The sequence below is a fragment of the Coffea arabica genome, chromosome 10c (genome assembly GCF_036785885.1).
Source record: "Coffea arabica cultivar ET-39 chromosome 10c, Coffea Arabica ET-39 HiFi, whole genome shotgun sequence".
Lineage (NCBI taxonomy): Eukaryota > Viridiplantae > Streptophyta > Magnoliopsida > Gentianales > Rubiaceae > Coffea > Coffea arabica.
The window spans coordinates 35882987-36027165 of record NC_092329.1 but is presented as its reverse complement, the minus strand read 5'-3'; the positions used below and the strand labels follow the sequence as shown (position 1 = coordinate 36027165).

General features: G+C 41.3%; 4 protein-coding genes and 1 pseudogene across 4 annotated transcripts; 4 read left to right on the top strand and 1 right to left on the bottom strand.

Annotated features, from left to right (window-relative positions):
• Positions 1–26763: 26763 nt before the first annotated feature.
• LOC140015913 (uncharacterized) lies at positions 26764–34829 on the bottom strand. Its single transcript, XM_072068748.1, has 7 exons — positions 34668–34829; positions 30953–31789; positions 30271–30682; positions 29309–29850; positions 28706–29218; positions 27186–27476; positions 26764–27087 (listed from the first exon to the last, which is right to left on the bottom strand). The coding sequence occupies exons 1-7, from the start codon at positions 34827–34829 to the stop codon at positions 26764–26766; spliced, it is 3081 nt and encodes a 1026-aa protein (XP_071924849.1).
• A 2785-nt stretch (positions 34830–37614) lies between these two features.
• On the top strand, positions 37615–68329 carry LOC113722403 (uncharacterized; annotated as a pseudogene).
• Positions 68330–72673: 4344 nt separating this feature from the next.
• Positions 72674–73309, top strand: LOC140015912 (uncharacterized). Its single transcript, XM_072068746.1, has one exon. It carries the CDS (start codon positions 72674–72676, stop codon positions 73307–73309), a length of 636 nt encoding a protein of 211 aa, XP_071924847.1.
• A 55751-nt stretch (positions 73310–129060) lies between these two features.
• On the top strand, positions 129061–131646 carry LOC140015911 (uncharacterized). Its single transcript, XM_072068745.1, has 2 exons — positions 129061–129955; positions 130604–131646. The coding sequence occupies exons 1-2, from the start codon at positions 129061–129063 to the stop codon at positions 131644–131646; spliced, it is 1938 nt and encodes a 645-aa protein (XP_071924846.1).
• A 151-nt stretch (positions 131647–131797) lies between these two features.
• Positions 131798–133185, top strand: LOC140015910 (uncharacterized). The gene is made up of 2 exons (XM_072068744.1): positions 131798–132404; positions 133061–133185. Exons 1-2 carry the CDS (start codon positions 131798–131800, stop codon positions 133183–133185), a joined length of 732 nt encoding a protein of 243 aa, XP_071924845.1.
• The last annotated feature ends 10994 nt before the right edge of the window (positions 133186–144179 follow it).

Here is a 144179-nt window from a genome sequence, read left to right as displayed (position 1 = left end):
ATTAGTTAATGATTAAGTAAGAGCATGGGTCGGCCCATCTTGTTCCAAGAGCATGGGCCGACTTTTTCTTTTTCCTAGCCTTTAGGGTTTTAGTCACTTTAGCCTATAAATAGGCTAGCTTTGTAAGGTTAAAGATACAAATTTTATGAATAAAATAGGCCATTTGATTCTAGGTTCCGCAAACCAAGCGTTGGACAACCTCGCTAGATCCTTGGGCAAACGGGCTACGTGTCTCGAAACGTGTTGATCGAGGAACGTATCACAAAAGGAAGTCAAATTTTATTGCCAAATCAGTCTCTTACATCGTGCTTGTACCCCAAACAGAAAATTCAAACAAAAAGGAAAGAAACTCAAAAGTTTTGGCCTGCCTCTTCTTGCAATTCTTGATCACCTTGTGCCTTGATTAATTGAACTACCCTTCGAGGTTCTTAAATTTCTTGACCACCTTGTTTCTTGAAAACTTGAACCTCCCTTCAAATAAACAACTTCCTATACTCCCTAGCGGTGGTGAAAGGCTTTCTTGGTTTAGGAATAAATTTCTTGGAGGAATCTTGAGCAGCCTGTTGGGGGGAGGCTTGAGTGACATTGCTCCCATTGTCTTGATACGCCATTCTCTTGCACCAAAGGGGCGAAACTGTTTGTGTGTTGCGCAAGGGAGGAAGAAACCAATTGCCTTGTTTCTTGAAGCCGAATCTGAATTGTGTTGGTGAAAGAGAGTGCGGCTGCCTTGGGGGTTTTTTAATAGAAAACCAACCGACTTTGGTGAAAGGATTAAGAAGGAGAAAATCTAGAAAAATTTCGGTGGAGGAAGGAGATACCAAATCTGATTTGCAAGTCAACTTAGAGAACAATTTGGAAGTTTCCAAAGGTTGTTCAAGGAAGGTCTTCTAAAGATGATGCGATTGAGCACGAGACCCAAAGTGTACAAGTAGACCCTGTGAAGGTGCCCCTAGGCCCGGTGACACGAGCACGAGCCAAGAGATTCAAGGAGTCCCTCCAAGCCTTGGTACGTGCCATCCAAATCCAAGAGAAACCAGCCATTGAAGGAATTGAGTTGGAATATCCTTGCACGACTACTAAAATGCTGCTTACAATTGAAGATGCAAGTGTTCAAGCTCCAGATAGCGGGCTAAGCTGCAGTTAAGTACCCTCGCTGAGCCGTACGGGGATCTCGCTTTCGGTCAAGTAAAGGCCCAAGGGGCTGGCCGAACCTTCCTTGTTATTTTTCCAGTTTATTAGGTCTTAGTCATGGCTATTAATAGCCTCAAGCCGCATGTTACATTCAGTTTTTGAGAGTATTGAATAAAATTTCCAGAATTTCGTCCATTCCTTGTGGCAAATTCCCTTAGCTTGTGAAAGCTAAGTTGAACATCCTAGAGCTGATCCTAGGCTGTTCGTGACTTATCAATCAAGCACACATACTTGATTGTGGCGTCTTCTACCGTTAAATCTGTTCTTGAGCGGTCCAAGTTCGGGTTCAACTCCATCAAATCTTCATCGTGTTCCTCTAGATCCGAAATAGCTTCCGCGTCTCGCATCAGCTGGCATCAGAGCTGGTTAGAGGTATCACGAATATCCTTTTTTATTGTTTTTAGATCTGTTTTAGTCTTCTAAATTCGTAGCTCAAGTGCTCGGGTTTGTCAAGTCCTAAATCTGTCTTGGTTGTTTCCTTGTCAGAAATCTGTCTTTGTTGTTTAGTTGTTGTCCGAAATTTTCTGTCCAGTTTTGTCTTGTGTTTATGTTCTGTTTAAATCCAAAAAAAAAAAAAACTATTGTGATGCATACCTTATTGTCATTCCCTTGAGTCGTTGCTGGAATTAATTTGCTGGGAAGCCGAACCTGTTTGCACTTGTTTCTTGAACCTTTGTGTTGTTGCTTTGCAAAACTCGAACATCAAAACCTTATAGGGGAAGTCTTGAGCTTCTTGGATCAAAGAGGTTAATCTTGGCAGTCTTGAAACCTGAAATAAACCTTCAACCGTGTTCTTGTTTTCATGGAACTTTGATCTTGAAACCAAATCTGTCCAAGTTGTTTACGTTAATTGCTGTGAAATTCTGGTCTAAACTAGCTAGATATTGTGTGAAAACACCCAAACAGAAGTCAAAAAAAAAATTCTAAGAATGACGGCTCTAGTTTCCAATTTTTGACCAGACTTCATGTTTTACCAAATCTGATTCAAACTTGGACTTCCAAATCTGAACAACCTCCAATTCTTGACCAGCCTTCAAGTTTTACCAAATCTGATTCAAACTTGGACTTCCAAATCTGAACAGCCCTAGTCTTGGTCAACCTTCAAGCCACCAAATCTGATTCAACTTGGACTTCTGAATCTGAACAACCTCCAATTCTTGAGAGCCTACAAGTTTACCAAATTTGGTGCAAAATCTGACTTCCAAATCTGACCAGCCCCAAAATTTCGAATTTGAACCACTTGGGACTCCCAAATCTAACCAAACTCCAAGGTTTCCAATCCTTGGCAAACCCAAGTGTCCAAATCAGATCAAACTTTCCAATTTTCGAATCTTGAATCCTTGAATTTTCCCAAAACCGTTGGAGCAATTGTGACACCCGATTGGGCTGAGTTTTAGGTAGTAGATTGCCCATTATTTGAGCAGCATAAGGCCACCCAAAATACTCCAAAACCCTTACCAAAAAGACCACGGACCAGCAGCTCAACAAATTCCAGAAAATTGGGTTTCGGGTAGAGTTTTCTAGGATTTTCAAAATTTCAGCATTCAAGTTAATTGTCTTACTTTCTTTTGCGTCGTTAGTTATTGTCCAACTATATTCTAAGTCTTGAGTCATGTCTAGGTCTTCAGTCATTCAACTCCATTTTATTGCTACTAGCTTGTGTGTCACCTGTTGACTAGTCAAGAACGTACACTGCGGTGACGCCTGGTTTGTTCAACTCGAGCAACTAGCAAGCCAAGGAATTGCTTGGTAAGATTATTAGAGAGTGATACACTTGAGTGAAACACGAGTGTGAGTGACCTATACATTGTATTAAAAAAAAAAAAAAGAGAGGAACTCGTTTTGTTTATTTATTTTGCAGGTGGACTAAATATGTCTAGTGAAGTTGGTGAACAAACCATGTGATACGAACGTCGCCAACCTTGTGACGAAACCCGTAAAAGATTAGCTTCAGGATCGACAAGAGGACACCAAGTTTGAAGCGGATGACCTCAACCCGTTAATCACGTGGTTAACGAACCTTGGTATAATGGTAGAAGACGCCACAACCTAGTGCGATTCTAGATTGATAAGTCACGAACACCTAGAGAAATTCTAAGGTATTCAAGAAGCCTTGGAGAAACCAAGAAAACTCTCAAAATCTGATTTATTGATTGAATGCCTAAAACCATTGGAAGTGTGGGCTATTTATAGCCTTACATAGAGATGAACAACTAAATGTGGAACTAGTCTTGAGTTGTAGTCTTGACTAAGACTAACAATTGTAGGCTTGACTATTTCCATAAGACTAAAAATTGTGGGCTTGACCAAACCTTATGAGGTCATTGCTTAGGTAAATAACCTTATGAGGTCATCGCTTAGGTAAATAAAGCAAGGCTATGGACCATAAAGCCCTTATTACAAACGACTTAACTAAAACAATAAATGTGATTAGATGGGCAGACGACTTGAGCTTATAAAGCGTGCCCACGCCTTATAATGACTTTGCTGCGGTGAATCAATTAAATGGCAGAAGACATATCCTTATAAAGCGTGCCCGTGCCTTATAACGTCTTTGCTGCGATGAAGCTGAATGAACTGCTCGAGCTCGTGTAACCAGTCCTAGTGGGACTTGAACCTTATCCAATGGCATAGCTTAACTCGTATCATTCCCCTCCTCTTGAAAGCAATTTGCCCACAAATTGAAGCATGAATGATGATAAGAAAAGTTACATGCCGTCGAGTCAATTTTGTTATGATTACCACAAGTTTCATCCAATGCATAAACCACTTGCTAAGCTGGAAAGTAAACCTTGTTGAACTTTGAATCTCACGAACCAGTTTCAATGTATGCCCAACTTGATTGCTTATGATCATGAGGTAAGGATCCTCAAAGTGATGCGATGTAGATCCTATGAAATCAGACTCCTCAAACTTGAATAAGCTTGCAAAGTATGGAAGCTGACTTGGTGAAGTTGGAGCTTCAAGTGGACTAGGTACAAGATGAGCATAGGTATTGTAGTGACCATTGAAGACCTCGCTCCTTGTGTAAACTCGTGGAACGTGGTCGATTCTAATGTCTTGAGGGTACACATAGTTTGATCCTCCAAAGACGTGAACAGCGTTGAAATCATCCGATTCCATGAATGGGAACCAAATTGATCTAACTCCTAGAAGACAAACTCCATGGAAACTCGCAAATTGTACAAGTGACTTTGGGATGGAACATTGTAAGATCAAAGCGATTGCACTTTTCTTGACCTGCACAAAACAAGGAACACTAGACAGAGCAATGTTAAGGTTGTTAGAATGGCAATAAATCCCCTCACTCTCATTTTTGTTGAAACTTAAAATCTCAGTCAATACTTTGGATTTTTCAATCTCTTTCTCATGCTCAATAGCTGTCTTTTTCCTCTCATTATTTTCAACCACTTTCTCCTTTTCAACTCCCTCGGATTTTACCTCATCAGTCACAATTTCCTCATCTAACTCTTTTTTCATACTGTAATGCTCATGCTCACTTTTCATGTATGCTAGATCAGTACAAAGTTGGTCATAAATAAGTGGTACAAGTGCAGAACGACGACCATTAAATAAGAAGGAATACTTATTAGTATGTCCATCATATTTAACTTCTCGCCTCAACATCCACGCCTTGCCCAGCAACACATGTGTTATTTGAATTGGGACTACATCACACAACACCTCATCCACATACTTGCCAATTTGAATAGGTACAAGTGTGTGCTTAGTAACCCAAACATCACCATGAGCACTCGGCAACTTATACGGTTGAAGATGATCAATAGTTGGAAGATTTAATTTGTGAACCATGATAGCGCTTGCAAGATTGACTTCACAACTCTTATCAATGGCCAAGCTGCATGTTTTATCTTTGACACCACAACGAGTATAAAACCAATCATGCAACTGAGATTTGACGATATCCAATTGTTCATCTACACCACGTAATGCTACTTCTTTGACTCCCTTAGGATCAAGAAGAAGATGTTGTAAGATAGCTTTTAAATGCCTCGTATTCGCCATGATGTATGAGGAAACCTGCAAAAAATTAGTGAAACAAAAGACATTTTTCCTCGCCACACAAGCTCACATGTTTACACTCGTCACTCGTGTACCACTCAAGTGTTTAAAACACTCTAATTAACTCACCAAGGTATTTTCAAGGCTCCTCGGTCAACTCCTCGAACAAGTTAGAACTCCTTCTAGTGTGGATCGACTTACCAACCAGGGTCACAAGATTGTAGCACTTTGAACGAAAAAAAAAATAAAGGATGAAGGGACTGACCACGACTCAAAGAATGACTCAAAGTTGAATTTTAAGGATCCTAGACAAAACTCTACCCAAAACTAGAATTTTGAGCTGCTGGTTGCTGCATTTTTGGGCAATGTTTTGGTAGATAAATGGACACTTAGAGGATTCAGAATGACACTTAAAATTGACCTAATGATGCACAAAAATTTCCAGAATTCATGATTGGACAGAAATCCCCAATGGTTGCCAAGATGGAATCCGAATGGAAGATGAATTTGTGTTACGGTAGGACTGTTTTGGAAACTCAAGGCTGATTTTTTTTTTTTAAACCATTGGAAACAAGGATTAGTCTTCCTATTTACTGGTTCCCACGAATTCTAAGGTCAAGTTCAAGATTGGAACTGATTTGGTTCCTTTTGGGAACAAGGGTGGAAAATTTGACTTGAACAGGTTGGAAATTTTGACTTCAATAGGTTGGAAAATTTGACTTGAATAGGCTGAATGTTCTTCTTCTTCCTTTGTTTTTGTTTTCTAATCAGCCAAGAAGAGTCAAATTTCGTGGCTAAAATGTTCTTAGTCAAGAAAGAAGATTATTGGGGTGAAGACAAGGATTTTGGCAGCTGAAAATTTGCATCCTTGTTGTTTACCAAGATTTGATTCCCAAAACCCAGAAACTTCAAGATTCTTTCAAGAATTCAAGATGTTAATTCCCAGAATTCAAGAAACACAAAATTGAAGATGATTTCCTCCCTAAACAATCCAAGATTTCACGATTTGATCAAGACAGATTTTGGTTGGCTTCAAGAATCCCAACTAAAGTTCCAAGAACTTCAAGATTGTGGTTTTAAACAATCAGGAACTTCAAGAAACCCAAGTTTTGGTCAAGACAGATTTCCAGGAATTTTTGTAAGGTTAGCCAGCTATATATATATATTTTTTTTGTATGTAAACAAGAACACAAGGTAATAACTAGATAGGACTCTAAAACCCTTTAAGTGTACAAGTAGACCCTGTGAAGGTGCCCCAAGGCCCAGTGACACGAGGACGAGATAAGAGATTCAAGGAGTCCCTCCAAGCCTTGGTACGTGCCATCCAAACCCAAGAGAAACCGGGCATTGAAGGAATTGAGTTGGAACATCCTTGCACGACTACTAAAATGCTGCTTACAATTGAAGATGCAAGTCTTCAAGCTCCAAACGGCGGGCTGAGCCGCAGTAAGTACCCTCGCTGAGCCGTACGGGGGTCTCGCTGTTACATGGAGTTTTTGAGAGTATTGAATAAAATTTCCAGAATTTCGTCCATTCCTTGTGGTAAATTCCCTTAGCTTGTGAAAGCTAAGTTGAACATCCTAGAGCTGATCCTAGGCTGTTCGTGACTTATCAATCAAGCACACATACTTGATTGTGGCGTCCTCTACCGTTAAATCTGTTCTTGAGTGGTCCAAGTTCGGGTTCAACTCCATCAAATCTTCATCGTGTTCCTCTAGATCCGAAATAGCTTCCGCGTCTCGCATCAAAAGAGTTTCCAAAAGTAACTTGTTTTCCAAATCAATTTAGGAAACTAAGTAAAACACTTGGATACCCTCTTTGTTTTCACTTGGACACTATATTCTCTCCTATATTTTAGGACACTCTCCTACATTCTCTACTAAATTTCCGAAACTCGCTCCTACATTATAGGAAGCTAGGGTTTTCTTTCTTTTTTCTCACATTAGCATTTTTCCCATTGCTGTCCGCCACTAGAGTCCTCCCAAAACCGCCATTTCCACATTAATTTGCATTCCATTTGTGTCTTACATTCTTGGTTACTCTTGTGGGAAAAGTTGGTGACAATTTTTTGGACTTGAGCGGCATTTCTCACCTAAACCAACAGGTAAAGGTATTGGGTAAAGATCTTTAAAAAGTGTTTTGAGTGATAAAACACGAGAGAGAGAGAGTGATACACTAAGGGAGTGAAGTGAGGATATACTTGCATTATTTTCTTGTTACTAAACTTTTGCAAGGCATAAAGAGAGACATGGAGCAATAGCAATCCACCACAGACTACTCCTTGATATTCACTGCCATGAAGAACGAGCTCAGGTGAATTACTGAGCAACAAATAGAGGAGTGACACACTCGGTTCGATGAGCTATCCAAGTGTCTCACACGGGGCTCTCGTTCAAGATCTCACAACCGGAGTAACCATGGCACCAAAGAGGCAAATAGCGAGGACTACTCTGCTAGTGAGGATGAGGAACGACCCGAGAAGCTTAGAAGGGACACATCTAAGAACGAACTTAAGGGACTTAAAATTCAAGTTCCCGCGTTCAAAGGCAAAAGCGACCCCGAAGCTTACTTGGAGTGGGAAGGCCTTATGACTATAGTGAGAAACAAAAGGTTAAAGTTGCCACCATTGAGTTCACCGACTACGCCTTAGTTTGGTGGGACCAAGTGAGGACCCATAGAAGGAGAATGGGAGAACCACTGATGCGAGACGCGGAAGCTACTTCGGATCTAGAGGAACACGATGAAGATTTGATGGAGTTGAATATGAACTTGGACCACTCAAGAACAGATTTAACGGTAGAGGACGCCACAATCAAGTATGTGTACTTGATTGATAAGTCAAGAACAGCCTAGGATCAAGTTTGAATCAGATTTGGTAAAACTTGAAGGCTGGTCAAAAATTGGAAACTAGAGCCGTCATTCTTAGAATTTTTTTTTTTGACTTCTGTTGGGGTGTTTTCACACAATATCCAGCTAGTTTAGACCAGAATTTCACAGTAATTAACGTAAACAACTTGGACAGGTTTGGTTTCAAGATCAAAGTTCCATGAAAACAAGAACACGGTTGAAGGTTTATTTCAGGTTTCAAGACTGCCAAGATTAACCTCTTTGATCCAAGAAGCTCAAGACTTCCCCAATAAGGTTTTGATGTTCGAGTTTTGCAAAGCAACAACACAAAGGTTCAAGAAACAAGTGCAAACAGGTTCGGCATCCCAGCAAATTAATTCCAGCAACGACTCAAGGGAATGACAATAAGGTATGCATCACAATAGTTTTTTTTTTTTTGGATTTAAACAGAACATAAACACAAGACAAAACTGGACAGAAAATTTCGGACAACAACTAAACAACAAAGACAGATTTCTGACAAGGAAACAACCAAGACAGATTTAGGACTTGACAAACCCGAGCACTTGAGCTACGAATTTAGAAGACTAAAACAGATCTAAAAACAATAAAAAAGGATATTCGTGATACCTCTAACCAGCTCTGATGCCAGCTGATGCGAGACGCGGAAGCTACTTCGGATCTAGAGGAACACGATGAAGATTTGATGGAGTTGAATCTGAACTTGGACCACTCAAGAACAGATTTAACGGTAGAGGACGCCACAATCAAGTATGTGTACTTGATTGATAAGTCAAGAACAGCCTAGGATCAACTCTAGGATGTTCAACTTAGCTTTCACAAGCTAAGGGAATTTGTCACAAGGAATGGACGAAATTCTGGAAATTTTATTCAATACTCTCAAAAACTGAATGTAACATGCGGCTTGAGGCTATTAATAGCCGTGACTAAGACCTAATAAACTGGAAAGATAACAAGGAAAGTTCGGCCAGGCCCTTGGGCCTCCACTTGATCGAAAGCAGGCCCAGGCCAGGCCCTTTGGGTCTCGTGCTCAATCGCATCAACCACGAGTCCGAACTTGGCGAGAGCTCAAGGCATTGATGTGTAAGAGATTCGTTTCAAGCTACTACAATTGAGATCTCCACGCCAAACTTCAAACCCTCACTCAAGGTAACATGAGTGTGGAAGATTACTACAAGGAAATCGAGATGGCCATGATGAGGGCGAACCTTCAAGAAGATAGTGAAGCAACCATGGCTGGGTTTCTTAGAGGTCTCAACCCAGACCTTCAAGAAGCCTTGGAGCTCCAACACTATTTGGACATGCATGACCTTCTTGAACTTGCCATCAAGGTCGAGAGGGGAAAAAAATTGAGGCATGGGACCCGTACCTTCCAAACTTCCAACCCGCCTTCCTGGAAGGGAAACTTACCACGGAGAACAACCCATAAAACTGGAAATTCACTACACCAACTCCTTCTAGCCGAATTCAAGGTAATTCCTCTAACCATAATTCCAATTTTACCCCTAACAAAGCTGTTGATGCATCCAGGTCTACCTCTAAGGCACCACATGAGACTCCTAAAACTAGGAGTAGGGATATCAAGTGTTTTAAATGCCAAGGGTTTGGACATATTCAATCTCAATGTCCAAACCAACGGGTCATGTTAATCACTCACAATGGCGAGATCATGTCTGATGATGACGATTGTGAGAAGATGCCCGAATTGGTCAAGGGCGATTGCCTGGAAGAAGATTTAGCTGAGGAAGATTGCTTGCCTACACAAAGAGAAGTAGGTTGCATGGTGGCACGGCGAGTGCTAACTGTCTGAGTTAAGGAGAACGAGCAACTACAAAGAGAGAACTTATTTTACACTCGTTGTAAAGTAGGTGACAAAGTGTGTAGCCTCATTATCGACGGTGGGAGTTGCACGAATGTGGTGAGCTTGCTCATGGTTGAGAGTCTAAGGCTCCCAACTACTAAACATCCACACCCTTACCACCTCCAATGGCTAAGTGAGGATGGAGAGGTACGTGTCTTCAAATAGGTACGCATTCCCTTTTCCATTGGTACTTACACTGATGAAGTTGTTTGTGACGTCGTGCCTATGCATGCTACTCATGTCATCTTGGGAAGACCCTGGCAATTTGACAAACACGTCACATTCAACGGAAGGGCGAATAAGTACACCCTTCTACACGATGGCAAACGTAAGGTCCTCACACCACTCACACCTGTACAAGTGTATGAGGACCAACTTAAGTTGCAGAAAGAGCGTGAACAAGACCATCAAAGGAGGAAACAAAAGGCGGTCGACCTTGGCAAAAACTCCACTTCTACAAGTGAGCAATGGACCAAGAGTCAAGTGAGCACACCTAGTGTTACGCATGACAAATCACCCGCTACACCAACCGCTAGGAAGCAAAACATGATCATTAAGGCTAAGGACGTTAGAAAGGTGGTGAATTCTGATCAGCCTGTACTTCTCATGATTTGCAAACATGTGCTCATAGATGTTGTTTAGCCCGATAAGGCATTGCCTTCGAGTATGGTTGCTCTTTTGCAAGATTTTGAGGATGTTTTCCCTGACGAGGTCCCTAATGGCTTACCACCCATTCGAGGGATTGAACACCAAATCGACCTGATTCCTGGAGCACCACTACCCAACAAACCTGCTTACCGCATAGGTCCTGAGGAGACAAAGCAAGTTGATGGCCTATTAGGTAAGAGTTGGATAAAAGAGAGTCTAAGTCCTTGTGTTGTGCCTGTAGGGCCGTTAATGCTATTACTGTGAAATATTGTCATCCCATTCCTAGACTAGATGATATGCTTGATGAGCTCGATGGTACTATTATATTCACTAAGATTGATTTAAGGAGTGGCTATCATCAAATCAAGATGAAAGAAGGCGATGAATGGAAGACGGCCTTCAAAACCAAACATGGTCTCTATGAGTAGCTAGTCATGCCTTTTGGGTTGACTAATGCCCCTAGTACATTCATGCGATTAATGAACCATGTTTTGAGGCATTTCATTGGAAAATTTGTTATTGTTTACTTTGATGTTATTCTAATATATAGTCGCAGTGAACAAGAGCACATGGAGCATGTGAGATTAGTTCTTGAGACATTTCGACAGGCGCGTTTGTACGCTAACTTTAAGAAGTGCACCTTTTGTACTAACGAGCTTGTGTTCTTAGGATATGTAGTGAGTTCATAGGGAATCAAAGTAGACGAGTCCAAAATTGAGGCCATCAAGCAATGGCCAACTCCAACATCCATCCATGAGGTACACAGCTTCCATGGATTGGCAGGCTTCAACCGACGATTTGTCAAAGACTTCAGCACCATTGCTGCCCCATTGACTGCCGTGACCAAGAAGAATGACAAATTCTATTAGGGAGAAGCCCAAAAACAAGCATTTCTCACCCTCAAAGACAAACTCACACATGCACCTGTTTTGGCATTACCAAATTTTAACAAAACCTTTGAAATTGAATGTGATGCCTCTGGTGTAGGTATTGGCGCCATTCTCATGCAAGACAAGAGGCCTTGTGCATTCTTTAGTGCGAAGCTAGGAGGTGCTGCCCTGAACTACCCCACGTAAGATAAAGAGCTCTACGCACTTGTACGTGCATTGGAGACTTGGCAATACTACCTCCGCCCAAAGGAGTTTGTGATACACACTAATCACGAGTCCTTGAAATTTCTCAAAGGGCAACCCAAGTTGAGTAAACGCCATGCCAAATGGGTAAGTTTTATCGACACTTTCTTCTATGTCATTAAGTACAAAACTGGCAAAACGAATGTGGTCGCTGATGCTTTATCTCATAGACATTCTTTGATGACTCCATCTTTGTCATAGTTGATAGATTCTCTAAGATGGCACATTTTATCCCCTGTCACAAAACTGACGATTCATCTCACATTACTAATTTGTTCTTCAAAGAAATTGTCCGTCTACATGGCATGCCTAAGACTATTATTAGTGATAGAGATGTAAAGTTCTTGAGTTACTTTTGGAAGACTTTGTGGTCTAAACTTGGCACTAGATTGTTATTCTCCACCACCAGTCATCCACAAAGCGATGGACAAATGGAAGTTGTCAATCGCACACTTGGTACTCTACTTTGGGCTCTGATTAAGAAGAATCTTAAATCTTGGGAAGAGTGTTTGCCTCATGTTGAATTTGCTTACAATCGAACTGTTCATAGTGCAACACACTACTCACCTTTTGAGGTTGTTTATGACTCTAACCCCTTGATCTCCCTAGATTTGGTACCCTGACCTTTCTCTGAGCACACAAACTTAGATGGGAAAAAGAAAGCTGATTTTGTGTGCAGGTTACATGAAGCCGCTCGAGCAAACATTGAGAGGCGTACTCAGCCATATATCCAGCAAGCAAACAAGTACCGTCGTAAGATGGTTTTTGAGCCTAGAGACTGGGTTTGGCTACACTTGAGAAAAGAGAGATTCCCCAAATAGCGTCAAAGCAAGTTATCCCCAAGAGGTGATGGACCCTTTCAAGTGCTCCAACGAGTCAATCACAATGCTTACAAACTGGAGCTACCTGGGGAGTACAATGTTAGCACGACCTTTAATGTCACGGATTTGAGCCCGTTTCTTGACGAGGAGGGCAAATCCTTCTCAAGAGGAGGGGACTGATGTGTGCATGGATCAGGGCCCACGCAATGACTTGGTTCGAGTTCCATTGGGCCTAGTCACACGTGCACGAGCCAAGCTCTTGAAAGAATCCCTCCAAGGCCTTGTCCGAGTTGTCCAAAACCAACATGGGGTCCATAGAGATATTGAATGCTTAGAAGGAGACCATCTAGTTATCTACACCATGATCCAAGCCCATGAAGAGACAAGTGGACCTCCAAGAGAGTTGGCCGAGTAGGCATTAGGCCTTAGTGTCTAATAGAGTTGGATTAGTTATTTAGTAGAGCATGGGCCGGCCTATCTTGACCCCAAGATGGCCGAATTTCCCTTGTTTTCCTTAGGGTTTTAGTAACCCTTAGCCTATAAATAGGCTTGATAGCCATTTTATCAATAAAACTTTGTTGATTTTCGATTCTTTTTAGTAAGAGAGATTTGAGCCTTTACTTGCTCTTGGTAAGGGTGTTGAGCAATCTTGCATCTTGTTCTTGATTGTTCTATCGACCTATCCACTGGAGTAACCACCTTCCATTGGAGTCGTCGTTCTACCGCCTTTAATCAAATCGTGTCGTCTATTTGATTCTAGGTTCCGCAATCCAAGCGTTGGACAACCTCGCTAGATCCTTGGGCAAACATGCTACGTGCCTTGAAACAAGTTGATCGAGGACCGTATCAAAAGCTGTCCACTTCGGACTTGCTTGCTTGAATTGAGGAATCGAGCCACCAAAATAAACACCATACCTTCCACAATCATCCAAGAAACACTGGTTACCATCTCCAAAGGAAAATCAGCCGCGTGCAAAGTGGGTAGAGTCATTTTAGGCTCCTAAACTTCTACCACCTTGTTTCTTGTGTCACTGAACCTTGCATTCTGTCTAGCTCTAAATTGGTCTTTTTGAGTCGTTTACAGATTGCTAGGAGTGTTCAAAAGAAACCCAAACCGGTCTCTAGTCCACTGAGGATGGCTAGAATGGTAATTCCATGAACCATAATGACCGGGCCATTAGAGTCCTTGTCGAAGTAAAATTCTCACAATATTTTGAGTCCTTCTTTTGCGGACTGAAACAGAAAGATTACCCAGCACATTCTTGCTGGTGAAATTACTGTTTTGCGTCATTGTTCAGTTTCCTAATTACCAGTTTCTCATACGCCACTTTTGGGGACAAACTTGATTAAAGTTTGGCTGCACTACTTGAAGAAAATTCTGATTTCTTCAAGGGGGCAATCAAGGGATTTGAAAGTGAGTGGTAAGCTCATTAGAGTGTGTTTAAACATTTGAGTGATACACGAGAGTGAGCGAAACACATAAGGGAGCGAGTGAGGACTGTTCTACTTAGAGGTGGCAATATGGATAAATGGTTCATAATTGATTTTGACTTAACGAATGGTGGATGAAATTTATCCAATCCATTTATAATCCATTTAAATATTTTGGTATATAGCCACTTTGAGCCTTGACTAATCCGGAGTTGAGCCAGGTTGCACCCCATAAGAGGCGCAAGCTCTCCCCATAAGAGTTGCAGTGCTTCTGGTAAAAATGCATTTTTAGGTACTAAAAGCAAAACGTTTGGTGAATATCATTCCTTAAAAACATTTTTAGCAAAAGGTTAAATTTGGTACTTTTATAGTAGCTTTTGTGATTTAAAAAATAAAACATTGAATTTAATCATTTTATCCTATATTATGAACTAAATAAAGAGAAAAATACATTTAAAATTTTTTAAATTACATATTATCCAATGCAATAAGTATTTATTGAACTATATCTCCAAATAATATATTTTAAAATATTTAAATACTTAATAAATACTTTTATTAAAAACTCTATTAAAAATTACTTTTTAATAAATTATTGTAACTCGAAACAGGCCCTAAGACAAAGAACATGTGATTATTAAGCAACTAAAGGGAAAAATCTACAAAAAAGAAAAAGACGAACATATACTGAAGGAAGTATAAGACAATAACAAAAAAAGATTCTTCTGTTTCTAGCTCCACTTCTTTCTTGTGAAAGCGATGATGTTCTCTAGTTTTGTGGGCCCACAACGATGACGCTTTCTGGAAGGAAGAAGTTGTTTGTGAGTCCTAGGTATTTCTTCCCATTGCATTCTATTTTGCTAAATGGATTTATATGGATCAAGTGGATAATCCATGTAAATCCATCAATTTAATTGGTTTTAAATGGTTATCCATTTAAAGTCATCACACTTTTTTTAGTCATCCAAATCCATTTAAACTTGGTTTATATGGATGGATAAATGGATTTGAATCCATTTTGCCACCTCTAGTTCTACTAATGTTTGTTGAGTTTTGCAGGTAATAAAAGTATGAGACAAATGAATGCTCAACTGAAGCTTCACCATCTTGTGCCTAAAGGAGTAAATACTGTGGCATTGCGTGAGATAACTGAGCAATTGGAAATCATCAAAGCTCAAAAAAATGATTGGTTTTATACACGTTGCCATATCAAGGATAAAGTTTGCAGCTTAGCCATTGATAAGGGTTGTGAAGTTAACCTCGCAAGTACTGTCTTGGTTGAGAAATTGAATCTTCCAACCATTGATCATCTTCGACCTTACAAGTTGCAAAGTGATAGTGGCAATATTTGGGTTACCAAGCACACACTTGTTCCTTTTCGTATTGGCCAATACGTGGATGAGGTGTTGTGTGATGTAGTTCTCATTCAAGTGACGCATGTACTGTTGGTACAATGGTGGATGTTTAATCGAGAAGTCAAATATGATGGATATACTAATAAGTATTCCTTCACATTTAATTGCCGTCGTACCAGGCTTGTGTCGCTTAATTCTAAGCAACTTTGTATTGATCTAGCATACATGAAGAGTGAGCATGGTGTTATAGTATGAAAAAAGAGCTAGATGAAGGAATTGTGACTGAAGAGGTAGAGAAAGAGGTTGAGAATAATGAGAGGAAAAAGTCAGCTATCGAGCATGAGAAAGAGATTAAAAATTCTAAGAGTAAGCTGGTTGTGAGAAAGGATGTGAGATCATACATTTTTTCTAACGATTTTAACTCTACTTTGTTTAGTGTTTCTACTTTTATGCAGGTTAAGCAAGGAAAAATTGAGTTGATCTTGGCATGTTCTATGCCCAAATCCGTTGGTGAATGTCAAACTTTTCGTGGAGTTTGCATCTTAAGTGTTGTATCTCTTTGTCATCCATTGATGTTCAACTTCAACCATGAGCCTGATTTGCTTGTTGGGTTCTACACTTGAAACTTGTTATAAACTTCCTTCTTATTTCGTTGGTGATAATTCTTTCCTCATTGGTCCAAATTCTGATTCCTTACAACCTGATTTTATTCTTCAATTTGAAGGTTCAAAGGCTGCCTATCTCGATCATGCTCCATTTGTGCAAGATAGGCCATACCAACAACAACTTGCAACGAATTTTGTAACTTTGCACAATCATATTCGAGACTTTTCTAACCTGATTGAGCATCACTATGAAGATCCTTATCTTGTGAATGTGAATGGTAAACTTTCAAGTGATTTTGTACCTACAAATGCTAATTGTGTGATTTATTGTGTAGGTCCAAATTCGTGACAAAAGGCTGATTAGAGAGCTTTGGAGTGGAACTTGGAATTTTCACAAGCTTTATACAAGATGTTTCTTATCTTGGAGAATGTCTTTGTTCAAAAGCATCATAAGGCTAAGCAAACAACATGCAACATGGCTCATAGTCATTCATCTATTTCCAACCTTATTGTCCTTTAAGCGCACCGTCGATTTGTGGACAAATCGCTTTTGAGAGGAGGGAAATGATATGATCCAGATCCCCTACTCTAGCCCACAACTCCGTTCAAGTAGCCCGATCACAAGAACTCGTGCCACGAAGATGTGCAAAGCCCTTCAAGCTCTTGTATGCATTATCCAAGACAGAGTTGGAGATGATTTAAAGATCATTAAAGGCTTGGAGAATGAAGATTCAACAATATACACCTTGGTCCAAGTTGAAGAGTCAAGTGAAGGCTAGTTGCTTAAAGAAGATTGAGGGCACCTTAGTCATTTATGTCATTGTTTCGTTATTATTTCTTGTTAAATAAATTGGCCGAACAAGTCCTTGTAGTTTGCCGAACATTAGATAGCACATTTCGAGACACGTAGCACGATTGCCCAAGGATCTAGCGAGGTTGTCCAATGCTTAGATTGCAGGGCCTAAAACCAACATGAACGACGCGAATTGGTTGAAGGCGGTAGAACGACGACTCCAATCGAGATGATTACTCAAGTGGATAGGTCGGATGAACAATCAAGGACAATCACGAGATTGCTCAAGAACCCTTGCTATTGCAAGTAATGGAATTGTACTCTCAATGTAAGAGAAACAAACAATGTTCATTATCATAAAACGGCTACCCTTTAACCGTACAAAGTAAGCCTTTATATAGCCTAAGGGGCTAATGAAACCCTAAGAAACTAGATAAGAAAGGTCGGCCCATGACTCAAATAAACTATTCTAATCCAACTCTAAACAGTTGAACCTAACACTAAGGCCTAGGGCCTAGTCGACCAACCCTTGAGGGGCTCTCTTCGTGGGCTTGGATCATCATGTAGACAACTTGATTATCACCTTCTAAGCCTTCAATATCCCGATGGACTCCTTGTTGGTCTTGAACATTTCGCACAAGAGCTTGAAGGGACTCTTTGAAGTGCTTGGCCCATGCATGTGTGACTGGGTCCAATAGAACTCGAACTGGATCATTACTTGGGCTAAGGTCTGTGCACACATCAGTCCCCTCCACTTGAGAAGGATTTGTCCTCAAATCTGGATGGAAATAAATGATACTAACAAGAGTTAGTAGTATGACACCTCAAATCGACAATGCGCTTGGAGGTCAGCCATGTTAGGAACAAATGAAAGGTCACGAGCCAAGTTAAATGCCGTTTGTTCAGCTTCATGAGGCTCTCAAACAAGGACATATGCGCCAAGATAGGAAAGAGCTTATGTAAGGCTTGTGAAAATTCCAGGTAGCAATCCAAAGCTCTCTAATCAGCCGTCGGCCATGGATTGTCATATTGATACCTACACAATAAATCACATAGTTAGTAGTCACAGGTATAAAACTATGCAATAGCTTACCAGTCACATGCACAAGATAAGGTTGAAGCTAGAGAAACCCTGAATTGGGTTGTACAAGATGGTATAGTTCAGCCCTTCTTCGCAACATGCAGCTAGAACAAGCATGAAATCAGGTTGCAACTCTTTGGTCAAAATTGAAAATTTTCGGACTGCTTTACTACCTACAAAAATGAAATAAGTTTCAGCTTGTTTTGAACCAGAAATTGGATAAAGAAGCAATGGGACATCATTAGCTAAATGGTAAGTTCAAGGGACTTTTATCATAAGAATAAATTAAAACAAAGCTATGAGTATCTAAGCAACACGCAGCTATAAGGATCTCTCGGCCTTCCCTGGTGAAAACCAAATTCATTACAAAAAATCCCATTACTCTCAAAATTCTCCCTGATTGTTTTGTTACTTCAAAATTCAGATGATTGTTCAAAAGAATCATCTGTTGAATCTGGCTCATTATCCGAAGATTTTGAAGAAGTGATTTCTGTTGAACTAGTGTCTTCAGAGGAATCTTGATGTTCAGTATAAGTTGAAATGTATAGAACTGATACATCAATTGAAACTGGTTGTTTATGAGGCTGCAAGGTCTATGGAAATGAAAGATAACATATTTAGACTGAGTTGAGAATAATCTGAGAATCTAGTGCGGATTCTCTACACTTTTCATCAAAATCTACATAGGAACGATGCGATTTAGGACTAGTAACATGCTCAAAATAAGCCAAAAATGATGAATGAACCATGGATAGAGAACAAGAAGTAGAATCTGGAATTTTCCTTTTACGATGAGCTTGAATGAATCCTCTAATGGCACACACAGGTTTGAATGGACATTATTCCATGGATTGATACTAGAGAGATTTAGCTCCTAGGAGACAAACTCCATGGAAACTCGCAAAGTGTCCAAGTGACTTCGGAATGGAACATGCCTTGACCAACTCTTCTTGACTTTGTGTAATCTGCACAAAAGAAGAGATACTAAACAAAGCAAAGGTAAGTTTGTTAGAAAAATAATAGGCCCTCACATTCTTGTTCAAAATCAGCCCACTTTCTTTCTTCTCTTCCTTTTTATCACCCATCTCATCAGATTTGTCCATCTCTTTTTTTAGTTCAACAGCTGACCCTTTTATCTCATTGCTTTGAACTCCCTCAGATTTTACCTCTTTAGGCTCAATTCCCTCATCTAGCTTTTTCTCCATCCTATAACGCTCAAGCTCCCTTTTCATGTATGCTAGATCAATACAAAACTGGTCATAAGTAAGTGCTACAAGTACAAAATGACGACCATTAAATACGAAGGAATACTTATTAGTATGTCTGTCATATTTAACTTCTCGCCTCGACATCCATGCTTTGCCCAACAACTCGTGTGTCACTTGAATTGGGACTACATCACACAACACCTCGTCCACATATTTGCCGATTTGAATAGGTACAAGTGTGTGCTTAGTAACCCAAACATCACCATGAGTACTCATCAACTTGTACGGTTGAAGATGATCAATTGTTGGAAGATTTAATTTATCAACCATAATAGCGCTTGCAAGGTTGACTTCACAACTCCCATCAATGGCCAAGCTGCAGATTTTATCTTTGACACCACAACGAGTATAAAACCAACCAAGCAACTGAGACTTGACGATGTCCAATTGCTCATCTATGTCGCGTAATGCCACTTCTTTGACTCCCTTAGGATCAGGAAGACAATGTTGGGAGTTACCTTTTATGCGTCTTGTACTTGCCATGATGTATGGGAGAACCTGCAAAAAGTTAGCAACGAAAAGGAATTTTCCTCCCACACACAAGCTCACGCATGTACACTCTACTCTCGTGTATCACTCATCCTCGTATGTTCACTCAAAGCACTCTAATGATCTTACCAAAATTCCTTTACCTGTCAAATTGGGTAGTTGAGAAATGCTGCACAAAGATCCAACAATTGTCACCAAACTTTTCCACAAGAGTAATCAAGAACAAGGACCAATTTGGAAACAATTTGGACATGATGGTGTAGGGTTTTGGCAATTTCGTAAGGCGGACAGATTTGGAATATGCGAGAATGGAAAAAGGAAATAAGAAAATCCCTAGTTTCCTAATTCGAATGGACTTGGTAAAGTGGAAAAAAGAGAGTTATCCAAGCTGTCCACTAGTTTCCTAAATGAATTTGGAAACAAGTTAGTTTTTGGAAACCTTTTAGAAATCCTTTTCTTCTTGAAACAACTTTTAGAAAGTTCCAAATTCCCTCCAAGAAGGATTGCGCAAATCTGATTGGTTTAGGAAACCTTTTTGGAAAAATCCCTTTCCTTCTTGTAACAACCTTTAAAACTTCCAAATTCTAATCCAAGAAGGATCGTGCAAATCTGATTGGGTTAGGAAACCTTTTGGAAAAATCCCTTTCCTTCTTGTAACAACCTTTAGAAGGTTCCAAATTCTACTCCTACAAGAATTGCAAATCAGCTCTAGTTCCACACTTCCTTCACGCAAATCAGATTTTATCTCCCTCAAGTTCACACACAAGTCGGTTGTAGAGTATTCTATTTAAGTTCCACCACACAACCTTCCTCTTGCACACACAATATCAAGTTAGCCGCAAATCAGTTTCGGCCAAGGAGAAAAATCCATTTCGATCAAGATGCAAATAATGGAGAATCAACAAGGAAATTCAAGCAACCCTCTTCGGCCTCCCCAAGATATTCCCAAGAAATTCACACCAAGGCCAAGAAAGCCCTTCACCGATGCTATAGAGTACGAGAAGTTGTTCAAGCGAAAGGTGAAACAAGTTCCTAAGAACCAAGAAGTTCAAGAACTTCAAGAAGAGGTGGGCCAAAACTTTTGACTTCCTTTTCTTTTTGTTTGAATTTTCTGTTTGGGGTAGGACACAATGTAAGAAACTGAGTTGGTAATAAAGATTCACTTCCCTCTATCTTTATGGCTTTGTTTTCTTGCCACCCGAATGTCTTTTCTCTTTTCTTTTTCGTTTCTGTCTTTTTTTTTTTTTAACTTAGTAACGTCACAACACTTGGCCGAATGGTTCAAAACCAGATTCTGGTCAGCCCCTAATTTAACCACAACCAACAGTCCAAAAACTCCAAGATCTTGCAAGAACATACCAAGAAATTATCAAGAACTTCAAGAGCTTCAAGATTAATTTCAAGAAACTCAAGAAACCCTAGATTCTTATAGGTTTTCTTCAAGATTCACAAACACCAACAAGTTTAACCAAAAATCGGTTTAGAAAATTAAGAAAGCAACTTGGACGACTCAAGAATCAACTTGGATAGATTTGGAAACAAGAAACTCTAGCGCAAGTGAAACCCTAGCCGCCACTACTATAATTTTCATTGTTCCCTTGTTGACAGAGATAGGTTGGCACTAACAACAACAACGCACGACTTTGGACAGAGTTGGACATAAAATACGGTCAGATTGTCAAGGCAACAAATGACGCATGCATGGACAAATTTGATTTCACCACGATGCCTTAACAACACAAGCAAGTTCGGGCAGAATTTTAGCGAGTGATGTTGCAAAACAACATGGAAACAATGTTGGCCAGATTTGACACAGCTAACGGACAGAAATTTGGTGAAGAACAACAACACTCAATGGACAGAATTACTTCAAACAACAAGACACAATACCGACCAGAAATTGACGCAACAACGAACACAAACAGCGGACAGAATTTCAATGATAAAGCAACAATAACAACTAACGGTCAAAATTTTTTTTGGGTATAATGCAGCGGAAATAACACCAATCCTTATGACACAACTATGAAAAACAAGGATATAATGAAAGGTACCTCCACCTAAGCTCTAAAGCCAACTGATACGGTTCTCGATCAACACGTTTCGAGACACGTAGCATGATTGCCCAAGGATCTAGCGACGTTGTCCAACACTTGGATCGCGGGACCTAAAACCAACACGGATGACGCGAATTGGTTGAAGGCGGTAGAACGACGACTCCAATCGAGGTGATTACTCAAGTGGATAGGTCGGATGAACAATCACGAGAAGGACAAGCACGAGATTGCTCAAGAACCCTTGCCATTGCAAGTAATGGAATTATATTCTCAATGTAAGAGAAACAAACAATGTTTATTATCATAAACGGCTACCCTTTAACCATACAAAGTGAGCCTTTATATAGGCTAAGGGGCTAATGAAACCCTAAGAAACTAGATAAGAAAGGTCGGCCACTCCTTGGACAAGGTGGGCCAGCCCATGACTCAAATAAACTATTCTAATCCAACTCTAAACAATTGCACCTAACACTAAGGCCTAGGGCCTAGTCGACCAACCCTTGATGGGCTCTCTTCATGGGATTGGATCATTATGTAGACAACTTGATTAACACCTTCTAAGTCTTCAATATCCTGATGGACTCCTTGTTGGTCTTGAACATTTTGCACAGAGTTTGAAGGGACTCCTTGAAGCGCTTGGCCCATGCACGTGTGACTGGGTCCAATAGAACTCGAACTGGATCATTATTTGGGCTAAGGTCCGTGCACACATCACAATTTAAGTCATTTTCGGCCCAAAAAGGCTTAGCCTAGCCGAGTTAGGGTTTTCAAGTCACTTTAGGGTTGTAAGGCTACAAATAGCCAAGGCAAGAGATCTTTACAGCCAGTTTTTGATATTAATACAATTGTGAGTTTTCACTTTTCTCTTTTTAAGAGAGCCTCTTTGAATATTTGAGAATCTGTCTCAAATTGTTCAATTGAACTTATCAATCAAGTAACTCCTTGGTTGTGGCGTTCCGCTACCTATAATTTGGTTCGCTAGTTCGTTAGATAACGGGTTGAGATAATATCAATAGAGTTCGTTATCTTGGGGATTAGTTCTGGGTCAAGTTTTCCCCTGCCTAAACCGTTGGTGAATTGGTTGTCTATATTGTGTCCAATTGAAATCATACCAGTTGGTATCAGAGCTAGTCGACAACCACCAGGTTATATCTTTCCTTCTTGTTATTTCGAGTCATATACGTCTATTCAAATCTGGTCATGTGTCAAAAACAAAAACAAAAAAAAAAATCAGTCGCTAGTTTCCTTGTTTTCCGTTTGTCTTGACTGTCCGCAAATTATCCCTTTGCTGTCCACATTGTGTGTCATCCATTGCTGCTGTGTTTCTTGTCGTTAATCACATCTTAGTGTTGTGTGTTTGAGTCTTGAAGTCATTGATAAAAAAAAAAAAACAAAACGAAACAGCCATTAGGATTTTGTGCCGTCGTTGTGTTCTTGTGTCTTGTTTCTCGCATGCAATTTGTTTGCTGTCTCTTGCTACTGTTTTGTCCAGATCATAGTCTATTCATTGTGTTGTGAGTCGCTTTGGTTGTGCAAACAGCCACCAAAGATAAAAAAAAACAGAGAAAGGAAGAAAACACACGCAAGAGGCAACCAAAATTCTGGTCGCTGGTTAATTCTCGAAACCGAAGTGTTTTCTTTGAACAAGAGGGCTGGGAAATTCTGCACAAAAAGGCTGAATCTATTTTGCAATTATCTTCCTTGGAAACCTTGAAAAGCTTACCTTTGTTTCTTGAAAATCTTGATTTCTTGATCTGTTTTCTTGGTGAATCTTGGAAGCCTTTATATAAAATTACTGGGTTGTTTCACTGAATCTTGGTACACTTAATGGCAGCCTTGATTGGCACAAGTACCAATATGCTCTTGCTCTTGGAACCTTGGAACAAGGCTGATCACTGCTTGAACCGAGTTCTTGTTTTGCGGCTGCCTTGCACAAGGCTGCCTTGGAACTTGCCGCTTTGGAACTTGCGGCTGCCTTGCAAGGCTACCTTAGTGGCTGCCCAATCATTCTTGTTCTTGAAACTTTGATCTGAAATTCAAAAGAAAGAAAAGCATTCTGGTTGAACAAAAAAAAAGAAAGAAAAGAAAGAGGAAACTAGAATCGGATCACAAGAAATAAGAAACCCTCTTGAAATAGGAAACCTTCTTGACAAAGGAAACCCAAACTGACTTGGGCTTGCTAGGGCAAACCCTAGCCGCCGCAAAAGCTGTCCACTTCGGACTTGCTTGCTTGAATTGGGGAACCGAGCCACCAAAATAAACACCACACCTTCCACAATCATCCAAGAAACACTGGTTACCATCTCCAAAGGAAAATCAGCCGCGTGCAAAGTGGGTAGAGTCACTCTAGGCTCCTAAACTTCTGCCACCTTGTTTCTTGTGTCACCGAACCTTGCATTCTGTCCGAAGCTCTAAATTGGTCGCGTTTACAGATTGCTAGGAGTGTTCCAAAGAAACCCAAACCGGTCTAGTCATTAGAGTCCTTGTCGAAGTAAAACTCTCACAACATTTTGAGTCCTTCTTTTGCGGACTGAAACAGAAAGATTCCAGCACATTCTTGCTTGTGAAATTACTGTTTTGAGTCATTGTTTGATTTCCTAATTACCAGTTTCTCATACGCCACTTTTGAGTCATTGTTCGATTAACGTTTGGTTGGACTACTTGAAGAAAAATTATGATTTCTTCAAGGGGGCAATCAAGGGATTTGAAAGTGAGTGGTGAGCTCATTAGAGTGTGTTTAAACATTTGAGTGATACACGAGAGTGAACGAAACACGTAAGGGAGCGAGTGAGGACTGTTCTACTAATGTTTGTTGAGTTTTGCAGGTAATAAAAGTATAAGACAAATGAATGCTCAACTGGAGGAGCTTCACCATCTTGTGCCTAAAGAAGTAAATACTGTGGCATTGCGTGAGATAACTGAGCAATTGGAAATCATCAAAGCTCAAAAAAAGGATTGGTTTTATACACGTTGCCACATCAAGGATAAAGTTTGCAACTTAGCCATTGATCAGGGTTGTGAAGTTAACCTCTCAAGTACTGTCTTGGTTGAGAAATTGAATCTTCCAACCATTGATCATCTTCGACCTTACAAGTTGCAAAGTGATAGTGGTGATATTTGGGTTACCAAGCACACACTTGTTCCTTTTCATATTGGCCAATACGTGGATGAGGTGTTGATACGAGACGTGGAAGCTACTTCGGATCTAGAGGAACACGATGAAGATTTGATGGAGTTGAACCTGAACTTGGACCACTCAAGAACAGATTTAACGGTAGAGGACGCCACAATCAAGTATGTGTGCTTGATTGATAAGTCAAGAACAGCCTAGGATTAGCTCTAGGATGTTCAACTTAGCTTTCACAAGCTAAGAGAATTTGCCACAAGGAATGGACGAAATTCTAGAAATTTTATTCAATACTCTCAAAAACTGATTTATTCATTGAATACCTAAAACCATTGGAAATGTGGGCTATTTATAGCCTTACATAGAGATGAAAAACTAAATAATGTGGAACTAGTCTTAGAATTGTGGGCTTGACTAAGATTAAGAATTGTAGGCTTGACTATTTCCATAAGACTAAGAATTGTGGGCTTGACCAAACCTAATGAGGTCATCCCTTAGGTAAATAACCTTATGAGGTCATCCCTTAGGTAAATAAAGCAAGGCTATGGACCATTAAGCCCTTATTACAATGACATAACTAAAAAAGTAAATGTGACTTAACTGCGGCTCAGCCCACCGTTTGGAGCTTGAACACTTGCACCTTCAATTGTAAGCAGCATTTTAGTAGTCGTGCAAGGATCTTCCAACTCAATTCCTTCAATGCCCCGTTTCTCTTGGGCTTGGACGGCATGGACCAAGGCTTGGAAGGACTCCTTGAATCTCTTAGCTCGTGCTCGTGTCATTGGGCCTTGGGGCACCTTCACAGGGTCTACTTGAACACCATGTGCCTTGTGCTCAATCGCATCATTCCCTTCCTCTTGAAAAGGATTTGCCCTCAAATCGTACTCGTCCCCTGCAATAAATGGACTTAGATCAGCAACATTGAATGTAGCATTAACATTATACTCACTTGGCAGATCTAAGCGGTATGCATTGTCGTTGATGCGCTCAATGACTTGAAAAGGCCCATCTTCTCTTGGTGATAGCTTGCTTTGCCGTTGCCTTACGTAAATGTAACCAGACCCAATCACCCGATTCAAAGACAAGCTTGCGCCTGTGCTTATTAGCTTGTTGGACATATTGGGCCGTCCTCCTCTCGATGTTGGTACGAACCTTGTCATGTAATGATCTCACGAACTCAGCTTTCTTCTTGCCATCTAAGTTCATATGCTCAGAAGAAGGTAATGGCAACAAATCTAAGGGAGTTAAGGGGTTAAAACCATACACAACTTCAAAAGGTGAGAATTGTGTAGCACTATGCACAGCCCTATTGTATGCAAACTCAACATGAGGTAGACACTCCTCCCATGACTTGAGGTAGACACTCAACACGTAGGAGTGTGGATAAAGTTCTATTGACTACCTCAGTTTGTCCGTCCGTTTGAGGATGACTAGAGGTAGAGAACAACAGTTTGGTTCCCAACCGACTCCATAAAGATTTCCAAAAATAGCTCAAAAACTTGACATCTCTATCGGATACTATAGTCATAGGTATGCCATGCAAACGAACAACCTCTTTAAAGAATAAGTCAGCAATGTGTAAAGCATCATCCGTCTTATGATATGCAATAAAGTGAGCCATTTTGGAGAACCTATCTACCACAACAAATATAGAGTCATGGCCACACTTAGAACGAGGTAAACCAAGCACGAAATCCATGGAAATATCAATCCAAGGTTGGTGAGGTATGGGTAAAGGAGTATACAAACAGTTTGGGTTGACCCGAAACTTAGCTTTGTGGCACACGCCACATCTTTCAACAATCCTCTCCACGTCCTTGCGCATGCGAGGCCAATGGAAGTGTTCCTGCAATATAGCTAATGTCTTGGTGACACCAAAGTGTCCCATTAGTCCACCACTATGTGACTCCTGAATAAGTAAGTCACGTATCGACCCTCGGGGAATGCACAACTTGGTAAGATAAAATAAGAACCCATCATGCACAAAGAATTTTTTCAAAGTCAGATTTTCCTCAATTCGCATAAGTGTTCTCAAAATCCAAGTCATCCTTATACAACTCCTTCATGAGCTCAAAGCCTAGGAGTTTAGCATCTAAAGCAGTGAACAAAATGTGTCTACGAGATAAAGCATCAGCTACTACATTAGACTTACCTGTTTTGTATTTGATGACGTATGGAAAAGACTCGATAAAGGCTACGCATCGGGCATGCCGTTTGCTCAGCTTTTGTTGTCCTTTTAGGTGCTTGAGAGACTCATGGTCAGTTTTGATGATGAATTCCCGGGCACGTAGGTAGTGTTGCCATGTCTCCAAAGCACGTACAAGGGCAAACATCTCCTTGTCATAAGTTGAATAGAGGACCGCACCATTTAATTTCTCACTAAAGTAGGCGATCGGTCTCCCTCCTTGCATAAGTACGGCTCCTACTCCTATACCTGATGCATCACATTCCACTTCAAAAGTGAGATCAAAGTTAGGTATTGCAAGTAGTGATGCATGTGTGAGTTGTGTTTCAGCAATTGGAAAGCCTTATCTTGGGCTTCCCCCCAAAAGAACTTCTCGTTTTTCTTTATGACTGCAGTAAGAGGTACATCAATGGTGCTAAAATCCTTCACAAAACGATGGTAGAAGCTTGCTAATCCATGAAAGCTGCGAACATCACTTACAGAGGTAGGTGTTGGCCACTCTTGGATGGCCTTAATCTTCTCTTCATCTACATGAATGCCCTGCGCACTTACAACATATCCTAGAAACACAACACGATCAGTGCAAAATGTGCACTTCTTAAGGTTGGCATATAGCCTTTCCCTTCGAAGTACTGCAAAGATGGCTTTGAGGTGCTCAAGGTGTTCCTCTAAGCTTCTACTATAAATCAGAATATCATCAAAGTAAACCACTGCAAATTTCCCAAGAAAAGGTCTCAAAACATGGTTCATCAAACGCATGAAGGTACTAGGTGCATTAGTTAAGCCAAATGGCATTACTAACCACTCGTATAGACCATGTTTAATTTTGAAAGCGGTTTTCCACTCATCTCCCTCTTTCATTCTTATTTGGTGGTAACCACTTTTCAAATCAATTTTAGTAAAGATAATGGCTCCATGCAATTCATCTAACATATCATCCAACCTAGGGATAGGGTGACGACATTTTACCGTGATTGCATTGACTGCTCGACAGTCGGTGCACATTCTCCATGCTCCATCTTTCTTTGGTGCGAGAATCACTGGTACAGCGCATGTACTTAGACTTTCTCTAGCCCAACCTTTCCTTAGCAATTCCTCCACTTGCCTTTGCAATTCCTTTGTTTCCTCAGGACCAATTCTATAGGCCGGTTTGTTAGGCAATGGTGCTCCAGGAATGAGATCAATTGGGTGCACGATTCCCCTTAGCGGTGGTAGTCCATCAGGTACATCCTCAGGAAATATGTCCTCGAATTCCTGACCAACTTGATGCGAGACGCGGAAGCTACTTCGGATCTAGAGGAACACGATGAAGATTGGATGGAGTTAAACCTGAACTTGGACCACTCAAGAACAGATTTAACGGTAGAGGACGCCACAATCAAGTATGTGTGCTTGATTGATAAGTCAAGAACAGCCTAGGATCAACTCTAGGATGTTCAACTTAGCTTTCACAAGCTAAGGGAATTTGCCACAAGGAATGGACGAAATTCTGGAAATTTTATTCAATACTCTCAAAAACTGAATTTGGAGGGTTCAAGCGAGATCCCCGTACGGCTCAGCGAGGGTACTTAACTGCAGCTTGGCCCGCTATTTGGAGCTTGAACACTTGCATCTTCAATTGTAAGCAGCATTTTAGTAGTCGTGCAAGGATATTCCAACTCAATTCCTTCAATGGCCGGTTTCTCTTGGATTTGGATGGCACGTACCAAGGCTTGGAGGGACTCCTTGAATCTCTTAGCTCGTGCTCGTGTCACTGGGTCTAGGGGCACCTTCACAGGGTCTACTTGTACACTTTGGGTCTCGTGCTCAATCGCATCATTCCCCTCCTCTTGAAAAGGATTTGCCCTCAAATCGTACTCGTCCCCTGTTTTGTATTTGATGACGTATGGAAAAGACTCGATGAAGGCTACCCATCGGGCATGCCGTTTGCTCAGCTTTTGTTGTCCTTTTAGGTGCTTGAGAGACTCCTGGTCAGTTTTGATGACGAATTCCCGGGCACGTAGGTAGTGTTGCCATGTCTCCAAAGCACGTACAAGGGCAAACATCTCCTTGTCATAAGTTGAATAGTTGAGGACCGCGCCATTTAATTTCTCACTAAAGTAGGCAATCGGTCTCCCTCCTTGCATGAGTACGGCTCCTACTCCTACTCCTGATGCATCACATTCCACTTCAAAAGTGAGATCAAAGTTAGGTATTGCAAGGAGTGGTGCATGTGTGAGTTTGTGTTTCAGCAATTGGAAAGCCTTATGTTGGGCTTCCCCCCAAAAGAACTTCTCGTTCTTCTTTATGATCGCGGTAAGAGGTGCAGCAATGGTGCTAAAATCCTTCACAAAGCGACGGTAGAAGCTTACTAATCCATGAAAGCTGCGCACATCACTTACAGAGGTAGGTGTTGGCCACTCCTGGATGGACTTAATCTTCTCTTCATCTACATGAATGCCCTGCGCACTTACAACATATCCTAGAAACACAACACGATCAGTGCAAAATGTGCACTTCTTAAGGTTGGCATATAGCCTTTCCCTTCGAAGTACTGCAAAGATGGCTTTGAGGTGCTCAAGGTGTTCCTCTAAGCTTCTACTATAAATCAGAATATCATCAAAGTAAACCACTGCAAATTTCCCAAGAAAAGGTCTCAAAACATGGTTCATCAAACGCATGAAGGTACTAGGTGCATTAGTTAAGCCAAATGGCATTACTAACCACTCGTATAGACCATGTTTAGTTTTGAAAGCGGTTTTCCACTCATCTCCCTCTTTCATTCTTATTTGGTGGTAACCACTTTTCAAATCAATTTTAGTGAATATAATGGCACCATGCAATTCATCTAACATATCATCTAACCTAGGGATAGGGTGACGATATTTTACCGTGATTGCATTGACTGCTCGACAGTCAGTGCACATTCTGCACGCTCCATCTTTCTTTGGCACGAGAATCACTGGTACAGCGCATGGACTTAGACTTTCTCTAGCCCAACCTTTCCTTAGCAATTCCTCCACTTGCCTTTGCAATTCCTTTGTTTCCTCAAGACCCATTCTATAGGCTGGTTTGTTAGGCAATGGTGCTCCAGGAATAAGATCGATTTGGTGCTCGATTCCCCTTAGCGGTGGTAGTCCATCAGGTACATCCTCAGGAAATATGTCCTCAAATTCCTGCAAGAGAGGTAACATAGTAGAAGGCAAGGAGTCAGTAGGTATGGATGAATTGACCAACTCTTCTTTGCACACAAGCATAAGTAAGAGCTGGTTGGAAGACAAAGCTCGCCTTACATCTTTGGCTTTTGCTAGCAAGCTTAGCTTCCCCTTATTTTCTTCTCTCATAGCCGACCCACTTGTTGCCTTTTTCTTCCCTAGGGATTCGGCCCTACTCTCTCCTTTTTCTTCCTTACTTTTCTCTCGCTTTTTCCTCTCAAGTTCTAGCTCATACTCCTTTTGGAGCCTCATTTGATCTTCATACACTTGTTTTTGGGTGAAAGGTACAAGTGTCACCTTTCTATTGCAATGAGTAAAGACATATTTATTAGCTCTTCCCTTGAATTCGACATCGCGATCATATTGCCAAGGCCGTCCAAGAATGAGGTGACTTGCTTGCATTGGCACGACATCACAAGTAATCTCGTCTTCATACTTGCCAATTCGGAATGGCACTTTCACTTGTCTAAACACACGTATTTCCCCTTCATTGTTCAACCATTGAAGGCGATAAGGTCTTGGATGTCTGATAACTTGGAGCCCTAGCATTTCTACCATGAGTAGACTAGCGACATTGGCACAACTCCCACTATCAATAACAACACTACACACCTTATCCTTGATATGACACCTTGTGCAGAAAAGGTTGTCCCGTTGTACCTCCATTTCCTCCTCTTTGGCGCGGGTAGTGAGGACCTTTCGAACCACTAGGCATCCAATGTCCTCATGCGTAGGTATCTCCTCACTCGATTCATTCTCTTCCTCTTCTAGAGGTGGCATCCCCTCGTACTCCTCTTCCTCATCTGATACAATTTCCCCATTTGGCAACATCAGCATGGTCCTTTGGCTGGGGCATTGAGAAGCGATGTGGCCAAATCCTTGACACTTAAAGCACTTGGTGTCTCGACCACGTGGTTGGGAAGCTGCATTATTAGCCTTAAAGTCAGGCTTGGGCGCTGCCTTGGAAGGGAGGCCATTTGGCCTTGGAGGGTAAGAAGGAGCTGTGGCCTTCTCCTCCCTTTTTGGTTGAGAAGTGCGCCAATTTCCAGCTTGATAAGTAGTGCTTTGTCGTGCAGTACCCCTCCTCTTGAGGCGCCGTTCAATGGTAACCGCCTTCTCGAGCATTTCATTCATGTCGAGGTAGTGTTGGAGTTCCACTACTTCAGCAATCTCGGGCCTCAATCCATGTAGAAAACGAGCCATCGTGGCCTCTCCATCTTCACGCAAATCCGCCTTCATGATGGCCATTTCCATCTCTTTGTAATAATCCTCAACTGACATGGACCTTTGGTTGAGAGCTTGTAGCCGACGATGTAGATCTCGGCTATAGTAGCTCGGAACGAACCTTTTTCTCATCAGACTCCTCATTTCCTCCCAAGTTTCCACAGGTCTCTCACGATTTCTCCTTCGGCTTAGTCTAAGTTGGTCCCACCAAATGGAGGCGTAGTCAGTGAATTCTACGGCTGCTAGTTTCACCTTTTGCTCCTCCGTATAGGTGTGGCATTCATAGACTAACTCAATTTTTCGTTCCCATTCCAAGTACGCCTCGGGATCCGACTTGCCTTGGAATAAGGGAATCTTGAGTTTGACACCTTTAATGGTGTCGTCTCCTCGACGTTGGAACCTTTGATCATTTTGGTACCTTCCCTCAAATGCTTCCTCTTCATCGTTTGAGTATGCCGATTCTTTGCCCTTACTCGGGGTAGGTGGAGGTCTCGAGTTCTCCAACTGATCAATTCGATCATGCAATGGCTCAATTTCATTCTTAAGCAATCGTTTGAACTCCCTCATCATGGCTTCCAACTGTAGTTTGATGTCCATGGTTTGTTCACCAACTTCACTAGACATATTTAGTCCACCTGCAAAACAAATAAACAAAACGAGTTCCTCTCTCTCTCTTTTTTTTAATACGATGTATAGGTCACTCACACTCGTGTTTCACTCAAGTGTATCACTCTCTAATAATCTTACCAAGCAATTCCTTGGCTTGCTAGTTGTTTGAGTTGAACAAACTAGGCGTCACCGCAATGTACGTTCCTGACTAGTCAACAGGTGACACACAAGCTAGTAGCAATAAAATGGAGTTGAATGACTGAAGACCTAGACACGACTCAAGACTCAGAATATAGCTGGACAATAACTAACGACTCAAAAGAAAGTAAGACAATTAACTTGAATGCTGAAATTTTGAAAATCCTAGAAAACTCTACCCGAAACCCAATTTTCTGGAATTTGTTGAGCTGCTGGTCCGTGGTCTTTTTGGTAAGGGTTTTGGAGTATTTTGGGTGGCCTTATGCTGCTCTTTAAATAATGGGCACTCTACTACCTAAAACTCAGCCCAATCGGGTGTCACAATTGCTCCAACGGTTTTAGGAAAATTCAAGAATTCAAGATTCGGAAATTGGAAAGTTTGATCTGATTTGGACACTTGGGGTTGCCAAGGATTGGAAACCTTGGAGTTTGGTTAGATTTGGGAGTCCCAAGTGGTTCAAATTCGAAAGTTTGGGGCTGGTCAGATTTGGAAGTCAGATTTTGCACCAAATTTGGTAAACTTGTAGGCTGTCAAGAATTGGAGGTTGTTCAGATTCGGAAGTCCAAGTTTGAATCAGATTTGGTGGCTTGAAGGTTGACCAAGACTAGGGCTGTTCAGATTTGGAAGTCCAAGTTTGAATCAGATTTGGTAAAACTTGAAGGCTGGTCAAGAATTGGAGGTTGTTCAGATTTGGAAGTCCAAGTTTGAATCAGATTTGGTAAAACATGAAGTCTGGTCAAAAATTGGAAACTAGAGCCGTCATTCTTAGAATTTTTTTTTTTGACTTCTGTTGGGGTGTTTTCACACAATATCCAGCTAGTTTAGACCAGAATTTCACAGCAATTAACGTAAACAACTTGGACAGATTGGTTTCAAGATCAAAGTTCCATGAAAACAAGAACACGATTGAAGGTTTATTTCAGGTTTCAAGACTGCCAAGATTAACCTCTTTGATCCAAGAAGCTCAAGACTTCCCCAATAAGGTTTTGATGTTCGAGTTTTGCAAAGCAACAACACAAAGGTTCAAGAAACAAGTGCAAACAGGTTCGGCATCCCAGCAAATTAATTCCAGCAACGACTCAAGGGAATGACAATAAGGTATGCATCACAATAGTTTTTTTTTTTTGGATTTAAACAGAACATAAACACAAGACAAAACTGGACAGAAAATTTCGGACAACAACTAAACAACAAAGACAGATTTCTGACAAGGAAACAACCAAGACAGATTTAGGACTTGACAAACCCGAGCACTTGAGCTACGAATTTAGAAGACTAAAACAGATCTAAAAACAATAAAAAAGGATATTCGTGATACCTCTAACCAGCTCTGATGCCAGCTGATGCGCGACGCGGAAGCTACTTCGGATCTAGAGGAACACGATGAAGATTGGATGGAGTTGAACCTGAACTTGGACCACTCAAGAACAGATTTAACGGTAGAGGACGCCATAATCAAGTATGTGTGCTTGATTGATAAGTCAAGAACAGCCTAGGATCAACTCTAGGATGTTCAACTTAGCTTTCACAAGCTAAGGGAATTTGCCACAAGGAATGGACGAAATTCTGGAAATTTTATTCAATACTCTCAAAAACTGAATTTGGAGGGTTCAAGCGAGATCCCCGTACGGCTCAGCGAGGGTACTTAACTGCAGCTTGGCCCGCTATTTGGAGCTTGAACACTTGCATCTTCAATTGTAAGCAGCATTTTAGTAGTCGTGCAAGGATATTCCAACTCAATTCCTTCAATGGCCGGTTTCTCTTGGATTTGGATGGCACGTACCAAGGCTTGGAGGGACTCCTTGAATCTCTTAGCTCGTGCTCGTGTCACTGGGCCTAGGGGCACCTTCACAGGGTCTACTTGTACACTTTGGGTCTCGTGCTCAATCGCATCACAACTCTTCTTTGCACACAAGCATAAGTAAGAGTTGGTTGGAAGACAAAGCTCACCTTACATCTTTGGCTTTTGCTAGCAAGCTTAGCTTCCCCTTATTTTCTTCTCTCATAGCTGACCCACTTGTTGCCTTTTTCTTCCCTAGGGATTCGGCCCTACTCTCTCCTTTTTCTTCCTTACTTTTCTCTCGCTTTTTCCTCTCAAGTTCAAGCTCATACTCCTTTTGGAGCCTCATTTGATCTTCATACACTTGTTTTTGGGTGAGAGGTACAAGTGTCACCTTTCTATTGCAATGAGTAAAGACATATTTATTAGCTCTTCCCTTGAATTCGACGTCGCGATCATATTGCCAAGGCCGTTCAAGAATGAGATGACTTGCTTGCATTGGCACGACATCACAAGTAACCTCGTCTTCGTACTTGCCAATCAGGAATGACACTTTTACTTGTCTAAACACATGGACTTCCCTTTCATTGTTCAACCATTGAAGGCGATAAGGTCTTGGATGTTTGATAACTGGGAGCCCTGGCACAACTCCCACTATCAATAACAACACTACATATCTTATCCTTGATATGACACCTTGTGTAGAAAAGATTGTCTCGTTGTACCTCCATTTCTTCCTCCTTGGCACGGGTAATGAGGACCTTTCGAACCACTAGGCATCCAATCTCCTCATGCGTAGGTATCTCCTCACTCGATTCATTCTCTTCTTCCTCTAGAGGCGGCATCCCCTCGTACTCCTCTTCCTCATCCGATACTAATGTGTGCATGGATCAGGGCCTACGCAATGACCCGGTCCGAGTTCCATTGGGCCCAGTCACACGTGCACGGGCCAAGCTCTTTAAAAAATCCCTCCAAACCCTCGTTCGAGTTGTCCAAGACCAACATGGAGCCCATAGAGAAATTGAAGGCTTAGAAAGAGATAATCAAGTAACTTACACCTTGATCCAAGCCCATGAAGAAACAAGTGGGCCTCCGCGTGAGATGGCCAAGTAGGGCCTTAGTCCTTAATGCTTATTAGGTTGGATTAGTTGTTTAGAAGAACATGAGCCGGCCCATCTTGTCCACCAAGAGGGCCGACTGCTCTTAGGGTTTCTCTAGGGTTTGCTTATTGTTACCTTTAGCCTATAAATAGGCTAGCTTTGTAAGGTTATAGACAACAAGGTTTATGAATAAAATTCTTAGTATTTTCGTTTTCTTCCTAAGAGACAATTCGAGCCTCTAACTTGCTTTGGCAAGGGTTCTTGAGCAATCTTGCGTCCTGTCCTTGATTGTTCAGCCGACCTATTCCCCTGAAGTATTCACCTTCATCGGAGTGTCGTTCTACCACTTTAAATCCAAGCGTGCCGTCCGTGTTGGTTTAATCCAAACGTAGGACAACCTAGCTAGATCCTTGGGCAAACGTGCTACGTGTCTCGAAACGAGTTGATCGAGGAACGTATCAGTTGGTATCAGAGCTTTGGTTGAGGTACCTTCCGTTATATCCGTTATTTTGTCTTAAGTTCCGCTGCCTTGTGTCAAAAAAAAAATTTCTGTCTGCAATTTTGTGTTTTGTTGCGTCAAATCAGACGTGACTTAGTTGCTCAATTCTGTCCATTTAGTTGCTTATTGTTGTCGTGTCCAATCTGTCCATATCTTGTTTGCGTCCTTTCAAACAAAAAAACAAAATTTTCTGACCGTGTAGTGTCTTGGCCCTTGTTGCGTCGTTTCATTGAAAATTCTGGCCGCTACTTGTGTGTCGTATTGCTTCTAAATTCTGGTTGTGGATTGTCACCAATCTGACCTTGATTGAGCCATAGCTTGGTGGAAAAATTTCTATCCAAGTAGTGCTACGAATCTGGCCGTCACTTGGTAGTATTTTGAGTCGCGAACTTGTTCGTTGTGCACCCCAATTCTGCCCAAAGTTGTGCGTCTGTTGCTAGCTCTAATCTGACCAGATTTTGGTACTCTTGTTGCATCAATTCTGCCCAGCTTTCGGTCCTAGCCGAAACTACCAAAAAAAAAAGAGAGAAAAAAGGTGCGGCTAGGATTTTGTGCGGCTAGGGTTTTCCTTTGGTTGTCACATCTATCCAAGAGTTCAATTGTTTATCTAAGTTGTTTACGTAGCTTCCTAAATTGGTTTTGTGGTTAAACTTGTTTGGTGTTGGAATCTTGAAGAAAAACTACAAGGTCTTAAGGTTTCTTGAAGTTCTTGATTACTAACTTGAAATTCTTGAGAGTCTTGAAGAAATCTTGCTAGTTGAGGAAGTTGGGTTGTGTGTTATTGGGTGTTGAGGGGCTGACCATATTTCTGGGAGTTTACACCAGTTCGGCCAAGTTGTTGTGAAAAAAAAAAAACAGAAATGAAAACAGAAAAAAAAAAGAAAGGCAAGAAGAAACGTTCGGGTGGAACCAAGGGCCGAACAAGGAAGAACGTGTCTCTTTTATTGCCAAAACAACAGCCATTACATTGTGTTTCTAAGCCAACCAGAAATTCGAATAAACAAAAAAGAAGAAACTCAAAAGTTTTGGCCAACCTCTTCTTGGAAATATTGATCATCTTGAGCCTTGATCACTTGTACCACCCTTTGAGATTCTTGAGGTTCTTGACCATCTTGAGTCTTGAAGACTTGCACCTCTCTCCGAATAAAAAGTTTCTTATAAGATCTTGCATCCATATGAGGCTTTCTTGTTTTAGGAGTAAATTTCTTGGGAGTTTCTTGAGCACGTCGCTTGGGGGAGTCTTCGGTAACATTACTTGCGTTGTCTTGGGAAGCCATTGTCTTGGAACAAGAACCAAAGCTGTCTTGAAGGGGGGAAGGCCGAATTGCTTGTTTCTTGGAGTAGTGAGAGCCGAATTGCTTAGAGCAAGTTGCAGCTGTGAGAGAGGGAGTTTTATAAGGGTGTAGCCGACTTGGGGAAGGGTTTTAAGGGGGGAAGAATTCTGGAAATTTTCGGTTGAGGGAGAAAAGAAACCAATCTATTTTGGAGAGGGATTAGGAAGTTGCTTAAGAGAGGCCTTCAAAGGAGTTTCCAACTCTAACTTGTTTTCCAAATTAGTTTAGGAGACTAAGTAAGATACTTGGATAACTCTTGGACACTTCCCTAAATTTTCTCATCCACTTTAGGAAATTCTCCTACATTTTCTCATCTATTCTAGGAAACTCACCTAGATTCTCTCATCCACCTTAGGAAACCCCTCCTACTTTCACCCCTACGTTTTAGGAACCACTCCTACATCTTAGGAATCTACGGTTTTGTTTTCTTCTTAGCATTATTTTCCACGTTTGTGCGCCCCCAATAAACCTCCAAAATTCATCCACTCCATCTCAAAAGTACCACCCAAATTGTGTCCTTCACTCTTGCTCACTCTTGCGGAAAACGGTTGGTGACGATTATTGGCCTCGAGCAACATTTCTCAACTACCCAAACCAACAGGTAAAGGTACTTGGTAAGTCTAATAGAGCGACTTGAGTGCTATACACGAGCGTGAGTGATACACTAAGGGAGTGAAGTGAGGTTATACTTGCACTTTCTTTGCTTGTTACTAACCTTTTGCAGGGCATCAAGAAAGACATGGAGCAACAACAAGCAACCACCGATCACTCATTATTGTTCGCCGCAATGAAGAATGAGCTCCGGCGAATCAATGAGCAACAAATGGAGGAGTTGCACACTCGTTTTGACGAGTTGTCCCGGAGTCTCACACGAGGCTCTCGTTCGAGATCCCACAACCGGAGTAACCATGGCACCAAAGAGGCACATAGCGAAGACTACTCCGCTAGTGAGGATGAGGAGCGACCCGAGAAGCCTAGAAAGGACACGCCCAAGAATGAACTAAAGGGACTTACGATTCAAGTACCCGCATTCAAAGGCAAGAGTGACCCTGAGGCATACTTGGAGTGGGAAGGCCGCATGGAAATGGTCTTCGAATGCTACGATTATAGCGAGGAACAAAAAGTCAAAGTTGCCACCGTTGAATTCACCGACTACGCCCTAGTTTGGTGGGACAAAGTAAGGACCCATAGTAGGAGAATGGGAGAACCGCGAGTTCGAACTTGGCAAGAGCTCAGGTGGCTTTCACTTGGGTTGCTAAGGCTCGTCTGACAACGAGTCCAACTCGTTCATTGATGGGCAATGCTTCCTCTTCTTCCTCAAGGAATGGCAACTCCTCCTTCTCATCTTCATCATCGGTGAAAAACTCACCTTTGGGTAAGATGATCATAGTGCGTTGGTTCGGGCATTGGCCAGCAATATGCCCTCGGCCTTGGCATTTGAAGCATCTAGTGTCTCGATTTCGCCCCATGCTCGACTCAATGGCAGTCTTTGGTGTTGCCTTAGACTCCCACTTAGTCATATCCGGCCTTGGTCTTGAAGGGGTGGAATTACTCGGCCCTTTATCCTCTTTCTTTGGTGGTGTAGTTTGGGGATAAGAGGGTGAAAAGTTAGAGTAACTCCGAGTCAAACCCCTCCTCTTAATCCTCCTTTCAATCTTGATGGCCTTTTCCACCAAGTCCCCAAGTTCCACATAGTGGTGTAACTCCACTTGGTCAGCGATTTCGGGCCTTAGTCCGTTCAAGAAGTGTGCCATTGTTGCTTCTCGATCCTCCATGATGTCTGCCTGTAGCATGAGTATTTCCATTTCCTTGTGATAGTCCTCGACACGTCGTGCTCCTTGGTTGAGGGTTTGAAGCTTTTGGTACAAGTCACGGTAGTAGTGACTTGGTACGAAATGCTTCCTCATTAGTCGTCTTAGCTCTGTCCAAGTTTGTATGGTAGGTTCATAACTCCTCCTCTGGCTAGTGGAGAGTTGATCCCATCACACAACGGCGTAGTCGGTGAATTCAACCACGGCCAACTTGACCTTTTGCTCCTCCGAGTAAGTATTGCAGTCGAAGACAAATTCAATCCGCTTCTCACACTCTAAGTAGGCATCGGGGTCTGATCGTCCTTAAAAGGGTTGAATTTTCATCTTTATGCCCGGAATGTGGTCATTTGAAGGCCTAGCATCACGCTTGGACCTACTTTGCTTAGGCTCACAGTTGTTGCCTGAGTTAGAGTCGCTAGACTCATATGCATAAGCCTTTCCACGGCTGCCTTTGGAGCTTCCATGAGACAACTCTAAGCTGTCAATGCGTTGGTGCATCAGTTCAAGTTTTTTCTGTGAAAAGTCACACTTCCTCACATGTTTACTCTCGCTCTCGTGTTTGAACACTCTAATGAACTCACCAAGGTTGTTTTCAAGGCTCCTCGGTCAACTCCTCGAAGAAGTTAGAACTCCTTCTAGTGTGGATCGACTTACCAACCAGGGTCACAAGATTGTAGCACTTTGAACGAAAAAAAAGAACAAAAGATGAAGGGACTGACCACGACTCAATGAATGACTCAAAGTTGAATTTTAAGGATCCTAGACAAAACTCTACCCAAAACTGGAATTTTGAGCTGCTGGTTGCTGCATTTCTGGTCAGTGTTTTGGTAGGTAAATGGACACTTAGAGGATTCAGGATGACACTTAAAACTGACCTAATGATGCACGAAAATTTCCAGAATTAATGATTGGACAGAAATCCCTAATGGTTGCAAAGATGGAATCCGAATGGAAGATGAATTTGTGTTGCGGTAGGACTGTTTTGGAAACCCAAGGCTGACTTTTCTTCCTTAATCCTTTGGAAACAAGGATTAGTCTTCCTATTTGCTGGTTCCACGAATTCTAAGGTCAAGTTCAAGATTGGAACTGATTTGGTTGTTTTTGGGAACAAGGGTGGAAAATTTGACTTGAACAGGTTGGAAAATTTGACTTAAAAAGGCTGAATGTTCTTCTTCTTCCTTTGTTTTTGTTTTCTAATCAGCCAAGAAGAGTCAAATTTCATGGCTAAAATGTTCTTAGTCAAGAAAGAAGATTATTGTGGTGAAGACAAGGATTTTGGCAGCTGGAATTTTGCAGCCTTGTTGTTTACCAAGATTTGGTTCCCAAAACCCAGAAACTTCAAGATTCTTTCAAGAATTCAAGATGTTAATTTCCAGAATTCAAGGAACACGAAATTGAAGATGATTTCCTCCCCAAACAATCCATGATTTCACGATTTGATCAAGACAGATTTTGGTTGGCTTCAAGAATCCCAACTAAAGTTCCAAGAACTTCAAGATTGTGGTTTTAAACAATCAGGAACTTCAAGAAACCCAAGTTTTGATCAAGACAGATTTCCAGGAATTTTTGTAAGGTTAGCCAGCTTTTTTTTTTTTTTGTATGTAAACAACAAGAACACAAGGTAATAACTAGATAGGACTCTAAAACCCTTGCTACAAACTGATTTTTTCGGATGAACAATAACTTCGAATGATCAAATAGAACAAAAGATTGGAATTGAATGGATATAACAGGATAGAAACAAGACACAAACACAAACAAAGAATCAAGAATAAGACACCAAAAAGAAAAGGCTGGACCAAACAAGGCTAACCACAGCAATTAACAACAACTAGACGCAAGTTTATGACGCGATAAATTTGGAAAAATAACGCAAGAACACGATAACAGAATTTTGGACAACTTGACACGAAAAGGAAATAAATAAAGGGATATAACATGATACCTCTTAACTAGCTCTTGATACCAACTGATACGAACGTCGCCAACCTTGTGACGAAACTTGTAAAAGATTAGCTTCAGGATCGATAAGAGGACACCAAGTTTGGAGCGGATGACCTCAACCCGTTAATCACGTGGTTAACGAACCTTGGTATAATGGTAGAAGACGCCACAACCTAGTGTGATTCTAGATTGATAAGTCACGAACACCTAGAGAAATTCTAAGGTATTCAAGAAGCCTTGGAGAAACCAAGAAAACTCTCAAAATCTGATTTATTGATTGAATGCCTAAAACCATTGGAAGTGTGGGCTATTTATAGCCTTACATAGAGATGAACAACTAAATAATGTGGAACTAGTCTAGAATTGTGGGCTTGACTAAGACTAACAATTGGAGGCTTGACTATTTTCATAAGACTAAGAATTGTGAGCTTGACCAAACCTTATGAGGTCATCGCTTAGGTAAATAACCTTATGAGGTCATCCCTTAGGTAAATAAAGCAAGGCTATGGACCATTAATCCCTTATTAAAATGACTTAACTAAAACATCAAATGTGACAAGAGAAGGGTCACGCACGGTTCTCTTTGACGTGCACTACATGGATGACTTTCATTCCTTCATGCTCAAGTCCCTCAATGACCTTGGGGACAATTTCTTGGCCTTGTATCTCACGAACAAGTCCTTGGAGTTCCTCCCTCATCTTCTTAGCTCGTGCTCGAGTTATGGGTCCTAGGGGAACTCGAATAGTTCGCAATGGTGTCTCTTGGTTCGTATCACTTTCCTTGCGTAGATGTAACCATACCCAGTCACCAGGTTCAAACACGACGCGTTGGCGTCCCTTGTTAACCCGTTGAGCAACTTGGTCCATCATTCGCTCAATGTTTAGGCGTACCTGCTCGTGTAATTTCTTGACAAAATCTGCTCGTTTAGCACCATCCATGTTAAAGTGCTCAGAAGAAGGTAAAGGTGATAAGTCTAGTGGTGTTAAAGGGTTAAAACCATAAACTATTTCAAATGGTGAAAAATGAGTAGAACTATGCACCGTGCGATTGTATGCAAACTTAACGTGGGGTAAACACTCTTCCCAGGTTCTAATGTTTTTTCTAATGATGGCACGTAAGAGTGTAGATAGTGTACGATTGACAACCTCAGTTTGGCCATCAGTTTGTGGGTGAGTAGTAGTAGAAAATAGCAATTTGGTACCCAATTTTTCCCACAAAGTTTTCTAAAAATAACTCAAAAATTTGACATCCCTATCAGAGACAATTGTCCGAGGCATGCCATGCAATCTAATAATTTCTTTGAAAAACAAATCAACAATGTGTGATGCATCATCTATTTTGTGACGTGGTATAAAATGGGCCATTTTTGAAAATCTGTCAACAACAACAAAGATGCTATCATTTCCCCTCTTTGACCTAGGCAATCCTAAAACCAAATCCATGGAAATGTCGTCCAAGGTTCCTTAGGTACAGGTAAAGGACTATAAAGGCCATAGGGTTGAAGTTTAGACTTAGCTTTGTGGCAAGTGATGCATTTAGCCACCATTCGTTCCACATCTCGCTTCATCCTTGGCCAATGGAAGTGCTCTTGAAGGATAGCTAAGGTCTTAGCCACGCCGAAGTGTCCCATCAAGCCACCTCCGTGTGCTTCCCTAACAAGTAAAGAGTGAATAGAGCAGTTAGGTATACATAGTCGATTGAGGTAGAAAAGAAATCCATCAAGGATGTAGAATTTACCTTGAGTTGCTGAACCACAAGAGTCATAAATACCTGAGAAATCTGGGTCATTGGTGTATAACTCTTTAACTAATTCAAATCCTAACAACCTTGCATCAAGTTGAGTGAGCAAAGAGTACCGGTGTGATAATGTATCAGCTACAACATTAGTTTTTCCCACTTTGTACTTAATCACATAAGGGAAGGTTTCAATAAATGCAATCCACCTAACATGACGCTTATTCAACTTGTGTTGTGATTTAATGTGCTTAAGCAACTCATGGTCAGTGTGTATGACAAATTTCCTTGGTCTCAAGTAATGTTGCCAAGTTTCTAAAGCACGGATTAAGGAGTACAACTCCTTATCATAAGTGGAATAGTTCAAAGCTGCCCCATTGAGTTTTTCACTAAAGTATGTAATTGGTTTGCCCTCTTGTATTAGGACAGCTCCAATACCCACCCCAGATGCATCACACTCTATTTCAAACATCTTGTCAAAGCATGGCAATGCAAGTAGTGGTGCGTGTGTGAGTTGATGTTTAAGTATTTGGAAAGCACGTTCTTGAGCATCACCCCACACAAATGGCTCATTTTTCTTAATTACAGCAGTTACAGGTGCAACAATGGTACTAAAATTTTTAACAAATCGTCTATAAAGACTAGCAAGACCATGGAAGCTGCGTACCTCACCCACCGTGCTTGGAGTAGGCCATTCTCGAATTGCTTTAACCTTCTCCTCATCCACTTTGATTCCCTGTTTACTCACAACAAAGCCAAGGAAGACAAGTTGATCAGTACAAAAGGAGCACTTCTTAAGGTTAGCATAGATCTTTTCCCTTCGAAGTATATCAAGAACAAGGTTCACATGTTCAACATGCTCATCTAAGCTCCTACTATAAATCAAGATGTCGTCAAAATACACAACTACAAATTTTCCAAGGAATGGACAAAGTACATGATTCATCAACCTCATGAACGTACTAGGTGCATTAGTTAGTTCAAATGGCATAACTAACCACTCGTACAAGCCATGTTTGGTTTTAAAGGTCGTTTTTCATTCATCCCCCTCTTTCATCCTAATTTGATGATAACTGCTTTTTAGATTGATTTTAGTGAAAATCACAGCACCATATAGCTCATCTAACATATCATCAAGTCTAGGAATAGGGTGACGATATTTTACCGTTATTGCATTAACGGCCCTACAGTCAGTGCACATTCGCCAACTTCCATCCTTTTTAGGCACCAAGATGACGGGAACCGCACATGGGCTCAAGCTTTCTCGTGTCCATCCCTTTGTTAGAAGCTCTTCGATTTGGTGTTGGAGCTCCTGTATCTTATCTGGTCCCATTTTATAGGCTGGTTTGTTAGGAAGTGGGGCACTTGGAACCAAGTCAATTTGATGCTCAATTCCCCTTATTGGTGGTAGTCCATTTGGAATCTCATCGGAGAAGACATCCTCATAATCCTGCAAAAGAGAGACAATACTAGATGGTAGAGTGTTAGTAAGATCACTTGTAAACCTCTTTGCACAAAAGTACAAAGATGGGTGTATTAATACTCAAAGCTTTTCTTACTACATTGGCTTTTATCAATAGATTTTGCCTTTTCTCTTTCTTTTCAATTTTGGCCGGCTCACCATATGTCTTTTTCCTCTCAGTTTTCTCGGCCTTATCATTTTTTGTTGAGCTCTCAAATTTTTCTATTTTTTTCTTCTCATTCTCAAGCTCACTCTCCTTGATCAAGCTTTATTGATCTTCACGAACTCGGATAGGAGTGAGTGGCACAAGCACAATCCTCTTCTCGCCTTGCTTGAAGGAGTATTTATTGGTAATACCATTGAATGTAACTCCCTTGTCGAATTGCCATGGTCTCCCTGAAAGTATGTGACATGCTTGCATAGGGACCACGTCGCATAACACCACGTCCATACTTTCCAATTCGGAAAGGTACTTGGACTTGCTTGGTCACACGAACATCCCCACTATTGTTCAACCATTGCAAACGATAAGGTTTTGGATGTCGTAGAGTGGGCAGTGCCAGTTTCTCCACCATCAAGGCACTAGCAATGTTAGCACAACTACCTCCATCTATGATCAAACTACATACCTTGCCTTTGATATAGCAACGGGTGCAGAAAATGTTCTCCCTTTGTGCATGGTCAGCGGGGCTTTCACTTGGCCTGCTAAGGCTCGTCTGACAATGAGTCCAACTCATTCATCGACGGGCAATGCTTCCTCTTCTTCGTCAAGGGATAGCAACTCCTCATTCTTATCTTCATCATCGGTGAAAAACTCTCCATTGGGTACGAAGATATAGTGCATTGGTTCGGGCATTGGCTAGCAATATGCCCTTGGCCTTGGCATTTGAAGTATCTAGTATCTCGATTTCGCCCCATGCTCGACTCAATGGCAGTCTTTGGTGTTGCCTTAGACTCCCACTTAGTCATATCCGGCCTCGGTCTTGAAAAGGTAGAATTACTCGGCCCTTTATCCTCTTTCTTTGGTGGGGGTAGTTCGGGGATAAGAGGGTGAAAAGTTGGAGTAACTCCGAATCGAACCCCTCCACTTAATCCTTTTTTCAATCTTGATGGCCTTTTCCACCAAGTCCCCAAGTTCCACATAGTGGTGTAACTCCACTTGGTCAGCGATTTCAGGCCTTAGTCCATTCAAGAAGCGTGCCATTGTTGCTTCTCGATCCTCCATGATGTCTGCCCGTAGCATGAATATTTCCATTTCCTTGTGATAGTCCTCGACAGTTCGTGCTCCTTGGTTGAGGGTGTGAAGCTTTTGGTACAAGTCACGGTAGTAGTGACTTGGTACGAAACGCTTCCTCATTAGTTGTCTTAGCTCCGTCCAAGTTTGTATGGTAGGTTCACGACTTATCCTTCGACTAGTGGAGAGTTGATCCCACCACACAACGGTATGGTCGGTGAATTCGACCACGACCAACTTGACCTTTTGCTCCTCCGAGTAAGTATTGCAGTCGAAGACAAGTTCAATCCGCTTCTCACACTCTAAGTAGGCATCGGGGTCTGATCGTCCTTGAAAGGGTTGAATTTTCATCTTTATGCCCGGAATGTGGTCATTTGAAGGCCTAGCATCACGCTTGGACCTACTTTGCTTATGCTCACAGTTGTTGCCTGAGTTAGAGTCGCTAGACTCATGTGCATAAGCCATTCCACGGCTGCCTTTGGAGCTTCCATGAGACAACTCTAAGTTGTTAATGCGTTGGTACATCAGTTCAAGTTTTTGGTCCATCATGCGTCCCAATTCGTGTTTGATTGCTTCTATGAAAAGTTTAAGATCAAAAACTTGGGAGCTTGCTTCCTCCTCATTAGCCATGGTGAAGTATAGGGTAAAAAAAAATAATAATGGAAAGAAACAAAGTTTATCTCGCACACTTCCTCACGTGTTTACTCTTGCTCTCGTGTTTGAACACTCTAATGAACTCACCAAGGTGTTTTCAAGGCTCCTCGGTCAACTCCTCGAAGAAGTTAGAACTCCTTCTAGTGTGGATCAACTTACCAAACAAGGTCACAAGATTGTAGCACTTTGAACGAAAAAATAAATAAATAAATAAAAGGTGAAGGGACTGACCACGACTCAATGAATGACTCAAAGTTGAATTTTAAGAATCCTAGACAAAACTCTACCCAAAACTGGAATTTTGAGCTGCTGGTTGCTGCATTTCTGGTTAGTGTTTTGGTAGGTAAATGGACACTTAGAGGATTCAGAATGACACTTAAAACTAACCTAATGATGCACGAAAATTTTTAGAATTAATGATTGGACAGAAATTCCCCAACGGTTGCAAAGATGGAATCCGAATGGAAAAGGAATTTGTGTTGCGGTGGGATTGTTTTGGAAACCCAAGGCTGACTTTTCTTCTTTAATCCTTTGGAACAAGGATTAGTCTTCCTATTTATTGGTTCCCACGAATTCTAAGGTCAAGATCAAGATTGGAACTAATTTGGTTATTTTTGGGAACGAAAATTTGACTTGAACGGTTTGGAAAATTTGACTTTGAATAGGTTGGAAAATTTGACTTGAATAAGCTGAAAAAAAAAATTGACTTGACGTGGGGCCTCTTAGACACCAATATTTCGATGGTCAGCTTTTAGGAGGGCATTTATCACAATCAATGGTCAAATTTGTAAGCTTTCAAGAGTCAAATTTCGTGGCTTAGGAAGGCTAGCTTTCAAGAGTCAAATTTCATGGCTGAATGTTCTTTTTCTTCCTTTGCTTTTGTTTTGTAATCAGCCAAGAAAAGTCAAATTTCGTGGCTAAAATACGCTTGATCAAGAAAGAAGATTGTTGTGGTGAAGACAAGGATTTTGGTAGCTAGAATTTTGCAGCCTTGTTGTTTACCAAGATTTGGTTCTCAAAACCCAGAAACTTCAAGATTCTTTCAAGAATTCAAGAAACACGAAATTGAAGATGATTTCCTCTCCAAACAATCCAAGATTTCACAATTTGATCAAGACAGATTTTGGTTGGCTTCAAGAACAATCAAGAACTTCAAGAAACCCAAGTTTTGATCAAGACAGATTTCCAATAATTTTGTGAGGTCAGCCAGCTATATATATATATATATATTTTATGTAAACAACAAGAACACAAGGTAACAACTAGATAGGACACTAAAACCCTTGTTACAAACTGATTTTTTCGGATGAACAGTAACCTCGAATGATCAAATAGAACAAAAGACTGGAATTGAATGGATATAATAGGATAGAAACAAGACACAAACACAAACAAAGAATCAAGAATAAGACACAAAAAAAAAAGGCTGGACCAAACAAGGCTAACCACAGCAATTAACAACAACTAGACGCAAGTTTATGACTCGATAAATCTGGAAAAATAACGCAAGAACACGATGTAACAAATCTGGAAATTGTGGATAGCAAACTTAGAACACGAAAACAGAATTTTGGACAACTTGACTCGAAAAAGAAATAAATAAAGGGATATAATGTGATACCTCTTAACTAGATCTGGATACCAACTGATATGAACGTCGCTAACCTTGTGACGAAACCCGTAAAAGATTAGCTTCAGGATCAACAAGAGGACACCAAGTTTGGAGTAGATGACCTCAACCTGTTAATCACGTGGTTAACGAACCTTGGTATAATGGTAGAAGACGCCACAACCTAGTGCGATTCTAGATTGATAAGTCACGAACACCTAGAGAAATTCTAAGGTATTTAAGAAGCCTTGGAGAAACCAAGAAAACTCTCAAATTTTGATTTATTGATTGAATGCCTAAAACCGTTGGAAGTATGGGCTATTTATAGCCTTACATAGAGATGAAAAAACTAAATAATATGGAACTAGTCTAGAATTGTGGGCTTGACTAAGACTAAGAATTGTAGACTTGACTATTTCCATAAGACTAAGAATTATGGGCTTGACTGAACCTTATAAGGTCATCCCTTAGGTAAATAATCTTATGAGGTCATCCCTTAGGTAAATAAAGCAAGGCTATGGACCATTAAACCCTTATTACAATGACTTAACTAAAACAGCAAATGTGACTAGAGAAGGGTCACGCATGGTTCTCTTTGACGTGCACTACATGGATGGCCTTCATTTCTTCATGCTCAAGTCCCTCAATGACCTTGGGGACAATTTCTTGGCCTTGTATCTCACGAACAAGCCCTTGGAGTTCCTCCCTCATCTTCTTAGCTCGTGCTCGAGTCACGGGTCCTAGGGGAACTCGAATAGTTCGCAATGGTGTCCCTTGGTTCGTATCACAATCGGATCACAAAATGATGCTCAATAGCTTCAGGAATGCGGGCTGGTTCGGCCTAGGATCACGATGTGGCGGTTGGCTTTGTGGGTGTAGAAGCTGAATTGGTTGTTATGTGGGCGGCGGGTTTGGTGGGGTAGCCGAATGTGAAACAGAATCTGAAAAACTGAATGGGTTATTGAATTGTGGGCGGTCAAGGTCGGTCAAGGCTTGGGAAATGAGTTGTGTTGTGGCCGAATGTGTTTGGGAAACTGAATTGTTTATTGAATTGGTTATATGGGGGCGGTGGAGATCGGTTGATGGAAGGCTGGATTGTATATTAAGTGGGCTGTGGAGTCGGTTAAGAGCTTTTGGGGAATGGTTTGGGATGGCCGAATAAGTTTCTTTTCTGTCTTCCTTTTTTTTTTTGCATGACTCAATTCCAGTCCCAAGAAAAAAATTCCTGGAGTTTGGTTCAATATCCAAGAAGTGCCAAGGCAAGGCTGAAGTTTGTTCTAAGTATTAGGAACACCATAATTCTGGTTTCAAGAACTTCCAAATCAGTCTTTGGTAGGCCAAGATTTTCAAGAAATTTGTTCAAGAAGCTCAAGAACTCACCCAAGGATGTTTTGATATTCAAGTTTTGCAAGAAAACAACACAAAAGTTCAAGAACAAGAGTAAACAGGTTCAACAGCCCCAACAATCAAATTCCAGCTGTGATACCCCGAAAATTAGGAGGTTGTTTGTAAAGAAAATACTAAAGTGTATTTCTTTGGGTTTGATTTAAAACCTTATTTTGTTTTAAAAGACTAGAAACCCTAAAATTTTAATCAAAAACCCTAATTTACTTGTGACCAACCGGTTTTCTTAAATCCCTCACATTTTAATTGAAACCCTAATTTTAATTACTGAAATTGTAAATTTCCTCACGTTTTTTCTTAAAAATGCCTTTTATTTAGAAATTATTCATTTACTATGGCCCTACTACCCAATCATTCCTCAATAGGTGCAAATGAACCTAGGAAGTAGGGTTTCACTTTTCGTTTTCAAGTTAAGAGCGAATTAGGGTTTCACGTTTTCCCGTAGTATGATTGTTCGGTGCGGAGTGAGGATCAAATTTGATAGGTAAAAGTGACTTTTGGATGAGGAAATACTATATGACTAGCAGTGATAATAATAAGTTAGTGATTATAAGCTAAAAACCCTAGTATACGCGATTTAAGAGAAATCACGTCAAACTGACGGGTATCAATTACTACCGATTGAACCCACCACTTGACCACCACTTCCTTACCACCACATACCCTTGATATTTTTACAAAATATGCCCCCTCATACTCATCCATATGGCTAAAATTTGTGGCCAAAAATGCAAGGGAAAGAGAGAAAAATTTGCATGGCTTTGGTAGTGACACCTATGGCCCTTTGATTAATTTTTTTCCTTGTTCTTTTATCCTTCATTTCAGCTTATTTTCCTTCATTTCTTTCTATTTTGGTCGAGCAAGGGAGAGAGAGAGAGAGAGAGAGAGAGAGAGAGTAAGAAAGAAAAATCTTCAATCTATCTTGATTTGCACCATTTGAGTGAAAGAAACAAGATTCTAAACCGATTAACTTGTGAGTTGTGAACTTGGGAAGCTAAGGGAACCAAAAATTTCAAGAGGAGGTGAAGTATTACTCTTGCAAGCCCTTTTGTTGAGATATAAAGTCTGACCCATGGCTTTGGTTCTTTTATTTTTGTTTAAGATGTTATATAACTCATGTTTTGGTTAGATTAGTAGCTATGCAAGTTGTTGTGATGATTTTGGGGTGATGTATGTAAGCTAGGGTTTGACTGATTTCCTTCTTCTACTTGTTGTGGAAGTGGTATATGATGTATATAGGCTTGTATAAGAGGTTGTGGTAGTGATTGAATCAAGAAAATGAAGAGATTGCCCTTGAAATCCCAAAATTCTAGATTTCTGGAATTGTATGCTTCAGTTCTGTCCGGTTTCAGTGCCTTATGTTAGAGGCCGAATTAGGCTTAGCATAAAACATGAAAGTTGTAGAGAATGATGTTTTATATTGCCTACAAAATTTCAGCCCAATTGGAGTAACGTAGCCTATGAAAAGACCAAAATACCCTCACTGCCCTAGAATGCATCCAGTGATCCGTTTTAGACAGTTCATCCAGTTGACCGTGTCTATTCACTATGATCTATGCTGATTTAGCCATTTTCCAAAACATGAAAGTTTTAGTACTCTGTCCTAGCTTTTTAACGCCTCCAAGAATGCCTTAAACGGACTTTGGTAGCCTTAAACGGACTTTAAAGGTAGTACAGTTAATTAGCCAACTAGTTGGAATTTGGTTCTGTGAACTGGGAATTTGACTAGATTACACTGAAAATTTGACTAAGTGATCTTTATGAGAATTGTAGGCCTTTGTGTTAGCTTCGAAACGGTATAAGTTTCATCCCAATTTGATAAGCATAGCTTTGGTTGTGACCGTTACGCAAAAACATGTCAAATCTGTCTTTTGTTAAATCTCATTTCCACACATGTTGTTAACTTGATTTTGTACTCATATGACTTTGAGCCTATTGAATGGCTATTGTAATGAATTTATATTGTGTATAACTTTGGGATTGGCTGAGGAAAATAATGAAGCCATAAATGGCTGGAAATAGGAAAATACAAAGGGCATGCTGCCCAAATTTACGCTCGAGAACTAGAGAACTATACTTGCAACTTGAGTAAGGGTTAAGAGTGAATATCACTTGAACCATCTAGGATATTTGCATCTTTTTTTACCGAGGTATATAAGTAAGGATTTGGCCGAACTTATACCCTTGAGAAATAAAATAATGACTGCTCGGAGTACGTTTTCTTTGTCACTTCAACTTAAATGGAGATTTCAAAGTTTTACGAGCAAGCATAAGTTTTACAAATATTTTACTCATAGCCTTTGGTTTAAATGTACTCTTTTCACTTCCAAAACTATACTTATACTTTGTACTAGTAGTTATTCGAATTTTCTTTGGTTCACTTAAACTTTGGAGGGGTTTAACTGTAATATTTTCTCTTGGCTATTATTAGGGTTCCTTGGTGATTGAGAGTGTTATCCGGGAGGATACTTTGGACATTATTTTGCTTAAATAGGTGAGTGTTCTATATACGTTTTGTTTCTATGACTATGTGGATTGTTGTGACTATGTGATTATTTGTGAATATTTGATTAAATGTTAATTATTTTCTATGATTTCTAAAATGAACTTTTACTAGGTGAGTGTGTACTTTATCGTACTCGACCTAAATAAATATGAAATTTTCGGTGATTAAATGTTGAAATATTAGTTGCGCATGATTGTAAGCCTTTTGGCTGAACTGGGCCCTTGCCCTTGTTACTGATTGACTCGAGCCAGAAGCGGACTCGGTCGGGCGATTTGGTGACCTGGGTGAACGTTTGGTATACTCGGGTGGAGTCCGGCCAACGTCCGGATGGGGGTGAAAAGCCTGGCCAACGTTCAGGAGGAGGTGAATGAGAATGAACAAACGAACGTAAAAAACGAGGGGTTTTACTTACAAAAATGCATTTTTTAAATAATTAAAGGAATAAGGGAATGAATGGGGAACGAACGAACGAATTACTCCTTGTGAGCCTGTATCCTTTTAATGAATGTATTATCCTTGCTTTATATTCGACATGTTTTCTGTATTATTTGTTATTACATGATTAATGTCCTTGTTTAATTACTTGTTTCCGTGTATAGAATCTCGCTGAGTTTTTAGCTCATTCCTTTAGTTTTGTTTTCCTTAGCAGGGAAAGGTGAGCAAGGATGAGAGCCCGTATAGACTAGCTTGGTCTAGCTCTTGGTTTTTTTTTTTGTAATGGTTCTCGCCCTAGTGCTTGGCACGGGCTGGTTGTATGGTGAATTGAGAACCTTTGTATATTCGACAGTTGTATTTCCTTTTGAGATAGCAAGGTATATAAGTTTCGCTTAAGTTTTGGATTGTTGTTATGTTATTCCTATGGTTGTATTCTGGATTTGATTGAAGTGAACGACTGAGTCCTGACAAGAGTTGGGCAGGCGGTCCGCCGAACCCTTTGGTTCGCCTTAGGAGGAGGTGGAGCTGTCACACCAGCAATGACTTCAAGGCCACAATGACCAGGTATGCGATTTTCTCTTTTTTTTTTTGATAGTTGCTGGGTTGTTTACATGGCCCTAACAACACAACAACCAACCAGAATGGACCCAATATCTGGACATATACTAATCAGCAAATAATGAAGGAGAAAGCTAGACAGATTGCTACAAATGCAAACACAAGACACGATAATAGCGCAAGGACCCTAGTGGCTAGCTTCCTTCCTTTTTTTTTTTGTTTCTATTTGATTCCGGGACAAACAAGGACGACCAACACAACTAGACACAAGCTGATGCGTGCACGGATGGCGAGATGGATGGCGGCCCTGACCCAAGGCTTTCATAGAGATATTGAAGGCTTGGAAGGAGACAATCAAGTTATCTACACCATGATCCAAGCCCATGAAAGCTCAAGTGGGCCTCCAAGTGAGTTGGCCGAATAGGGCCTAGGTCTTAGTGTTAGGGTAACCCAAGATGGCCGAATTCTCTTTCCTGTTTCCCTTAGGGTTTTAGTAACCCTTAGCCTATAAAAGGCTTGCTTTGTAAGGTTTGATGGTAGCCATTTTATGATAATAAATTTTGTTTTTATTTCTCTTACATGGAGAGTGCAATTCTATTACTTGCATTGGCAAGGTATCTTGAGCAATCTCGTGATCGTCCTTGATTGTTCTACCGACCTATCCACTTGAGTAATCACCTCGATTGGAGTCGTCGTTTTACCGCCTTCAATCAAATCGTGTCGTCCATTTGATTTTAGGTTCCGCAATCCAAGCGTTGGACAACCTCGCTAGATCCTTGGGCAAACGTGTTATGTGTCTCGAAACGAGTTGATCGAGGACCGTATCAGTTGGTATCAGAGCTTTGGTTGAGGTATCTTCCCTTATATCCGTTATTTTGTCTTAGTTTTCCTTGTTTCCGCTGCCTTGTCTTACAAAAAAAGAAGAAAAAAAATTCCTGTCCATGTGTTTCCTTGTGTTACAAGTCTGTTCGCTGTTTGGTACTTCGTTGTTGCGTCCAATTTCTGGTCATAAGTTGTGCCCAATCTGACCATGATTTGTGCCATAGCTTGGTGAAAAAATTCTGTCCAAAGTGGTGTTACAAATCTGGCCGAAACTTGCCTAGTGTTGTTGAGTCGTGAATTTGTTCATCGTACAACTCCAAATCTGTCCAAGTCGTGCGTTATTGTTATTAGGGGTTAAATACCAAAAACCCCCATGTGGTTTGCCTAATGTTCACTTTACCTCCCTATGGTTTGGAAACCTACAATTTGACTCCCTGTCGTTTTAACTAAAGTGTATTTAACGGAATTTCTGTTAGATTTTCACTTTAGGTGAAACGACAGGGAGTTAAATTGTATATTTTCAAACCATAGGGAGGTAAAATGTACATTTGACAAACCACAGGGGGGTTTTTGGTACTTAACCCAAAACCCTTATAGAGGGGCAATTTTGACATTTTCCTTTCAGATGTTAGTTTAGATGTTTTCCGTTAGACTTTTACTTTAGTTGAAATGACAGGGAGTCAAATTGTAGGTTTCCAAACCATAGGGAGGTAAAATGAACATTAGGCAAACCACAGGTGGTTTTTGGTATTTAACCCTTGTTATTAGTTCTAATCTGACCGAGTTTTGTACCTTTTGTGGTACCAATTTTGCCAAGTCTTTTGTCATACCCGAAGCCACAAGAAAAGAAAGGGCGACGGCTAGGGTTTCCTGTGCGGCTAGGGTCTTGCGCAGCAAGGGTTTTCCTCTTCGCTAGAGCTCATTGTTTTGCGTCAAATCTGCCATGTGTGTGTTGTTGTTGCCATTGACAATCTGACCGCATCTTGTATCCTTGTTGCACCCAAATTCTGTCCAAGTAGATAGCCTAAGCCGAAGCTATAAGAAAGCAAGTGGGCGATGGCTAGGGTTTCTTGGCGGCTAAGGTTTGCTTTTGGCGGCTTGGGTTTCATTTGTGCGCAAGAGTTCTTGTTTCCAAATCTGTCCAAGCTTTGTTTGGTTCATCCAAGTTGTTTTCTTAACTTTCTAAACTGAATTTTGGCAAACTTGTTGGTATTTGTGAATCTGGAAGAGAGCCTACAAGAATCTTGAGTTTCTTGAATTCCTTGACCATAAACTTGAAATTCTTGGAGTTCTTTATAGTTCTTTTTTGTGTGAATTGGCCGAACCCAAATCTGGAAAAAAGAAGGAGACTCCATTTGGTTGTTAGCTGCAGTAAAAAAAAAGGGCAGAAAACAAAAAAATGAAAAAAAGAAAGAAAAGAGGAATCGTGATACGAACCAAGAGACACCAGTGCGAACTATTCGAGTTCCCCTAGGACCCGTAACTCGAGCACGAGCTAACAAGATGAGGAAGGAACTCCAAGGACTTGTTCATGAGATACAAGGCCAAGAAATTGTCCCCAAGGTCATTGAGGGGCTTGAGCATGAAGGAATGAAAGTCATCCATGTAGTGCACGCCAAAGAGAACATGGGTGACCCTTCTCTAGTCACATTTGCTGTTTTAGTTAAGTCATTGTAATAAGGGCTTAATGGTCCATAGCCTTGCTTTATTTACCTAAGCGATGATCTCATAAGGTTATTTACCTAAGCAATGACCTCATAAGGTTGTTTACCTAAGGGATGACCTCATAAGGTTTGGTCAAGCCCACAATTCTTAGTCTTATGGAATAGTCAAGCCTACAATTGTTAGTCTTAGTCAAGACCACAACTCTAGACTAGTTCCACATTTAGTTGTTCATCTCTATGTAAGGCTATAAATAGCCCACACTTCCAATGGTTTAGGCATTCAATCAATAAATCAGATTTTGAGAGTTTTCTTGGTTTCTCCAAGGCTTCTTGAATACCTTAGAATTTCTCTAGGTGTTCGTGACTTATCAATCTAGAATCGCACTAGGTTGTGGCGTCTTCTACCATTATACCAAGGTTCGTTAACCACGTGATTAACGGGTTGAGGTCATCCGCTTCAAACTTGGTGTCCTCTTGTCGATCCTGAAGCTAATCTTTTACGGGTTTCGTCACAAGGTTGGCGACGTTCGTATCAGTTGGTATCAGAGCTAATTAAGAGGTATCACGTTATATCCTTTTTTTTTATTTGCTTTTCGAGTCAAGTTGTCGAAAATTCTGTTTTCGTGTTCTAAGTTGCTATCTGCAATTTCCAGATTTGTTACTTCGTGTTCTTGCGTTATTTTTCCAGATTTGTTACGACATAAACTTGTGTCTAGTTGTTGTTAATTGCTGTGGTTAGCCTGGTTTGGTCCAGCCTTTTTTTTTGTGTCTTATTCTTGATTCCTTGTTTCAGTCTTGTTTCTATCCTGTTATATCCATTCAATTCCAGTCTTTTGTTCTATTTGATCATTCGAGGTTACTGTTCATCCGAAAAAAATCAGTTTGTAGCAAGGGTTTTAGAGTCCTATCTAGTTATTACCTTGTGTTCTTGTTTACATACAAAAAAAAAATAGCTGGCTAACCTTACAAAAATTCCTGGAAATCTGTCTTGACCAAAACTTGGGTTTCTTGAAGTTCCTGATTGTTTAAAACCACAATCTTGAAGTTCTTGGAACTTTAGTTGGGATTCTTGAAGCCAACCAAAATCTGTCTTGATCAAATCGTGAAATCTTGGATTGTTTAGGGAGGAAATCATCTTCAATTTTGTGTTTCTTGAATTCTGGGAATTAACATCTTGAATTCTTGAAAGAATCTTGAAGTTTCTAGGTTTTGGGAACCAAATCTTGGTAAACAACAAGGCTGCAAATTTTCAGCTGCCAAAATCCTTGTCTTCACCACAACAATCTTCTTTCTTGACTAAGAACATTTTAGCCACGAAATTTGGCTCTTCTTGGCTGATTAGAAAACAAAAACAAAGGAAGAAGAAGAATATTCAGCCTATTCAAGTCAAATTTCCCAACCTATTCAAGTCAAATTTTCCAACCTGTTCAAGTCAAATTTTCCACCATTGTTCCCAAAAACAACCAAATCAGTTCCAATCTTGAACTTGACCTTAGAATTTATGGGAACCAGCAAATAGGAAGACTAATCCTTGTTTCCAAAGGATTAAAGAAGAAAAGTCAGCCTTGGGTTTCCAAAACAGTCCTACCACAACACAAATTCATCTTCCATTCGGATTCCATCTTTGCAACCATTGGGGAATTTCTGTCCAATCATTAATTCTGGAAATTTTCGTGCATCATTAGGTTAGTTTTAAGTGTCATTCTGAATCCTCTAAGTGTCCATTTATCTACCAAAACACTGCCCAGAAATGCAGCAACCAGCAGCTCAAAATTCCAGTTTTGGGTAGAGTTTTTGTCTAGGATCCTTAAAATTCAACTTTGAGTCATTCATTGAGTCGTGGTCAGTCCCTTCATCTTTTGTTCTTTTTTCGTTCAAAGTGCTACAATCTTGTGACCCTGGTTGGTAAGTCGATCCACACTAGAAGGAGTTCTAACTTCTTCGAGGAGTTGACCGAGGAGCCTTGAAAATACCTTGGTGAGTTCTTAGAGTGTTCAAACACGAGAGCGAGAGTAAACACGTGAGGAAGTGTGCGAGATAAACTTTGCTTCTTTCCATTATTATTATTTTTTTTTACCCTACCATGGCTAACGAGGGGGGAGCAAGCTCCCAAGCTTTTGATCTTAAACTTTTCACAGAAGCAATCAAAGGCGAATTGGGACGCATGATGGACCAAAAACTTGAACTGATGCACCAACGCATTGACAGCTTAGAGTTGTCTCATGGAAGCTCCAAAGGCAGCCGTGGAAAGGCTTATGCATATGAGTCTAGCGACTCTAACTCAGACAACAACTATGAGCATAAGCAAAGTAGGTCCAAGCGTGATGCTAGGCCTTCAAATGACCACATTCCGGGCATAAAGATGAAAATTCCGCCTTTCCAAGGACGATCAGACCCTGATGCCTACTTAGAGTGGGAGAAGCGGATTGAACTTGTTTTCGACTGCAATACTTACTCGGAAGAGCAAAAGGTCAAGTTGGCCGTGGTCGAATTCACCGACTACGCCGTTGTGTGGTGGGATCAACTCTCCACTAGTCGAAGGAGGAGTCGTGAACCTACCATACAAACTTGGACAGAGCTAAGACGACTAATGAGGAAGCGTTTCGTACCTAGTCACTACTACCGTGACTTGTACCAAAAGCTTCAAAGCCTCAACCAAGGAGCACGAAGTGTCGAGGACTATCACAAAGAAATGGAAATACTCATGCTACGGGCAGACATCATGGAGGATCGAGAAGCAACAATGGCACGCTTCTTGAACGGACTAAGGCCCGAAATCGCTGACCAAGTAGAGTTACACCACTATGTGGAACTTGGGGATTTGGTGGAAAAGGCCATCAAGATTGAAAGGAGGATTAAGAGGAGGGGTTCGACTCGGAGTTACTCCAACTTTTCACCCTCTTATCTCCGAACTACACCACCAAAGAAAGAGGATAAAGGGCCGAGTAATTCCATCCCTTCAAGACCAAGGCCGGATATGACTAAGTGGGAGTCTACGGCAACACCAAAGACTGCCATTGAGTCGAGCATGGGGCGAAATCGAGATACTAGATGCTTCAAATGCCAAGGCCGAGGGCATATTGCTAGCCAATGCCCGAACCAACGCACTATGATCATCTTACCCAATGGTGAGTTTTTCACCGATGATGAGGATGAGAAGGAGGAGTTGCCATCCCTTGAGGAAGAAGAGGAAGAAGAGGAAGCATTACCCGTCGATGAACGAGTTGGACTCGTTGTCAGACGAGCCTTAGCAACCCAAGTGAAAGCTGCCGACCATGCACAAAGGGAGAACATTTTCTACACCCGTTGCTATATCAAAGGCAAGGTATGTAGTTTGATCATAGATGGAGGTAGTTGTGCTAACGTCGCTAGTGCCTTGATGGTGGAGAAACTAGCACTACCCACTCTACGACATCCAACACCTTATCGTTTGCAATGGTTGAATGATAGTGGGGATGTTCGTGTGACCAAGCAAGTCCAAGTACCTTTCCGAATTGGAAAGTATGAGGACGTGGTGTTATGCGACGTGGTCCCTATGCAAGCATGTCACATACTATTGGGGAGACCATGGCAATTCGACAAGGGAGTTACATTCGATGGCATTACCAATAAATACTCCTTCAAGCAAGGCGAGAAGAGGATTGTGCTTGTGCCACTCACTCCTATCCAAGTTCGTGAAGATCAAGAAAGCCTGAACAAGGAGAGCGAGCTTGAGAATGAGAAGAAAAAAATAGAAAAAATCGAGAGCTCAACAGGAAATGATAAGGCCGAGAAAAATTGAGAGGAAAAAGACATATAGTGAGCCGGCCAAAATTGAAAAGAGAGAGAAAAGGCAAAGTCTATTGATAAAAGCCAATATAGTAAGAAAAGCTTTGAGTGTTAATACACCCATCTTTGTACTTTTGTGCAAAGAGGTGTTGGAAGTGATCTTACTAACACTCTACCATCTAGTATTGTCTCTCTTTTGCAGGATTATGAGGATGTCTTTCCCGATGAGATTCCAAATGGACTACCACCAATAAGGGGAATTGAGCATCAAATTGACTTGGTTCCAGGTGCCCCACTTCCTAACAGACCAGCCTACAAAATGGGTCCAGATGAGACAAAGGAGCTCCAACGCCAAATCGAAGAGCTTCTAGCAAAGGGATGGGCACGAGAAAGCTTGAGCCCATGTGCGGTTCCCGTCATGTTGGTGCCTAAAAAGGATGGAAGTTGGCGAATGTGCACTGACTGTAGGGCCGTTAATGCAATAACGGTAAAATATCGTCACCCTATTCCTAGACTTGATGATATGTTAGATGAGCTATATGGTGCTGTGATTTTCACTAAAATTGATCTAAAAAGCGGTTATCATCAAATTAGGATGAAAGAGGGGGATGAATGGAAAACGGCCTTTAAAACCAAACATGGCTTGTACGAGTGGTTAGTTATGCCATTTGGACTAACTAATGCACCTAGTACGTTCATGAGGTTGATGAACCACGTACTTCGTCCATTCCTTGGAAAATTTGTAGTTGTATATTTTGACGATATCCTGATTTATAGTAGGAGCTTAGATGAGCATGTTGAACATGTGAAGCTTGTTCTTGATGTACTTCAAAGGGAAAAGCTCTATGCTAACCTTAAGAAGTGCTCCTTTTGTACTGATCAACTTGTCTTCCTAGGCTTTGTTGTGAGTAAACAGGGAATCAAAGTGGACGAGGAGAAAGTTAAAGCAATTCGAGAATGGCCTACTCCAAGCACGGTTGTAACAGCCCCACTTTCCCCTAAGGCGAACCAAAGAGGTTAGCGGACTGCCTGCCTAGCTCTCGCCAGGACTACGGATCAGTTTACGTCGATCTATTACGTTCCGGAACATACCGAAGCGCGCAAACAAGTCAAAATCGCAAAATAAAAAAAAATGAAAATCAAAGCCGAAGATGAACAGTAACGGACACGTCAGAATCCGGTCGGAATCTGGCCGGATTTCCGGCCGGATTCTCGGCCGGATACAAGGCCGAGAGCAATCCAAAAATTTTTCAAAATCCTTCCCAATCCGGCCGGCAATCCGGCCAGTTTCTGGCCGGATTTCTGGCTGGATTCGGTCAGATTCATTCCCGCCAATTTTTTTTCCTTCTCTGTTTGAAATGCGTCTAGATCCGAAATCCATACAATCATCAACCAAACATATATATACATTGAAATTCAACTTTTACAACCATAGTGGCATGCCAAAAACCATTTATCATGAATATACATACTTGATTTGCCAATCAAAGAAAATGAACCCAATACACAATAGGGTTTCATTCAACAAGCTAAACAAAAGCCATTTACACTAGCTCAACTTGGCAATCGACTATCCAAATCAGTCCCAAAAGTAATTATATCCCTGTAAGGAAAACAAATGGAACGGGATGAGCTAAAGCCCAGTGAGTTACTACCACATAAGCAGTAAAGATCACATAAGCATAATCTTTCATTTCAAGTACACACTTAAGAAGTAAACAAGTCGGTAAAAGGATACGGATGGCTCTCAAGAGCCCGTTTCCACGCTTACATTCTTGATCCAATCTCATTGACCCTCCGTCAATGTTTAAGAATACCCGACCGTAGATCTCACTTCACTCCATTCCTTCCACCAAACATACCCCAACGGGGCCCGCACTCCAATTCAGTAGCTTTTGGTAATACTCGAGTATACCGGAACCAAGGGTCTCATTACCACAAGGTTCCCCGTACAGTCCCCGTGGCATGATAATTTTCACGACCAAGCCCTCGCCGGCTCGATCCAATTAACTACCATACGGGGTTGAGCTCAGTAATGCAGTAAAGCCGTTGGATACTCGTCCAACAACACCAAATCAGTTTCCATGCATGGAATTCAGTATCTCATATAACAATTGCAGTATTTCAGTAAAACGGTAAATAGCCATGAAGGAAATTACAAGGGGTGAGGGCGGTCAAGTACACCCTCACCTCAATCATTTCCAATAACCAATTAAGCCTTCAAGGAATCAAATACACATATCACAAAGCCACATTATAACAAGTAAGTGAGTAGTATACTCACAAAGCTATTAAGTGCTATGTCATGCACTTCCGTCAGGGGAAAGTCGTGAACCACCGTCACGCCCTAGAACACGTAAGCAAGTACTATGAGACTCGATACCGAGCCATAAAACAATGCCAATCACAACCCCAATAGGGTTTTATAAACATATATAAGCATCATAGGCAACCAGAAATTAGGAAATGGCTTTAGTTTAAGCCTTAACAAAGAAACCGTATTTGACCTTAAAATGCGGTAATGGCGTCAAATTCACTACGGTTATCGGATGGGGGTGTAAGACCCACCGTTTCGAAGCTAAGAAACAGGGCTACAACATTGTAGAAGGCCACTCAGTCCAAATCCTAGCACAATTAGGTCAAAAATGCAGAATACCAAATCCAGAACCGTAATTGCAGGTTCCCAAATCGCACTATGCTGTAATGAACACAACTCAGGCTATACAGGTCCAAATGCCAAAATTCCAAAGGCAAATGTTAGCTAAGACATCCAGCTACATTTCATCAGAAGACACCAACTTCAAAATCCAAACCAATTCCAGTCAAAATAGCCAAATACAAACTCAGTTTTCGCATTCTGGCCAAAGCAGAATAGCTACAGTAATTTCATCATAACTCATTCTACATTAATCCAAATGACCTGAAATTTTACAGGCACCTCAAACTCATCAATACCTACAACTGTCATGTTTTGAGCAAAGTCAAATTCGGCCTCTATCTATGACCTAAAATTTCGGACAGAATGTTCAACCAAGAACCCTAATTTTCCAGAAATTCTTCCAAATCCAAAATTGATTGCAATTTTCTATCATATGCACCTACTAGAGCCAAAGCCCCTTATTACCAACCATCAAAAACAACCACACCATCAAGATCATATGAAACCAGAAAATTCCTCAAAAAATAAAAAACTCAACCAAATCACTTCAAACCAAGAAATAATCCACAATTTCTAACACAATAGCCACCATTAGGCATAAATTCAACATCATTAGCTATAAGAGAATGTTCAATCATCACTTACCAAGTAAACAAGAGAGAGGAAGATGTTGGACACCTTAAGTTCTCCAAAAAGCTTCACCAAAACACTCACTAACACCAAGTGGAAGGATTTTATGGAGTAAAAACTAATTTAGGCAAATAGTTTGGAAGATTGAGCTAGTTGGGAGCTTGAAATTTGAAGCAATTTTCTTCCTTCTTGAGCTCTCAAGAGTCGGCCAACATAGAGTGAAAAATGGTAATTTTTGTGAATTTTTTGAAGATATTTACTCCATAAGTCAAAAGGTCAAAACCATGAATAGTAGTCTTGAGTCCTAACCAATGGAAAAATGACACATGGCATCTCATTAAATGCAATTCAATCCTTTAGTCACCTCCCACATCAATCACTTCACACTCCTCTACTTATCTATTAACACCCGATAAATTTTACACAGTATCCGGAATTTAACCTAATTGGCCGAATTTTTCCGAACTTTTCGCACTAGTGGGTCCCACGTCCAAAATACATTCTTAATTTTCTAAAACTCACCAATGCTAGAAAAAATCAACTAAAAACTATAATTACGCATAAAATCTACCAGAAAAATATTCCTAAGCCAGAAAATGCAGAAAACATGCAATTAAGGGGAAATAAACCCTAGGAAAAATATTGGGGCAATACGGGTTCTCACAACGGTGGGTGAGGTACGTAGCTTCCATGGTCTTGCTAGTTTTTATAGACGATTTGTTAAAGATTTTAGTACCATTGCTGCACCTCTAACTGCTGTAATTAAGAAAAATGAGCCATTTGTGTGGAGAGATGCTCAAGTACGTGCTTTCCAAATGCTTAAACATCAACTCACACATGCACCACTACTTGCATTACCATGCTTTGACAAGATGTTTGAAATAGAGTGTGATGCATCTGGGGTGGGTATTGGAGCTGTCCTAATGCAAGAGGGCAAACCAATTGCATACTTTAGTGAAAAACTCAATGGGGCAGCTTTGAACTATTCCACTTATGATAAGGAGTTGTACTCCTTAATCCGTGCTTTAGAAACTTGGCAACATTACTTGAGACCAAGGGAATTTGTCATACACACTGACCATGAGTCGCTTAAGCACATTAAGTCACAACACAAGTTGAATAAGCGTCATGTTAGGTGGATTGCATTTATTGAAACCTTCCCTTATGTGATTAAGTACAAAGTGGGGAAAACTAATGTTGTTGCTGATGCATTATCACGTCGGTACTCTTTGCTCACTCAACTTGATGCAAGGTTGTTAGGATTTGAATTAGTCAAAGAGTTATACACCAATGACCCAGATTTCTCAGGTATTTATGACTCTTGTGGTTCAGCAACTCAAGGTAAATTCTACATCCTTGATGGATTTCTTTTCTACCTCAATCGACTATGTATACCTAACTGCTCTATTCGCTCTTTTCTTGTTAGGGAGCACACGGAGGTGGCTTGATGGGACACTTTGGCGTAGCTAAAACCTTAGCTATCCTTCAAGAGCACTTCCATTGGCCAAGGATGAAACGAGATGTGGAGCGAATGGTGGCTAAATGCATTACTTGCCACAAAGCTAAGTCTAAACTTCAACCCTATGGCCTTTATAGTCCTTTACCTGTACCTAAGGAACCTTGGACCGACATTTCCATGGATTTTGTTTTAGGGTTGCCTAGGTCAAAGAGGGGAAATGATAGCATCTTTGTTATTGTTGACAGATTTTCAAAAATGGCACATTTTATACCATGTCACAAAACAGATGATGCATCGCACATTGCTGATTTGTTTTTCAAAGAAATCATTAGATTGCATGGCATGCCTAGGACAATTGTCTCTGATAGGGATGTCAAATTTTTGAGTTACTTTTGGAAAACTTTGTGGGGAAAATTGGGTACCAAATTGCTATTTTCTACTACTAGTCACCCACAAACTGATGGCCAAACTGAGGTTGTCAATCGTACACTATCTACACTCTTGCGTGCCATCATTAGAAAAAACATTAGAACCTGGGGAGAGTGTTTACCCCATGTTGAGTTTGCATACAATCGCACGGTGCATAGTTCTACTCATTTTTCACCATTTGAAATAGTCTATGGTTTTAATCCTTTAACACCACTAGACTTATCACCTTTACCTTCTTCTGAGCACATTAACATGGATGGTGCTAAACGAGCAGATTTTGTCAAGAAATTACACGAGCAGGTACGCCTAAACATTGAGCGAAGGATGGACCAAGTTGCTCAACGGGTTAACAAGGGACGCCAACGCGTTGTGTTTGAACCTGGTGACTGGGTGTGGTTACATCTACGCAAGGAAAGGTTCCCAGTCCAAAGGCGCAATAAATTACTTCCCCGAGGAGATGGGCCGTTCCAAGTCATCAAGCGCATCAATGACAATGCTTACAGACTGGACCTACCCGGTGAGTACAATGTGAGCGCTACATTCAATGTCTCTGATCTATCTCCTTTTCTTGCAGACGATGAAGCTGATTTGAGGACAAATCCTTTTGAAGAGGAGGGGGATGATACGAACCAAGAGACACCAGTGCGAACTATTCGAGTTCCCCTAGGACCCGTAACTCGAGCACGAGCTAACAAGATGAGGAAGGAACTCCAAGGACTTGTTCATGAGATACAACGCCAAGAAATTGTCCCCAAGGTCATTGAGGGACTTGAGCATGAAGGAATGAAAGTCATCCATGTAGTGCACGCCAAAGAGAACCATGTGTGACCCTTCTCTAGTCACATTTGCTGTTTTAGTTAAGTCATTGTAATAAGGGCTTAATGGTCCATAGCCTTGCTTTATTTACCTAAGCGATGATCTCATAAGGTTATTTACCTAAGCAATGACCTCATAAGGTTGTTTACCTAAGGGATGACCTCATAAGGTTTGGTCAAGCCCACAATTCTTAGTCTTATGGAATAGTCAAGCCTACAATTGTTAGTCTTAGTCAAGACCACAACTCTAGACTAGTTTCACATTTAGTTGTTCATCTCTATGTAAGGCTATAAATAGCCCACACTTCCAATGGTTTAGGCATTCAATCAATAAATCAGATTTTGAGAGTTTTCTTGGTTTCTCCAAGGCTTCTTGAATACCTTAGAATTTCTCTAGGTGTTCGTGACTTATCAATCTAGAATCGCACTAGGTTGTGGCGTCTTCTACCATTATACCAAGGTTCGTTAACCACGTGATTAACGGGTTGAGGTCATCCGCTTCAAACTTGGTGTCCTCTTGTCGATCCTGAAGCTAATCTTTTACGGGTTTCGTCACAAGGTTGGCGACGTTCGTATCAAATCGGTTAAAAGGGGGAAAGAAAGAGGCAACCGAATTGTTTGGGAAAGGGAACCAAATCTGATTTGTGCAATCTTTCTTGGAGTAGAATTTGGAAGTTACCAAAAGTTGCTTCAAGAAGATTACCAAAAGTTGTTTCAAGAAGGTTACCAAAAGTTGTTTTAAGAAGATTACCAAAAGTTGTTTCAAGGAGGTTACCAAAAGTTGTTCAAGAAGAAAAGGATTCTCAAAAGGTTTCTGAAAAACTAACTTGTTTCCAAAATCAATTAGGAAACTAAATAAAGCACTTGGATAACTCTTTGTACTCACTTGGACACTTTCTCTCCTACCTTTTAGGACACTTTCCTATATTCTCTCCTACCTTTTAGGACACTCTCCTACATATTCTCTCCTGCAATTTAGGACACTTCCCTACATTCTCTCCTACAAATTAGGTGTAGACAATGGAATTTTAATTAATTCCAAAAAATTACCATTGGCCTATAAAGTATTTTTATGGCTTATTTTTATCCAATTGGATATTGCCATATGTCATGTGCACTTGGAAAAATTGGTTATTAAATGACCAATTATATTTTGCCACGTGTCAAGGTGAGGTGTTCCAAATCAATTCAAATTGCAGGGGTATCTCCACCAACCAAATCACATCATATCACATGTTTATCGGATAAATATCTAAATATTTATTTCTTATTAAAGGGATAATATTTAGAGTTGTTTAATCTAAATATATCTCTTATATACTGCAATGGCCTGGCCAGTCAAACGGCGCCACGTCACGTGTCCCCACGGGTTTGGCCAATCGAGGGATTACTTATCTCTTTATTAATAAATATAAAATGAAGAGATAATATTTGGCTAGCACAGTCCTAATATGACTGCACGTCTTACAAGACAAGTAAGTGGTATGCAGGTTTTCAACCTCTACCCCTTGCCACAGCCATAAATAGAGGTCTTTCAACCAAATCAAGGACACACACACAGAGATACACAGAGAGACTTCAAAAGGTATCTCATACACTCAAGTATTGAAGCTTCAAGCTACGAAGGGTTGGATCTTCAAGTTCTCCAAATCTTTCGCATATCAAGGCTTGAGTCTCCAAATATTCTCGAATTCTTCAAATCTTCCATATCAAGATTTGAAGGAGTCGGTGGTTGATCCAAGAACAAGCTGCAAAACCCTTGGATTGGTGTTCGAGGAGAAGAATCGAAGGAAGCTCTCCATAAGTTCGAGAAACTTCCAGAGATTGTACCTACATATTTTTTCTAAGTTTATATAGTACATATTTGTCGTGTATTTCTTTTTCTTGTCGTTTTGCAGACCTGAAATTTTTATCGCGTACAAATTTTTGGCACGCCCAGTGGGACCATCTTTGCCTTCCATCTCTTCTTCTAGAATATTCAACTATCACCAATGGCACCAAAGAGCAACAAAATCATGATTGCACGTTCCAAGGCTACTGATGCTGGCCTGTTCAGGAAGCTGCACACGTTGCCACCAATATCCGCACTATTGGTCCCGTGACAAGGAGTATGACTAGAGCCTCCACCCAAAGCAGCATGGAAGCTCCATCGATGCCAACTCCCGTTTTCGGTTCAACATCACCAATACGCTATTCTTCTACGATGGGAATCCAAGATGTTCCTGCCTCAATTGAGAAGGCTCTTGCCATGCTCGAACTTGGATCCGAATCCAAGTTCTCTAAGGATGACGATGATTCATCAAGCACTGGATCAGCCTCTTCACATGGAACTCTTCATTCAAGATTTTCTATTGAAGATTCTGCTGCTTCTTCTGCTGCAATGTCGGCCATGATGACAAATACTTTAAGTCTCGAAGAACAAGTTTCGAACATGTCCAAGATGATGGAAACCATGATGAAACACATCAAGGACCAAAATGCTCTCATTGCTCAACTGCTCACTCAGAAAGATCACGCTGCTGAAGGAGGCCATGCGAATCCTAAGGAGCACCAAGAGCGTGAAATTCCCTCATCTAAAGGTAAGGACAAGGTGAAGGAAGTATATGTGACCGCCGATGGAACTATCCCCGTGGAACAACTGAAAGAACTTGTTGAAGGCGTGATCAAAGATAAAAAGGAGGGTGGTTCGAAGTCAAGCTTTACCTACTGCAAGCCTTACACTGCTAGAATCGATAACCTCGCAATGCCTGCTGGATATCAACCGCCTAAATTTCAACAGTTCGATGGGAAAGGTAGTCCAAAGCAACATGTGGCCCATTTTGTCGAAACCTGCAATAACGCTGGAACCTATGGTGACCTGCTAGTCAAACAGTTCGTTCTATCCTTGAAGGGCAACGCATTTGATTGGTACACTGATCTCACTCCAGGGTCCATCGACAGTTGGGAACAGATAGAACAAGAGTTCTTGAACCTCTTCTACAGCACTAGAAGAACCGTTAGTATGTTGGAGTTGACTAACACTCGTCAATGGAAGGATGAGCCTGTGGTCAACTACATTGATAGGTGGAGAAGTCTGAGTCTCAACTGCAATGATAGACTGTCTGAACCCTCTGCCATAGAAATGTGCATCCGAGGAATGCATTGGAGCCTGAGCTATATTCTACAGGGTATACGTCCAAATACGTTTGAAGAATTAGCTACTCATGCTCATGATATGGAATTAAGCATCACAGCCAATGCAACTGATGGACTTCCCATTCAAGCTCCGCGAGTGCAGCCGCCTCATCAAAGTAATGAAAGGCAAGAAAATAAAAAGGGGGGCAAACCTCCTTCAAAATTCAGTAGTAAGGAGTCCATGGCAATAAATACAGCTCCCATGAAGATTGCTACCAAAGTAAGTCGAAAAGTCACCGAAAGAGTAGACTCTCCTCAAAATAGGTCGGTAAGAAGACCTACTCTAAAAGAAATGCAAGAGAAGGAGTACCCCTTCCTCGAATCCGATTTACAAGGAATGTTTGATGATCTTTTCAAGGAGAAACTCCTTGAACTTCCCGACATGAAGCGCCCAGAGGAAGCTGGTCAAGTCAATGATCCAAATTATTGCTGTTATCATCGCTTGATTGGCCACCCTCTCACTAAATGCTTTGTCTTTAAAGACAAAATTATGGAATTGGCCCGTCAAGGGAAAATTCTTCTCGAGGAAGATAAAGCATCGACAAACCAAACAACAATAATGTTTGGGTCTCTGTGTTGTCCGATAGAATTTTTTCCACAACAAGCAGCGCTTTGTCCAAGGAGCTTGAAAAATCCTCAATTGAAGATGTTATTGAAGATGACAGTGAAGGATGGACTTTAGTCACTCGGAAGAGGACTTGCAAGCCAAAAATAAAGAAGTACATCTTTTCGAAAAGCACTCGTTCAACAAAGCCTGAAGTGACAATGAAACGACAAAATGCAACAAAGAAACAAAAGGGAGTGGCCACAAAACCAATTCCTTCAGATTTTTAGCTCCTTCAAGAGGTTCGACAGCCCGTGACACTGAGAGAATTTATACCCAAGGGGTATTTAGGTGACGATGCTGATAACTCCACCTCTTGTAATATCGTCAAAGCTGAAAATTCTCAGGTCACGCAAATTGGCACGGAATTTGACAAAAAACTCAAAATCGACGATAAATCACCAGTGGATTGTGCAACGACTATCATTTTTGATGATGATGATTTAACTGTTGAGTTCAAAACCCACAATCGACCTTTGTTTGTTAGTGCGTATGTCCGAGAGCAAAAGATGAATCGGATACTCATTGATGGGGGATCTGCTGTCAATATCATGTCCGTGCGTGCTATGAAAGAGTTAGGAATCTCAAGCGATGAACTCTCCCAGAGCCGCCTTATGATCCAAGGATTTAACCAAGGGGGGCAAAGAGCAATTGGTCTCATAAGGCTTGAATTGCTCATTGGCGAGTTGTCTTCAAGTGCGTTATTTCATATCATTGAAGCCAAAACCTCTTATAACATGCTCTTGGGAAGACCCTGGATTCACGAGAATGAAATTATACCATCTACCCTGCATCAATGTTTCAAATATTGTCGAGACGGTATAGTTAAGAAGGTTGTTGCCAACGATAAACCTTTCACTGAGGCCGAAACTCACTTTGCCGATGCCAAATTTTACCTTCAGAAAGAAGCAAAAAGAAAAGAATCAGTAAAAGAAGAAAATCAAGATTTCAAGGTACCCATTTTACGGTATATTCCAAGATCAAAGAGAGAAGAAGGTCAATCCTCTTTTATCAGGAGTGATACATTAAATGTCCCGCTCACCAAAATAGAGCCGGTTAAGGGTGAGAAAGTGAGCTTGCAAGGATTTGTTCGTCCCAAAGAAGAACCGGCAGTAGAACATTACTCATTACCAACTAATCGGACTCAAGAAGGTTTTGATCCAAACGCATATAGACTTCTTGCTAAGGCCGGTTATAACCCAAATGAGAAGCATGCATTGGGAAAACTCCCTCCTGAGGTGACGGGCGAGAAGACCCATGGATTAACACCTACGCAGAAAATGTTGAAAGAAAAAGGCTATAATGTTGAAAGTTCATCGAGAGGTCTTGGTTATCAACCACCTTCTCCAGTGCATATAATGATCAAAAGGGCAAGTTGTAATTACGTGAATGAAGAAGTGGAGGTCACAAGCCGATAGAGATCTGTGTTTGATAGGTTAGGGAACAAGTCAAAGCGTACTTCTGTATTTGACAGACTTGGCCCGCGGCCGAAAAATTTGAAACCACCTGTCTATGAAAGATTAGACAGTAAAAAGCAAGAGTATCAAGTTGCCAAGGAAGAAAATCTTACTCTAATAAAGAAGAACGGGCCAAGAAAGCGAGTCTCCAATTTCTTCATGCACTATGGAGACTTATTCAATGTAAGAATTGAAACTATTTTTGAAGAACAGGGTCAAGAAAGCATGGCTTCCTGTCATCATATTACAATCAGTGATCTTGAAGAGGAAGAAGAAGATGCAGATGACGCTCCCGCTGAATTTGAACAAGGAGTAAAGAATACAGTCGATGCGCTAAAGGAGATTAATCTTGGCACAATTGACGACTCTCGCCCAATTTACATAAGTTCTTGTATGACTCCTGAAGAAGAGAAGGAGTATGTTGATTTGCTACTTGAGTTCAAAGATGTCTTTGCCTGGAATTACTCAGAAATGCCCGGTTTGGATCCTAGAGTCGCTGTTCACAATTTATCTGTCAAGCAAGGAGCAAAACCTGTCAAGCAAACTCAAAGGCGCTTTCGGCCCGAATTGATTCCTCTTATAGAAAATGAGATAAATCGATTGATTGAAGCCGGATTCATACGAGAAGTAAAATATCCAACATGGATTTCAAGCATTGTCCCTGTAAGGAAGAAGAATGGGCAAATCCGAGTTTGTGTTGATTTTCGAGACTTAAATGAGACTTGCCCCAAAGACGATATTTCTCTCCCCATCATAGAATTGACGGTAGATGCTACAACCGGGCACGAAGCGCTGTCTTTTCTCGATGGATCGTCTGGCTACAATCAAATACGTATGGCGCCCGAGGATGAGGAGCTCACTGCCTTCCGCACCCCCAAGGGAATTTATTGCTATAAAGTGATGCCGTTTGGCTTGAAGAACGCTGGAGCGACATATCAAAGGGCAATGCAAAGAATTTTTGATGATATGCTCCATAAGAATGTGGAGTGCTACGTCGACGACCTTGTGGTGAAATCAAAGAAGCGAGAGGATCATATTCAAGACCTTCGAAGAGTTTTTCAACGCCTTCAAAGATACCAACTGAAGATGAATCCTTTGAAATGCGCATTCGGAGTCACTTCTGGCAAGTTTCTCGGTTTCATCGTTCATCAGCGAGGAATAGAGGTCGATCGATCTAAAATTGATGCCATTGTGAACATGCCTGAACAGCGAAATATTCATGAATTGAAGAGTCTTCAAGGGAAGTTGGCTTATATCCGCAGGTTTATCTCTAATTTGGCCGGACGATGCCAACCCTTCAGTCGACTGATGAAGAAAGGGGTGCCCTTCGAGTGGGATGAACCGTGTAGGAATGCTTTTACAAGCATCAAAATGTATCTCATGAATCCCCCAGTGTTGGCTGCACCCGTCCCAGGAAAACCATTGATTCTCTATATTTCCGCTCAAGAACGATCGGTTGGGGCCTTACTTGCTCAGGAAAATGATGAAGGGAAGGAGCATGCGCTGTATTACTTGAGTCGGATGATGACACCTAATGAGTTGGATTACTCACCCATCGAGAAGTTGTGCTTGGCACTTATATTTGTCATTCAGAAGTTAAAACATTATTTTCAAGCACACACTATTCGACTCATATCTAAGTCTAATCCCATTAAATATGTGATGGCAAAACCTGTACTGTCTGATCGGCTCGCGAGATGGTACCTCCAGTTTCAACAATTCGAAATTATTTATGTACCTGCGAAGGCTGTCAAAGGATAAATATTGGCAGACTTTTTAGCTGATCATCCCATACCTGCCGAGTGGGAGTTGACTGATGAACTCCCCGATGAAGAAGTGTTTATGGTCGAATCCCCGTGGTCAATGTATTTCGATGGAGCTGCTCACCGTGACGGAGCTGGTGCGGGAGTTGTCTTTTATACTCCTGAAGCAGATGTATTGCCGTACTCCTTCACTTTAACACGCCGGTGTACAAACAATGTGGCCGAATATCAGGCGTTGATTCTTGGGCTTGAAACGGCCGTAGACATGAAGCAGTTGCATCTTAGAGTCTATGGTGATTCAAAATTGGTGGTAAATCAACTTCTTGGAATTGATGATGTCAAGAAACCTGAATTGATTCCATATTATAAGTATGCAAGACAACTCATGGGATATTTGGATAGTGTCACTATAGAACATATCCCTAGAAATTTCAACCAACAAGCTGACTCTTTGGCAAAAGTGGCGTCCATGATCACTTTACCTTCTCATCGAAATCAAATTTCAATATGTCAGAATTGGGTCATACCTCCGATGTTTGACGAAGAAGGTGATGGTGAGGAAGAAAATACTTATCATATTTTTGTCCATGAGATCGAAAAGGAGGATTGGCGTCACCTCATCATTGATTATCTTAATCATGGGAAGTTACCAAAAGATCCTAAGAAAATGGTTGATATACGTCGTCGACCACCACGTTTCATTTACTACAAAGGGACGCTTTACCGAAGGTCATTCGATGGGGTGTTTCTACGATGTCTTGGAGAAGATGAGGCCATGCAAGCAATGGAGGAGGCTCACTCTGGGATATGCGGTGCTCACCAGTCTGGCCCGAAATTACACTTTCGCATTAAAAGAATGGGATACTACTGGCCAACAATGGTGAAGGACTGCATTGACTTTGCTAGAAGATGTCAAGCTTGTCAATTCCATGGCAATTTCATCCATCAACCTCCTGAACCATTACACCCAACTGTGGCTTCTTGGCCATTCGACGCTTGGGGTTTGGATATAGTTAGTCCTCTGGTGGACACATTTTCATTTTGGCGGTGACAGATTACTTTTCAAAGTGGCTGAAGCGGTTCCCCTAAGAGAGGTCAAAAAGGAGAATGTAGCAGATTTTATTCGCTTGCACATTATTTATCGGTACGGAGTCCCGCGCTATATTATCACCGATAATGGTGAGACTTTTTGCAATGTAGCAATGAACAAGCTTTGCGAAAAGTTTCATTTCAAGCAATACAATTCGTCCATGTACTACGCTGCCGCAAATGGACTCGCTGAAGCATTCAACAAGACCTTATGTAATCTGTTGAAGAAAGTCGTGAATAAATCGAGAAGGGATTGGCATCTTCGAATTGGAGAAGCACTTTGGGCATACCGAACTACTTTTCGAACTCCCACGCAAGCGACCCCATACGCGCTTGTTTATGGTGTTGAAGCTGTTCTTCCACTTGAGTGTCAAATACCTTCGCTAAGAATTGCGATTCAAGAAGGGCTCAGTGAAGAAGATAATGTCCGTCTTCGCCTCGAGGAGTTAGAAGCACTCGACGAAAAGAGATTGGAAACTCAGCAACGGATTGAGTGCTATCAGGCTCGCCTTTCAAAAGCGTTCAATAAGCACGTCCGACCTCGCTCTTTTCAAATTGGAGAGTTAGTGCTCGCTGTTCGGAGACCAATCATTCTCACTCATGGCGGACAAAGAAAGTTTACTCCTAAGTGGGATGGTCCATATGTCGTTCGAGAAGTATATACAAATGGCTCATACAAGTTGGTTGCTGAAGATGGATTAAGGGTTGGCCCCATCAATGGTAAGTACCTAAAAAGGTACTATGCGTAATCGGAACAGCGCAAGGCTCCTGGCCCGCATGAGCTAAAACTGTGGATGGCAACCACCAATAGTGTAGTATATGGTTAAACTGCTGAAACACTCCACCAAGTCTAAGGTGGTAAACAAATAGATGCTCCTGGCCCGCATGAGCTAAAACTGTGGATGGCAACCACCAATAGTGTAGTATGTGGTTAAAATGCTGAAACACTCCACCAAATCTAAGGTGGTAAACAAATAGATACTCCTGGCCCGCATGAGGTTAAAATGTGAACGGCAGGAACTACGTGTGACTTGATTCCCTTGTTGGGATACGTAGGCAGCTTGGAGGGTAACTTCTAAGTTCAGTTACACCACTCCAAATCAAATCCTTGTCCCTTGTAAAAAAAAAAAGGAATTTTCTCTTTCCAAAAAATAAAAAACATAATAAAATGCTCCATTTGAGTTCTTTTCTCTTAAAAAAAAAACAAGAGATAAGAAATGAAAAGCGTTTTATTATTGAAAAAAAAAGAAACTCATTAAATGAAAAAAAAAAAGAAAATGATGAATGACAAAAGAATTCAGGAAAAAGAAGAACATGGTGGAAACCCTAAATATCAAATTTGTATTCCACTACAGCTACTTTATATGATTCAAGTGCAGACATCATGTCCTCAAGTTCCTTCACAGCGTCATCAGTTAAGATGTTGGTCTGTTCAATGGAAGATAGCTCATCATGCGCTTGGGTTATTTCGACCTGGATCTCTTTGAAGGTCTCATGCTTTTGATCGATAGTTGAGGTGATTTCCAGGCTTTGCTTCTCCAAACTGATGAGTTCCTGTTGCAGAACCTTCTTCCTGGCTTCAATGGATTGCAACTCTTCTTCAAGACTTTGCAAATGACGAGTCAGTTCTTCTCCCTTTGCCTTAACTTTCTCAAGTTGGACGGTCGCTTTGGAAAGGAGTTCTGCATGTGTTTCTTTGTTCATCCTTTCCCACGATGAAGATGCTAGAACATCATAAGCCTCCGCCTTGGCAAACAATTCCATCAAGTGGTCTTTTAAAGGGAGACCATTGGCAGGATCCGTTCTTGTGATTTCTGCAATGATTTCCTCTGCACACTCTTTTAAAGAAGAGAGCTGCTCAATTGGAGTGTCAAGAATCTGTCCGCGGAAATCCATCCACAAACTTTGCAAGTACTTTCTTCGATGTGCCTGGATCAACTTTTGACCATGAAATTCTGAAACCAATGCCACCTTAGGCCTTTTTCGAATTTCGTGTGAACTAGTCAGCTCCTTCTTATGCATTGACGAAGTACCTCCACTGGGGGCAAATTGTCTTGGAGTACTGATAGCTACTTCGTCACTCTTGTTGTTTGAGATTATATCATCAGCTTCGAGTTCGGGTGATGAATTGTTACCAACACCTTCTTGACGGAATTCAAGAAACGGGGGCTGAAAAGGAAAAAGTAAAAAAAAAATTTTTACAAAAAGGGAAAAAGATGGAGAGATGATTACCTTAAGTGGCGACACTCCAACCAACGGTGGTGTAAAGGAAACCTCCTCCAAATCAGAAGATGTCCTCTTCTTTGATCGGTTCCAGTGACGATCTTGACTACTACTACCGCTCGCCAACGAATGGCCTCCTCCTTGGGTAGATCCGATGCCCTGAACTTGAGTCCCTTCCTTTTCTATAGCCTCGATAGAATCGTGATCGTCCACTGTTTCAACTTCGACATCTTCTTCAGTGTGAGTCACTGATAAGGATTTTGGAACTTTGGGTGGCATCTGCCCTGTTGGAATCACTGGTTGCACCTTATTGATGGCTTGTCGAGAGTCCTTGGAAGACTTATTCCTTGCGACAATATTTTTCGAGGGACTGCTAGTAATTTTGTTCTTTCGCAAGGCGGATGAGGGAAGACCCGTTACAATCTCTATAGCTCCATTATGATGCCCTGACTCTTTAGCGGATGTAGTTTTACCCTTCTTCGATGATTGCTGAGGGATCTTAACGGTGAATTTAAAGGAAGTTGAAGAGACACTATTTGACCGAGTCGACCACCAGGCGTCATAGTCTTTTGTGATCAATGGATGCTTCTTGTGAGCGGGTATAGTCATCCGAGATCGCGTCTGCGTGCGAACTGAAGAATCCCATAGTTGAATAGCCTCGCCCAAAGTGTAAGTGCGAGTGATTTCTTTCAAGTTGTTGGGAATGTCTTGACAAAAGCCGAATTGTCTGCTAAACCTGCAAGGATTATATTTTTCAATAATGAAAGTATTGTCCTTACGTAGAGTTAAATGGCAAGAATGTTGACTAATGAAATAACTCGTGAGTCTTGATGATAAGGATCCGTCATCGATCAACGCCTTTTCTTCATTCTCAGTCCAACACAATTTAGGGAGCATCAAAGGATTCACTTCTTTGAAAATTTCCTCAGCTTCCAATTGACCATAAAATATTGCCATTTTCTCACCGCTAAATCTCGTCATGCGCGCGTGGTGGCTACTCACTTGATTATTCTCGTGATATACGTCAAAATATTGGCCAATCCAAGCATAGACGTAATGGATTGGAAAAGTTACCCCGCATTCTCCAAGGTTAGGGGCGTGGACGATCTCCCTCAACCCATGATATATGCTCGCAAGGACGGGAATTGCAAGACAAAATCTTTTTCCTGTGGCCATTAAATATGCAAGCTTGAAGACACTCGAGCAAATACGATCGACCTTTTTGCTTGGCAAAAGGAACTTGCAAATCCAACATGCTATGAATGCCGCAATATAGGTTTCCTTTCTTCGAGACCCTGGGATACCCAGGGTGTCAAAAGGGGCGTTGAAATCATTCGAATCGACAAAGCCGTAAGGCTCCACGCTTCCAGAAAGGTTGTAAGTCATTTTTGGTTTAGATGTGGTCTTCCTTCTATTCGCTCTACTCGGAGGAGCCCTATACCTAGCCTCTCCTTTGAACCAGAAACGAATCCAATCCTTCATCCATTCCCCTTGGTCATTCGTCCAAAGGTGGTAGTAGGCGGAAAAGAGGTGCCTGCAACTCTCGGGGAGAAGTGGCTTCCCTTCTTTGTCACGAGTGAGGAGCTCCCGCGCCGAAGGAACAACTTCATCGAAAAACGTGCCGTCGATCGAAAGGCCACCAAGTCGATAGAGGTCCCAAAGTGTGATGGACAACTCCCCAACGGGCGTATGGAGTGTGTTCGTCGAGGGACACCAATATTTGAAGAAGGCTCGCAAGATATTTTCACAGCGGTCGTAGGAGTATCTCGACGCGTAGACGGCTTCAAATATGCCAGCGCGTGTGAGTATGTCTTTATGCCTTCCAAGCATGTCCTCAACCCACTCCCAATAATGGGAGGTGAAGCACGCCTCACCGAAGAATGACGAAGGGGTTTTCCATGTAGCTTTGTCAACATTAAATCCCACGAACGGAAGAGTGAATTTGGCTATTTCTGGATCTCCATTGTGAAGAGACAAGTTTAGCACGACCACTTCTTCTTCCCTTGACGTAGTGGAGAAAATCGACGGTGCCACCACTTCCTTAGTCCACTTGCTAGCCCAATCTTTGAGATGAAAGCATCCTTCGAGAGGTATGAAGGATTCAGCGAGCGGGCCGATTGCTGGTTTGTAAACATGCAGTGACAAGCTCTTTGATTGAGTTCCTCCCCGTTCATCCGTCAGCGAAATATGCGGCAGTGGCACGGCGTAGTCCTTAATTTGCATGATTGCTGGAATTTTGAAAAGGAAAGTATTAGACGATGAAGGGAATTTCTTCCAAAATTTTGGTAATTAAATTACCTAATCAGCGGCTTTCTTCAAATCCCCGAAATTGTTTCAACCTCCTTTTCGGGCACGAGGTGGGCTCTCTACAGGAGAACAAGTTAGTAAAATTGAGATATTGACAGGGGAAGGGGCTGGCTCAAGTATTATATTTGGTGTTATATTTGCTCAAGCAAAAAAAAAAACAAAAATAACAAAAAAAAAATTTTTTTATTAGGGTCAAAGTTTAGCGAAAAGAAGGGGAAAATTTTTGCTCAAGTATCGTGTTTGGTACTTTCTTAATAGATGGGAAAAAAAAACCAAAAAAGAAAACAAAAAAAAAAGAAAAAAAAAAAAAGAAACACACAAAAAAAAATGGTGCATATTTTGAGATTAAATTTTCAGCCCCAAGGAGTGGTTCAAAAAAAAAATAATATTTTGAGCCAATCTTCATTTAAAAAATATATATATATGTATTTAAAGGGCATACATGATTTTGAATAATATTTAAAGGTGCTTCCAATAATATTTTGAGCCAAGTGTCAATCGGTTAGATTCAGCCTTCCAGCCGAAACCCAAGCTTCCTTTTCAAGCAATATTTTGAGAAATTATTTGGTAAAATCGTGGGACTCTAAGCATCTCAATTGACTAAAGCTTCTTGTAATAAGTAATTATTGCAAGTAAAAATGGTGGAGCCGCAAGTACCTGGGAAGCGAAGGACTTTTTTTTTCTTCTTTTGTAACCAACAGATGGCTACTAGCTCTGGCGGCAGCGGCAATTTGTTGATGCGGCTGAAGAAAGAAATAAAATTTGATGAAAGGAAAGTGTCCAAGTGCGACCAATGGATGGCGATATATATTAAAGGTATCAATATGTATGAAAAGTGAATGAGGGTTGGGGATAATCACCTAAATCAACGCCGCGATATCAGCAACAGGAATTCTACACTAGTAGCGATAAACGCTAGCTATAGTGACCGTAGCAATTCCGGACAGCAGTTTTCGAGTTGTGGGCAGCGAAAACAAAAAAGCAGCAACAGTGAACGAGCAAAGGGGCAGCAACTCTTGCTGGCCAAACTGCAGTAGTAGCCACAGCTAAACTCTGCAGCGGCTCCCGTATGATGGCATAGCAATTCGAAGACTACACAAGGGGAGAGGTCTACAAAGTTCAAGCGGTGGTCGCTTGATTGTACCAGTATGAAGGAAAAAAAGAAGAGAGGGTTGGCTCTTGTTTTTGATTAAAAGTAAGCTCTTGGTCCTAAGTATTTATAATAGACGCGCGCCGCACATTCAAGGAGAGTCCAGGTTTGAATAATGGTCTAATTTGAGTCCAAGTAGGCCTCCTTTCCCATGGAAATTTAGTTAGTACGCTTGGCGGGTTGATCTTCTTTTATAATTGGAAGTTGATCTCTTACCTGTATGAGTCATCACCGAAGTATTTCCCCAAGTCCTCAGAGGCTGGATTTGATTGAATTCACGAAGGGCAAGGAGTCTTGTGCGTATGATAGACTAACAAAAGGAATACTACATGGAATCTGGCTGCAGGACTTTCCTAGTAATCATCAATATCAAATGCTACTTGGAAATCGCATGCCACTTGGAATCTGGCCTCGGGAGCTGGCTGCCAACTTCTATAGGCTGAGTAATTCCCTGAGGAATTGCATTGGGTTACTCTTCAAGCTTCGGCCTCATCCAAAAAAAAAAAAAAAAAAAAGAGAGGACTCAAATGTTTAAGTTCATCAAGGATACAAATCCTAGAATTTCGACAAGAAGCTGACCGAAATTGAAGGTCTTGCTCTTATGACGTTCAAGCCAAGTGAAAAAAAAAACAAAACTGAAACCAATTCGGGAATGCTAAAGAGAAATTTGAGCAGATCTCCACGAATGTTTAACGCAATTTGTATGGGACTTCCTCTTGAGTTTTCGGGTCTAATTCAGCAACAAGATTGTGTAGCTCACCAAGGATGCAAGTGCTAGCTTTGAAAGGTTTGTTTGAGCCGTGCAAGGAAAAGGATTTTTTGTGTGCGTAATGCTCAAATTCCTACAAGTAAAAGGAGATTTATACGAATCACCGACTTGAGGATGTTGCATGGTATGATTTGGTCTTGGGAGTTGAGGTCACTGGTTCACCAATCTATATGCCAGAGACATGCGTGGCATTTTGCATGGCCTTATTACATAGTTGAGTCATTGATTCAAAAAGCCACGGCACTGCAAAGCTTTGGATAAAGTCAATGGATTGATATTTAAATTGCAAAGCTTTGAATAAAGCTTTGAGTAAAGCCACGGCATTGATAAAGTCCATGAATAGACTTCACTTGGATTGATATTCGAACAGTGGACATAAAGCTTCAAGTGGAGCAATCCGGCCTCGGGAATTCAAAGTGATAATGCTTTCAATCACCACTCTGCGCCATTAATTAAAGCCTTATGCGAATTCACCTACGGACTTCGATTGGAAATCAATATTGTTTTGATCTTATGCAAATTAAGGACGTCAAAACTTGTTCGTTCAAATATTCCGTATTCACAAAGCAAGTTTTGAGGGGGCATTTGTAGACAATGGAATTTTAATTAATTCCAAAAAATTACCATTGGCCTATAAAGTATTTTTATGGCTTATTTTTATCCAATTGGATATTGCCATATGTCATGTGCACTTGGAAAAATTGGTTATTAAATGACCAATTATATTTTGCCACATGTCAAGGTGAGGTGTTCCAAATCAATTCAAATTGCAGGGGTATCTCCACCAACCAAATCACATCATATCACATGTTTATCGGATAAATATCAAATATTTATTTCTTATTAAAGGGATAATATTTAGAGTTGTTTAATCCAAATATATCTCTTATATACTGCAATGGCCTGGCCAGTCAAACGGCGCCACGTCACGTGTCCCCACGGGTTTGGCCAATCGAGGGATTACTTATCTCTTTATTAATAAATATAAAATGAAGAGATAATATTTGGCTAGCACAGTCCTAATATGACTGCACGTATTGCAAGACAAGTAAGTGGTATGCAGGTCTTCAACCTCTACCCCTTGCCACAGCTATAAATAGAGGTCTTTCAACCAAATCAAGGACACACACACAGAGATACACAGAGAGACTTCAAAAGGTATCTCATACACTCAAGTATTGAAGCTTCAAGCTACGAAGGGTTGGATCTTCAAGTTCTCCAAGTCTTTCGCATATCAAGGCTTGAGCCTCCAAATATTCTCGAATTCTTCAAATCTTCCATATCAAGATTTGAAGGAGTCGGTGGTTGATCCAAGAACAAGCTGCGAAGCCCTTGGATTGGTGTTCGAGGAGAAGAATCGAAGGAAGCTCTCCATAAGTTCGAGAAACTTCCAGAGATTGTACCTACATATTTTTTCTAAGTTTATATAGTACATATTTGTCGTGTATTTCTTTTTCTTGTCGTTTTGCAGACTTGAAATTTTTATCGCATACATTAGGATCTCACTCCTACATTTTAGGAAGCTAGGGTTTCCTTTCTTTGTGTCCTTTTCATTGCTGCCTGCCACCATCCCCTTCCAAAAGTCGACCATTAGTATTCCATTTCCTTGATTACTCTTGTGGAAAAAGTTGGTGACAAGTTTTGGACTTGAGCGGCATTTCTCATCTACCTAAACCAACAGGTACTGGTACTTGGTAAGTTCATTAGAGTGTTTTTGAGTGATACACGAGTGATGAGCACATACACGTGAGCTTGTGTGTCGTGAGGAATCTCTTTTTCTTTGCTAATCATTTTGGCAGGTAACTTAATCATGCCTAGGGGAGTTGCATCTTACTCATACAACCCAAAATTCTGGGAGAATGAGCCTCTCAAGAGGAGGGGTTCCAAGAGGCCTACTCCCAAGCACTCTAGTTTCATGCAACCTAGTTCACAACATGAGTTTCATTCACTCCGGGAAAAGATGGAACGTTACCGTGCTTCGTGTGTATATGAAAGGTATAAATGAGATTGTGATGAGCATGAGAAGGAGCAAAGAAGTTTGTGCGGAGCATCTAAATCGAGGTCAACCTCAAGCAAACGAGATTCACCAAAGAAATACCTTGACAATCAAGACAAGGAATTCGAGAATTTTCGAATTGATTCAAAGCTTCGTGAAGCAAAGGATGAATTCCGAAGTCGGACTAAAGCATTGGTTGATTCTATGATGGAAAGACTTAGCCAAATGTGGGATTCCCACTTTGAGCAATTTAATCATGTGTCGACCAGTGGTAATAAAGGGAAAATTCATCCTAGTCCCTTGTTGATTGAAGAGCCGTATATGAATTGCAGCCGAACCATGAATATGAGCCAGAAAAAGAAAATCCAAACTCAAGTGCAATGAATGAACAATTGTGACAGCCCCACCTCCCCCTAAGGCGAACCAAAGGGTTAAGCGGACCGCCTGCCCAACTCTCGCCAGGCTACGGAGTCGAACCTTACAAACCCTATAGTACGCGCGAGAAGCCAACGAAAACGAACAACTGGAGACCACCAATAGTTAAAACAAAGCTACCAAACCATACGAAAGTACGGGACGTCGATTAAACACTTATACATATATTTACATCGGAGTCTTGAACAAATGAACCAAAATACAAGCCAAAGTATTCACGCTACACAAAATACAATTAGGGTTTCAGTTACAGAGGAGCATAAGCAAGAGAAGTCCTACAACTAGCTCAATTCTTTTCTTCCAAAAATCTTGGTTTCAAAACATGGAACCCTATAAGGAAAACAAAATAACGGGAAGGGGGTGAGCTTATGCCCAATGAGGTACCAGACATATAGCAGTAAAATCATAACATCTCACATTTAACAAATCAGGTACACATGCCAGATATAAAGTAAAATAGTTAGACACAATGATTCCAATAGGAAGGATATAGGTGGCTCTCAGGAGCCAGATTCCCATTTGCAGTACTTGATTCGAACCCATTGACTCTCCGTCAATGTATTTAGAACCGACATGTCCGTAGACCCCACTTTACACCAATTTTCGTCCACCAAACATACCCCTACCAGGCCCGAACACCTCAACAGAAATAGAAGTGGTAATACTCGAGTATACCGGAATCAAGAGTCTTAATACCCAAAGATTCCCAGAACAGACTACCGTAGTTCGTTACCTCATCGACCAGGCCCTTGCCAGCCCGACTCGAGTAACTAGCCACAGGTGTTGAGCTCAAAGGTCACGGAAAGGTCGTTGGATACCAATCTCTAAACGACGTCCGAACAGACTCAGATACAGATAACAGATTATACACTGTAAGGAGGCATACAGACAGACAGTAGATATACAGACAGACAAGAGAACGAGCGTGATAAAGTACACCCTCATCTCAAACAGAATAAACAGATAGTACAATCATTCAGATCACAGATTGCAAGTGCAGAAATCAAGTTAAGCAACAAATGAGGGGAGTGGTACACTCACCGGTTAAAGCAAGGATACTTCAAAAGTTTTATCTAAAGTGGCTTTAATCGCCAAGAAACCCTAAAATAATCAAGATGAAACAATTATAGTTCGCACCTCCAAAAACCAAGTAAATGGAATGCATAAATGAGGCCCTACTTCGTGTCGGACGCCTTTCCAGGTTAAGTACTGGTATCGAAGAATAAAAATATGACTTTTGAGTAAAAGATAACAGTTGGTCCTAGGGATACAAACAACCCTCAAAATCCTTCATTTTTACTAAAAGCAACTCAACTTGAAGGAATCACATAGCCCTAAACTTTTGGGCAGCATGCCCTCTGTATTTACCTATTTTCCAGCCATTTATGGCTTCCTGATTTTCCTCAAGTCTGTCCAATTCAACACATAAGAAATCTCAATACAATAATGCAACTAGAAATAAAATTTTAAGGACAAAGCTAAATAGCAGGTTTGACGTCTCTTAGCGGAACAGGCACAACTGGAGCTACACTTATCGGATTGGGGTGTAATTTACACCGTTTCGAAGCTAAGACAGAGAGCTATAATTTGATGAAAACTACTTAGTCCAGTTCTCACCCTAACTAGATCAAATTTACCAAAACAACTCCAGATTTTTCAGTTCGAAGCTCACTGTGGAATTCAACTAGCAGTCCTGATTCATTCACTCATATCTCAGCACACACAACTCCAATTCAGGTAATTTCAAATCCATTTGAAAGCTAAGATACAAGGCTATAATTCTTAAGAAGACATCAACAACCAATTCGGTAATATTCTTGGTCAAACTAACCAATTACAGAAGCTAATTATCAGTTTCGGACAGAAACAGGGCAGCAGGGGTATTTCAATCTTTTCATAGGATATGTTGCTCTGATTGAGCTAAAATTTTGCAGGCAACTATAAAACATCATTCTCTACAACTTTCATGTTTTATACTAAGGCCAATTCGGCTTCTAACTAGGAGAAACAGTACCGGGCAGAATGGAAATACTTGAAACCCTAAACCGAAATTTCCACCAAACCAGAAATTTTCACAACCAATCGTATCCAACATATACTAGCTTCATTTTACACTATAATAAGCCCTCAATCCATGACCAAACCATGATTGTCATACAAAATAGAAAAAGAACAATAATAAATCAAAATCCATCATACCTTCACTTCCAACCATAAACAAACCATAATCACACTTTATGTCATCATATTAAACCACTAAAGCCACCAATTGAACATTATCAAAGCTAAAGGGAAAAGTTCTTAACAACGCACCTTGTAACCTCAAGGAAACAAGCAACTTAGCACCTTTGCTCCTCAAACCACTCCACCAACTACTTCAATACTACTTAGAAAAGGGTTTTTATGGAGAGATTTGAAGTTTTAACGGTTGGATCAAGAGATTGAGCAAGAAAATAGAAGGCAAAAGTTGAGGGATTTTCTTTCTTTTCTCCTTATGTTGCTCGGCCAAGAGGAAGACAAATGAAGCTCAAATTGGTCAAAATTCAAGTTTAGTAAAGGTAAAAGAAATTGGTCAAAGTCCACCCTCCAATCAAATCGCGCCACCTAGCACCTTTTAGGTTTAAACATATTCTTGTCCCTCCAACATTAATCCATTTAGGTAACCCCTAATTATCTCTTAACACCTAGTAATTAAATCCCTTTATGCAAAACTTAACCTAATTGGCTGAATTTTATCGAACTTACCGCACTAGTGGGTCCCACGTCCAATATACACTCTTAATTTCTCATGAACTAACTTATACTAGAAAAATGATTAAAAAATGATATTTACTTATAAAATCTCTGGAGAAATCGAAATAGTGGGGTATAATGAAGAAAAATGCAGGCGAGAAAATAAAATGAATAATATAAAATTAGGGGGAAATTTATGGGTCCTCACAACAATGGTCCAAGAAGAATGGAGTGGAAAAAGGCGAGAATAATTTGGCCTTATTGATGAGTAAAGAGGAGGAGTTGGCCATGTTCGCAAAAGTTGAAAGTGTGGACGTTTTGTTTGCTAACAAGCTAACATATGTTTTGTTTAGTACCTCTTCCTTTGTGCAGATTAAACAAAGTCAAGTAGAGTTGGTCATGGCATGTTCCATTCCCAAGTCACTTGGACACTTTGCGAGTTTCCATGGAGTTTGTTTTCTAGGAGCTAAACCTCTTTGGCCTCAATTCATGGAACCATGTCAGCTCAAACCTGTCCACACCATTGGACGATTGATTCGAGCTCATCTTAAAAGGGAAATTCCAGATTCTACTGCTTGTTCTCTACCTATGGCTCATAGGGGTGGCAATTTTCGACACGACCTGAAAACACGGCACGAACCTAACACGAAATTAATGGGTTTGGGTTGAGGTTTTGGGAATTCGGGTTGGACCCGATGAACCCGAAAAGAAAACAGGTCGATTTCGGGTCAACCCGTGGTGACCTGATATGACCCGATATGACCCGTTTACGAATTAAAAATAATTTAATAAATATAAAAATAATTTTATCTAACTAACCTAAGTTATTCTTTTTTTCAAAGGCATTAATTACTTAATCATAAATGAATTTATTTAATTTGTGTGAAGTTGAAATTATTATATTTGGACAAATAATATATTATATTATTTTTTACTTTTATACTGTTTTAATTTATTTTATATTTTGTTTGGGATAAAACACTTTTACGGTGTTTAATTTATTTTAGATTTGGTTTGGAATTACTTATTTAAATTTTTATTACTTGATTATGTAATTAGTTTTGTGAGAAATTGATTTTATTAGAAATTACAGTGATAAATTAATAAATTAAAATTAAGTTTCGGGTCATTTCGGGTCGACCCCGCCAACCCGTCAACCTGAAATTTTCGGGTTCGGATCAGCATACCTGACCCATCACGGGTTGGCGGGTTGGGTTCGGGTCAACAGATTTTCTGGCGGGTTGACCCGAACCCGACCCGCCAACCTGATTTGGACCCGAATTGCCACCCCTAATGGCTCATTCCTTACCTTTGCCTTACTTGAGCATGTTACTAGCACTAACTCCTGTCGCTCTCATGTAGGTGTTGATGAGAAGTGTAAAGGACTAGCACTGGAACCTCAAGTTGAATCAATTGGTGGAAGGAACATTGAAGTGTCAATGGGAGTTTTCACATTTAAATCTTGTTCACCTTCTTACCATTTAGTTAATAATGTACCATTAGTTCTCTATCCAATTTTTGAATTGTCTCAAGTTGACAGTTATCTTGTTTTTATAGGTTGTAAAGCTGTCCAAAATTTTTCAACTATGACTAAAGAGTTGCAGCCTGATTTCATGCTTGTTCCAGCTGCATGTTGCGCGAATGCATGTGATTCGTATGGGGTGAACTTCACGTCATTCCTGCCGCTTATGTTGGGTGATGCACGCAAGGGTGTTAATCAAGATCCGAGTGTTCTTCTTACCTCACTGGTTCGTGTGTCTATGGATATGCAACACGGGTGGCTCAGTGTCCCACCTCCAGAGTGGCAAGTTGTGCCGATTCAGTGCCTAGGGCCGAATTACGCCACCTTGCACAACCAGGTTTGAGACTTTTCTAGTTTCAATGAACATCATTATGAAATGCATGTGAATGTCCGCGCTCGAAGGCTAATTAGCGAGCCTCGGGTTGCAACCTGGAACGTTCACAAGCCTTTTACATGTTCCTTCCTACCTTGGCGAATGTCCTTGTTTGAGAACCCCTTGAAGCTAACCAAGAGACATGTGCACCGAATTATCTTAATCATAATATATGCAAGTATCATTCAATCTAAGAGAGTCAATATGTGGAGATTTGAGGTGTCATGCTACTAACTCTTGTTAGTATCATTCATCTCTATCCAGATTTGAGGACAAATCCTTCTCAAGAGGAGGGGACTGATGTGTGCACGGATGGCGAGATGGATGGCGGCCCTGACCCAAGGCTTTCATAGAGACATTAAAGGCTTGGAAGGAGACAATCAAGTTATCTACACCATGATCCAAGCCCATGAAGAGTCAAGTTATCTACACCATGATCCAAGCCCATGAAGGCTCAAGTGGGCCTCCAAGTGAGTTGGCCGAATAGGGCCTAGGTCTTAGTGTTAGGGTACGATTAATTAGAGTTGGATTAGTTTGTTTTAGTAGAGCATGGGCCGGCCCATCTTAACCCAAGATGGCCGAATTCCCTTTCCTGTTTCCCTTAGGGTTTTAGTAACCCTTAGCCTATAAAAAGGCTTGCTTTGTAAGGTTGGATGGTAGCCGTTTTATGATAATAAATTTTGTTTTTGTTTCTCTTACATGGAGAGTGCAATTCTATTACATGCATTGGCAAGGGTTCTTGAGCAATCTCGTGATCGTCCTTGATTGTTCTACCGACCTATCCACTTAAGTAATCACCTCGATTGGAGTCGTCGTTCTACCGCCTTCAATCAAATCGTGTCGTCCGTTTGATTTTAAGTTCGGCAATCGAAGCGTTGGACAACCTCACTAGATCCTTGGGCAAGCGTGCTACGTGTCTCGAAACGAGTTGATCGAGGACCGTATCACAAGCAGCAGTAGATGACTCTGGAAAATTTAACGCAACACGATGCAACAAATCTGGGATTTGTAGATAGCGAACTAACAGCAAGAACAGATTTGCGACGACTAACGATGGACAGAATTTTAAGACGACGAACTGAACACAAAACGGACAGAGAATGAACCCTATATGGCGGGGTTCAACAATGCAACAACCAAACGGGATTACAGACAGGATTGAGACACAAATACAGTTAGAAATTTGACGCAACAAGGAAGACTATACGGCGGACAGATTCGTATCTCCCTTTTTTTGTTGTTTTTCTTTTGGATAGCAAAGAAACACACTTCGGGTAGAATGTAGTGGACAACAAATCACAAATACCGAACAGATTTGACGGCAACGAAGTACAAAGAACTTCGGACAGATTTGAGACAACAACTCAACAACGCAAACAGGAGCACACTACGCGGCAATGACAAGAAATTATACGGACAGAGGTTTTTTTTTTTTTTTTTTAATAAAGCACAACAAGGGCGAATAGATTAGAGCAAGACTCAAGACAAGAACACAAACGACACAAACAAAATTTTTTTTTTTTTGGAATAATGTAGTGGAAATAATGCAAACCCTAACGACACAACTACGAAACACAAGGATATAACGAGAGATACCTTAACCTAAGCTCTGAAGCCAACTGATACGGTTCTCGATCAACTTGTTTCGAGACACATAGCACTTTGCCCAAGGATCTAGCGAGGTTGTCCAACACTTGGACTGCGGAACCTAGAATCAAATGGACGACACGATTTGATTATAGGCAACAACGACTCCACAGAGGTGATTACTCTAATGGATAGGTCGGTAGAACAATCTAGGACAAGACGCAAGATTACTCAAACACCCTTGCCAAGAGCAAGTAAGGCTCGAATCTCTCTTAAGAAGAAGAATCGAAAATAAACAAACTTTGTTAAAAAACCATCTACCTTAATGCTTACAAAGCAAGCCTTTATATAGGCAAAACTAATGAAACCCTAATATCTGAAACCCTAATATCGAAAAGCTAGATGGTCGGCCACTCCTTGGACAAGGTGGGGCAATCCATGGACTCAATAAAAAAGGGCCTAGTGGTTCGGCCATCCCTAGACAAAGGTGGGCCGAATCCATGGCTAGCAAAAAAAGACTAATCTAAATTTAGGACTCCTAACACTAAGGCCTAATCGGCCATGGCCCACTTGACTCTTCATGGGCTCTCTTCACGGGCTTGGATCATCGTGTAGACAACTGGGTTATCACCTTCCAAGCCTTCAATGTCTCGATGAACTCCTTGTTGGTCTTGAACATTCCGTACAAGGGCTTGGAGTGATTCCTTGAATTGCTTAGCCCATGCACATGTGACTAGGCCCAATGGTACTCGAACTGGGTCATTGCGTGGGCCAAGGTTCGTGCACACATCACCAAGGAAACCCTTCACCACCGCAAAGGAGTACAAGAAGATGTTCAAGAGGAAGGTGAAACAAGTTCCCAAGAACCAAGAAATTCAAGAATTTCAAGAAGAGGTAGGTCAAAACTTTTGAATTCCTTTGCTTTTGGTTTGAATTTTTTTTTCTGTTTTGGAGTATAAATCACGATGTAAGAAAGGATGTGGCAATAAAGTTCAACTTTTCTTTTTTTTCTTGGCAACCGAAGGCGCCCCTCCCTTTTCTTTCTTTTTTTTTGAACTCAAACGACGAACAACCAAGGCACTTGGCCTAAAGAAACAATTCCAGATTTGGTTTCGGCTTAAGACATGCAACAATATTCGACTTCCCTCAAGAACTTCCAAGATACTTGTCAAGAATTTCAAGAACTTCAAGTTGGTAAACAAGAAATTCAAGAAGCCCTTAAATCTTGTAGATTCTCTCAAGATTCACGAACCACCAACTAGTTTTACTCAAAATCAATTTTGAAAATTAAGTAAACAACTTGGATGAAGCAAGCAATACTTGGACAAATTTGAAACAAAGAAACCCTAGCCGCTGCCCCACTTGTTTTCTTGTTGCTCAAGTGATGACTAATGACCAAGACAGATTTGGGAACACAACCTTATGACAAATTTTGGACAGAAATTATCGACAAACTAGACACAAACACAAAAGGGATAACACACCAACAGATTTTGTGTTCGGATGAACAGTAACGTTAACAGTGTCGGTGAACATTGTCATTTTTTTCCTTTTTTTATTAACAAGGCAGCGGACAAAACATAAAAACCCTACGATACAACTACGAAAAACAAGGATATAACTAAAGATACCTCCACCTAAGCTCTGAAGCCAACTAATACGGTCCTTGATCAACTTTTTTCAAGACACGTAGCACACTTGCCCAAAGATCTAGCGAGGTTGTCCAACGCTTGGATTGCGGGATCTAAAACCAAAACGGACGACACGAATTGGTTGAAGGGTAGTAGAACGATGACTCCAACAGAGGTGATTACTCTAATGGATAGGTCGGTAGAACAATCAAGGAGCTTCGTGAGATTGCTCAAGAACCCTTGCCAAAAGCAAGTAAAGGATCGAATGCTCTCAATAATTGAAGAGAAACAAATCAGAATTTTAGTATCAAAATTGTGTACCCTTTAACTGTACAAAGTAAACCTTACCCTAAGGAAAATAGGAAAGGAGGTTCAGCCACTCCTTGGACAAGGTGGGCCGACACATGACTCAATAAAACAATCTAATCTAACTCAAAGCAATTGAAACCTAGCACTAAGGCCCAAGGCCTAGTCGGCCATCCCACTTGGAGGGGCTTGGATCATTGTATAGACAACTTGATTATCCCCTTCTAAGCCTTCAATATCCCTATGGACTCCTTGTTGGTCTTGGGCATTTCGCACAAGGGCTTGGAGTGACTCCTTGAAGTGTTTGGCCTGTGCTCGTGTGATTGGGCCCAATGGAACTCGAACTGGGTCATTACTTGGGCTAAGGTCCGTGCACACATCACAACCTGTCGGATAATTGTGTCATCACAAATTCATGTCTCTTCGCTTGATTTCGAAGAGTTTGGAGCACTAGTTTGAGTGACACGTCAGTCTTAGATGCCTCGGGTATGTTCCCCTCTTGAGACATATTGTCAAACTTCCAAAACAAGCGTATCCTAGTCTACCTTGCAAAACACTCGTGTATCACTTAAGGAAACACACTCACTCTCAATTTTCCTTCTCGAAGTTCTTAAAACAACTCAAACTCTCAAAAATTCCAGAATTAAATACCCTATAAGCAAGTAATAAGACACAAAGCAGAATTTTACAAATCCTAGAAAAAACTCTACCCGAAACTGGAAATTTTTTGAGCTGTTGTTTTACTGAGTTTTTGGTCAGTATTTTGGAGAGTAAATAGTGTTTTTGGGGTGCTCAAATAATGTAAGAACCAGTCCTCAAATTTCAGTCAAATCGACTAGCAAAAACTAGCTCAACTGATTTTAGAAACTCAAGAATTCAAAGGCGGTTTGGCTAAGGTGTTTGTGGTTTAAGTGATGTGTGCACGGACCTTAGCCCAAGTAATGACCCAGTTCAAGTTCCATTGGGCCCAGTCATACATGCACAGGCCAAGCGCTTCGAGGAGTCACTCCAAGCTCTTGTGCGAAATGTCCAAGACCAACAAGGAGTCCATATGGACATTGAAGGCTTGGAAGGGGATAATCAAGTTGTCTACACGATGATCCAAGCCCATGAAGAATCAAGTGGGCCTCCAAGTGGGATGGCCGACTAGGCCTTAGGCCTTAGTGCTAGGTTTCAATTGTTTAGAGTTGGATTAGACTATTTTATTCAGTCATGGGTCGGCCCGCCTGTCCAAGGAGTGGCCGAACCTCCTTTATTATTTCCCTTAGGTTTTCATTAGTCCGTTAGCCTGTATAAAGGCTCACTTTCTGTGGTTAAAGGGTTACGCAATTTGATAATAAAATTCTGATTTGTTTCTCTTCAATTGTTGAGAGCATTCAAACCTTTCACTTGCATTGGCAAGGATTCTTGAGCAATCTCGTGATTGTCCGTGATTGTTCTACCGACCTATCCACTTGAGTAATAACCTCATTTGGAGTCATCATTCTACCACCTTCAACCAACTCGTGTCGTCCGTTTTGGTTTTAGGTTCTGCCATCCAAGCGTTGGACAACCTCGCTAGATCCTTGGACAAACGTGCTACGTGTCTCGAAATGTGTTGATCGAGGAGCATATCAGTTGGCTTCAGAGCTTAGGTGGAGGTATCTTCCGTTATATCCATTGTTCTCGTCTTTGTTTGTTGTCTAGAATTCCTTTGTTCCACTGCCTTATTTAAAAAAAAAAAAGGAAAACAATTCTGTCCGCATCTTTCGTTCGTCCTTGTCGTGTCAATTTTTGGGTTGTTGCTAGCGTTGAGTCTTGTTTCTAATCTGTCCGTCTTTGTGGTGTCTTGTTGTCTCATAAATTCTGTCCGCTTGCACTTGTTTGTTGCGTCAAGTTTTCGCCGAGTTCGTGTTCACATCTGCCCGCAACTTGTTCCTGTTGTTGGGTCGTTAGTTGACACCAATTCTCGCCGCCCTCGTGTGTAGCGTGAGACTTCACTTCTGTTCGTGGTTTTGTGTGCACTTGTGGCATACAAAATTCTGTTTGGAACCTACCAAACCTGTTTTGCTCGCGTAGTTGTCGCTTGGGCAGCAAGAAAGTCGGATCTTGTGGCGGCTAGGGTTTCTTCTTGCGCTAGGGTTTCTTGTCGCGCTAGGGATCCTCTTGCTAGGGATCCTCTCGTTTCAAATCTGTCCAAGTTTTGTTTGCTTCATCCAAGTTGTTTCCTTAATTTTCAAAACTGATTTTTGGTAAAACTAGTTGGTGTTTGTGAATCTTGAGAGAATCTACAAGAATTAAGGGTATCTTGAATTTCTTGAAGTTCTTGAAGTTCTTGATAATTATTATCTTGGAAGTTCTTGTAAGAACTTGGAGTGCTTGATCGTTGATTGTGGGGAGATAGAGCTAAAGAGATTCTGGTTTTGATCCATTCGGCCAAGTGTTTGTGATGTTTGTTAAGTAAAAAAAAAATAGAAATGAAAAGAAAAGAAAGAAAGCCATTTGGGTGGCAAGGAAAAAAAAAACAAGAAGAGCGGAAAGTTGAATTTTATTGCCAAATCAGTTTCTTATATCGTGCTGTTTTACCCCAAAACAGAAAATTCAAACAAAAAGAAAAGTACTCAAAAGTTTTGATCCACTGTGATGCCCCCGCTTCTCCCAAGGGCGAACCCTAGGATATCGGCGGAACGCCTACCTAGCTCGCGCCAGGACTCAAAAATACGAAACAACAATAACTATATAAACCAAAAGCATACTATTCACAATATATACAACCCCAAAAGAGTTCTATTTACTTCCTCAAAAGGAGTTATCCAAACTACTACATTATCCTATGCTAGTATACAAAAGTAGAAAGTAGACCCAAAGAGGGGTCCTTATACAGATCACCAAAACAAGAAGAAACATCTTAGTTGTCCAGCTATTACAAATCAAGCCTAACTATTCTAGTAATAGTGCCAAAAGTTTCCCCGCGTCGGCTCTTGTTAAGAAAAACAAAGGGAAAGGAGTAAGCTATATGCTTAGTAAGTAAACAGGGGTAAAAACGTAAATTTCACATTAAGACAAACAATTACGTTACAAGGATGTCAAATCGCAAGTATAAAAGTAACAACACAATTAAGGATACAGGTTGGCTCCAAAGCCAAGTCGTTTGCCATGAGTGACCTCCTGTCGACACTCCGTCGACCACATATAAGGGTCCGTAGAACTCCACATGTACTTCAACCTAACACCTTATTACCCTCACTGGCTAGTCATCTCACAAAATGGCTCGAACAAACGAAACGAAATTGAACTTGATTCACAAGCTCGGTTCACAAACTTGGTTTACAGAACCACAAACTTGGTGACCTTAAGACTAGGTTGGGCTGGCTTCGACCAAGCCCCGGCTGGCTCGAATAGTCCGTCTAGGTCTTGAGATCGGGCCCCACAAAAGTCACCCCGAATTACAAGCTCAAGGGGTTCAACACCAAAATAATTCATAGGGAGAACTGCACAAATAGTCCCTCACATATTGTAAATGTGAAAATTTAGTCCCTCGGATCGAAAATGATTGATTTTAGTCCTTAATAAATAAAAAAGGATCAATTTAACTCCCTTTTCACTATTCCGAGCAAATTTTGCTCAGAATGTCTCACGCGCATATCACGTGCCCAACTTTTAAATGGTAAAAAGGCCAAACCACTTATCTGTTAACCAAAATGGAAGGGACTAAAGTTGCAATGTTGAGTGCAAACTTCCATTTGCAAGCGTTATCTTCCTTGTGCGATTCCTCTCAACCCAAGATCTGCAATTTAAATATATCTTCAGGGATTTCTCCTGACAAAAAGTTATCACTTAGATCAAGCGGTATTAAACTTTTTAGCCCGAAAATGGATTTGGGAATTGGTCCAGTGACTTTATTGAGGTAGAGAAAGAGGTATTGAAGATTGATGAGGTTACCCAAAGATGATGGAATTTCACCTGTGAGATTGCTGTTGACAAGATCCAGATGATGTAAAAAGGTTAATTCACCAAATTTTGTTGGAATTCCACCAGAGAAATTGTTGTACCCCAAATACATCCATGTCAAATTCTCCATGAGGCCTAATTCTGGTGGAATTTCCCCAACCAATTGGTTAGAGGCCAAGGTCAAGACTTGAAGGCTTGTCAAATTTGTGGTGGACTTTGGAATTCTTTCTTCCGAAACATTCCCACCAAAATCAAGTACTCTTATCTTGACAGAAGTCCGATGTTTTCTGGGATTGCCCCTGAAAGCATATTGTTTGATAGTCGTAGGTCTCGAGAAACGGAACTGAGCCTTTGGGAAGTGGCCCTGTAAAGTTATTGTTGCTTAAATTGAGATGTTTAAGCGACAAACAAGAAGACAAATTGCCTGGAATTGAACCAAACAACTGATTATTTGAAAGATTGATGGTTTCAACATGTTGCAACTGAAAAACAGCCTTTGGAACACTTCCAGATAAATTCTTCCCTGAGAGCTCTATTTTGTTGACGCGAGACAAGCTATCGCAAGAAACTCCATGCCATTGACAAAAGGATAGAGAAGAATTCCAATTGGAGAAAGATCTTAGCGGATCCTTGAACCGTGCTTTGATAGTGTGAAGCAGCTGAAGCTCAGAACTTTGGCATGTCCACCATAGAACCTCTTTCCTAGATTTTCAGTTGTCCATGATGTCTTCACTCTCTCCGGTGCACCGCAATTACAGGTTGGTGGTTCCGCCATGGAGATGAAGCTTAGATTTTGGGTTTGGTTGAAATGAAGAGAAGAAGAATTTTGGAAACCCTTGTCTCTTACATTTTGGTTAACAGATAAGTGATTTGGCCTTTTTACCCTTTAAAAGTTGGGCATGTAATGTGCGCGTGAGACATTCCGGGCAAAATTTGCTCGGAACAGTGAAAAGGGACTTAAATTGATCCTTTTTTATTTATTAAGGACTAAAATTGATCATTTTCGATCCGAGGGACTAAATTTTCACATTTACAATATGTGAGGGACTATTTATGTAGTTCTCCCTAATTCATATATACACATCTCATAAAAGCACAAATGCAAATTAGGGTTTAGGTCGAGTGTGATCAAGTACACCCTCGCCTAAGTACCCTCTCATCCACACCAAAGCACATAAGCAAGTTATACACAAAAACGGCCTGAATACTTACACAAAACACAAAGATAGCACAAGGACGAAAATCACTTCGCGTGTGATAGCTAGTGGGCCCCACCGGCTCCGTCTAGTTCGCCACCGTCTGTAATAGAAGGTTGCACCACATTATTACACAAACCACTACTAAAGTGCATAAATCAAGCAAAATGGAAAAACGGGAACATGCACGCGCGAAAACGGCAAACGAACATGGAAACGGCCGGGCAAATTTGGCACCTAGAACTATTTTGATCAAATTTCATGCTATGGTCATCGGTTCGAAATGCATGAGTACCATTGAGAAGCTAAGAAGAAGGGCTACAACTTTCATGAAGACACCTCAAGCCAGATCTCAATAGGACTAGGACAAAAATGCACAAGACAGTCCCAGCCGTTTTAATTCAGGTTATCGAGCAGGCCCTGTTTGAATGACTATAACTCATGACTCAGAGATCAGAATCAAGAAATTCTAGAGGCGTTAGAAAGTTCATTTATAAGGATATAACTTTTGTGTTTTGACCAAAAGCTGAATCAATATAGAGCATAGGGAAAAATGGGTCCAAAATTCCTGTCAGAACTGTCCAATTTCAAAGGCAGTTCTGACACCTGATCTTGTTTTGGATATAACTAGAGCTACGGAACTCGGATTTGGACGCACTATATACCATTTTGAATCTGAAACAAAGATCTACAAGTGTTATGAAGACCTCAACACCCAATTCCTTCGTTATCAATGTGAACTGAGCACGGTCAGAAGCAAAATCAAGAAACGTAGCACAATTCAGAGTTTAGAATAGAAGCGAGGGTTTTGGCCATAACTTAGGCTACACAGATCCATTTGACCTGGAATTTTGCAGACACAACAAGCACTTAAGAAGCTACAACTTTCATGTTTTAGGTAAACCCTGAATCAGTACGTAGCACAAAGAAAAATGTAGCCAAAGTTCAGATTCTGGACTGCCCTGTTTTCCAGTTTAACCGGTTTCGTACGTCGCAAACGCATGGTCCATTGCTATGGTTCTCATGCAAGTTTTCTAACCAATTTCATACCAAATAAACACACATAAACCAGCTCCTACATCTTATACAACTGATCCAAAGATTCTTCATGAAATTCCACAAAAACTGTCCAAACACTAACCACAATTTCGAACCTAGCATTATATACATTACTTAACCTAATCCAACCATTACTTAGCCAAACCCTATCCAACCAAACACTAATCAAGCTAATACACCCTACCTTAACCTAGGGTTTTTTTATTCAAACCAGCCCTTGCTATCAACCAACCAAACAAATGAGGCAAATCATCAAACATATCACTTGCAAGTTAAACAACACAAGATTAGAACTAATTCACATGTGCATCATTAAACCCTAACTAGGGCAGCCATAACCAAAAGTCTTAGAGCAACAAACCATCAATATAATCCATGGAGACATCTCACCATCACTTCATAAGCCATAATAAGGCTCAACAACAACCATACACTTCATTTCCAACCATCTCAAAAATCATTAACCAAACTTAAACTTTCAAGAGCTTTCTTACCTTCAAACAAGGTTGATAAGGGTGCAAGCTACTACAACAAGCTTCCAAAGAGGTTCCTCCAAGCTCCAACTTCAAGATTGATGGACAAAAGTTGATGCACCAAAGAAATTTTTCTTCTCCTCTCAAGCTTCAAGTTTCGGCCCTCTCTCCCCTTTTCTCCTTTTGGTTTTTGTTTTGTTTATTTCTTATGATTATCTAGCAAACCTTATGATATAAACTTAGTCAAAGCATTAGAAGATATTTTCCCTAACAACCAATCACATAAAAACTTCAATTTTGCTCTTTAGCCTTTACACTCCAACTTTGCATGTGATCAACTCTTGCCCTTAAACATTTGAACTTCTTATGTTTTACTCCATAGGATCTAAACTTAATCTAGTCCAAACTAATTAATCTTACTTAGTTTCTCTACTAATCACCCCACTAACTTAATCATCTATACTTAACCATGTATTAACATACACAAATGCAATTAAACAACAAGCTTTTTGTCATGGGAAACATTAAGGGTTTAAACCCAACTTAGAATTCTAATAAATCACAATGCTAGAGTTTTTTTTTCTAGTTTAGGGTGTTCTAAGTTCTTTTAAACTTATTTAATCTATATAAAATGGATCAGATCCTATACTTACCTGTACTAAAACACACACTAGCATAACTAACTTTAACTACAACTCGAACTTATGATTAAATTAGGGTTTTCTAATTAGCACTAAACCCCAATTTTACCGCACAAATAATTCCCCTCACCTACTAACCGGGGTCTTACATCCACCACCTCTTGGAGACCCTTCGAGTAAACATCTTTTTGTACTCCCTTGCGGTGGTGAAGGGTTTCCTTGGTTTTGGAGTGAATTTCTTGGAGGCTTGAGTAGGGTTGTGTGCATCACTTTGTTGGTTCTCCATTGTTATGAGAGAGGACCAAAATCACCTTGAGGGTTTGCGCAAGGGAAGCCAAATTCGAATCTAGTCTTGAGTGTGTGAGAGTGTCAGATTTGCTTGGGGGTTTTTATAGAAGGGAATTGGGAAGGAGAACAATCTGAATTTTTGATTGGAGGAGTGGGAAACCGAATATTGATACGGTCCTCGATCAACTTGTTTCGAGACACGTAGCACGTTTGCCCAAGGATCTAGCGAGGTTGTCCTATGCTTGGATTGCGGGACCTATGATCAAGCGGACGACACGACTTGATTGTAGGCGGTAGAACGATGACTCCAATGAAGATGGCTACTCCAAGGGATAGGTTGGATGAACAACCGTGGACAAGACGCAAGATTACTCAATAAAAGGAATTGATACTCTCTTTTAGAGGATGAATCGAAGTAAAGGAAATTTTATTCATAAAACTTGTGTGTTTAATCTTACAAAGCTAGCCTATTTATAGGCTAAAGGTAACAAGAAAACCCTAAAGAAACCCTGAAGAGCAGTTGGCCATCTTGGTGGACAAGATGGGCCGGCCCATGTTCTTCTAAGCAACTAGTCCAACCTAATAAGTATTAAGGACTAAGGCTCTACTCGGCCGTCTCACGTGGAGGCCCACTTGATTCTTCATGGGCTTGGATCAAGGTGTACGTTACTTGATTATTTCTTTCTAAGCCTTCAATATCTCTATGGGCTCCATGTTCGTCTTGGACAACTCGAACGAGGGCTTGGAGGGATTCTTTGAAGAGTTTGGCCCGTGCACGTGTGACTGGGCCCAATGGAACTCGGACTAGGTCATTGCGTGGGCCCTGATCCATGCACACATCAGTCCCCTCCTCTTGAGAAGGATTTGCTCTCAAATCTGGATCCTCCTCATCAAGAAATGGGCTCAAGTCCACGACATTGAAGGTCACGCTAACATTGTATTCCCCGGGTAGCTCCAATTTGTAAGCGTTGTCATTAACTCGTTGGAGCACTCGAAAGGGTCCATCACCTCTTGGGGATAACTTGCTTTGTCACTGCTTGGGGAACCTCTCTTTTTGCAAGTGTAGCCAAATCCAATCTCCAGGCTCGAAAATCATCTTGCGATGGTGCTTGTTGGCCTGCTGGGTGTATTGTTGAGTACGTCTCTCAATGTTTGCTCGAACGGCTTCATGTAACCTGCGCACAAAATCAACCTTCTTTTTCTCGTCTAAACTTGTGTGCTCAGAGGAAGGTAAGGGTACTAAATCAAGAGGGGTCAGCGGGTTAAAGCCATAAACGATTTCAAAAGGTGAGTAGTGTGTAGCACTGTGAACAGCTCGATTGTAGGCGAATTCAACATGAGGCAGGCACTCTTCCCAAGTTTTAAGATTTTTTTAATCAAAACCCGAAGTAGTGTGCCAAGTGTGCGATTGACAACTTCAGTTTGTCCATCGCTTTGTGGATGACTAGTGGTGGAGAATAATAACCTAGTGCCAAGTTTAGACTACAAAGTCTTCCAAAAGTAACTCAGAAATTTGACATCTCTATCACTAACGATGGTCCTAGGTATACCATGCAGACGGACAATTTCTTTGAAGAACAAAGTAGCAACATAGGATGCATCGTCAGTTTTGTGACGGGGGATAAAATGAGCCATCTTAGAGAATCTATCAACTACTACAAAGATGGAGTCATTTCCCCTAGGTGACCTAGGGAGTCCTAAAACAAAGTCCATGGACAAGTCTACCCAAGGATAGTGGGGAATGGGCAATGGGGTATACAGGCCATACGGATTTGCCTTAGACTTCGCTTTGTGACAAGTGACACATCTACCAACCATGCGCTTCACATCTCGACGCATGTGATGATGTGTGCATGAACCAGAGCCCAGCCCGAGTCCCATTGGGCCCTGTCACACGTGCACGGGCCAAGCTCTTCAAAGAATCCCTCCAAGCCCTTGTTCAAGTTGTCCAAGATCAACATGGGGCCCATAGAGATATTGAAGGCTTGGAAAGAGTCAATCAAGCAACTTACACTTTGATCCAAGCCCATGAAGAATCAAGTGGGGCTCTTTGTGAGTCGGCCGAGTAGGGCCTTAGTCGTTGTTATTTATTTAATTGGACTAGTTGCCTAGTAGAAGGCATGGGCCGACCCATCTTGAAGACATGCTGCCCGATTTTTTCCTTAGGGTTTCTTTAGGGTTTTCTTGTTATCTTTAGCCTATAAATAGGCTAGCTTTGTAAGGTTAAAGACACAAGTTTTATGAATAAAATTCTTAGTACTTTCGTTTTCTTTCTAGAGAATTCGAGCCTTTAACTTGCTTTGGCAAGGGTTATTGAGCAATCTTGCATCCTGTCCTTGATTGTTCATCCGACCTATTCCCCTGGAGTATTCACCTTCATCGGAGTGTCGTCTACCACCTAAATCAAATCGTGTCGTCCGTTTGATTCTAGGTTCCGCAAACCAAGTGTTGGACAACCTCGCTAGATCCTTGGGCAAACGTGCTACGTGTCTCGAGACGTGTGGATCGAGGAACGTATCAGTTGGTATCAGAGCTCCCAAGACCTAAGATAATTTTTGAGCCAGGAGATTGGGTTTGGCTACACTTGAGGAAAGAGTGATTTCCCAAGCAACGTCACAACAAATTATCCCCAAGAGGTGATGGACCATTCCGGGTGCTCCAGCGAGTCAATGACAACGCATACAAATTGGAGCTACCTGGGGAGTACAATGTTAGCGCGACTTTCAATGTCGCGGACCTGAGCCCATTTCTTGGTGAGGAGGATCCAGATTTGAGGGCAAATCCTTCTCAAGAGGAGGGGACTGATGTGTGCATGAACCAGAGCCCAGTCCGAGTCCCATTGGGCCCTGTAACATGTGCATGGGCCAAGCTCTTCAAAGAATCCCTCCAAGCCCTTGTTCGAGTTGTCCAAGATCAACATGGGGCCCATAGAGATATTGAAGGCTTGGAAAGAGTCAATCAAGCAACTTACACTTTGATCCAAGCCCATGAAGAATCAAGTGGGCCTCTTTGTGAGTTGGCCGAGTAGGGCCTTAGTCCTTGTTATTTATTTAGTTGGACTAGTTGCCTAGTAGAAGGCATGGGCCGGCCCATCTTGAAGACAAGCTGGCCGACTTTTTCCTTAGGGTTTCTTTAGGGTTTTCTTGTTATCTTTAGCCTATAAATAGGCTAGCTTTGTAAGGTTAAAGACACAAGTTTTATGAATAAAATTCTTAGTACTTTCGTTTTCTTTCTAGAGAATTCGAGCCTTTAACTTGCTTTGGCAAGGGTTATTGAGCAATCTTGCGTCCTGTCCTTGATTGTTCATCCGACCTATTCCCCTGGAGTATTCACCTTCATCGGAGTGTCGTCTACCACCTAAATCAAATCATGTCGTCCATTTGATTCTAGGTTCCGCAAACCAAGCGTTGGACAACCTTGCTAGATCCTTGAGCAAACGTGCTAGTGTCTCGAGACGTGTGGATCGAGGAACGTATCATGTGAGGCTAGTAGAAATGCTCTTGTAACATGGCTAGTGTCTTAACCATGCCAAAGTGTTCCATGAGACCACTACTATGTGCCTCCCTAACCAAAAGATCACGGATGGAAGAATTAGGCATACACAGCTTATCCACATGAAATAGAAATCCATCATGCAAAAAGTACTTTCCATGTTGGTTCTTAACACAAGCAGCATATATGTCACCAAAGTTATGATCATGCGTGTAGAGTTCCTTAATCATTTCGAACCCTAATAACTTAGCATCAAGGAAGATAAGCAAAGAATGTCTATGTGATAAGGCATCAGCAACCACATTCGTTTTGCCAGTCTTATACTTAATTACATAGGAAAAGGTGTCAATGAAGCTTACCCACTTGGTATGTCTCTTGCTCAACTTAGGTTGCCCCTTGAGAAACTTCAGTGACTCGTGATCAGTGTGTATTACGAACTTCGAGGGCGAAGATAGTGTTGCCAGGTCTCCAAGGCCCTCACTAGTGCGTATAACTCCTTGTCATACGTTGGGTAGTTTAAGGCAGCTCCTCCTAGTTTCTCGCTAAAGAAGGCACAAGGCCTTTTGTCTTGTATGAGGACAACACCAATACCTACACCAGAAGCTTCACACTCGATTTCAAAAGTCTTGTTAAAGTTTGGTAATGCCAAAACAGGTGCATGTGTGAGTTTGTTTTTGAGGGTAAGAAATGCTTGTTCTTGGGCTTCCCCCAATAGAACTTGTTGTTCTTCTTGGTAACGGTGGTCATTGGAGCGGCAATGGTGCTGAAGTTCTTGACAAAGCACCGATAGAAACCCGCCAATCCAAGAAAGCTGCGCACCTCAGGGACGGATGTGGGAGTTGGCCATTGCTCGATGGCCTCAATCTTGGACTTATCTACTTTGATACCTTGCGAACTCACTACATAACCCAGAAACACAAGTTCATTAGTACAAAAGGTGCACTTCTTAAGATTAGCGTATAAACGCGCCTTTCAAAGTGTCTCAAGAACTAGTCTCACATGCTCCAAGTGCTCCTGTTCACTGCGACTATAGATCAGAATATCATCAAAGTAGACAATGACAAATTTGCCAATAAAACTCCTCAAGACATGTTCATTAGTCGCATGAAGGTGCTATGGCGTTAGTCAACCCAAAAGGCATGACTAGCCACTCATAGAGACCATGCTTGGTTTTGAAGGCCGTTTTCCATTCATCGCCTTCTTTCATTCTAATTTGATGATAGCCACTCCTTAAATCAATTTTGGTGAATATTACAGCACCATTGAGTTCATCAACATATCATCTAATCTACAAATGGGATGACGATACTTAACAGTAATAGCATTGATGGCCCTACAGTCAGTGCACATGCGCCAAGTACCATCTTTTTTGGGGACAAGTACCACAAGCACAGCACAAGGACTGAGACTCTCCTTTACCCAACCCTTACCTAATAGGCAATCAACTTGCCTTTGAAGCTCCTTTGTCTCATCAGGACCCATGCGGTAAGCAGGTTTGTTAGGTAGTGGTGCTCTAGGAATCAGGTCGATTTGGTGCTCAATCCCTCGAATGGGTGGTAAGCCATCAGGGACTTCGTCTGGGAAAACGTCCTCAAATTCCTGCAAAAGAGCAACCATACTTGAAGGCAATACCAACATCTAAAAGCACATGTTTGCAAATCATGAGAAGTACAGGCTGATTAGAATGGACAACTTTTCTAACATCCTTAGCCTTAATGATCATGTTTTGCTTCCTAGTGGGAGGTGCAGTAGGTGATTTGTCATATGCAACACTAAATGTGCTCACTTGACCCTTGGTTGATGGCTCACTTGCAGAAGTGGAGCCTTTGCTAGGGTCGACTGCCTTTTGTTTCGTCCTTTGACGGTTTTGTTCACACTCTTTTTGCAACTTAAGTTAGTCCTCATACACTTGTGCAAGTGTGAGGGGTGTGAGGACCTTACGTTTGCCATCATGCAAGAGTGTGTACTTGTTTGCCCTTCCATCGAATGTGATGTGTTTGTCAAATTGCCAGGGCCTCCCCAAGATGACATGGGTAGCATGCACGGGCACGACGTCACAAACAACTTCATCGGTGTAAGTGCCAATGGAAAAGGGAATGCATACCTGTTGGAAGACACGTATCTCTCCATCCTCGCTTAGCCATTGGAGGCAATAAGGGTGTGGATGTTTAGTAGTTGGGAGCCCTAGACTCTCAACCATGAGTAAGCTTGCCACGTTCGTGCAGCTCCCACCGTCAATGATAAGGCTACATACCTTGTCTCCCACTTTGCAACGGGTGTAAAATAGGTTCTCTCTTTGCAGTTGCTCGTCCTTCTTAACTCGGGCGGTTAGTACTCGTCGTGCCACCAAGCACCCTACTTCTTCTTGTGTAGGCGAGCAATCTTCCTCAGCAGATCCTTCATCCAGGTAGTCACCTTTGGTCAAGTCGGGTATCTCCATACAGTCGTCATCATCGAGCACGATCTCGCCAGTGTGAGTGATTAGCATGACCCGTTGGTTTGGACATTGAGACTGGATATGTCCAAACCCTTGGCATTTAAAGCATTTGATGTCCCTACTTGATACGAACCAAGAGACACCAGTGCGAACTATTCGAGTTCCCCTAGGACCCGTAACTCGAGCACGAGCTAACAAGATGAGGAAGGAACTCCAAGGACTTGTTCATGAGATACAAGGCCAAGAAATTGTCCCCAAGGTCATTGAGGGGCTTGAGCATGAAGGAATGAAAGTCATCCATGTAGTGCACGCCAAAGAGAACCATGTGTGACCCTTCTCTAGTCACATTTGCTGTTTTAGTTAAGTCATTGTAATAAGGGCTTAATGGTCCATAGCCTTGCTTTATTTACCTAAGCGATGATCTCATAAGGTTATTTACCTAAGCAATGACCTCATAAGGTTGTTTACCTAAGGGATGACCTCATAAGGTTTGGTCAAGCCTACAATTGTTAGTCTTAGTCAAGACCACAACTCTAGACTAGTTCCACATTTAGTTGTTCATCTCTATGTAAGGCTATAAATAGCCCACACTTCCAATGGTTTAGGCATTCAATCAATAAATCAGATTTTGAGAGTTTTCTTGGTTTCTCCAAGGCTTCTTGAATACCTTAGAATTTCTCTAGGTATTCGTGACTTATCAATCTAGAATCGCACTAGGTTGTGGCGTCTTCTACCATTATACCAAGGTTCGTTAACCACGTGCTTAACGGGTTGAGGTCATCCGCTTCAAACTTGGTGTCCTCTTGTCGATCCTGAAGCTAATCTTTTACGGGTTTCGTCACAAGGTTGGCGACGTTCGTATCAGTTGGTAATCAGAGCTAATTAAGAGGTATCACGTTATATCCTTTTTTTTTATTTGCTTTTCGAGTCAAGTTGTCGAAAATTCTGTTTTCGTGTTCTAAGTTGCTATCCACAATTTCCAGATTTGTTACTTCGTGTTCTTGCGTTATTTTTCCAGATTTGTTACGACATAAACTTGTGTCTAGTTGTTGTTAATTGCTGTGGTTAGCCTGGTTTGGTCCAGCCTTTTTTTTTTGTGTCTTATTCTTGATTCCTTGTTTGAGTCTTGTTTCTATCCTGTTATATCCATTCAATTCCAGTCTTTTGTTCTATTTGATCATTCGAGGTTACTGTTCATCCGAAAAAAATCAGTTTGTAGCAAGGGTTTTAGAGTCCTATCTAGTTATTACCTTGTGTTCTTGTTTACATACAAAAAAAAAAAAAAAAAATAGCTGGCTAACCTTACAAAAATTCCTGGAAATCTGTCTTGACCAAAACTTGGGTTTCTTGAAGTTCCTGATTGTTTAAAACCACAATCTTGAAGTTCTTGGAACTTTAGTTGGGATTCTTGAAGCCAACCAAAATCTGTCTTGATCAAATCGTGAAATCTTGGATTGTTTAGGGAGGAAATCATCTTCAATTTTGTGTTTCTTGAATTCTGGGAATTAACATCTTGAATTCTTGAAAGAATCTTGAAGTTTCTGGGTTTTGGGAACCAAATCTTGGTAAACAACAAGGCTGCAAATTTTCAGCTGCCAAAATCCTTGTCTTCACCACAACAATCTTCTTTCTTGACTAAGAACATTTTAGCCACGAAATTTGGCTCTTCTTGGCTGATTAGAAAACAAAAACAAAGGAAGAAGAAGAATATTCAGCCTATTCAAGTCAAATTTCCCAACCTATTCAAGTCAAATTTTCCAACCTGTTCAAGTCAAATTTTCCACCCTTGTTCCCAAAAACAACCAAATCAGTTCCAATCTTGAACTTGACCTTAGAATTTATGGGAACCAGCAAACAGGAAGACTAATCCTTGTTTCCAAAGGATTAAAGAAGAAAAGTCAGCCTTGGGTTTCCAAAACAGTCCTACCACAACACAAATTCATCTTCCATTCGGATTCCATCTTTGCAACCATTGGGGAATTTCTGTCCAATCATTAATTCTGGAAATTTTCGTGCATCATTAGGTTAGTTTTAAGTGTCATTCTGAATCCTCTAAGTGTCCATTTATCTACCAAAACACTGCCCAGAAATGCAGCAACCAGCAGCTCAAAATTCCAGTTTTGGGTAGAGTTTTTGTCTAGGATCCTTAAAATTCAACTTTGAGTCATTCATTGAGTCGTGGTCAGTCCCTTCATCTTTTGTTCTTTTTTCGTTCAAAGTGCTACAATCTTGTGACCCTGGTTGGTAAGTCGATCCACACTAGAAGGAGTTCTAACTTCTTCGAGGAGTTGACCGAGGAGCCTTGAAAATACCTTGGTGAGTTCTTAGAGTGTTCAAACACGAGAGCGAGAGTAAACACGTGAGGAAGTGTGCGAGATAAACTTTGCTTCTTTCCATTATTATTTTTTTTTACCCTACCATGGCTAACGAGGGGGGAGCAAGCTCCCAAGCTTTTGATCTTAAACTTTTCACAGAAGCAATCAAAGGCGAATTGGGACGCATGATGGACCAAAAACTTGAACTGATGCACCAACGCATTGACAGCTTAGAGTTGTCTCATGGAAGCTCCAAAGGCAGCCGTGGAAAGGCTTATGCACATGAGTCTAGCGACTCTAACTCAGACAACAACTATGAGCATAAGCAAAGTAGGTCCAAGCGTGATGCTAGGCCTTCAAATGACCACATTCCGGGCATAAAGATGAAAATTCCGCCTTTCCAAGGACGATCAGACCCTGATGCCTACTTAGAGTGGGAGAAGCGGATTGAACTTGTTTTCGACTGCAATACTTACTCGGAAGAGCAAAAGGTCAAGTTGGCCGTGGTCGAATTCACCGACTACGCCGTTGTGTGGTGGGATCAACTCTCCACTAGTCGAAGGAGGAGTCGTGAACCTACCATACAAACTTGGATAGAGCTAAGACGACTAATGAGGAAGCGTTTCGTACCTAGTCACTACTACCGTGACTTGTACCAAAAGCTTCAAAGCCTCAACCAAGGAGCACGAAGTGTCGAGGACTATCACAAAGAAATGGAAATACTCATGCTACGGGCAGACATCATGGAGGATCGAGAAGCAACAATGGCACGCTTCTTGAACGGACTAAGGCCCGAAATCGCTGACCAAGTAGAGTTACACCACTATGTGGAACTTGGGGATTTGGTGGAAAAGGCCATCAAGATTGAAAGGAGGATTAAGAGGAGGGGTTCGACTCGGAGTTACTCCAACTTTTCACCCTCTTATCTCCGAACTACACCACCAAAGAAAGAGGATAAAGGGCCGAGTAATTCCATCCCTTCAAGACCAAGGCCGGATATGACTAAGTGGGAGTCTACGGCAACACCAAAGACTGCCATTGAGTCGAGCATGGGGCGAAATCGAGATACTAGATGCTTCAAATGCCAAGGCCGAGGGCATATTGCTAGCCAATGCCCGAACCAACGCACTATGATCATCTTACCCAATGGTGAGTTTTTCACCGATGATGAGGATGAGAAGGAGGAGTTGCCATCCCTTGAGGAAGAAGAGGAAGAAGAGGAAGCATTACCCGTCGATGAACGAGTTGGACTCGTTGTCAGACGAGCCTTAGCAACCCAAGTGAAAGCTGCCGACCATGCACAAAGGGAGAACATTTTCTACACCCGTTGCTATATCAAAGGCAAGGTATGTAGTTTGATCATAGATGGAGGTAGTTGTGCTAACGTCGCTAGTGCCTTGATGGTGGAGAAACTAGCACTACCCACTCTACGACATCCAACACCTTATCGTTTGCAATGGTTGAATGATAGTGGGGATGTTCGTGTGACCAAGCAAGTCCAAGTACCTTTCCGAATTGGAAAGTATGAGGACGTGGTGTTATGCGACGTGGTCCCTATGCAAGCATGTCACATACTATTGGGGAGACCATGACAATTCGACAAGGGAGTTACATTCGATGGCATTACCAATAAATACTCCTTCAAGCAAGGCGAGAAGAGGATTGTGCTTGTGCCACTCACTCCTATCCAAGTTCGTGAAGATCAAGAAAGCCTGAACAAGGAGAGCGAGCTTGAGAATGAGAAGAAAAAAATAGAAAAAATCGAGAGCTCAACAGGAAATGATAAGGCCGAGAAAATTGAGAGGAAAAAGACATATAGTGAGCCGGCCAAAATTGAAAAGAGAGAGAAAAGGCAAAGTCTATTGATAAAAGCCAATGTAGTAAGAAAAGCTTTGAGTGTTAATACACCCATCTTTGTACTTTTGTGCAAAGAGGTGTTGGTTGTTACAAGTGATCTTACTAACACTCTACCATCTAGTATTGTCTCTCTTTTGCAGGATTATGAGGATGTCTTTCCCGATGAGATTCCAAATGGACTACCACCAATAAGGGGAATTGAGCATCAAATTGACTTGGTTCCAGGTGCCCCACTTCCTAACAGACCAGCCTACAAAATGGGTCCAGATGAGACAAAGGAGCTCCAACGCCAAATCGAAGAGCTTCTAACAAAGGGATGGGCACGAGAAAGCTTGAGCCCATGTGCGGTTCCCGTCATCTTGGTGCCTAAAAAGGATGGAAGTTGGCGAATGTGCACTGACTGTAGGGCCGTTAATGCAATAACGGTAAAATATCGTCACCCTATTCCTAGACTTGATGATATGTTAGATGAGCTATATGGTGCTGTGATTTTCACTAAAATTGATCTAAAAAGCGGTTATCATCAAATTAGGATGAAAGAGGGGGATGAATGGAAAACGGCCTTTAAAACCAAACATGGCTTGTACGAGTGGTTAGTTATGCCATTTGGACTAACTAATGCACCTAGGACGTTCATGAGGTTGATGAACCACGTACTTCGTCCATTCCTTGGAAAATTTGTAGTTGTATATTTTGACGATATCCTGATTTATAGTAGGAGCTTAGATGAGCATGTTGAACATGTGAAGCTTGTTCTTGATGTACTTCGAAGGGAAAAGCTCTATGCTAACCTTAAGAAGTGCTCCTTTTGTACTGATCAACTTGTCTTCCTAGGCTTTGTTGTGAGTAAACAGGGAATCAAAGTGGACGAGGAGAAGGTTAAAGTAATTCAAGAATGGCCTACTCCAAGCACGGTGGGTGAGGTACGTAGCTTCCATGGTCTTGCTAGTTTTTATAGACGATTTGTTAAAGATTTTAGTACCATTGCTGCACCTCTAACTGCTGTAATTAAGAAAAATGAGCCATTTGTGTGGAGAGATGCTCAAGTACGTGCTTTCCAAATGCTTAAACATCAACTCACACATGCACCACTACTTGCATTACCATGCTTTGACAAGATGTTTGAAATAGAGTGTGATGCATCTGGGGTGGGTATTGGAGCTGTCCTAATGCAAGAGGGCAAACCAATTGCATACTTTAGTGAAAAACTCAATGGGGCAGCTTTGAACTATTCCACTTATGATAAGGAGTTGTACTCCTTAATCCGTGCTTTAGAAACTTGGCAACATTACTTGAGACCAAGGGAATTTGTCATACACACTGACCATGAGTCGCTTAAGCACATTAAGTCACAACACAAGTTGAATAAGCGTCATGTTAGGTGGATTGCATTTATTGAAACCTTCCCTTATGTGATTAAGTACAAAGTGGGGAAAACTAATGTTGTTGCTGATGCATTATCACGTCGGTACTCTTTGCTCACTCAACTTGATGCAAGGTTGTTAGGATTTGAATTAGTCAAAGAGTTATACACCAATGACCCAGATTTCTCAGGTATTTATGACTCTTGTGGTTCAGCAACTCAAGGTAAATTCTACATCCTTGATGGATTTCTTTTCTACCTCAATCGACTATGTATACCTAACTGCTCTATTCGCTCTTTACTTGTTAGGGAAGCACACGGAGGTGGCCTGATGGGACACTTTGGCGTAGCTAAAACCTTAGCTATCCTTCAAGAGCACTTCCATTGGCCAAGGATGAAACGAGATGTGGAGCGAATGGTGGCTAAATGCATTACTTGCCACAAAGCTAAGTCTAAACTTCAACCCTTATGGCCTTTATAGTCCTTTACCTGTACCTAAGGAATCTTGGACCGACATTTCCATGGATTTTGTTTTAGGGTTGCCTAGGTCAAAGAGGGGAAATGATAGCATCTTTGTTATTGTTGACAGATCTTCAAAAATGGCACATTTTATACCATGTCACAAAACAGATGATGCATCGCACATTGCTGATTTGTTTTTCAAAGAAATCATTAGATTGCATGGCATGCCTAGGACAATTGTCTCTGATAGGGATGTCAAATTTTTGAGTTACTTTTGGAAAACTTTGTGGGGAAAATTGGGTACCAAATTGCTATTTTCTACTACTAGTCACCCACAAACTGATGGCCAAACTGAGGTTGTCAATCGTACACTATCTACACTCTTGCGTGCCATCATTAGAAAAAACATTAGAACCTGGGAAGAGTGTTTACCCCATGTTGAGTTTGCATACAATCGCACGGTGCATAGTTCTACTCATTTTTCACCATTTGAAATAGTCTATGGTTTTAATCCTTTAACACCACTAGACTTATCACCTTTACCTTCTTCTAAGCACATTAACATGGATGGTGCTAAACGAGCAGATTTTGTCAAGAAATTACACGAGCAGGTACGCCTAAACATTGAGCGAAGGATGGACCAAGTTGCTCAACGGGTTAACAAGGGACGCCAACGCGTTGTGTTTGAACCTGGTGACTGGGTATGGTTACATCTACGCAAGGAAAGGTTCCCAGTCCAAAGGCGCAATAAATTACTTCCCCGAGGAGATGGGCCGTTCCAAGTCATCAAGCGCATCAATGACAATGCTTACAAACTGGACCTACCCGGTGAGTACAATGTGAGCGCTACATTCAATGTCTCTGATCTATCTCCTTTTCTTGCAGACGATGAAGCTGATTTGAGGACAAATCCTTTTGAAGAGGAGGGGGATGATACGAACCAAGAGACACCAGTGCGAACTATTCGAGTTCCCCTAGGACCCGTAACTCGAGCACGAGCTAACAAGATGAGGAAGGAACTCCAAGGACTTGTTCATGAGATACAAGGCCAAGAAATTGTCCCCAAGGTCATTGAGGGGCTTGAGCATGAAGGAATGAAAGTCATCCATGTAGTGCACGCCAAAGAGAACCATGTGTGACCCTTCTCTAGTCACATTTGCTGTTTTAGTTAAGTCATTGTAATAAGGGCTTAATGGTCCATAGCCTTGCTTTATTTACCTAAGCGATGATCTCATAAGGTTATTTACCTAAGCAATGACCTCATAAGGTTGTTTACCTAAGGGATGACCTCATAAGGTTTGGTCAAGCCTACAATTGTTAGTCTTAGTCAAGACCACAACTCTAGACTAGTTCCACATTTAGTTGTTCATCTCTATGTAAGGCTATAAATAGCCCACACTTCCAATGGTTTAGGCATTCAATCAATAAATCAGATTTTGAGAGTTTTCTTGGTTTCTCCAAGGCTTCTTGAATACCTTAGAATTTCTCTAGGTATTCGTGACTTATCAATCTAGAATCGCACTAGGTTGTGGCGTCTTCTACCATTATACCAAGGTTCGTTAACCACGTGCTTAACGGGTTGAGGTCATCCGCTTCAAACTTGGTGTCCTCTTGTCGATCCTGAAGCTAATCTTTTACGGGTTTCGTCACAAGGTTGGCGACGTTCGTATCACTACTCCTAGTCTTAGGAGTCTCATGTGGTGCCTTCGAAGTAGACCTGGATGCATCGGTAACTTTGTTAGGGGTAGAATTGGAATTCTGGTTAGAAACATTACCTTGAATTCGGCTTGAGGAGGTTGGTGTGGTCGTATATCCAGTTTCATGGTTCACCCTCTGTGGTTGGTTGCCCTTCCATGAGGTCGAGTTCGAAGACTGGAAGGTACGGGCTCCTCGCCTTAGTTTCTTTCCCCTCTCGGCCTTGATAGCGAGTTCAAGAAGGTCATACATGTCCACATAGTGTTGGAGCTCCAAGGCTTCTTGAAGGTCGGGGTTGAGATCTCGAAGAAACCTAGCCATGGTTGCTTCACTATCTTCTTGAAGGTTCGCCCTCATCATGGCCATCTCAATCTCCTTGTAATAGTCCTCCACACTCATGTTGCCTTGAGTGAGGGTTTGCAATTTGGAGTGGAGATTTCGGTTGTAGTAGCTTGGAACGAAGCGCTTACGCATCAATGCCTTGAGCTCTCGCCAAGTTCGGACTCGCGGTTCCCCCATTCTTCTCCTATGGGTCCTCACTTGGTCCTACCAAACTAGGGCGTAGTCGATGAACTCAACGGTGGAAACTTTGACCTTTTGTTCCTCGCTGTAATCGTAGCAGTCGAAGACCATCTCGATGCGGCCTTCCCACTCTAAGTAAGGTTCAGGGTCACTTTTGCCTTTGAATGCGGACACTTGAATTTTAAGCCCCTTTAGTTCGTTTTTAGGTGTGTCCCTTCTAGGCTTCTCGGGTCACTCCTCATCCTCACTAGCGGAGTAGTCTTCGCTATTCACCTCTTTGGTGCCATGGTTACTCCGGTTGTGGGATCTCGAACGAGAACCTCGTGTAAGACTCTTGGATAACTCGTCAAAACGAGTGTGCAAGTCCTCCATTTGTTGCTCACTAATTCGCCTAAGCTCATTTTTCATTGCGGTGAACATCAATGAGTAGTCGATGGTGGGTTGTTGTTGCTCCATGTATCTCTTGATGACCTGCGGAGATTAGTAACAAGACAAAGAAAAGTGCAAGTATATCCTCACTTCACATCCTTAGTGTATCACTCGCTCTCGTGTGTCACTCGTAAGCACTCTTAAGGGACTTACCAACGTCTTTACCTGTTGGAGTAGGTAGTTGAGAAATGTCGCTCAAATCCAACAATTTGCCACCAACTTTTCCCATAAGAGTAACCACGAGATGAGTCACAAAATTGGCGTGGAGATGTCGTAGAAAGGGTAGATTTGGAAGACTTATGGTGGCGGACAGCAAGGTATTAGGCGACAGTGTGAACATGAAGAAAGAAAACCCTAGCTTTTCTAAAGTGTAGGGGTGGTTTCCTAAGGTGGATGAGAGAATATAGAAGAGTTTCCTATAATGGATGAGAGAATGTGGGAGACTTTCCTAAAGTGGATGAGAAAATATAGGGAAGTGTTCAAGAATGGTTGAGAGAATGTAGGAGACTTTCCTAAAGTGGATGAGAAAATATAGGAAAGTGTCCAAGAGTTATCCAAGTGTTTAGTCTCCTAAACTAATTTGGAAAAACAAGTTGGTTTTGGAAAACTTCTTAGAAACCCTCTCTTGTACAACCTTTAGAAGTGCCCAAACTCTTCTCCAAAACAGGTTGGTTTCTTTTCCCCCCTTTAGCCGACAATTTCCAGAAATTTCACCTTCTTAAACCCTTCCACAAGTCGGCTAATCTTCCTATAAAAACCCTCTTAGGTAGCCGTACCTTACCCCCAAAAATTTGGCTCTCTCTACTCCCAAGAAACAAGCAATTCGGCCCTCCCCCCTTCAAGACAGTTTTGGTTCTTGTTCCAAGGCAATGGCTTCCCAAGATAACGTCAGTAATGTCACTCAAGGGTCCCCCAAACGGCTTGCTCAAGAAGCTCCCAAGAAATTTATTCCTGAACCGAGAAAGCCCCGTATGGATGCAAGAACGTACAAGAAACTTTTTATTCAAAGGGAGGTGCAAGTGTTCAAGGCTCAGGATGATCAAGAACCTCAAGAATCGCAAAGGGTGATACAAGTGATCAAGGCTCAAGGTGTTCAAGATTTTCAAGAAGAGGTAGGTCAAAACTTTTGAGTTCTTTTCCTTGATGTAATTTTCTGTTTTTGGGTCTAGAAACAAGATGTAATGGTAGTTGTTTTTGGCAATAAAGAACCGAAGTCCTCTTCTTCCTTGTTCAGCCCTCTTATCCAACCGAATGGCCTCCTTTCTTTCCTTTTTGTTTCGTTTCTGTTTTTTTTTTTTTGACTTAGCACGCAACAACACCTGGCCGAAAGGTTCAAAACCAGATTCCGGTCAGCCTCTAACTTTACTACAACCACCAGCCCCAAAACTCCAAGATCTTATCAAGGGCTTCAAGATTAATTTCAAGAAACTCAAGAAACCCTAGATTCTTGTAGTTTCCGTCAAGATTCTTAACACCAACAAGTTTGAACCACAAATCAGTTTTGAAAACTAACTAAAACAACTTGGATGACCCACAAACTCTTTGGACAGATTTGACGACAAGAGAAAACCCTAGCCACAAATTGAAAAACCCTAGCCGCAACTTGGAAAACCCTAGCCGCGCTACTAGAACTTCCCTTTGTTTCCTTGTTGAACACGGGCAGGTTGTAGGCAACAAGACACGACTTTGGACATAACACAGTCAGGTTGTTAAGGCAACAAATGATGCATGCATGGACAGATTTGTTCCAAACACGTGACACAGCTGCATATAGAATTTGGAAGCAACGACGTGGTGCGAAACGGCCAGAAATTTGGCACAATGAAAGGAGACTCCATGGTCAGAATACTTGGGAAGGCAACACACAAAGAATACGGGCAGAATTGAACAACAAAGTCACAACTGAATTGACGCAACAAGACACAAAAATTGAGGACAGATTTTCTCTTTTTTTTTTTGACAAATGACGCAACAAAGGATATAACTAGACGAATTTTTTTTTTTTTTTGTAACAAGGCAGTGGAATTAACTAATAACTAAGACAAAGCTGCGGATATAATGGAAGATACCTCCACCAAAGCTCTGAAGCCAACTGATACGGTCCTTGATCAACTTGTTTTGAGACACGTAGCACGTTTGCCCAAGGATCTAGCGAGGTTGTCCTACGCTTGGATTGCGGGACCTATGATCAAGCAGACGACACGACTTGATTGTAGGCGGTAGAACGATGACTCCAATGAAGGTGGCTACTCCAAGGGATAGGTCGGATGAACAACCGTGGACAAGACGCAAGATTGCTCAATAACCCTTGCCAAGCAAGTAAAAGGAATCGATACTCTCTTTTAGAGGATGAATCGAAGTAAAGGAAATTTTATTCATAAAACTTGTGTGTTTAATCTTACAAAGCTAGCCTATTTATAGGCTAAAGGTAACAAGAAAACCCTAAAGAAACCCTGAAGAGCAGTCGGCCATCTTGGTGGACAAGATGGGCCGGCCCATGTTCTTCTAAGCAACTAGTCCAACCTAATAAGTATTGAGGACTAAGGCTCTACTCGGCCGTCTCACATGGAGGCCCACTTGATTCTTCATGAGCTTGGATCAAGGTGTACGTTACTTGATTGTCTCTTTCTAAGCCTTCAATATCTCTATGGCTCCATGTTGGTCTTGGACAACTCGAACGAGGGCTTGGAGGGATTCTTTGAAGAGCTTGGCCCGTGCACGTATTACTGGGCCCAATGGAACTCGGACTGGGTCATTGCGTGGGCCCTGATCCATACACACATCAAATATGATTTGCAATTCTTCGTGGAAAGGAATTTGGAAGCTAATAAACGTTGTTCAAGAAAAGGTTTTCTACAAGGTTTCCAAAAACTAACTTGTTTTTCCAAATCAATTAGGAAACTAAGTAGATAGCTTGGATAACTCTTTTGTTTCCACTTGGACACACTCCTACATTTTAGGAATACACTCCTTCGTTTTAGGAAGCTAGGGTTCCATTCTTTCTTGTTCACATTAGCGCCTCTTCCATTGCTGTCCGTCACTTGGAACCTTCCAAAATCGTGTCATATTCCATTCCTTTTGCATTACATTTGTGTTTTGTCTCTTGATTACTCTCGTGGATCAAGTTGGTAACAATTATTGGACTTTGTGCATGCTCCACTACCCAATCCACCAGGTAAAGGGACTTTGGTAAGATCATTAGAGTGCTTTGAGTGAAAAAAAAATACGAGAGTGAGTGATACACTAAGGGAGTGACTTGAGGTTATATTTATATTATTTTTCTTGTTCACTAACCTTTGCAGGATCACAATGAGATATGGAGCAAGATCACCCAACCAATGACTACTCACTGATGTTCACCACCATGAAAAATGAGCTCAGATGAATTAGTGAGCAACAAATTGAGGAATTGCACACTCATTTTGGAGGGACTCTCATTCCAGATTGTACAATAGAAGTAACCATGGCACCAAATGGTCACATAGTGATGAAAATTCGGCCAGTAAGGATGAGGAAAGGGCCGAGAGACCAAAGGAGGGATACACCCAAGAATGAGATCAAAGGACTTTAGATCCAAGTCCCTACATTCCAAGGCAAAAGTTACCCTGAATCTTACTTGGAATGGGAAGGCCGCATCGAGATGGTCTTCAACTGTTATGACTATAGCGAAGAACAAAAGGTGAAGATTGCTACCGTTGAGTTCACCGACTACGCCTAGTTTGTTGGGACCAAGTAAGGACCCATAGAAGGAGAATGGGAGAACCACAAGTCCGAACTTGGCGAGAACTCAAGCATTGATGCGCAAGAGATTTGTTCCTAGCTACTACAACCGCGATCTCCACTCCAAGCTTCAAACCTTCACTCAAGGCAACATGAGTGTGGAGGACTACTACAAGGAGATCGAGATGGCCATGATGAGGGCAAACATTCAAGAAGATAGTGAAACGACCATGGCAAGGTTTCTTAGAGGTCTCAACCCTGACCTTCAAGAAGCCTTGGAGCTTACTTGGACATGCATGATTTTATTGAACTAGCCATCAAGGTCGAGAGGGGAAAAAAATTGAGGGAGGTCGAATATTGTTGCATGTCTTAAGCCGAAACCAAATCTGGAATTGTTTCTTTAGGCCAAGTGCCTTGGTTGTTCGTCGTTTGAGTTCAAAAAAAAAAAAGAAAGAAAAGAGAGGGGCGCCTTCGGTTGCCAAGAAAAAAAAAAGGAAAAGTTGAACTTTATTGCCACATCCTTTCTTACATCGTGATTTATACTCCAAAACAGAAAAAAAAATTCAAACCAAAAGCAAAGGAATTCAAAAGTTTTGACCCACCTCTTCTTGAAATTCTTGAATTTCTTGGTTCTTGGGAACTTGTTTCACCTTCCTCTTGAACATCTTCTTGTACTCCCTTGCAGTGGTGAAGGGTTTCCTTGGTGATGTGTGCACGAACCTTGGCCCACGCAATGACCCAGTTCGAGTACCATTGGGCCCAGTCACACGTGCACGGGCTAAGCAATTCAAGGAATCACTCCAAGCCCTTTGCGGAATGTTCAAGACCAACAAGGAGTTCATCAAGACATTGAAGGCTTGGAAGGTGATAACCCAGTTGTCTACACGATGATCCAAGCCCGTGAAGAGCCAAGTGGGCCATGGCCGATTAGGCCTTAGTGTTAGGAGTCCTAAGTTTAGATTAGTCTTTTTTGCTAGCCATGGATTCGGCCCACCTTTGTTTAGGGATGGCCAAACCACTAGGCCCTTTTTTATTAAGTCTATGGATCGCCCCACCTTGTCCAAGGAGTGGCCGACCATCTAGTTTTTCGATAAAGGCTTGCTTTGTAAGCATTAAGGTAGATGGTTTTTTAATAAAGTTTGCTTATTTTCGATTCTTCTTCTTGAGAGAGATTCGAGCCTTACTTGCTCTTGGTGGCAAGGGTGTTTGAGTAATCTTGCGTCTTGTTCTAGATTGTTCTACTGACCTATCCATTAGAGTAATCACCTCTGTGGTCGTCGTTCTACCGCCTATAATCAAATCGTGTCGTCCGTTTGATTCTAGGTTCCGCAGTCCAAGCGTTGGACAACCTCGCTAGATTCTTGGGCAAACGTGATACGTGTTTCGAAACAAGTTGATCGAGAACCGTATCAGTTGGCTTCAGAGGTTAGGTTAAGGTATCTCTCGTTATATCCTTGTGTTTCATAGTTGTGTCGTTAGGGTTTGCATTATTTCCACTACATTATTCCAAAAAAAAAAATTTGTTTGTGTCGTTTGTGTTCTTGTCATTGAGTCTTGCTCTAATCTATTCGCCCTTGTTGTGCTTTATTCAAAAAAAAAAAAAACCTTTGTCCGTATAATTTCTTGCCATTGCCGCGTAGTGTGTTCCACCTTTTGTTGTGTCTTGTTGCGTCAATTCCTATTTGCGCTGTTGAGTTGTTGTCTCAAATCTGTTCGAAGTTCTTTGTACTTCGTTGCCGTCAAATCTGTTCGGTATTTGTGATTTGTTGTCCACTACATTCTGCCCAAAGTGTGTTTCGTTGCTATCCAAAAGAAAAACAACAAAAAAAAGGGAGATACGAATCTGTCCGCCGTATAGTCTTCCTTGTTGCATCAAATTTCTGACTGTATTTGTGTCTCAATCTTGTCCGTAATCCCGTTTGGTTGTTGCATTGTTGAACCCTGCCATATAGGGTTCATTCTCTGTCCGTTTTGTGTTCAGTTCGTCGTCTTAAAATTCTGTCCATCGTTAGTCGTCGCAAATCTGTTCTTGATGTTAGTTTTCTATCTACAAATCCCAGATTTGTTGCATCGTGTTGCGTTAAATTTTCCAGAGTCATCTACTGCTGCTTGTGATACGGTTCTCGATCAACTAGTTTCGAGACACGTAGAACGTTTGCCCAAGGATCTAGCGAGATTGTCCAACGCTTGGATTGCCGAACCTAAAATCAAACGGACGACACGATTTGATTGAAGGCGGTAGAACGACGACTCCAATCGAGATGATTACTCAAGTGGATAGATCGGTAGAACAATCAAGGACGATCACGAGATTGCTCAAGAACCCTTGCCAATGCATGTAATAGAATTGCACTCTCCATGTAAGAGAAACAAAAACAAAATTTATTATCATAAAACGGCTACCATCAAACCTTACAAAAGCAAGCCTTTTTATAGGCTAAGGGTTACTAAAACCCTAAGGGAAACAGGAAAGGGAATTCGACCATCTTGGGTTAAGATGGGCCGGCCTATGCTCTACTAAAACAAACTAATCCAACTCTAATTACTAGTACCCTAACACTAAGACCTAGGCCCTATTCAGCCAACTCATTTGGAGGCCCACTTGAGCCTTCATGGGATTGGATCATGGTGTAGATAACTTGACTCTTCATGCGCTTTGATCATGGTGTAGATAACTTGATTGTCTCCTTCCAAGCCTTCAATATCTCTATGAAAGCCTTGGGTCAGGGCCGCCATCCATCTCGCCATTCGTGCACACATCAGTCCCCTCCTCTTGAGAAGGATTTGTCCTCAAATCTGGATAGAGATGAATGATACTAACAAGAGTTAGTAGCATGACACCTCAAATCTCCACATATTGACCCTCTTAGATTGAATGATACTTGCATATATTATGATTAGGATAATTCGGTGCACATGTCTCTTGGTTAGCTTCAAGGGGTTCTCAAACAAGGACATTCGCCAAGGTAGGAAGAAACGTGTATAAGGCTTGTGAACGTTCCAGGTTACAACCCAAGGCTCGCTAATTAGCCTTCAAGTGCGAACATTCACATGCACTTCGTAACGATGTTCATTGAAACTAGAAAAGCCTCAAACCTGGTTGTGCAAGGTGGTGTAATTCGGCCCTAGGCACTGAATCGGCACAACTTGCCACTCTGGAGGTGGGACACTGAGCCACCCATGATATCTCGGATCTTGATTAACACCCTTGCGTGCACCACCCAACATAAGCGGCAGGAATGACATGAAGTTCACCCTATACGAATCACATGCATTCACGCAACATGCAGCTGGAACAAGCATGAAATCAGGTTGCAACTCTTTAGTCATAGTTGGAAAATTTTGGACAGCTTTACAACCTATAAAAACAAGATAACTGTCAACTTGAGACAATTCAGAAATTGGATAGAGAACTAATGGTACATTATTAACTAAATGGTAAGAAGGTGAACAAGATTTAAATGTGAAAACTCCCTTTGACACTTCAATGTTCCTTCCACCAATTGATTCAACTTGAGGTTCCAGTGCTAGTCTTTTACACTTCTCTTCAACACCTACATGAGAGCGACAGGAGTTAGTGCTAGTAACATGCTCAAAGTAAGGCAAAGGTAAGGAATGAGCCATAGGTAGAGAACAAGTAGTAGAATCTGGAATTTCCCTTTTAACATGAGCTCGAATCAATCCTCCAATGGTGTGGACAGGTTTGAGCTGACATGGTTCCATGAATTGAGGCCAAAGAGGTTTAGCTCCTAGAAAACAAACTCCATGGAAACTCGCAAAGTGTCCAAGTGACTTGGGAATGGAACATGCCATGACCAACTCTACTTGACTTTGTTTAATCTGCACAAAGGAAGAGGTACTAAACAAAACACATGTTAGCTTGTTAGCAAACAAAACGTCCACACTTTCAACTTTTGCGAACATGGCCAACTCCTCCTCTTTACTCATCAATAAGGCCAAATTATTCTTGCCTTTTCCCACTCCATTCTTCTCGACCCATTGTTCATTCATTGCACTTGAGTTCGGATTTTCTTTGTCTAGCTCATATTCATGGTTCGGCTGCAACTCATTCATATACGGCTCTTCAATCAACAAGGGACTATAATCCGACACTTGGCTAAGTCTTTCCATCATAGAATCAACCAATGCTTTAGTCCGACTTCGGAATTCATCCTTTGCTTCACAAAGCTTTGACTCAATTAAAAAATTCTCAAATTCGTTGTCTTGATTGTCAAGGTATTTCTTTGATGAATCTCGTTTGCTTGAGGTTGACCTCGATTTAGATGCTCCGCGCAAACTTCTTTGCTCCTTCTCATACTCATCACAATCTCGTTTATACCTTTCATATACACACGAAGCACGGTAACGTTCCATCTTTTCCTGGAGTGAATGAAACTCATGTTGTAAACTAGGTTGTATGAAACTAGAGTGCTTGGGAGTAGGCCTCTTGGAACCCCTCCTCTTGAGAGGCTCATTCTCCCAGAATTCTGGGTTGTATGAGTAAGATGAAACTCCCCTAGGCATGATTACGTTGCCTGCCAAAATGATTAGCAAAGAAAAAGAGATTCCTCATGACACACAAGCTCACGTATATGTGCTCATCACTCGTGTATCACTCAAAAACACTCTAATGAACTTACCAAGTACCAGTACCTGTTGGTTTAGGTGGATGAGAAATGCCGCTCAAGTCCAAAACTTGTCACCAACTTTTTCCACAAGAGTAATCAAGAAGGTAAGTCACAAATATGGAAGGAAATGGAATAGTAATGGTCGACTTTTGGAAGGGGATGGTGGCGGGCAACAATGAAAAGGACACAAAGAAAGGAAACCCTAGCTTCCTAAAATGTAGGAGTGAGATCCTAATTTGTAGTAGAGTATTCCTAAATGTAGGAGAGAATGTAGGGAAGTGTCCTAAATTATAGGAGAGAATATAGGAGAGTGTCCTAAAAGGTAGGAGAGAATATAGGAAAGTGTCCTAAAAGGTAGGAGAGAGAGTGTCCAAGTGAGTACAAAGAGTTATCCAAGTGCTTTACTTAGTTTCCTAATTGATTTTGGAAACAAGTTAGTTTTTCGGAAACCTTTTGAGAATCCTTTTCTTCTTGAACAACTTTTGGTAACCTCCTTGAAACAACTTTTGGTAATCTTCTTGAAGCAACTTTTGGTAACTTCCAAATTCTACTCCAAGAAAGATTGCACAAATCAGATTTGGTTCCCTTTCCCAAACAATTCGGTTGCACCGATTCTTCTTTTCTTTTCTTTTTTCGTTTTTGTTTTCTGCCCTTTTTTTTTACTACAGCTAACAACCACAACACAAAACAAGGTTTGGCCGAATGGAGTCTCCTTTTTTCCAGATTTGGGTTCGGCCAATTCACACAAATGGGAACTATCAAGAACTCCAAGAATTTCAAGATTATGGTCAAGGAATCCAAGAAACTCAAGATTCTTGTAGGCTCTCTTCCAGATTCACAAAATACCAACAAGTTTGTCAAAATTCAATTTAGAAAGTTAAGAAAACAACTTGGATGAACCAAACAAAACTTGGACAGATTTGGAAACAAGAACTCTTGCACACAAACGAAACCCTAGCCGCCAAGAAACCCTAGCCATCGCCCACTTGCTTTCTTGTAGCTTCGGCTTAGGCTATCTACTTGGACAGAATTTGGGTGCAACAAGGATACAAGATGCGGTCAGATTGTCAATGGCAACAACAACACATGCATGGCAGATTTGATGCGAAATAATGAGCTCTAGCAAAGAGGAAAACCCTAGCTGCGCAAGACCCTAGCCGCACAAGAAACCCTAGTCGTCGCCCTTTCTTTTCTTGTGGCTTCGGCTATGACCAAAGACTTGGTAGAATTGGTGCAACAAAAGGTATGAAACTCGGTCAGATTAGAACTAATAACAATAACGCACGACTTGGACAGATTTGGAGTTGTACGATGAACAAATTCACGACTCAACAACACTAGGCAAGTTTCGGCTAGATTTGTAACACCACTTTGGACAGAATTTTTTCACCAAGCTATGGTACAAATCATGGTCAGATTGGGCACAACTTATGACCAGAAATTGGACGCAACAACGAAGTACCAAACATCGGACAGACTTGCAACACAAGGAAACACACGGACAGGAATTTTTTTTCTTTTTTTTGTAAGACAAGGCAGCGGAAACAAGGAAAACTAAGACAAAATAACGGATATAAAGGAAGATACCTCAACCAAAGCTCTGAAGCCAACTGATACGGTGCTCGATCAACTCGTTTCAAGACACGTAGCTCGTTTGTCCAAGGATCTAGCGAGGTTGTCCAACGCTTGGATTGCGGAACCTAAAATCAAATGGACGACTCCAATTGAGGTGATTACTCAAGTGGATAAGTCGGTAGAACAATCAAGGACGATCACGAGATTGCTCAAGAACCCTTGTCAATGCAAGTAATGGAATTGTACTCTCCATGTAAGAGAAGCAAAAACAAAGTTTATTATCATAAAATGGCTACCATCAAACCTTACAAAGCAAGCCTTTTTATAGGCTAATGGTTACTAAAACCCTAAGGGAAACAGGAAAGGGAATTCTGCCATCTTGGGTTAAGATGGGCCGGCCCATGCTCTACTAAAACAAACTAATCCAACTCTAATTAATCGTACCCTAACACTAAGACCTAGGCCCTATTCGGCCAACTCACTTGGAGGCCCACTTGAGCCTTCATGGGCTTGGATCATGGTGTATATAACTTGACTCTTCATTGTGACGACCCCACCTCCCCCTAAGGCGTACCAAAGGGTTCGGCGGACCGCCTGCCCAGCTCTCGCCAGGACTCATTCACTCACTTGTAGCACGTGCATACATCCATGACCCATGAATAACATTCACAATTCAAACTTATAATTTACATTGGTACAAATCAAGGTACAAAGTCTCAATATACCCAAACTAGTTTAAAGTGTGTACAATCCAAGTACAAAACATTCTATTCGAGGAATAGCGCGAGTACAAGTCAAAAGTCAAAAGTCACAAACAACTAGACTACGCTAGCCTTTACACGTCTCACGCCTCGCTCGTACTCCTGTAAGGAAAACAAAACTAACGGGGTGAGCCAAAGCTCAGTGAAGTTCCAAATATCAAATTGGTCAACAACCCAAGTGATAGCAAAGTAATAGTAAAATATCGAGCAAACAAGTCAAATCAGAGAAATATTACTTCAGCTAGTCAAGAAATATCAAGTTCACGTTCACATATAAGGATACAGTATCTCATCTCTCGGTTCCATTCCAGCTTGATCGGTTGGTAGTTGACACTCCGTCAACTTTCAAGTAATAACTAGTCAAAAAATAACACCCCACTTCATGCCAGTCTCCGTCCGCCAATCAACCCCCTTTTCCGGGCCCGCACGCCACACGAGACACGGGTGGTAATACTCGAGTATACCGTTCTGCCGAGGAGATACACTCCACTCGACATTACTAGTTACCCAGGGTTCGTTATCTAATCGACCAGGCCCTTGCCGGCTCGACTAGATTAACTAGCCTCAGGGTTTCTGGAATTCCAGACAAGATAAAATTTGTATGCATGTATAGCATTTCAAGTGAAATCATGGAACAATAGCAATTTGGATTAGGGCAAGTGCGATAAAGTACACTCTTGCCCTAAAATTTCGCGTATATAACATGTAATCACATTGGTCACGTATCAAATACAAGTATTAAGTGCAATTCGATATTTGAAAACACTCACCAAAACAAGTATAGTGTTTTTAGTGGTCTCGTCCAGATGATACTCCTAGCTTGGAGTCCAGATCTCAAAGACAAAGCTTGGAAGAGTGATACTCCACCTCCTTTGGAAATTTTTAGTTCCACTAGCTTCCCAACTCACCAACTAACACTTTAATCGGTTTAGAAGTTTAAATTTCTCACTTGGATGGCCAAAATCAAGAAGAAGGAAGTTGTTTCTTGCTCTCTCTTTCTCTCCTCTCTTGGTCGGCCAAGCCGCAGAAATAATGAAGGAAAAGGAGCAAAAATTGGGGATAAGAAGGAAGACTAATCTCTTGGTCAAGAAACCCTTAGGTGGCGACACTTGGCGCCACCACCTCCTCTCATTTTTCTCTTTCTTTTCCTTGCTATTTCTAACCCCAAATTTCGGTCAAGCTAGCTGGCAAATGGGAAGATATTTTGCTCAAGTATTAATGAGCTTGTGTGGTAAGAAAATGGTGATCAAGTGGTGCGTTCAATCGGTAGTGCACGGTACCCGTCGGTTCGCACCATTTTTCTTAAAAACACATGTACTAGGGTTTTTACTTCCTATTCACCAACTCTATATCATTGCTCCTAATCACATATTATTTCTCACTTAAAAGTCACTTTTAGTCACCAAATTTAGTTCTTGCTCCGTACCGAAAATTCATCCGGCGGAAAAATCGCGAAAACCCTAATTTTGCTCCAATCTTGAAACCAAAAGTGAAACCCTACTTTCTAGGTTTATTTACACTCATTGTGGAATAATTGGGTAGTAGGGCTTTAATAAATAATAATTTCCAAATAAAAGGGCATTTTTGAGAAAAATATGAGAAATTTACGAGTCCTCACACTCTCTCCCCCTTAAAAGAATTTCGATCTCGAAATTCATACCTTTCATCGTAAACAAGTCGGGATATTTTTCTTGTATGTCTTTTTCTAGCTCCCAGGTTACTTCTTCCACTTCATGATGCTTCCACAGAACCTTTACCTAAGGAATCTGCTTGTTTCTCAGGTCCTTCACCTTTCGATCCAATATTTGAACGGTCGTTCTTCATAGGTTAAGGACTCGTCAAGTTCAACATCTTCGGGTGGCAAAATGTGAGTCGAATCCGGATGGTATCTCTTAAGCAAAGAAACATGGAAAATGTCATGGATCCTAGACAAACTAGCTGGTAGCTCAAGTCGATAAGCCACCTTTCCTATTCGCTGGAGTACATTGAAAGGTCCTATATATCGTGGTTGCAACTTTTTCCCTTTTCCCTTTTTCCCTTCAATGGGGTAATCCGAAGAAACACTTTATCCCCTACTTCAAACTCCAAATCCTTCCTTCGATGGTCAGCATAACTCTTTTGTCGGCTTTGGGCTGTTTGAAGTCTCTGGCGGATCACCTTTACCCTTTCATAGGCCTCCTCAACCCATGGTATTGTGGCCGGATCTATAATTTTCCTCTCTCCTATTTCCTCCCAATGGATTGGGGATCGACATCGTCGTCCATACAAGGCTTCATATAGGGCCATTTGAATAGAAGAATGATAACTATTATTATATGCAAATTCAACCAAGGTTAGGTATTGACTCCAACTTCCCCCAAAGTCCACAATACAGGCTCTCAGCATATCCTCAAGAGTTTGAATCGTTCTCTCAGATTGTCCATCAGTTTGCGGGTGATACGCTGTACTATAATTCAACTTAGTTCCTAGAGCCTTTTGCAATTTCTGCCAGAATCGGGATACAAATCTAGGGTCTCTATCGGATACAATGCTCACTGGTACCCCGTGTAGTCTCACCACTTCATCCATATAAAGTTTAGCAAGTTTCTCCAAAGAATATTTCATATTTACTAGCAGGAAATGCGCGGTCTTGGTTAATCGATCTACTATCACCCAAATTGCATCATACCCCTTTTGTGTTCGTGGTAACCCTGACACAAAATCCATCGTTATGTGCTCCCATTTCCATTCAGGGATCTCTAAAGGCTGTAACAGACCTGACGGCTTTTGATGCTCAGCTTTTACCTGTTGGCACGTGAGACACTTTTGCACAAACTGAGCAATCTCCGCCTTCATATTCTCCCACCAATACAGACTTTTAAGATCTTGGTACATTTTATTATTTCCTGGGTGCACCGTATACCTAGAGCGGTGAGATTCTTAAAAAATCTCCCTCTTTAACTCCTCATCCCTAGGTACCACGACCCGATTTCGAAACTTCAAGATTCCCTCAGGGCTTAGGTTAAAGTTAGGTAACTCCCCTTTCTTCACATTTTCCACCCACTTTTGCACCATTGGGTCCTTCACTTGGCCCTCTTTGATCCGCTCCATCAGTGTCGACTTCATCTCAATATTCCCAAAAATCACTTTCTTTGATTCCAGACGAGGTCTCCACTCACATATGTCTTCCAACAGGCTCCACTCTCTCACCATAGAACTTGCTAGTTGAGCCTTTCGGCTTAAAGCATCTGCTACAACGTTGGCTTTTCCAGGATGGTAGTTAATTGTACAGTCATAATCTTCTAAGAATTCTACCCACCGACATTGTCTTAGATTTAGTTCCTTCTGAGAAAACAGATACTTAAGGCTCTTATGATCCGTATAGACCTCGAAAGTTACACCGTAAAGGTAATGTCGCCATTTTTTCAAAGCAAACACAATAGCTGCAAGCTCCAAGTCATGGGTTGGATAGTTTAGCTCATGAGGTTTTAACTTTCGAGACGCATAGGCAATTACATTCCTATTTTGCATCAACACGCACCCTAGCCCCTCTTTTGAAGCATCGGTATAAACCGTGTAGCTATCTTTCCCATTGGGCAAAGCTAAAACTGGAGCCATAGTCAATTGCTTCTTAAGCTCTTGGAAACTACTTTCACACTTAACATCCCAAATATACTTTCCTTGTTTCTTGGTCAAGTTAGTCAAGGGTCCCGCAATTCTCGAGAAGTTCTTTATAAATCGGCGATAGTACCCTGCAAGACCTAGGAAACTTCGCACCTCTGTGGAATTTTCTGGCCACTTCCATTTGGCCACAGCTTCTACTTTCGCCGGGTCTACAGCAAGGCCATCTTTTGTGATACGTTCCTCGATCAACATGTTTCGAGACACGTGACCCATTTGCCCAAGGATCTAGCAAGGTTGTCCAACGCTTGGTTTGCAGAACCTAGAATCAAACGGACGACACGATTTGATTTAGGTAGTAGACGACACTCCAATGAAGGTGAATACTCCAGGGGAATAGGTCGGATGAACAATCAAGGACAGGACGCAAGATTGCTCAATAACCCTTGCCAAAGCAAGTTAAAGGCTCGAATTCTCTAAAAAAGAAAATGAAAGTACTAAGAATTTTATTCATAAAACTTGTGTCTTTAACCTTACAAAGCTAGCCTATTTATAGGCTAAAAGGTAACAAGCAAAACCCTAAAGAAACCCTAAGGGAAAGTCGGCCATCTTGCTCCCAGATGGGCCAGTCCATTCCTTCTACTATGCAACTAGTCCAACTAAAATAAATAACAATGACCAAGGCCCTACTTGGCCGACTCACAAAGAGGCCCACTTGATTCTTCATGGGTTTGGATCAAGGTGTACATTGCTTGATTGTCTTTTTCCAAGCCTTCAATATCTCTATGGGCTCCATGTTGATCTTGGACAACTCGAACAAGGGTTTGGAGGGATTCTTTGAAGAGCTTGGCCCGTGCCCGTGTGACTGGGCCCAATGGAACTCGGACTGGGCTCTGGTCCATGCACACATCAGTCCCCTCCTCTTGTAAAGGATTTGTCCTCAAATCTGGATCCTCCTCGTCAAGAAATGGGCTTAGGTCCGCGACGTTGAAGGTTGCACTAACATTATACTCCCCAGGGAGCTCCAATTTGTATGCATTGTCATTGACCCTTTGGAGCACTCGAAATGGTCCATCACCTCTTGGGGATAATTTGCTGTGATGTTGCTTGGGGAATCGCTCTTTCCTTAAGTGTAGCTAGACCCAATCTCCAGGCTCGAAAATCATCTTGCGACGGTGCTTGTTGGCTTGCTGGATGTATTGCTGCGTACGCTTCTCAATGTTCGCCCTCACGGCTTCATGTAACCTGCGCACAAATTCAGCTTTCTTTTTCCCGTCTAAGCTTGTGTGCTCAAAGGAAGGTAAGGGCACCAAATCAAGGGGGGTCAGGGGGTTGAAGCCATAAACAATCTCAAAGGGAGAATATTGTGTTGCACTATGCACAGTGCGATTGTAGGCAAATTCAACATGAGGTAAGCACTCCTCCCAAGACTTAAGATTCTTTTTAATCAATACCCGAAGTAAAGTGCCAAGTGTGCGATTGACAACCTCAGTTTGTCCATCACTTTGTGGATGACTAGTGGTGGAGAATAATAACCTAGTGCCCAGTTTGGACCACAAAGTCTTCCAAAAGTAACTCAGGAACTTCACATCTCTGTCACTAACAATAGTCCTAGGCATGCCATGCAAACGGACAATCTCTTTAAAGAATAAATGAGCAATATGAGATGCATCGTCAGTTTTGTGACAAGGGATAAAATGAGCCATCTTAGAAAATCTATCAACCACCACAAATATGGAATCATTACCCCTTGGCGATCTAGGCAAACCCAGTACAAAGTCCATAGACACGTCAACCCAGGGATGGTGAGGGATAGGTAATGGGGTATACAATCTATATGGATTTGTCCTAGACTTTGCCTTGTGACAAGTAGCACACCTACCAACCATGCGTTCAACATCTCTACGCGTATGGGGCCAGTAAAAGTGCTCTTGTAACATGGCCAGAGTCTTGGCAATGCCAAAGTGGCCCATGAGACCACCACTATGTGCCTCTCGAATCAACAGATCACGAATGGAAGAGTTAGGCACACACAGTTTATCTATATGGAATAGAAATCCATCATGCAAAAAGTACTTTCCATGCGGGTTCTTAACACAAGTAGCATAGATATTACCAAAGTCATGATCATTCGTGTAGAGTTCCTTAACCATTTCGAACCCAAGTAGCTTGGCATCAAGACAGGCAAGCAAGGAGTGTCTACATGACAAGGCATCAGCTACCACATTTGTCTTGCCAGTTTTGTACTTAATCACATAAGAGAAGGTGTCAATGAAGCTTACCCATTTGGCATCAGCTACCCATTTTACGGTATATTCCAAGATCAAAGAGAGAAGAAGGTCAATCCTCTTTTATCAGGAGTGATACATTAAATGTCCCGCTCACCAAAATAGAGCCGGTTAAGGGTGAGAAAGTGAGCTTGCAAGGATTTGTTCGTCCCAAAGAAGAACCGGCAGTAGAACATTACTCATTACCAACTAATCGGACTCAAGAAGGTTTTGATCCAAACGCATATAGACTTCTTGCTAAGGCCGGTTATAACCCAAATGAGAAGCATGCATTGGGAAAACTCCCTCCTGAGGTGACGGGCGAGAAGACCCATGGATTAACACCTACGCAGAAAATGTTGAAAGAAAAAGGCTATAATGTTGAAAGTTCATCGAGAGGTCTTGGTTATCAACCACCTTCTCCAGTGCATATAATGATCAAAAGGGCAAGTTGTAATTACGTGAATGAAGAAGTGGAGGTCACAAGCCGATAGAGATCTGTGTTTGATAGGTTAGGGAACAAGTCAAAGCGTACTTCTGTATTTGACAGACTTGGCCCGCGGCCGAAAAATTTGAAACCACCTGTCTATGAAAGATTAGACAGTAAAAAGCAAGAGTATCAAGTTGCCAAGGAAGAAAATCTTACTCTAATAAAGAAGAACGGGCCAAGAAAGCGAGTCTCCAATTTCTTCATGCACTATGGAGACTTATTCAATGTAAGAATTGAAACTATTTTTGAAGAACAGGGTCAAGAAAGCATGGCTTCCTGTCATCATATTACGATCAGTGATCTTGAAGAGGAAGAAGAAGATGCAGATGACGCTCCCGCTGAATTTGAACAAGGAGTAAAGAATACAGTCGATGCGCTAAAGGAGATTAATCTTGGCACAATTGACGACTCTCGCCCAATTTACATAAGTTCTTGTATGACTCCTGAAGAAGAGGAGTATGTTGATTTGCTACTTGAGTTCAAAGATGTCTTTGCCTGGAATTACTCAGAAATGCCCGGTTTGGATCCTAGAGTCGCTGTTCACAATTTATCTGTCAAGCAAGGAGCAAAACCTGTCAAGCAAACTCAGAGGCGCTTTCGGCCCGAATTGATTCCTCTTATAGAAAATGAGATAAATCGATTGATTGAAGCCGGATTCATACGAGAAGTAAAATATCCAACATGGATTTCAAGCATTGTCCCTGTAAGGAAGAAGAATGGGCAAATCCGAGTTTGTGTTGATTTTCGAGACTTAAATGAGACTTGCCCCAAAGACGATATTTCTCTCCCCATCATAGAATTGACGGTAGATGCTACAACCGGGCACGAAGCGCTGTCTTTTCTCGATGGATCGTCTGGCTACAATCAAATACGTATGGCGCCCGAGGATGAGGAGCTCACTGCCTTCCGCACCCCCAAGGGAATTTATTGCTATAAAGTGATGCCGTTTGGCTTGAAGAACGCTGGAGCGACATATCAAAGGGCAATGCAAAGAATTTTTGATGATATGCTCCATAAGAATGTGGAGTGCTACGTCGACGACCTTGTGGTGAAATCAAAGAAGCGAGAGGATCATATTCAAGACCTTCGAAGAGTTTTTCAACGCCTTCAAAGATACCAACTGAAGATGAATCCTTTGAAATGCGCATTCGGAGTCACTTCTGGCAAGTTTCTCGGTTTCATCGTTCATCAGCGAGGAATAGAGGTCGATCGATCTAAAATTGATGCCATTATGAACATGCCTGAATAGCGAAATATTCATGAATTGAAGAGTCTTCAAGGGAAGTTGGCTTATATCCGCAGGTTTATCTCTAATTTGGCCGGACGATGCCAACCCTTCAGTCGACTGATGAAGAAAGGGGTGCCCTTCGAGTGGGATGAACCGTGTAGGAATGCTTTTACAAGCATCAAAATGTATCTCATGAATCCCCCAGTGTTGGCTGCACCCGTCCCAGGAAAACCATTGATTCTCTATATTTCCGCTCAAGAACGATCGATTGGGGCCTTACTTGCTCAGGAAAATGATGAAGGGAAGGAGCATGCGCTGTATTACTTGAGTCGGATGATGACACCTAATGAGTTGAATTACTCACCCATCGAGAAGTTGTGCTTGGCACTTATATTTGTTATTCAGAAGTTAAAACATTATTTTCAAGCACACACTATTCGACTCATATCTAAGTCTAATCCCATTAAATATGTGATGGCAAAACCTGTACTATCTGATCGGCTCGCGAGATGGTACCTCCAGTTTCAACAATTCGAAATTATTTATGTACCTGCGAAGGCTGTCAAAGGATAAATATTGGCAGACTTTTTAGCTGATCATCCCATACCTGCTGAGTGGGAGTTGACTGATGAACTCCCCGATGAAGAAGTGTTTATGGTCGAATCCCCGTGGTCAATGTATTTCGATGGAGCTGCTCACCGTGACGGAGCTGGTGCGAGAGTTGTCTTTTATACTCCTGAAGCAGATGTATTGCCGTACTCCTTCACTTTAACACGCCGGTGTACAAACAATGTGGCCGAATATCAGGCGTTGATTCTTGGGCTTGAAACGGCCGTAGACATGAAGCAGTTGCATCTTAGAGTCTATGGTGATTCAAAATTGGTGGTAAATCAACTTCTTGGAATTGATGATGTCAAGAAACCTGAATTGATTCCATATTATAAGTATGCAAGACAACTCATGGGATATTTGGATAGTGTCACTATAGAACATATCCCTAGAAATTTCAACCAACAAGCTGACTCTTTGGCAAAAGTGGCGTTCATGATCACTTTACCTTCTCATCGAAATCAAATTTCAATATGTCAGAATTGGGTCATACCTCCGATGTTTGACGAAGAAGGTGATGGTGAGGAAGAAAATACTTATCATATTTTTGTCCATGAGATCGAAAAGGAGGATTGGCGTCACCTCATCATTGATTATCTTAATCATGGGAAGTTACCAAAAGATCCTAAGAAAATGGTTGATATACGTCGTCGACCACCACGTTTCATTTACTACAAAGGGACACTTTACCGAAGGTCATTCGATGGGGTGTTTCTACGATGTCTTGGAGAAGATGAGGCCATGCAAGCAATGGAGGAGGCTCACTCTGGGATATGCGGTGCTCACCAGTCTGGCCCGAAATTACACTTTCGCATTAAAAGAATGGGATACTACTGGCCAACAATGGTGAAGGACTGCATTGACTTTGCTAGAAGATGTCAAGCTTGTCAATTCCATGGCAATTTCATCCATCAACCTCCTGAACCATTACACCCAACTGTGGCTTCTTGGCCATTCGACGCTTGGGGTTTGGATATAGTTAGTCCTCTGGTGGACACATTTTCATTTTGGCGGTGACAGATTACTTTTTAAAGTGGCTGAAGCGGTTCCCCTAAGAGAGGTCAAAAAGGAGAATGTAGCAGATTTTATTCGCTTGCACATTATTTATCGGTACGGAGTCCCGCGCTATATTATCACCGATAATGGTAAGCCTTTTTGCAATGTAGCAATGAACAAGCTTTGCGAAAAGTTTCATTTCAAGCAATACAATTCGTCCATGTACTACGCTGCCGCAAATGGACTCGCTGAAGCATTCAACAAGACCTTATGTAATCTGTTGAAGAAAGTCGTGAATAAATCGAGAAGGGATTGGCATCTTCGAATTGGAGAAGTACTTTGGGCATACCGAACTACTTTTCGAACTCCCACGCAAGCGACCCCATACGCACTTGTTTATGGTGTTGAAGCTGTTCTTCCACTTGAGTGTCAAATACCTTCGCTAAGAATTGCGATTCAAGAAGGGCTCAGTGAAGAAAATAATGTCCGTCTTCGCCTCGAGAAGTTAGAAGCACTCGACGAAAAGAGATTGGAAACTCAGCAACGGATTGAGTGCTATCAGGCTCGCCTTTCAAAAGCGTTCAATAAGCACGTCCGACCTCGCTCTTTTCAAATTGGAGAGTTAGTGCTCGCTGTTCGGAGACCAATCATTCTCACTCATGGCGGACAAAGAAAGTTTACTCCTAAGTGGGATGGTCCATATGTCATTCGAGAAGTATATACAAATGGCTCATACAAGTTGGTTGCTGAAGATGGATTAAGGGTTGGCCCCATCAATGGTAAGTACCTAAAAAGGTACTATGCGTAATCGGAACAGCGCAAGGCTCCTGGCCCGCATGAGCTAAAACTGTGGATGGCAACCACCAATAGTGTAGTATATGGTTAAACTGCTGAAACACTCCACCAAGTCTAAGGTGGTAAACAAAGAGATGCTCCTGGCCCGCATGAGCTAAAACTGTGGATGGCAACCACCAATAGTGTAGTATGTGGTTAAAATGCTGAAACACTCCACCAAGTCTAAGGTGGTAAACAAATAGATACTCCTGGCCCGCATGAGGTTAAAATGTGAACGGCAGGAACTACGTGTGACTTGATTCCCTTGTTGGGATACGTAGGCAGCTTGGAGGGCAACTTCTAAGTTCAGTTACACCACTCCAAATCAAATCCTTGTCCCTTGTAAAAAAAAAAGGAATTTTCTCTTTCCAAAAAATAAAAAACATAATAAAATGCTCCATTTGAGTTCTTTTCTCTTTAAAAAAAACAAGAGATAAGAAATGAAAAGCGTTTTATTATTGAAAAAAAAAGAAACTCATTACATGAAAAAAAAAAGAAAATGATGAATGACAAAAGAATTCAGGAAAAAGAAGAACATGGTGGAAACCCTAAATATCAAATTTGTATTCCACTACAGCTACTTTATATGATTCAAGTGCAGACATCATGTCCTCAAGTTCCTTCACAGCGTCATCAGTTAAGATGTTGGTCTGTTCAATGGAAGATAGCTCATCATGCGCTTGGGTTATTTCGACCTGGATCTCTTTGAAGGTCTCATGCTTTTGATCGATAGTTGAGGTGATTTCCAGGCTTTACTTCTCCAAACTGATGAGTTCCTGTTGCAGAACCTTCTTCCTGGTTTCAATGGATTGCAACTCTTCTTCAAGACTTTGCAAATGACGAGTCAGTTCTTCTCCCTTTGCCTTAACTTTCTCAAGTTGGACGGTCGCTTTGGAAAGGAGTTCTGCATGTGTTTCTTTGTTCATCCTTTCCCACGATGAAGATGCTAGAACATCATAAGCCTCCGCCTTGGCAAACAATTCCATCAAGTGGTCTTTTAAAGGGAGACCATTGGCAGGATCCGTTCTTGTGATTTCTGCAATGATTTCTTCTGCACACTCTTTTAAAGAAGAGAGCTGCTCAATTGGAGTGTCAAGAATCTGTCCGCGGAAATCCATCCACAAACTTTGCAAGTACTTTCTTCGATGTGCCTGGATCAACTTTTGACCATGAAATTCTGAAACCAATGCCACCTTAGGCCTTTTTCGAATTTCGTGTGAACTAGTCAGCTCCTTCTTATGCATTGACGAAGTACCTCCACTGGGGGCAAATTGTCTTGGAGTACTGATAGCTACTTCGTCACTCTTGTTGTTTGAGATTATATCATCAGCTTCGAGTTCGGGTGATGAATTGTTACCAACACCTTCTTGACGGAATTCAAGAAACGGGGGCTGAAAAGGAAAAAGTAAAAAAAAAAAATTTTACAAAAAGGGAAAAAGATGGAGAGATGATTACCTTAAGTGGCGACACTCCAACCAACGGTGGTGTAAAGGAAACCTCCTCCAAATCAGAAGATGTCCTCTTCTTTGATCGGTTCCAGTGACGATCTTGACTACTACTACCGCTCGCCAACGAATGGGCTCCTCCTTGGGTAGATCCGATGCCCTGAACTTGAGTCCCTTCCTTTTCTATAGCCTCGATAGAATCGTGATCGTCCACTGTTTCAACTTCGACATCTTCTTCAGTGTGAGTCACCGATAAGGATTTTGGAACTTTGGGTGGCATCTGCCCTGTTGGAATCACTGGTTGCACCTTATTGATGGCTTGTCGAGAGTCCTTGGAAGACTTATTCCTTGCGACAATATTTTTCGAGGGACTGCTAGTAATTTTGTTCTTTCGCAAGGCGGATGAGGGAAGACCCGTTACAATCTCTATAGCTCCATTATGATGCCCTGACTCTTTAGCGGATGTAGTTTTACCCTTCTTCGATGATTACTGAGGGATCTTAACGGTGAATTTAAAGGAAGTTGAAGAGACACTATTTGACCGAGTCGACCACCAGGCGTCATAGTCTTTTGTGATCAATGGATGCTTCTTGTGAGCGGGTATAGTCATCCGAGATCGCGTCTGCGTGCGAACTGAAGAATCCCATAGTTGAATAGCCTCGCCCAAAGTGTAAGTGTGAGTGATTTCTTTCAAGTTGTTGGGAATGTCTTGACAAAAGCCGAATTGTCTGCTAAACCTGCAAGGATTATATTTTTCAATAATGAAAGTATTGTCCTTACGTAGAGTTAAATGGCAAGAATGTTGACTAATGAAATAACTCGTGAGTCTTGATGATAAGGATCCGTCATCGATCAACGCCTTTTCTTCATTCTCAGTCCAACACAATTTAGGGAGCATCAAAGGATTCACTTCTTTGAAAATTTCCTCAGCTTCCAATTGACCATAAAATATTGCCATTTTCTCACCGCTAAATCTCGTCATGCGCGCGTGGTGGCTACTCACTTGATTATTCTCGTGATATACGTCAAAATATTGGCCAATCCAAGCATAGACGTAATGGATTGGAAAAGTTACTCCGCATTCTCCAAGGTTAGGGGCGTGGACGATCTCCCTCAACCCATGATATATGCTCGCAAGGACGGGAATTGCAAGATAAAATCTTTTTCCTGTGGCCATTAAACATGCAAGCTTGAAGACACTCGAGCGAATACGATCGACCTTTTTGCTTGGCAAAAGGAACTTGCAAATCCAACATGCTATGAATGCCGCAATATAGGTTTCCTTTCTTAGAGACCCTGGGATACCCAGGGTGTCAAAAGGGGCGTTGAAATCATTCGAATCGACAAGGCCGTAAGGCTCCACGCTTCCAGAAAGGTTGTAAGTCATTTTTGGTTTAGATGTGGTCTTCCTTCTATTCGCTCTACTCGGAGGAGCCCTATACCTAGCCTCTCCTTTGAACCAGAAACGAATCCAATCCTTCATCCATTCCCCTTGGTCATTCGTCCAAAGGTGGTAGTAGGCGGAAAAGAGGTGCCTGCAACTCTCGGGGAGAAGTGGCTTCCCTTCTTTGTCACGAGTGAGGAGCTCCCGCGCCGAAGGAACAACTTCATCGAAAAACGTGCCGTCGATCGAAAGGCCACCAAGTCGATAGAGGTCCCAAAGTGTGATGGACAACTCCCCAACGGGCGTATGGAGTGTGTTCGTCGAGGGACACCAATATTTGAAGAAGGCTTGCAAGATATTTTCACAGCGGTCGTAGGAGTATTTCGACACGTAGACGGCTTCAAATATGCCAGCGCGTGTGAGTATGTCTTTATGCCTTCCAAGCATGTCCTCAACCCACTCCCAATAATGGGAGGTGAAGCACGCCTCACCGAAGAATGACGAAGGGGTTTTCCATGTAGCTTTGTCAACATTAAATCCCACGAACGGAAGAGTGAATTTGGCTATTTCTGGATCTCCATTGTGAAGAGACAAGTTTAGCACGACCACTTCTTCTTCCCTTGACGTAGTGGAGAAAATCGACGGTGCCACCACTTCCTTAGTCCACTTGCTAGCCCAATCTTTGAGATGAAAGCATCCTTCAAGAGGTATGAAGGATTCAGCGAGCGGGCCGATTGCTGGTTTGTAAACATGCAGTGACAAGCTCTTTGATTGAGTTCCTCCCCGTTCATCCGTCAGCGAAATATGCGGCAGTGGCACGGCGTAGTCCTTAATTTGCATGATTGCTGGAATTTTGAAAAGGAAAGTATTAGACGATGAAGGGAATTTCTTCCAAAATTTTGGTAATTAAATTACCTAATCAGCGGCTTTCTTCAAATCCCCGAAATTGTTTCAACCTCCTTTTCGGGCACGAGGTGGGCTCTCTACAGGAGAACAAGTTAGTAAAATTGAGATATTGACAGGGGAAGGGGCTGGCTCAAGTATTATATTTGGTGTTATATTTGCTCAAGCAAAAAAAAAAACAAAAATAACAAAAAAAAAATTTTTTTATTAGGGTCAAAGTTTAGCGAAAAGAAGGGGAAAATTTTTGCTCAAGTATCGTGTTTGGTACTTTCTTAATAGATGGGAAAAAAAAACCAAAAAAGAAAACAAAAAAAAAAGAAAAAAAAAAAAAGAAACACACAAAAAAAAATGGTGCATATTTTGAGATTAAATTTTCAGCCCCAAGGAGTGGTTCAAAAAAAAAATAATATTTTGAGCCAATCTTCATTTAAAAAATATATATATATGTATTTAAAGGGCATACATGATTTTGAATAATATTTAAAGGTGCTTCCAATAATATTTTGAGCCAAGTGTCAATCGGTTAGATTCAGCCTTCCAGCCGAAACCCAAGCTTCCTTTTCAAGCAATATTTTGAGAAATTATTTGGTAAAATCGTGGGACTCTAAGCATCTCAATTGACTAAAGCTTCTTGTAATAAGTAATTATTGCAAGTAAAAATGGTGGAGCCGCAAGTACCTGGGAAGCGAAGGACTTTTTTTTTCTTCTTTTGTAACCAACAGATGGCTACTAGCTCTGGCGGCAGCGGCAATTTGTTGATGCGGCTGAAGAAAGAAATAAAATTTGATGAAAGGAAAGTGTCCAAGTGCGACCAATGGATGGCGATATATATTAAAGGTATCAATATGTATGAAAAGTGAATGAGGGTTGGGGATAATCACCTAAATCAACGCCGCGATATCAGCAACAGGAATTCTACACTAGTAGCGATAAACGCTAGCTATAGTGACCGTAGCAATTCCGGACAGCAGTTTTCGAGTTGTGGGCAGCGAAAACAAAAAAGCAGCAACAGTGAACGAGCAAAGGGGCAGCAACTCTTGCTGGCCAAACTGCAGTAGTAGCCACAGCTAAACTCTGCAGCGGCTCCCGTATGATGGCATAGCAATTCGAAGACTACACAAGGGGAGAGGTCTACAAAGTTCAAGCGGTGGTCGCTTGATTGTACCAGTATGAAGGAAAAAAAGAAGAGAGGGTTGGCTCTTGTTTTTGATTAAAAGTAAGCTCTTGGTCCTAAGTATTTATAATAGACGCGCGCCGCACATTCAAGGAGAGTCCAGGTTTGAATAATGGTCTAATTTGAGTCCAAGTAGGCCTCCTTTCCCATGGAAATTTAGTTAGTACGCTTGGCGGGTTGATCTTCTTTTATAATTGGAAGTTGATCTCTTACCTGTATGAGTCATCACCGAAGTATTTCCCCAAGTCCTCAGAGGCTGGATTTGATTGAATTCACGAAGGGCAAGGAGTCTTGTGCGTATGATAGACTAACAAAAGGAATACTACATGGAATCTGGCTGCAGGACTTTCCTAGTAATCATCAATATCAAATGCTACTTGGAAATCGCATGCCACTTGGAATCTGGCCTCGGGAGCTGGCTGCCAACTTCTATAGGCTGAGTAATTCCCTGAGGAATTGCATTGGGTTACTCTTCAAGCTTCGGCCTCATCCAAAAAAAAAAAAAAAAAAAAGAGAGGACTCAAATGTTTAAGTTCATCAAGGATACAAATCCTAGAATTTCGACAAGAAGCTGACCGAAATTGAAGGTCTTGCTCTTATGACGTTCAAGCCAAGTGAAAAAAAAAACAAAACTGAAACCAATTCGGGAATGCTAAAGAGAAATTTGAGCAGATCTCCACGAATGTTTAACGCAATTTGTATGGGACTTCCTCTTGAGTTTTCGGGTCTAATTCAGCAACAAGATTGTGTAGCTCACCAAGGATGCAAGTGCTAGCTTTGAAAGGTTTGTTTGAGCCGTGCAAGGAAAAGGATTTTTTGTGTGCGTAATGCTCAAATTCCTACAAGTAAAAGGAGATTTATACGAATCACCGACTTGAGGATGTTGCATGGTATGATTTGGTCTTGGGAGTTGAGGTCACTGGTTCACCAATCTATATGCCAGAGACATGCGTGGCATTTTGCATGGCCTTATTACATAGTTGAGTCATTGATTCAAAAAGCCACGGCACTGCAAAGCTTTGGATAAAGTCAATGGATTGATATTTAAATTGCAAAGCTTTGAATAAAGCTTTGAGTAAAGCCACGGCATTGATAAAGTCCATGAATAGACTTCACTTGGATTGATATTCGAACAGTGGACATAAAGCTTCAAGTGGAGCAATCCGGCCTCGGGAATTCAAAGTGATAATGCTTTCAATCACCACTCTGCGCCATTAATTAAAGCCTTATGCGAATTCACCTACGGACTTCGATTGGAAATCAATATTGTTTTGATCTTATGCAAATTAAGGACGTCAAAACTTGTTCGTTCAAATATTCCGTATTCACAAAGCAAGTTTTGAGGGGGCATTTGTAGACAATGGAATTTTAATTAATTCCAAAAAATTACCATTGGCCTATAAAGTATTTTTATGGCTTATTTTTATCCAATTGGATATTGCCATATGTCATGTGCACTTGGAAAAATTGGTTATTAAATGACCAATTATATTTTGCCACATGTCAAGGTGAGGTGTTCCAAATCAATTCAAATTGCAGGGGTATCTCCACCAACCAAATCACATCATATCACATGTTTATCGGATAAATATCAAATATTTATTTCTTATTAAAGGGATAATATTTAGAGTTGTTTAATCCAAATATATCTCTTATATACTGCAATGGCCTGGCCAGTCAAACGGCGCCACGTCACGTGTCCCCACGGGTTTGGCCAATCGAGGGATTACTTATCTCTTTATTAATAAATATAAAATGAAGAGATAATATTTGGCTAGCACAGTCCTAATATGACTGCACGTATTGCAAGACAAGTAAGTGGTATGCAGGTCTTCAACCTCTACCCCTTGCCACAGCTATAAATAGAGGTCTTTCAACCAAATCAAGGACACACACACAGAGATACACAGAGAGACTTCAAAAGGTATCTCATACACTCAAGTATTGAAGCTTCAAGCTACGAAGGGTTGGATCTTCAAGTTCTCCAAGTCTTTCGCATATCAAGGCTTGAGCCTCCAAATATTCTCGAATTCTTCAAATCTTCCATATCAAGATTTGAAGGAGTCGGTGGTTGATCCAAGAACAAGCTGCGAAGCCCTTGGATTGGTGTTCGAGGAGAAGAATCGAAGGAAGCTCTCCATAAGTTCGAGAAACTTCCAGAGATTGTACCTACATATTTTTTCTAAGTTTATATAGTACATATTTGTCGTGTATTTCTTTTTCTTGTCGTTTTGCAGACTTGAAATTTTTATCGCATACATTAGGATCTCACTCCTACATTTTAGGAAGCTAGGGTTTCCTTTCTTTGTGTCCTTTTCATTGCTGCCTGCCACCATCCCCTTCCAAAAGTCGACCATTAGTATTCCATTTCCTTGATTACTCTTGTGGAAAAAGTTGGTGACAAGTTTTGGACTTGAGCGGCATTTCTCATCTACCTAAACCAACAGGTACTGGTACTTGGTAAGTTCATTAGAGTGTTTTTGAGTGATACACGAGTGATGAGCACATACACGTGAGCTTGTGTGTCGTGAGGAATCTCTTTTTCTTTGCTAATCATTTTGGCAGGTAACTTAATCATGCCTAGGGGAGTTGCATCTTACTCATACAACCCAAAATTCTGGGAGAATGAGCCTCTCAAGAGGAGGGGTTCCAAGAGGCCTACTCCCAAGCACTCTAGTTTCATGCAACCTAGTTCACAACATGAGTTTCATTCACTCCGGGAAAAGATGGAACGTTACCGTGCTTCGTGTGTATATGAAAGGTATAAATGAGATTGTGATGAGCATGAGAAGGAGCAAAGAAGTTTGTGCGGAGCATCTAAATCGAGGTCAACCTCAAGCAAACGAGATTCACCAAAGAAATACCTTGACAATCAAGACAAGGAATTCGAGAATTTTCGAATTGATTCAAAGCTTCGTGAAGCAAAGGATGAATTCCGAAGTCGGACTAAAGCATTGGTTGATTCTATGATGGAAAGACTTAGCCAAATGTGGGATTCCCACTTTGAGCAATTTAATCATGTGTCGACCAGTGGTAATAAAGGGAAAATTCATCCTAGTCCCTTGTTGATTGAAGAGCCGTATATGAATTGCAGCCGAACCATGAATATGAGCCAGAAAAAGAAAATCCAAACTCAAGTGCAATGAATGAACAATTGTGACAGCCCCACCTCCCCCTAAGGCGAACCAAAGGGTTAAGCGGACCGCCTGCCCAACTCTCGCCAGGCTACGGAGTCGAACCTTACAAACCCTATAGTACGCGCGAGAAGCCAACGAAAACGAACAACTGGAGACCACCAATAGTTAAAACAAAGCTACCAAACCATACGAAAGTACGGGACGTCGATTAAACACTTATACATATATTTACATCGGAGTCTTGAACAAATGAACCAAAATACAAGCCAAAGTATTCACGCTACACAAAATACAATTAGGGTTTCAGTTACAGAGGAGCATAAGCAAGAGAAGTCCTACAACTAGCTCAATTCTTTTCTTCCAAAAATCTTGGTTTCAAAACATGGAACCCTATAAGGAAAACAAAATAACGGGAAGGGGGTGAGCTTATGCCCAATGAGGTACCAGACATATAGCAGTAAAATCATAACATCTCACATTTAACAAATCAGGTACACATGCCAGATATAAAGTAAAATAGTTAGACACAATGATTCCAATAGGAAGGATATAGGTGGCTCTCAGGAGCCAGATTCCCATTTGCAGTACTTGATTCGAACCCATTGACTCTCCGTCAATGTATTTAGAACCGACATGTCCGTAGACCCCACTTTACACCAATTTTCGTCCACCAAACATACCCCTACCAGGCCCGAACACCTCAACAGAAATAGAAGTGGTAATACTCGAGTATACCGGAATCAAGAGTCTTAATACCCAAAGATTCCCAGAACAGACTACCGTAGTTCGTTACCTCATCGACCAGGCCCTTGCCAGCCCGACTCGAGTAACTAGCCACAGGTGTTGAGCTCAAAGGTCACGGAAAGGTCGTTGGATACCAATCTCTAAACGACGTCCGAACAGACTCAGATACAGATAACAGATTATACACTGTAAGGAGGCATACAGACAGACAGTAGATATACAGACAGACAAGAGAACGAGCGTGATAAAGTACACCCTCATCTCAAACAGAATAAACAGATAGTACAATCATTCAGATCACAGATTGCAAGTGCAGAAATCAAGTTAAGCAACAAATGAGGGGAGTGGTACACTCACCGGTTAAAGCAAGGATACTTCAAAAGTTTTATCTAAAGTGGCTTTAATCGCCAAGAAACCCTAAAATAATCAAGATGAAACAATTATAGTTCGCACCTCCAAAAACCAAGTAAATGGAATGCATAAATGAGGCCCTACTTCGTGTCGGACGCCTTTCCAGGTTAAGTACTGGTATCGAAGAATAAAAATATGACTTTTGAGTAAAAGATAACAGTTGGTCCTAGGGATACAAACAACCCTCAAAATCCTTCATTTTTACTAAAAGCAACTCAACTTGAAGGAATCACATAGCCCTAAACTTTTGGGCAGCATGCCCTCTGTATTTACCTATTTTCCAGCCATTTATGGCTTCCTGATTTTCCTCAAGTCTGTCCAATTCAACACATAAGAAATCTCAATACAATAATGCAACTAGAAATAAAATTTTAAGGACAAAGCTAAATAGCAGGTTTGACGTCTCTTAGCGGAACAGGCACAACTGGAGCTACACTTATCGGATTGGGGTGTAATTTACACCGTTTCGAAGCTAAGACAGAGAGCTATAATTTGATGAAAACTACTTAGTCCAGTTCTCACCCTAACTAGATCAAATTTACCAAAACAACTCCAGATTTTTCAGTTCGAAGCTCACTGTGGAATTCAACTAGCAGTCCTGATTCATTCACTCATATCTCAGCACACACAACTCCAATTTAGGTAATTTCAAATCCATTTGAAAGCTAAGATACAAGGCTATAATTCTTAAGAAGACATCAACAACCAATTCGGTAATATTCTTGGTCAAACTAACCAATTACAGAAGCTAATTATCAGTTTCGGACAGAAACAGGGCAGCAGGGGTATTTCAATCTTTTCATAGGATATGTTGCTCTGATTGAGCTAAAATTTTGCAGGCAACTATAAAACATCATTCTCTACAACTTTCATGTTTTATACTAAGGCCAATTCGGCTTCTAACTAGGAGAAACAGTACCGGGCAGAATGGAAATACTTGAAACCCTAAACCGAAATTTCCACACCAAACCAGAAATTTTCACAACCAATCGTATCCAACATATATTAGCTTCATTTTACACTATAATAAGCCCTCAATCCATGACCAAACCATGATTATCATACAAAATAGAAAAAGAACAATAATAAATCAAAATCCATCATACCTTCACTTCCAACCATAAACAAACCATAATCACACTTTATGTCATCATATTAAACCACTAAAGCCACCAATTGAACATTATCAAAGCTAAAGGGAAAAGTTCTTAACAACGCACCTTGTAACCTCAAGGAAACAAGCAACTTAGCACCTTTGCTCCTCAAACCACTCCACCAACTACTTCAATACTACTTAGAAAAGGGTTTTTATGGAGAGATTTGAAGTTTTAACGGTTGGATCAAGAGATTGAGCAAGAAAATAGAAGGCAAAAGTTGAGGGATTTTCTTTCTTTTCTCCTTATGTTGCTCGGCCAAGAGGAAGACAAATGAAGCTCAAATTGGTCAAAATTCAAGTTTAGTAAAGGTAAAAGAAATTGGTCAAAGTCCACCCTCCAATCAAATCGCGCCACCTAGCACCTTTTAGGTTTAAACATATTCTTGTCCCTCCAACATTAATCCATTTAGGTAACCCCTAATTATCTCTTAACACCTAGTAATTAAATCCCTTTATGCAAAACTTAACCTAATTGGCTGAATTTTATCGAACTTACCGCACTAGTGGGTCCCACGTCCAATATACACTCTTAATTTCTCATGAACTAACTTATACTAGAAAAATGATTAAAAAATGATATTTACTTATAAAATCTCTGGAGAAATCGAAATAGTGGGGTATAATGAAGAAAAATGCAGGCGAGAAAATAAAATGAATAATATAAAATTAGGGGGAAATTTATGGGTCCTCACAACAATGGTCCAAGAAGAATGGAGTGGAAAAAGGCGAGAATAATTTGGCCTTATTGATGAGTAAAGAGGAGGAGTTGGCCATGTTCGCAAAAGTTGAAAGTGTGGACGTTTTGTTTGCTAACAAGCTAACATATGTTTTGTTTAGTACCTCTTCCTTTGTGCAGATTAAACAAAGTCAAGTAGAGTTGGTCATGGCATGTTCCATTCCCAAGTCACTTGGACACTTTGCGAGTTTCCATGGAGTTTGTTTTCTAGGAGCTAAACCTCTTTGGCCTCAATTCATGGAACCATGTCAGCTCAAACCTGTCCACACCATTGGACGATTGATTCGAGCTCATCTTAAAAGGGAAATTCCAGATTCTACTGCTTGTTCTCTACCTATGGCTCATAGGGGTGGCAATTTTCGACACGACCTGAAAACACGGCACGAACCTAACACGAAATTAATGGGTTTGGGTTGAGGTTTTGGGAATTCGGGTTGGACCCGATGAACCCGAAAAGAAAACAGGTCGATTTCGGGTCAACCCGTGGTGACCTGATATGACCCGATATGACCCGTTTACGAATTAAAAATAATTTAATAAATATAAAAATAATTTTATCTAACTAACCTAAGTTATTCTTTTTTTCAAAGGCATTAATTACTTAATCATAAATGAATTTATTTAATTTGT

Excerpts from the sequence above, each read along its gene's own strand:
- LOC140015913 (XM_072068748.1), bottom strand. The coding sequence starts at position 34,829 with ATGCACACATTAGTATCGGATGAGGAAGAGGAGTACGAGGGGATGCCG. Across the intron at positions 31,790-34,667 it reads CCAAGGAGGAAGAAATGGAG|GAAGCATTTGAGGGAAGGTA; the intron begins GTACAACGAGAC and ends AACGATGAAGAG. Across the intron at positions 30,683-30,952 it reads GGACCATGCTGATGTTGCCA|GAAATGCTAGGGCTCCAAGT; the intron begins AATGGGGAAATT and ends CTACTCATGGTA.
- LOC140015912 (XM_072068746.1), top strand. The coding sequence starts at position 72,674 with ATGAACAAGCTTTGCGAAAAGTTTCATTTCAAGCAATACAATTCGTCC.
- LOC140015911 (XM_072068745.1), top strand. The coding sequence starts at position 129,061 with ATGGCTTCCTGTCATCATATTACGATCAGTGATCTTGAAGAGGAAGAA. Across the intron at positions 129,956-130,603 it reads CGCATTCGGAGTCACTTCTG|ACTTTTTAGCTGATCATCCC; the intron begins GCAAGTTTCTCG and ends AAATATTGGCAG.
- LOC140015910 (XM_072068744.1), top strand. The coding sequence starts at position 131,798 with ATGAACAAGCTTTGCGAAAAGTTTCATTTCAAGCAATACAATTCGTCC. Across the intron at positions 132,405-133,060 it reads AAGGGTTGGCCCCATCAATG|ACATCATGTCCTCAAGTTCC; the intron begins GTAAGTACCTAA and ends ATTCAAGTGCAG.